Source organism: Gigantopelta aegis, chromosome 7 (assembly GCF_016097555.1).
Source record: "Gigantopelta aegis isolate Gae_Host chromosome 7, Gae_host_genome, whole genome shotgun sequence".
In the NCBI taxonomy this organism is placed as follows: Eukaryota; Metazoa; Mollusca; class Gastropoda; order Neomphalida; family Peltospiridae; genus Gigantopelta; species Gigantopelta aegis.
The window spans coordinates 45879930-46024108 of NC_054705.1; the positions used below are offsets into that span (position 1 = coordinate 45879930).

The 144179-nt window shown below is 39.4% G+C and overlaps 6 protein-coding genes across 12 annotated transcripts in view; 3 read left to right on the forward strand and 3 right to left on the reverse strand.

The window, feature by feature from the left end:
• The first annotated feature begins 1293 nt into the window (after positions 1 to 1293).
• Positions 1294 to 43062, forward strand: LOC121376936 (fucolectin-like). Of its 3 annotated transcripts, XM_041504743.1 has the most exons (6): positions 1294 to 1996; positions 5153 to 5386; positions 13870 to 14106; positions 15691 to 15892; positions 39806 to 40041; positions 42772 to 43062. In XM_041504743.1, the coding sequence occupies exons 1-5, from the start codon at positions 1942 to 1944 to the stop codon at positions 39846 to 39848; spliced, it is 771 nt and encodes a 256-aa protein (XP_041360677.1). In that variant the 5' UTR covers positions 1294 to 1941; the 3' UTR covers positions 39849 to 40041; positions 42772 to 43062. The 3 variants fall into 3 exon arrangements, with proteins under 3 accessions (XP_041360677.1, XP_041360676.1, XP_041360679.1); XM_041504742.1 differs by lacking the exons at positions 39806 to 40041; positions 42772 to 43062 and having other exon boundaries at positions 1296 to 1996; positions 15691 to 16135; XM_041504745.1 differs by lacking the exons at positions 39806 to 40041; positions 42772 to 43062 and having other exon boundaries at positions 1296 to 1996; positions 13897 to 14106; positions 15691 to 16135.
• Positions 23126 to 44591, reverse strand: LOC121376934 (tetraspanin-18-like). 3 transcript variants are annotated; one of them, XM_041504740.1, is made up of 9 exons: positions 43976 to 44588; positions 42704 to 42814; positions 37749 to 37946; positions 34721 to 34795; positions 29884 to 29994; positions 28629 to 28823; positions 25788 to 25871; positions 23450 to 23499; positions 23126 to 23383 (listed from the first exon to the last, which is right to left on the reverse strand). In XM_041504740.1, the coding sequence occupies exons 1-9, from the start codon at positions 44015 to 44017 to the stop codon at positions 23380 to 23382; spliced, it is 870 nt and encodes a 289-aa protein (XP_041360674.1). In that variant the 5' UTR covers positions 44018 to 44588; the 3' UTR covers positions 23126 to 23379. The 3 variants fall into 3 exon arrangements, with proteins under 3 accessions (XP_041360674.1, XP_041360673.1, XP_041360675.1); XM_041504739.1 differs by having other exon boundaries at positions 23126 to 23499; positions 43976 to 44584; XM_041504741.1 differs by lacking the exon at positions 25788 to 25871 and having other exon boundaries at positions 23126 to 23499; positions 43976 to 44591.
• Positions 44592 to 44972: 381 nt separating this feature from the next.
• Positions 44973 to 65965, forward strand: LOC121377514 (tetraspanin-18-like). 2 transcript variants are annotated; one of them, XR_005958627.1, is made up of 8 exons: positions 44973 to 45275; positions 47134 to 47254; positions 49533 to 49709; positions 52914 to 52988; positions 54182 to 54292; positions 57637 to 57831; positions 58335 to 58521; positions 61874 to 61957. XR_005958627.1 is itself a non-coding variant. In XM_041505528.1 (8 exons), the coding sequence occupies exons 2-8, from the start codon at positions 47156 to 47158 to the stop codon at positions 65523 to 65525; spliced, it is 810 nt and encodes a 269-aa protein (XP_041361462.1). In that variant the 5' UTR covers positions 44974 to 45275; positions 47134 to 47155; the 3' UTR covers positions 65526 to 65965. The 2 variants fall into 2 exon arrangements, 1 of the variants encoding a protein (XP_041361462.1); XM_041505528.1 differs by lacking the exon at positions 58335 to 58521 and adding an exon at positions 65457 to 65965 and having other exon boundaries at positions 44974 to 45275.
• Positions 65966 to 79636: 13671 nt separating this feature from the next.
• On the forward strand, positions 79637 to 111668 carry LOC121376938 (tetraspanin-1-like). Of its 2 annotated transcripts, XM_041504747.1 has the most exons (9): positions 79637 to 79767; positions 81606 to 81702; positions 85584 to 85802; positions 90688 to 90762; positions 100712 to 100822; positions 101861 to 102055; positions 108030 to 108113; positions 108972 to 109389; positions 110214 to 111668. In XM_041504747.1, exons 1-9 carry the CDS (start codon positions 79763 to 79765, stop codon positions 110273 to 110275), a joined length of 1266 nt encoding a protein of 421 aa, XP_041360681.1. In that variant the 5' UTR covers positions 79637 to 79762; the 3' UTR covers positions 110276 to 111668. The 2 variants fall into 2 exon arrangements, with proteins under 2 accessions (XP_041360681.1, XP_041360680.1); XM_041504746.1 differs by having other exon boundaries at positions 108972 to 111668.
• A 5982-nt stretch (positions 111669 to 117650) lies between these two features.
• On the reverse strand, positions 117651 to 126002 carry LOC121377738 (1,2-dihydroxy-3-keto-5-methylthiopentene dioxygenase-like). The gene is made up of 3 exons (XM_041505822.1): positions 125768 to 126002; positions 119587 to 119700; positions 117651 to 117949 (listed from the first exon to the last, which is right to left on the reverse strand). The coding sequence occupies exons 1-3, from the start codon at positions 125888 to 125890 to the stop codon at positions 117839 to 117841; spliced, it is 348 nt and encodes a 115-aa protein (XP_041361756.1). The 5' UTR covers positions 125891 to 126002; the 3' UTR covers positions 117651 to 117838.
• A 16842-nt stretch (positions 126003 to 142844) lies between these two features.
• Positions 142845 to 144179, reverse strand: part of LOC121377258 (1,2-dihydroxy-3-keto-5-methylthiopentene dioxygenase-like) — a 6874-nt gene continuing 5539 nt past the window's right edge. The window contains exon 4 of the mRNA XM_041505181.1: positions 142845 to 143261. Coding sequence (XP_041361115.1) covers positions 143148 to 143261 — 114 coding nt within the window. The 3' untranslated portion in view covers positions 142845 to 143147. The remainder of the gene's footprint in view (positions 143262 to 144179) is intronic.

Sequence of the window (144179 nt, forward strand, 5' to 3'; positions counted from 1 at the left end):
GAACATAGAGATGAGGGAACACAGAGCTGAAGGAACGTAGAGCTGAGGGAACACCGATATGAGGGAACATAGAACTGAAGGAATGTAGAGATGAGGGAACATTGAGATGAGGGAACATAGAACTGAAGGAACACAGAGCTGAGGGAACACAGAGCTGAGGGAACACAGAGCTGAAGGGACATAAGGGAACATAGAGATGAGGTAACGTAGAGCTGAAGAAACAGAGATGAGGGAACGTAACGCTGAAGGACCACAGAGATGAGGCAACACAGATATGAAGGAACACAGAGCTGAGGGAACATAGAGATGAGGGAACATAGATGTGAGGGAACACAGAAATGAGGTAACACAGAGCTTAGGGAACACAGCGATGAGGGAACACAGAGCTGAAGGAACATACAGATGAGGGAACATAGAGATGATGGAACACAAAGCTGAGGGAACGTAGAGATGAGGGAACATAGAGATGAGGGAATGTAGAACTGAGGGAACATAGAGCTGAGGGAACGTAGAGCTGAGGGAACATAGAGATGACGAAATGTAGAGATGAAGGAACGTAGAGCTGAGGGAACATAGAACTGAAGGAACGTTGAGATGAAGGAACGTAGAGCTGAGGGAACGTAGAGATGAGGGAACACAGTGATGAGGGAACGTAGATATGAGGGAACATAGAACTGAGGGAACGTAGTGATGAAGGAACATAGAGCTGAGGGAACGTAAAGCTGAGGGAACATAGATAGAGATGAGGGAACACAGAGCGGAGGGAACACAGAGCTGAGGGAAGACAGAGATGACGGAACATAGATAGAGATGAAAGAACACAGAGATGAGGGAACACAGAGCTGAAGGAACAAAGAGCTGAAGGAACACAGAGCTGAGGGAACACAGAGCTGAAGGGACATAAGGGAACACAGAGATGAAGGAACACGGAGCTGAGGGAACATAGAGATGATGGAACATAGATATGAGGGAACACAGAGATGAGGTAACAGAGCAGAGGGAACACAGAGATGAGAGAACATAGAGATGAGGGAACACAGAGCTGAGGGAACATACAGATGAGGGAACATAGAGATGATGGAACACAAAGCTGAGGGAACATAGAGATGAGGGAACATAGATATGAGGGAACACACAAGGGAACAGAGATGAGGGAACATAGAGATCATCCTGGACTTGCCCTGTTTCTATCCAACATGACATTTTAGCAAAGATTTTGTTTCATCAGGATTAGTACAGCCAAGGCTCTAGAAGCTACTTTCTAGTATAACATACAACAGACTACCTTTTTGTCCTTTATCTTGTATATTTACTGCCACATAATTGTAACAGGTAACGTGAAATGCCCAATGAAATTGAGAAAAAAGAAAAAAAATTCCACCCTCAAAATATCCCGTTAAAAAACGGATAATATAACAAAAGATGCACAACTGACTTCCCAGCATTTGCTCCGGAGCTTTTCAAATATTTAACAGCTGGCAATTCGTTATGAAAACAATAGCAAAAATCAATTCTATGAACAAAAACAAATAAGAACTTCCTTTCATCATTTATGTAATTTTACATCTAAACCCTTGGGATAAAGCAATAAGCGAAAACACAAAAATGACTCTACACCAGGCAGTACGCTGTGATAAAATAGTGTTCGAGTGTGCCAAACTACCAGGCGTGGTTAGGCACTGGAAACGATCGTATTATTATAAATATTTCATTTCATCCAGTGCTAAGAGTTTACAACAACTCTGAAGGTAACCTACTCCAAGTTCAGCCAATTAACGTTTCGGTAACGTCTGCGAACTCTTTGATTGGTTCCTGATACTGTCATCTGGTTTAACGTGAAGCGCATAAACGAGTGTATCGAACGTTGTTTTTCTGCTCGGTCGGACTGAATTCAGGCCTGCAGTTATTTGAAACACCACGCAACAGACCCTCGGAAGGAAAATGGATTCACGCGCCTTGGTCGTGTACTGGATGTATTTTCTAAACAACATTTACGGTAATTATGGTTATCGTACTGGTTCTTTATTATCGTTCTTTGCTGTTCCGCAGATAATAGACTTGGCCCAAATGGACCACTTGAGCAAGAAGCTATCAATTATGTGTTCTTTAAGCCAATTAAAGGTAGAAATATCTAGTAATCAAAAATAGTTTACTAGTACACTGTTCAACAACTAGTGCTATCGGCTTTAAAACGGAGTCTCCGGTATGCATATATTTTCCATGTCTACACCCCTGATATATATATATATATATATATATATATATATACACACACACACACACACACACACACACACACACACACACACTCACATGGTAAAATCAAAATAATGTTTTAGACAAAGCCGTGATTGTTTCCATGATCCACTATCAGGTGCTCGTCCTTAAGAGGACCGCCACTCCTCTAGGAGAACCGGAACATGTTTCATCCCTCCTGCACCGCCTGTAGGACTGCCACTCCAAAGACTAGCTTAGAAAAGCCAAACAGGACAGTGCTCGATGGAATATATAAAGTTGTGATGGCATGTATTTCATGAATCACTGGTAAAACAGTGATGGTATCAGGTGATCGGGAAAGATAAGAATATCCCGCCCCACTTGTAGCACCCGTCATGAGCACAACCTGTCCTACAGCCTTCAAGTCCATACTTGATAGTAGGCATGGACAAGTCCATAGTTGAAATGTAGAATATTTTCATCAAAAAGATGAAGATAAAAATAGGGTATTGCATCAGACATCATTTTAACCAGGGAACTGGCATATACACGATCAGTTGTTATTCACCCCTAGGATACATTTCAAAAAGGTACGGTACTACTTTTATAAAAACCTAAAACTACCAAAATTCTGGAGCGCAGTCCACACCACAAGACTGTCTGCAGCTTCTACAGATTTTAGGATAACCAACAACACACCGGATATACAAAACTTAATATTCTAAGCAAGAAAGTTCAAGTTTTAATGAGTTACTGTACAATTTTATTTTGTTTGTTTGTTATTGACCGTTGTTGTTATTCTTTTTGTTTGTTTGTTTGGGGTTTTTTTTTTTTTGTTCGTAACGACGTTAGATTTTTTTTTGTAGTTTGTTGTTTATCTTTGTTGTTGTTTTGTTTCATTTATTATTATTTTTTAATTTGTTTTATTTATTGATTGACTGAATGATTTATTTATTTTATTATTGTTGTTGTTGTTATTATTTTACTAGGAAGGTTTAGATGAGGGGTGGGGTGGGATTGTACTGGGCATTTCCCTCAAAAATAAAGTTTAAAATTTGTTTTGTATAATGACACCACTAGAGCACACTGATTAATTAATCATTGGCTATTGGATGTCAGACATTTGGTAATTCTGACTTGTAGTCATCAGAGGAAACCCGCTACATTTTCTTTTTAACAGCAAGGGATCTTTTAGATGCACTTTCCACCAGACAGGAAAGCACATACCACGGCCTTTGACCGGTTGTGGTGCACTGGTTGGAACAACAACAACAACAAAAAAAGAAAAGAAGAAAAACAAACAAAATAAAACAAACAAAAAAACAATCTATTGAATGGATCCCCATAGGTGGTTCAATTCTGTGACGCCAGTACCCCAAGCAAGAACTCAACCGACTGAGCTAAATCCCGCCCCCTCCCCCCAAAATACGACCACCGTGTATATAGGCAGCAAACGGCGACGCCCATTGCTGTTGTATTTATGGAATTCAGCTTTTTATGCAATTTTAGCACCATGTGTCAGGGTTGAAAATTAACATGAAAACCATGGTCGCCAGCAGGACCAGTTAAAGAAAAATCTTACTGGCCCTTCTCAAATTCAACTAGCCCTGCACAGCCAAAATCACAATTAGAATTTGTTGTATAATAACCATGTATATAGACAGTTTGTGTCGAAAGGAAAACGATGAATTGGCATAATGAATGAAGTTAAAATTCATATTTAAAAACATATTAAGTTTTAAACCCATACCAACACCATGTTTTTTTTTGTTTTTTTTAAAGAAATCCATTATAAATAAAAAAAATGTTTCTTTACAAATTACAATTAAATGATACAGATTAAATATAATTTTTAATATGGGTAAAGAATTAAATGCTAGAACAGTCAATTTATTGAGCTTGACGTGCATTGTCTCTGAAGTAGTCGATAATGGAGTATAAAGATACTAAAACCTTAAAAGGTAGAACTGCCGCGTGTTTTAGTAAAGTAGTCTGGGAGTGGCAGTCCTCTTTATGGCGATGCAAGAGGGATGAACTCTCCAGTAAAGGATTTCCTTGGGAGTGGCTGTCCTATAGACACGGCACTAGATAAAGATTGATGGAATCATCCACTATTCCATTTATTTTGTCGTTCAGATTTACCTTGGATGTTCCATCAAGATTTAACCCATGCAGTTTTATAAATATATATCTTTTTTATTTTCACTGAACTTCCACAACAAAGTTCTTTCATATGGTATGAGTTTACAGCTTAACAAATTACTACATTTTTATATGAATTTTATATTTGCATGCCAATTACTAGCAATTGACTTTTGGAATAATCCCTGTAGTAATGGGAAAATGTCATTGTTAGTGTGAATTAGAACTACAAGGTAAATTTTGATTTTGTCCCAGAATAAAATACTAGTAACGTAATTAAAGGGCCATTCCTGAGTTTGCTGCAATTTTTTTTAGATGTTATCGATTAACATAAAATATTAGTGGCTGTATATTAAACGTGTTTCTGATCGTTCTAATATTTGTACTAGGTTAACTTTCATTTTATTTCCTAAAATATATTTTTTCATACGTACGAAATTATTTGAAAACGAAATCCAGTTTGGGCTTTTTACAAATATTAAGACGACTAGAAACACATTGAATATACAGACACTGATATTCTAAACATGAAACTATATTTAATATGTAAGTTTAATCTTAGAAATATTTTATATTACTGATTATTTGCCATGTTTTATTTATTTTTTAAAATGTTTTTTTAGAACTAGTACCTTTAAAATGTCATTTTCCCCATTAATTGTGGACTGTTCCACCCCGCGTTTTATATTACAGATTTATTTTTCTTCTTTTTATATTACTGATTATTTAGCATGTTTTATTTATTTATTTTTAGAACTAGTACCTTTAAAATGTAATTTACCTCTTTTTGCAGTGGACTGTTCCACGAATCTGGCTCTGCGGAAGCCCACCCGACAGTCGAGCACCTACAGCCCGACGTCCTTCAGCTACAACAGCAGCCTGGCCGTGGATGGCAACACGAACACCCGATTCTCGGCCAGGTCCTGCACGAACACACACCCTGGACCAAACGAGTGGTGGCAAGTCGACTTGCGGGGATACTACACCGTTCTGTCGGTGACGCTCGTCAATCGAGGTGATAGGCATGGTAAGTGAGACTCCCATAGTAAGTGGGACTCCCATAGTAAGTGAGACTTCCATAGTAAATGGGACTCCCATAGTAAGTGAGACTCCCATAGTAAGTGAGACTCCCATAGTAAGTGGGACTCCCATAGTAAGTTTGGATTGATGGATCAGGGCACATATCCTAGTCCTCCGCACATAGTAGAAAGGGTGGTGGGTGGGGTCGAGATATGACAAACAGACAGGAAGTAGGTATCCCTATTCTTCTTCCTCTTCTTTTTTTTCCCGTTCTCCTAGTCATCTTCTTCTTGTTGTTCCTCTTCTTCATATCCTAGTCATGTTCGTCTTATTTTTCTCTTCATGTCCTAGTTATCTTCTTTTTCTTGTTCCTCTTCTTCTTCTCCTAGTCCTCCTCTGCTTCTTCTCCTAGTCCTCTTCTTCTTCTCCTAGTCCTCTTCTTCATATCCTAGTCCTCTACTTCTCCCAGTCCTCTACTTCTTATTCTAGTCCTCATCTTTATACCCTAGTCCTCTTCTTCTTCTCTTAGTCCTCTTCTTCATATCCTAGTCCTCTTCTTCATATCCTAGTCCTCTACTTCTTCTCTTAGTCCTCTTCTTCATATCCTAGTCCTCTACGTCTTCTCCTAGTCCTCTTCTTCTCCTAGTCCTCTTCTTCATATCCTAGTCCTCTACGTCTTCTCCTAGTCCTCTTCTTCTCCTAGTCCTCTACTTCTCCCAGTCCTCTACTTCTTATCCTAGTCCTCGTCTTTATATCCTAGTCCTCTTCTTCTCCTAGTCCTCTTCTTCATATCCTAGTCCTCTACTTCTTCCATTTATCCTCTTCTTCATATCCTAGTCTTCTCCTAGTCCTTTTTTTCATATCCTAGCCCTCTTCTTCTTCCTCTTCTTCATATCCTAGTCCTCTACTTCTCCTAGTCCTCTTCTTCATCTCCTAGTCCTCTACATCTCCAGGTCCTCTTCTTCATATCCTAGTCCTCTTCTTCTCCTCCTAGTCCTCTTCTTCTTATCTTAGTCCTCTTCTTCTTCCTCTTCTTTATCTTCTCGTTCTCCTAGTCCTCTACTTCTTCTCCTAGTCCTCTTCTTCATATCCTAGTACTCTTCTTCATATCCTAGTCCTCTACTTCTTCTCCTAGCCCTCTTCTTCCTGTCCTAGTCGTCTACTTCATATCCTAGTCCTCTACTTCTTTTCCTAGCCCTCTTCTTCTTTTCCTAGTCGTCTTCTTCTGGTCCTAGTTGTCTACTTCATATCCTAGTCCTCTACTTCATATCCTAGTCCTCTACTTCTTCTCCTTGTCCTCTTCTTCATATCCTAGTCCTCTACTTCTTCTCCTAGTCCTCTACTTCATATCCTAGTCCTCTACTTCTTCTCCTTGTCCTCTTCTTCATATCCTAGTCCTCTACTTCTTCTCCTAGTCTTCTTCTTCATATCCTAGTCCTCTACTTCTTCTCCTTGTCCTCTTCTTCATATCCTAGTCTTCTCCTAGTCCTTTTCTTCATATCCTAGCCCTCTTATTCATATCCTAGTCCTCTACTTCTCGTAGTCCTCTCTTCATGTCCTAGTTATCTTCTTTTTCTTGTTCCTCTTCTTCGTATCCTAGTCATCCTCTGCTTCTTCTCCTAGTCCTCTTCTTCTTCTCCTAGTCCTCTACTTCTCCCAGTACTCTACTTCTTATCCTAGTCCTCGTCTTTATATCCTAGTCCTCTTCTTCTTCTCTTAGTCCTCCTCTTCATATCCTAGTCATCTACGTCTTCTCCTAGTCCTCTTCTTCCCTAGTCCTCTTCTTCATATCCTAGTCCTCTACTTCTTCTCCTTGTCCTCTTCTTCATGTCCTAGTCTTCTCCTTCATATCCTAGTCCTCTACTTCTTCTCCTTGTCCTCTTCTTCATATCCTAGTCTTCTCCTAGTCCTCTTCTTCATCTCCTAGTCCTCTACATCTCCTAGTCCTCTTCTTCATATCCTAGTCCTCTTCTTCTCCTCCTAGTCCTCTTCTTCTTATCTTAGTCCTCTTCTTCCTCTTCTCGTTCTCCTAGTCCTCTACTTCTTCTCCTAGTCCTCTTCTTCATATCCTAGTCCTCTACTTCTTCTCCTAGCCCTCTTCTTCATATCCTAGTCCTCTTCTTCTCCTAGTCCTCTTCTTCATATCCTAGTCCTCTACTTCTTCTCCTAGCCCTCTTCTTCATATCCTAGTCCTCTACTTCTTCTCCTTGTCCTCTTCTTCTTATACTAGTCCTCTTCTTCATATCCTTGTTCTTTTCTTCTAGTCATAGTCCTCTTCGTATCCTAGTCCTCTTCTCGTAGTCCTCTTCTTCATATCCTAGTTCTCGTCTTCTCCTAGTCCTCTTCTCCATATCCTAGTCCTATTCTTATCCTAGTCCTCTTCTTCATATCCTAGTCCTTTTCTTCATATCCAAGTCCTCTTCTTCTCCCAGTCCTTTATTTCTTATCCTAGTCCTCGTCTTTATATCCTAGTCCTCTACGTCTTCTCCTAGTCCTCTTCTTCATATCCTAGCCCTCTTCTTCATCCTCTTCTTCATATCCTAGTCCTCTACTTCTCCTAGTACTCTCTTCATGTCCTAGTTATCTTCTTTTTCTTGTTCCTCTTCTTCGTATCCTAGTCATCCTCTGCTTCTTCTCCTGGTACTCTTCTTCTTCTCCTAGTCCTCTACTTCTCCCAGTCCTCTACTTCTTATCCTAGTCCTCGTCTTTATATCCTAGTTCTCTTCTTCTTCTCTTAGTCCTCTTCTTCATATCCTAGTCCTCTACGTCTTCTCCTAGTCCTCTTCTTCATATCCTAGTCCTCTACTTCTTCTCCTAGCCCTCTTCTTCATATCCTAGTCCTCTACTTCTTCTCCTTGTCCTCTTCTTCTTATACTAGTCCTCTTCTTCATATCCTAGTCCTCTTCTTCATATCCTAGTCTTCTCCTAGTCCTTTTCTTCATATCCTAGCCCTATTTCTTCTTCATCCTCTTCTTCATATCCTAGTCCTCTACTTCTCCTAGTCCTCTTCTTCATATCCTAGTTCTCTTCTTCTCCTAGTCCTCTTCTTCATATCCTAGTCCTCTTCTTCATATCCTAGTCTTCTCCTAGTCCTTTTCTTCATATCCTAGCCCTCTTTCTTCTTCATCCTCTTCTTCATATCCTAGTCCTCTACTTCTCCTAGTCCTCTTCTTCATCTCCTAGTCCTCTACATCTCCTAGTCCTCTTCTTCATATCGTAGTCCTCTACTTCTTCCCCTAGTCCTCTTCTTCATATCTTAGTCCTCTTCTTCTCCTCCTAGTCCTCTTCTTCTTATCTTAGTCATCTTCTTCTTCCTCTTCTTTATCTTCTCGTTCTCCTAGTCCTCTACTTTTTCTCCTAGTCCTCTACTTCTTGTCCTAGCCCTCTTCTTCTTCTAGTCCTCTGCTTCTTCTCCTAGTCATCTTCTTCTTATCCTAGTCCTCTTCTTCATATCCTAGTCCTCTACTTCTCCCAGTCCTCTACTTCTTATTCTAGTCCTCGTCTTTATATCCTAGTCCTCTTCTTCTTCTCTTAGTCCTCTTCTTCATATCCTAGTCCTCTACGTCTTCTCCTAGTCCTCTTCTTCATATCCTAGTCCTCTACTTCTTCTCCTTGTCCTCTTCTTTATATCCTAGTCTTCTCCTTGTCCTTTTCTTCATATCCTAGCCCTCTTCTTCATCCTCTTCTTCATCTCCTAGTCCTCTACTTCTCCTAGTCCTCTTCTTCATATCCTAGTCCTCTACATCTCCTAGTCCTCTTCTTCTCCTAGTCCTCTACTTCTCCCAGTCCTCTACTTCTTATCCTAGTCCTCGTCTTTATATCCTAGTCCTCTTCTTCTTCTCCTAGTCCTCTTCTTCATATCCTAGTCCTCTACTTCTTCCATTTATCCTCTTCTTCATATCCTAGTCTTCTCCTAGTCCTTTTTTTCATATCCTAGCCCTCTTCTTCTTCCTCTTCTTCATATCCTAGTCCTCTACTTCTCCTAGTCCTCTTCTTCATCTCCTAGTCCTCTACATCTCCAGGTCCTCTTCTTCATATCCTAGTCCTCTTCTTCTCCTCCTAGTCCTCTTCTTCTTATCTTAGTCCTCTTCTTCTTCCTCTTCTTTATCTTCTCGTTCTCCTAGTCCTCTACTTCTTCTCCTAGTCCTCTTCTTCATATCCTAGTACTCTTCTTCATATCCTAGTCCTCTATTTCTTCTCCTAGCCCTCTTCTTCCTGTCCTAGTCGTCTACTTCATATCCTAGTCCTCTACTTCATATCCTAGTCCTCTACTTCTTTTCCTAGCCCTCTTCTTCTTTTCCTAGTCGTCTTCTTCTGGTCCTAGTTGTCTACTTCATATCCTAGTCCTCTACTTCATATCCTAGTCCTCTACTTCTCCTCCTTGTCCTCTTCTTCATATCCTAGTCCTCTACTTCTTCTCCTAGTCCTCTACTTCATATCCTAGTCCTCTACTTCTTCTCCTTGTCCTCTTCTTCATATCCTAGTCCTCTACTTCTTCTCCTAGTCCTCTTCTTCATATCCTAGTCCTCTACTTCTTCTCCTTGTCCTCTTCTTCATATCCTAGTCTTCTCCTAGTCCTTTTCTTCATATCCTAGCCCTCTTATTCATATCCTAGTCCTCTACTTCTCGTAGTCCTCTCTTCATGTCCTAGTTATCTTCTTTTTCTTGTTCCTCTTCTTCGTATCCTAGTCATCCTCTGCTTCTTCTCCTAGTCCTCTTCTTCTTCTCCTAGTCCTCTACTTCTCCCAGTACTCTACTTCTTATCCTAGTCCTCGTCTTTATATCCTAGTCCTCTTCTTCTTCTCTTAGTCCTCCTCTTCATATCCTAGTCATCTACGTCTTCTCCTAGTCCTCTTCTTCCCTAGTCCTCTTCTTCATATCCTAGTCCTCTACTTCTTCTCCTTGTCCTCTTCTTCATATCCTAGTCTTCTCCTAGTCCTCTTCTTCATATCCTAGTCCTCTACTTCTTCTCCTTGTCCTCTTCTTCATATCCTAGTCTTCTCCTAGTCCTCTTCTTCATATCCTAGTCCTCTACTTCTTCTCCTTGTCCTCTTCTTCATATCCTAGTCTTCTCCTAGTCCTCTTCTTCATCTCCTAGTCCTCTACATCTCCTAGTCCTCTTCTTCATATCCTAGTCCTCTACTTCTTCTCCTAGCCCTCTTCTTCATATCCTAGTCCTCTTCTTCTCCTAGTCCTCTTCTTCATATCCTAATCCTCTACTTCTTCTCCTAGCCCTCTTCTTCATATCCTAGTCCTCTACTTCTTCTCCTTGTCCTCTTCTTCTTATACTAGTCCTCTTCTTCATATCCTTGTTCTTTTCTTTTAGTCATAGTCCTCTTCGTATCCTAGTCCTCTTCTCGTAGTCCTCTTCTTCATATCCTAGTTCTCGTCTTCTCCTAGTCCTCTTCTCCATATCCTAGTCATATTCTTATCCTAGTCCTCTTCTTCATATCCTAGTCCTTTTCTTCATATCCAAGTCCTCTTCTTCTCCCAGTCCTTTATTTCTTATCCTAGTCCTCGTCTTTATATCCTAGTCCTCTACGTCTTCTCCTAGTCCTCTTCTTCATATCCTAGCCCTCTTCTTCATCCTCTTCTTCATATTCTAGTCCTCTACTTCTCCTAGTACTCTCTTCATGTCCTAGTTATCTTCTTTTTCTTGTTCCTCTTCTTCGTATCCTAGTCATCCTCTGCTTCTTCTCCTGGTCCTCTTCTTCTTTTCCTAGTCCTCTACTTCTCCCAGTCCTCTACTTCTTATCCTAGTCCTCGTCTTTATATCCTAGTTCTCTTCTTCTTCTCTTAGTCCTCTTCTTCATATCCTAGTCCTCTACGTCTTCTCCTAGTCCTCTTCTTCATATCCTAGTCCTCTACTTCTTCTCCTAGCCCTCTTCTTCATATCCTAGTCCTCTACTTCTTCTCCTTGTCCTCTTCTTCTTATACTAGTCCTCTTCTTCATATCCTTGTTCTTTTCTTCTAGTCATAGTCCTCTTCGTATCCTAGTCCTCTTCTCGTAGTCCTCTTCTTCATATCCTAGTTCTCGTCTTCTCCTAGTCCTCTTCTCCATATCCTAGTCATATTCTTATCCTAGTCCTCTTCTTCATATCCTAGTCCTCTTCTTCATATCCAAGTCCTCTTCTTCTCCCAGTCCTTTATTTCTTATCCTAGTCCTCGTCTTTATATCCTAGTCCTCTACGTCTTCTCCTAGTCCTCTTCTTCATATCCTAGCCCTCTTCTTCATCCTCTTCTTCATATCCTAGTCCTCTACTTCTCCTAGTACTCTCTTCATGTCCTAGTTATCTTCTTTTTCTTGTTCCTCTTCTTCGTATCCTAGTCATCCTCTGCTTCTTCTCCTGGTCCTTTTCTTCTTCTCCTAGTCCTCTACTTCTCCCAGTCCTCTACTTCTTATCCTAGTCCTCGTCTTTATATCCTAGTTCTCTTCTTCTTCTCTTAGTCCTCTTCTTCATATCCTAGTCCTCTACGTCTTCTCCTAGTCCTCTTCTTCATATCCTAGTCCTCGTCTTCTCCTAGTCCTCTTCTTCATATCCTAGTCCTCTTCTTCATATCCTAGTCTTCTCCTAGTCCTTTTCTTCATATCCTAGCCCTATTTCTTCTTCATCCTCTTCTTCATATCCTAGTCCTCTACTTCTCCTAGTCCTCTTCTTCATATCCTAGTTCTCTTCTTCTCCTAGTCCTCTTCTTCATATCCTAGTCCTCTTCTTCATATCCTATTCTTCTCCTAGTCCTTTTCTTCATATCCTAGCCCTCTTTCTTCTTCATCCTCTTCTTCATATCCTAGTCCTCTTCTTCATCTCCTAGTCCTCTACATCTCCTAGTCCTCTTCTTCATATCGTAGTCCTCTACTTCTTCCCCTAGTCCTCTTCTTCATATCTTAGTCCTCTTCTTCTCCTCCTAGTCCTCTTCTTCTTATCTTAGTCATCTTCTTCTTCCTCTTCTTTATCTTCTCGTTCTCCTAGTCCTCTACTTTTTCTCCTAGTCCTCTACTTCTTGTCCTAGCCCTCTTCTTCTTCTAGTCCTCTGCTTCTTCTCCTAGTCATCTTCTTCTTATCCTGGTCCTCTTCTTCATATCCTAGTCCTCTACTTCTCCCAGTCCTCTACTTCTTATTCTAGTCCTCGTCTTTATATCCTAGTCCTCTTCTTCTTCTCTTAGTCCTCTTCTTCATATCCTAGTCCTCTACGTCTTCTCCTAGTCCTCTTCTTCATATCCTAGTCCTCTACTTCTTCTCCTTGTCCTCTTCTTTATATCCTAGTCTTCTCCTTGTCCTTTTCTTCATATCCTAGCCCTCTTCTTCATCCTCTTCTTCATCTCCTAGTCCTCTACTTCTCCTAGTCCTCTTCTTCATATCCTAGTCCTCTACATCTCCTAGTCCTCTTCTTCATATCATAGTCCTCTACTTCTTCCCCTAGTCCTCTTCTTCATATCATAGTCCTCTTTTTCTCCTCCTAGTCCTCTTCCTCTTCTTCTCCCCCTAGTCCTCTTCTTCTTCCTCTTCTCGTTCTCCTTGTCCTCTACTTCTTCTCATAGCCCTCTTCTTCATATCCTAGTACTCTTCTTCATATCCTAGTCCTCTACTTCTTCTCCTAGCCCTCTTCTTCCTGTCCTAGTCGTCTACTTCATATCCTAGTCCTCTACTTCATATCCTAGTCCTCTACTTCATATCCTAGTCCTCTACTTCTTCTCCTAGCCCTCTTCTTCTTTTCCTAGTCGTCTTCTTCATATCCTAGTCCTCTACTTCATATCCTAGTCCTCTACTTCTTCTCCTTGTCCTCTTCTTCATATCCTAGTCCTCTACTTCATATCCTAGTCCTCTACTTCTTCTCCTTGTCCTCTTCTTCATATCCTTGTTCTTTTCTTCTAGTCATAGTCCTTTTCGTATCCTAGTCCTCTTCTTCATATCCTAGTTCTCGTCTTCTCCTAGTCCTCTTCTCCATATCCTAGTCCTCTTCTTCATATCCTAGTCCTCTTCTTCTCCTAATCCTCTTCTTCATATCATATTTCTCTTCTTCTCCTAGTCCTCTTCTTCATATCCTAGTCCTCTTCTTCTTCTCCTACTTCTCTTCTTCTCCTAGTACTCTTCTTCATATCATAGTCTTCTTCTTGTCATAGTCATCTTCTTATCGTAGTCCTCTTCTTATCCTAGTCCTCTTCTTCTTATGCTAATAATCTTCCTCTTATTCTTCTCCTAGTCCTCTTCTTCATATCCTAGTCCTCTACTTCATATCCTGGTCCTCTACTTCTTCTCCTAGTCCTCTACTTCATATCCTAGTCCTCTACTTCTTCTCCTAGTCCTCTACTTCATATTCTAGTCCTCTACTTCTTCTCCTAGTGCTCTACTTCTTCTCCTAGTCTACTTCATATCCTAGTCCTCTACTTCTCCTAGTCCTCTACTTCTCCTAGACCTCTAGTTCTTCTCCTAGTCCTCTACTTCTTCTCCTCCTCCCCCTCATTAAAAATATTATTTGTGTTTCATTTAGGCAACAATTTGCGTGATTTTCTCATAGAGACCTACCTTGAAGACAGTCTGGAGAAGGAAGACTCTGTTCCGAGCGTTTGTGTGCGGTATCTGGGCACAGTGGAGCAAGGGGCCACCAAATCCTTCGAATGCGCCCCATCAACAGTAGGGCGTTTCGTGAAGATAACACATCAAGGCAATGGCCGCCCTCTGTCGCTGTGTGAAGTAGTGGTGGACGGGTCAGAAGTTTCAAACGTCGGTAAGCAGCTCGATAATACACCTCGCTGCTATTGCCAACAGAATCATGTTTACGTTTTTGTCTGCACATTCATGGGGTCGTAGCCCGGTGGTAAAGCACCGCCTGATGCGCGATCAGTCAAGGATCGACCCCCCGTCGGTGCGCCCTCTGGTCTATTTCTCGTTCCAGCCAGTGCATCACAACAGGTGTATAAAAGGCAGTGGTATGTGTTATCCTGTCTGTGGGATGCTGCATACAAAAGATCCCTTGCTGGTAATCGAAAAAAAGAGTAGCCCATGAAGTGGCGACAGCGGGTTTCCTCTCTCAATATCTGTGTGTTCCTTAACCATATGTCCGACGTTGAGTGTTGAGTGAGTCGTTAACTAAAACATTTCCTTCCTTCATTGGGTCGTAGCCCGGTGGTAAAGCACCGCCTGATACGCGGTCAGTCAAGGATCGACGCCCCGTCGGTGGGCCCTCTGGTCTATTTCTCGTTCCAGCCAATGCACCACAACTGGTGTATAAAAGGCTATGGTGTGTACTGTCCTGTCTGTACCGGCCTCGGTGGCATAGTGGTTAAGCTACAGGCTGGTAGGTACAGAGGGTCCGCAGCCCGGTACTAGCTCCAACCTAGAGCGAGTTCTTAAGGGCTTAATGGGTAAGGTGTAAGGCCACTACACCCTCTTCTCTCTCACAAACCACTAACAGAGAGCCCAGATAGCTGAGGTGTGTGTCCAGGACAGCGTGCTTGAACCTTAATTGCATATAAGCATGAAAATAAGTTGAAATGAAACTGAAAGGCCCGGTAGGGGACATGTATTGCTTTAAGAGTATTCTCAGAATGCTTGTCATCACTCAACGAGAATACGGCAAGAGTAGTCCGAAGGAACGTAGAAAGTGTCGTTCGTTCTACGTCCAAATAGTGTTACATACCCTTGTATATAGCTGGTATTCAAAAGTTGTGGCACAATTAGTGTAACAATTGGAAACACAAACCAAAAATGTATAACCTACCGTAGGCCTACTCAATAAATCCCGATTGAAGTACTTGCATCATTATTAACCAAGTAAATCTTCCAACAACATTAAAGGGACATTAGTGAGTTTGCTGCATTGTAAGAGGTTTCCGACTAATAAAATAGTTCTACGATTAAACTTACATATTAAATATATTTTCGTTTTTAGAATATCAGTGTCTGTATATTCAATGTGTTTCTGGTCGTCTTAATATTTGTAAGAAGCCCAAACTGGATGTTGTCTTCAAATAATTTCGTATGTACAAAAAAAAACAACACACGTTTAGGCCTAATATACAGACACTAATATTTTATGCAGAAAAATGTATTTGATATGTAATTACAGTCGTTAAAAAGTCTCTGTTAGTCGATAGTTACATCTTAAAAATTACACAAACTCGAGAATGTCCCTTTAACCAAGTAAATCTTCCAAAGACATTAAAAATATATGCCCGCCATTTTAAATCTGCTAAATAGAGGGAAGCAACTCGCCCTGCAATTAAGAAAAGTATTGACTTAATGTGCACCCTGCACTATGGCAAGAGGCAAGTTAACATTGAAGTTTTTCTCTGTCTGTCTTGTTTTTCAGCTTCTATGTTTCATGGATCTCTTGGTACGATGTGGACACCGGCGACCACTGTTAATGGAAACTTCAAAACTCCTATGGGATGTGGGACAGTCTGCTTCAACAGCGCGACCTGTCTGGGTTTCAACCACAACAGAGCGTTACAACAGTGTCAACTGGCTTCTCCCATTGGTGCAACAACGTCTGTGGGGGCGGAGTCATGGAGGTATTTTCGTCGAGAAACAATGACTAGTGCTTGTCCTCGTGATTGACAGTTCGACCAGCCAATAGAATATGGAAAAATTATTGGGATACGCACCTTTAAAGGAAATACATGTCTTGACTTGACGCCATTTACCTTTCGACCGACCGTTCAAAATTGCGCCAAATTTCCTCAATCAAAATTGCGCACCCTTTTCTCTTTGGCATTAACTGCTCCATTCAAAATTCCATAGCACCACCACTACCCCCACCCGCCTGCTACCGATTCGATCGGGCTGCTGGTGCTCCCTTGCACCTGCCGGTGTTGGCGGTCCCTCCTCTTACCTCCCCCACCTTTCCTGTCATGGACGGAGTAGCCGGTCAAGGCCGGCTCTTGTGCCCACGACTGGCGTGCGCTACAACAGCTTGTTCTGAATGTGCACGTAAAACCCTATGACCTGACCTGACCTGACCTTGACGTGACAATTTTAACATGCTCACATACCACGAAGGTTTCGAGCATGTCTATCCCGAGTCCCGTCTCTGGATAGCCAGGGGCCTGACTCGGGACAGAAAACTTTATCGGGCAATTTTGAATTTTAATCTAAAAATAAAAAAGGGGTCAATTTTAAATTTAGATGCGCGTTCCAAAAGAAAATAATAATAATACAGGGCTCTAATAATTTTAATTTTTTGTCACTAAAAAAGATCGGGCAGTCTGAAAATAAAAATGAACAATTGTGTTTGCCCTTACAATTAAAGACATACTGTCACAGATTTAAAGACCTTATTTCTCTGAAAATGGATAATAAATAAAAATTACAGTAATTGTTGGAAACCAAATCTAGCTATCGCATCACCTTAACTGAACCATGATGGAATGAAATCCATGTCATCCCTCTCGGCAATTTTAGTTTTTGAATTATGGACCATTGCCATAATTCAATTATTTTTACAAAATATCATTAATAAATGGAGTATGGTGGTTATGAAGATGGTTGAATAAAGTACATTTAAGGACAAATCAAATTATATTTGTTCAGGTAATAATTTGTTACACCATTAAATAGGTCAGTGTTCTGTGACAATATGCCTTTAATGCCCACTTAGACTAAAAAAAACAGAGAGGGATGTTGGGCAGGAAAGGGGGTCAACCCGCGCCCAGGAAGTTTTTTTATTTATTTTTATTTTTATTTTTTTTCATATTAATAACTGTTTATTTTTTCTTGACCATTCCCTTGTTGACAAATATCAACCCATGCAAAGGGAGAAGGCATGGGTTGTTACAGTAATTTTATATATAATTTATACACACATAATGTAGTTACTACTTTATAGGCAGACTTAATTAAAATAATATATTCACAAGGACCTGGATTTTAACAAGTATCTAGAGTAAATGAAAGTATATAATGAAATATGAAAATATGAGAGAGAGAGAGAGAGAGAGAGAGAGAGAGAGAGAGAGAGAGAGAGAGAGAGAGAGAGAGAGGATAAAGGAAAAACAAATATGTGCACACACACGCATTATTTACAACAACATTTCAGTGGTCTGTAAAAAGAAGTAGGATATACAATAGGCATACAGATATGAAGGTGTTTCACGTGACCTGTTGGGGCTGATGAAAACAAATTAATGAACAAAATTAATTTAAAGATTATATATCAAATAGAGAATGGTACATTGCCCACTTCGTAACAAATTTATTAAAGCAGTTTTTACTGTAGTGAATATGTTTCTCAATCAGGTATCTTTGTTTAACTTCGTTTTGGAAATGAGTAATGTTTAACTGTACATTTTGCACTTTGCATTTATATATAAAATACTTAGCTAACAATAATAATAAATCAAAAATATTATCTGTTTTAGTATTACTTTTACATCCAAATATAACAAGTTCAAATGATAAATGTAGGTTAAATATATGATTACAAGATTTTAATAACCAATTAAAAAAATTGTTCCAAAAAAGCTGAACAACTTTACATTCCCAAAATAGATGTTCTATAGATTCTCGCATTTCGTGACAAAAAGTACACATTTCACTGTCAATAAGTTTTAGTTTATAAGCAAACGTGTTGGTAGTCAGTATCCTGTGTAAAATTCTATATTGGAACCATCTTAATTTTATTTCTTGAATGGTTATAAATGGCTTTAAATAGATAACAGACCAGTTTAGGTTGGAAGTGAAATGAAGTTGCCATTTTAGTATGGCAATATTCGGAACTTTCGACAACGTTAATGTATAATAATATAATTTTGAGCCTTTTTTAATAGAGAAAAGTGTCCGTTGAACCGGAGAATCGTCCAAGGAGATATTTGTTTCAACTTTTTTAATATTTGTTTTCCTAAAATATGACTTAACGGAATTAACGACGCCATGGTATTCTAGAAAAGAAACATCTAACTCGTATATATCATTAAATTAAATCATTAAATCATTAAAGTAAAAAAATCTCCTCGCTCATTACCAAGATCGCAAATCTGAGAAATATCTTTCTCAAGCCATTTCTTTTTCAAAAAGGTTTTCCTATCAATTTTTATTTGGGAATTATAAAAAATTGGTTCAGATAAGAAATCTTCAAAGGATGTTACTTTTATTGCTGTCGAGAAGTCATAAAAAGCCCGAATACAGTCCTTCCAAAACAGGTTATTTACATTTTTGAAACATTTTGAGGGGAAGTCGTTACCAAATACAGAAATATTACGAAATTGAGGAAAACAAGCAAATAAAATAGGTTTCCATTTTGAATCTTTCGTTTCCAATTTTCGAATCCAGGTAATCTTTAAAGCCTTGATATAATTAAATATATCTATCATACCGAGGCCGCCTTCTTTAACAGTTTACATACAGTTATTCTTTTTATCCTATCTGGTTTTTGGTTCCATACAAACCTGAATAATATTTTGTTTAATTCACACTGAAACGACTTAGTGGGGTTTGGTAAAGTTAACAGTAAATAGTTGAGTTTAGATATTAATAAGGCTTTTATTATAGCTATTCTGCCAAGTGGTGTTACAAATCTTCTCATCCATCTATTTATAATCTGTTTAATTTCAAACAGTTTAGAGTTGTAATTAAGTTTAGTTATTTCAGAAATATCAGTACTAAAGATAATTCCAAGTGCTGTAAAAGTTAGAGGATTCCATTTTAGATTTAAATGTTGTAAATATCTTACTGAACTATTCTTTTGGGAACCAATCCAAATAACTTCAGATTTATCATAATTTATTTTTAGTCAAAAGATGTTCTGCTACCATTAAGTATAAAATCTGTATCATCAGCGTATTGTGAAATAAGATATTCTTTGCTGTTTATTGAAATGCCTTTAATATTCTTATTTTTACGAATAAGCTCTGCAAGAATTTCTACACAGAGGAGGAATATATACGGAGATAATGGGTCTCCTTGCCTGCATCCTCTGTAAATGTTAAAGGATGATGATACATTTCCGTTGACTATAACACTGGATTTAATATTTTTATAGAACACAAAAATCCATCGTTTAATATTTTCTCCAAATCCAAAGAAATCAAGTTTTATGTAAAAATGACCAAGAAATCGTATCAAATGCCTTTTCAAAATCTACTCTTAGAAACATTCCTGGAATATTTTGGGATTCAGTACAATACAAAATATCATACAGGATCATTATATTGTCACTGATGTGTCTATTTGACATAAACCCAGTTTGATCTTCACTTATGAGAATATGGAGTACCCCTTTTAGTCTTTCTGATATGCAGGCTGATGCTAATTTATAAACAATATTTAAGAGTGAAATGGGACGCCAGTTAGTTAGAAAACGTTTGGGTTTATCGCCTTCGGGTATGCAGGTAATTATTCCAAGTTTCTGTGTTATAGATAATTCACCATTAATAAAAGCATAATTCACAGATCTAAGAACAAAATAATCAATATCTTTCCACCAAAAAAAAAAAAAATCGGCAGAGAAACCGTCAGAACCTGGACTTTTATTGTTCTTTGTACGTTTTAAAGCATTTGATAATTCTTCATATGTCAATAAACCCTCTAAAGAGTGCTTTTTCTCTGTTAAGTTTATTTATATCTTGACCTAAAAATAAGTCATGTAGGTCAGTATCAGCTATCGTATCTTCTTTTGAAGAATAGAGGTTTTCATAAAAGTGTTTGTCTCATGCATAAGTTCATTTTTATTTGTAACGATAGAACCATCATTTTTCTCAATTTGAGTTATAGACTTGCTAATAAAGTTCCTATTTTGTAAGTTACAGAAAATAGTTAGAAATTCGTGGAAGTTTTGTTATTGGTTGGGGTTAGAAAGAGAGGGGCATCAATCGTATCGGGAACGTTGGCGTGGACGGCAGCATGGGGGGTGGGGTGGGGGAGGGGAGGGGGTGGGAGGTCAAGGTTGTTCCCGGACAAACCTAACACACCCTACGGCAGAAACCGCCTAACTACGGACTTCCGGTAACACTCCCCATCCTCTGATGACTACGAGTCAGAATTACCAAAATGTTTGACATGATGATTAATTAATTAATGTGCTCTAGTGGTGTCGTTAAACAAAACAAACTTTTTTTCTTTATTATTCACTATTTGAAAACAAAACAAACAAGAAAAACAACAACGTCGAGCCCAGACTGTACCCTCGTTAGAAAACAAACAAGCAAACCGACAGACATGTAATACACACATAGGCAAATTACAAACACTGAAATGATTTCCCCTTCTAGTGTTTCTGCCAGAAAGAAATTTTTGGGTATGGCGCTACGGAATTGAATGCAACCGCAGTCAACAGGGGGTATGGGTGGGGGGCCTCCCCCAGAAACAAAATGGGTTGAGTTTAGGGTTAGGGTTAAGAAAACCATACAGTAATGATAAAGAGTAATTAATTTTGTCAAAATGTTAACTTAAAAAATACCAGTTTTACCTAGATGAGCCATGGGATATTTGTGTGAGTGTTGGCATATATATATATAAAGCTGTAGCTAGTGGGAATATCCAGCATACCCTTATGAAAAGTAAAAAAAGTAAAGTTTGTTTTATTTAACGACGCCACTAGAGCACATTGATTTTTTATCTTATCATCGGCTATTGGACGTCAAACATATGGTCATTCCGACACTGTTTTTTTTAGAGGAAACCCGCTGTCGCCACATATGCTACTCTTTTACGACAAGCAGCAAGGGATCTTTTATTTGTGCTTCCCACAGGCAGGATAGCACAAACCATGGCCTTTGTTGAACCAGTTATGGATCACTGGTCGGTGCAAGTGGTTTACACTACACACTGAGTCTTGCGGAACACTCACTCAGGGTTTGGAGTCGGTATCCCATGCCTCGACTGGGATCCGAACCCAGTACCTACCAACCAGTCTGTAGACCGATGGCCTAACCACGACGCCACCGAGGCTGGTCCTTATGAAAAAGTAGGACAAAAGTAGGAAAACAGAAGGAACAAGAGTAGCTAGTGAGGTACATGATACGCCCGTCAGGAGTTTGATGGAAAACCATAGGCATTAATGAATATGTTACGGGTATGATTCAATTCTAAGTATGTGACATGTTTGCAATGGGATGGATGAACAGTTTGTTTTGGACCAACTACTGATGATACTGTATCCATTGGAGAAGGTGCTGTCTGATTAATGAAGCTATTGTTCTTTCTTAGAAAGGGAAAGTTTGTTCAGCATGGGTACTTTGATGACACATTTATATTGGCAGAGAAACAGTTTATGTATGTAATGTTAACAATACAGAACCGTCAAGAAATTAGCATATGTATTGTCGGTGCTGATTTGCATACTGGAAGAGTAATTATATTTTATGGACAGGAAAAGTGGGTATAGACAATTTATTTGATTTATTTTTTATTACAGTGACCTAGTAATTGTATGTAACACACCACAGGATTGAAAATTAGTGGTCGCCCGTAGCAATTTTACAAAGCTAGTCAGTTGGGCGCCCACGGATTTTAGGGTCTGGCAAGTATGGTACTAGTTAAAAAAGAAACACGGTGACAAAACACACCGCATCTGTGTTGACGCAAACTACAGATCTGGCTGCAGAAGACATCGATTATGTTCTATATTTGACAGCGCCAAAATAATGAATAAAGATAAAATTCATATAAATAAATAATAATTTATTAAGTTTTAAACCCATATCATTTCAAATAACATTTTATTGGGGGTAAAAGTTCAGTGTAAATATAACCAAAAATTATTTACAAATTACCATCAAACTGCATAGGTTAACTTTTTTCTTTCTTTCTGAAACAGGTTTTAAAGGGACACGCCCTAGTTACGGTTAGTTGTTAACCATTACGGTGTTATTTTTCGCTATTAAACTAATTTTTTCACAAATAAAATTGCACTTTACTTACATTTTATTATTTAGAATACACATTTCCATTCACCTGAAGTGCTTTTTGGTAATCCTGGTAATCCTGATGTTTGTAAAACCATGAAATGCATTTTTTGTATTTCTTAAAAAGCCGCACACACTCGAGAAAAAAACGTTAAGCAAGCGAGGTGAGTTTATCATCGAGCGAGAGTTCAACACAGCGATGTATTAGTAAAATTGTATTAAATAAAGTAGGGCTAGTGAATTTTTAATCGTGGCTAGTACATTTTTAAAATCACTGATCCCATGGCTAATGGGTTTTGTAAAAATTCTAGAAGCCCTGGGCCCCGTTCCACGAAGTGATCTTATCATTAAGATCAACTTAAGTGCATAACTGCTTAATGCACTTAAGATGATCTTAGCACTAAGACCGCTTCGTAAAATGGGGCCCTGCTGTATGTAAGGAAACAATTTCTATTGGGCAGTAAAATGAAATCCGAGCTCCTACGAACAGAAGGACAACCAGGACCACATTCGTTATTCACAAACCGATACTCTACACAGTAAACGGCATTCAAGATCTAAGGGACGGGACACAGTCTGGTGGTAAAGTGTTCACTTAATGCACGGTCGGTCTGGGATCGATTACCGTTGGTGGGCCCATTGGGTTATTTCTCGCTCCAGCCAGTGCACCACGACTGTTATATGAAAGGCCGTGGTATGTGTAATCCTGTCTGTGGGATGGTGCATATCAAAAGATCCCTTGCTGCTAATCGAAAAGAGTAGCCCAAGAATTGGCGACAGCGGGTTTCCTCTCTCTCAATATCTGTGTGGTCCTTAACCGTATGTCCGACGCCATATAACTGTAAATAAAATGTCTTGAGTGTGTCGTTAAATAAAACATTTCCTTCCTTCAAGATCTAACTTCAGTTGTTAAGAGAGGATTTATTATTTAGAAATATCATACAATGGTACGTTGATAACACAGAATATAGTCCCTTTAATCAAATACAGTTAAGAGAACCTGCTGATTGGCTCACTGCACTAACTTCTCATTTGCTGACAATCGTACAAATACAGGTAAGAGAACCTGCTGATTGGCTCACTGCACTAACTTCTCATTTGCTGACAATCGTACAAATACAGTTAAGAGAACCTGCTGATTGGCTCACTGCACTAACTTCTCATTTGCTGACAATCGTACAAATACAGTTAAGAGAACCTGCTGATTGGCTCACTGCACTAACTTCTCATTTGCTGACAATCGTACAAATAAGAAAGGATGCAAAGATGATTCCAACGATCTGAAAAACAAAACAAAAACAAAACAAGTATTTTATGCTAGGCCTCCTCAAATAATAACACTGGCATAGGAAGTCGGGGGCACTTTGTAGCACCAGCGATAATGTTTATATATTTATACATGCATTTATATATATATATATATGATAATATATGTGTGTGTGTGCCCCATCCTATGTCCGTGAATAATAATGTAATGCATAACGACAGAGCGCATCCAAAATAATGTCATCTGGTGGCAAAAAGTTAAAAGTTTGCTTTGTTTAACAACACCACTAGAGCACCTTAATAAATTATTCGTCAGCTACTGGATGTCAAACATTAGTCAATTCAGAAAGGAAGACACTGCTGTTTCAGCATTCATCTTATTATTATAATCTGTATAATTATTAGGTGTGTGATGTCCTAACAAAAAATGTCTTTGTCTCTCTGTTATATATATGTGGCATCTTTTTAACTGAGAAGAGGCAGGACGCAGCCCAGTGGTAAAGCGGTCGCTCAATGCGTGGTTGATATGGGATTGATCCCCGTCGATGGGCCCATTGGGTTATTTCTCGTTCCAGCCAGTGCTCCACAACTGGTATAACAAAGGCCATGGTATGTACTATCCTGTCTGTGGGATGGTGCATATAAAAGATCCCTTTCTGCTAATATAAAAAAAAAGAGTAGCCCATGAAGTGGCGACAGTGGGTTTCCTCTCTCAATATCTGTGTGGTCCTTAACCATATATATGTCCTACACCATATAACCGTAAATAAAATGTGTTGACTGCATCGTTAAATAAAACATTTCCTTCCTGTTACATGCATGTGACATCTTTTTAATCCAAACAATTCGGGTAGTCTTCAAAAGAAAGTCGCTACATTTTCCCACTTGCAGCAAGGTATTTTTATATGCACTTTCCAACAAACAGGACAGCACATATCGCTGCCTTTGATATGAAATACAGAGACAATTTTAAGACCAAGTCCATTTAATGTGTTTTGCATATCAACAAAGTGTTTTTAACATGCTTGTGCAATTGGTACCACTGAAACAGTGTTCGAAACTCGGCAAAAACTATGGTGACCCCAAAAATGATAATGTATGTTGGCAAATTATGGTAAGTGAACCAAGAGTACAATTTTAATGTGGAATACAAATATTAATAGTGGCTGATATGTTATAGCTCTAAAGAAGATAATATTATTTTGGTGACTAATGCCATTATTTTTTAATATTAAAGTCTCCCAAAGAGGACCTTGGTCATATTTGGCGACCTGGCCACAGGCCGTTTCGAGCCATGCTGAAATAAAGAGATCATTATAGAAAATTGTCAAAATTCAGGTTGCACAGTACAACAAAAAGCAATTTATTTAGGCGCAAATTGTGTTAAGATTATGGTCGCATTTGTGACTACATGTACATGTAAATAGTCTCTAAATTCGAGCCCCGAATATCAATGCACAAATATGGTAAATCTTAAATATAGGTCCCCATAATTTATTAAGGCAGTGAGGTGTGGTTTGACATCCATCTGTTGTATGTTTGTCATCCATTCATCCCTCCACCCATCCATCCATCAACATGCTTTTTTAAACAGAATATAGTAGTGATGGGAATCTATTGGAATTCCATCATCGATCATCGGTTATAATCGGTTGGCACCAACCAATCAACTTTCGATTACACAATAGGTTAGAATTCCATGACCATAAGAAGGCTTTGAATAATAAGGACCTATTGTTGTGTGCACCCTGCAATTGGCTAACCCAAACCACTGTGTATTTCCATCAATTTTATCATCTAAACTGGAGCAACAGTTACATTAACATTTTCCCACACAATCGATTATGGACTTTTGTTTTTCACATTGTAGGAGCCAATCCAATCCATTTTCGATTATAATCGATCAATGTACACCACTAGAATATAGAGCTTCTTGAAATTTTCCTTTGGAATTATCGTCGCACAAAATGTAAATTTCGCTCTCTGATAAATCATATTTCTTTGATCTAAATCACCCTCCTCCTTCAACACCTCTCACCATACCCCTGAAGAAAAACCTATACATGTATCCTGGCACATCTGTATGAATTTTAGTGTAGGAGGGGAGGTGTTGTATTGTAGACTGTGGGGAGATCGAGGAGTTGATGGGGAGGGGGGAAGTCGAGTAATGCTCCACTGGAAAATATATTAAAAAGAAAAAAAAAACATTTGCAAGAGCAGAGGGATTTTGACCCCCGAAACCTAACCCCCTCCCCCACCCACCCGCTCTCCACATGCTCCTGGTATCCGTAGCCCCATTTACCTGAACGATTAAAAAACTGCCAATAACTGTCATGATAACCTTCAGATGGTCAAGCAACCACTGTTTAATCTCGGCAAAGCATGGCTGAAAATACAGAAAAATACTTCCAATTTATTGTAATTCACAGTTCATCCATTTCGTAAGTACACAGTTATTGGAGGCGGAACGAGGCCAGTGGTAAAGCTCTCGCTTGATGCGTGGTCGGACTAGGATCGATTCCCGTTGGTGGGCCCACTGAGCTATTTTTCGTTCCAACCATTGATTAATAAATCAATGTGCTCTAGCGGTGTTTTTTTAAACAGACCAAACTTTTAACGTATACAGGTATTGAAATAGCATACTGCCTGGAAACCCATGAGAAGTTATCACGATTTAAAGTACGGACCTGGGGCCCAATTTACTAAACTCGCGCAAATTTGCGATCTCGTAGAGCAATGCTAAAATACTTGCAAAGAGGATGCTTTGTTGTCTAGCAGAGCCTAAGAGAGCTTTGTGAATTAGGCCCCTGGTGCCCCTAATTCACTAAACTCTCGCAACTTTACAATTTCGCACTGCAATGCAAAACGACTTGCAATGATGTGTAAGAAAGCATATATAGTCTGTTTGTGTCAAAAGGTAACCGATGAATTGGCATATAACTTTATAATGAATAAAGTTAAAATTCATATAAAAACCCATACCAAATTAAATAACATTTACAAAAAATATTTTCTTTACAAATTTACAAGGTTAAATATTTTTTATACAGGCATGAAGGCAACTGATGGAACAGTATTATAATTAAAACACGTGCAATTCTATCGTAAAGGGACAGACCCTAGTTCTTAAACACTACAACATATTTTTCACTAATAAAGCCATTTTTAATAATTTAAATTAGGAGTACTTACATTTTATTATTTAGAATATTCATTTTCGTAAACCTGAAGTGGTTCTGGTCACCCGGGTTTTTGTAATAACCCAAAATGCATTTGTCATAATTCTAAAAACGCATGTTCATCTGAGAAGTAATGGTTATCGAGACTCGTTCTAGTCTATTTTTAGACAGTACAGTAAAACCCCTCAAAACCGGACCCTCAGTAAACCGGAATTCCCTCAAAACCGGACGTTTTACACGGTCCTGTGATTTGCGTATCTTTTAACACTAAAATTTACCCCTCTAAACCGGAAAACCCTCTAAACTGCACCGGACGAATTTATCCAGTCTGACATTGTTCTTTTAAAGCAAATTTTACCTCAGAAAACTGGACGGTCACACCAACGTCAATCATTACTGCATTACTGATACTTTGAATACCCACTCAGCCCATAACGTGATTGCGTACGCGGAGCTAATTACATGTGTGCGTGCTCCAGTGTCACTGTTATGCAGGTGACAAATACCAATTAAGGGATTAATTAACAGCTCTGATGTTTAAATAACTGGAGGAAACACAATGTCATGTCCTCGCTTTATTTCGAGCTCGATATGATTCGTGTTCTCGCGGATTACCTTTCTTTTTATATATTGGTTTGATAATACCTGTTAACCAATCATCTGGCAATATACCACAGTTAAAAATAAGGTTAAACAGTTTTTCTCAACTCGGAACTAGTTTGTTTTCACCCTTTTTTTCTTCTTTTTTTTTCTTTTCAAAGTATATTTAACAAAATAAAAAGTAACCAAGATTAAAATTGTTTGGCTTGGATTGGTGGAAAATTTGTCAACATTGTTCGATTTTAGTAAAACTGGACATTTTTCCAAAACGCCGCCATGGCTGTCCTTGACGATAAACTTTTTCAGGGGTTCAAAGTGTACCTGTTTTTCTGGGTTTAAACATCACAAACTTCAGCTTTTCCGTTAAACCCGTTACTGTATACAAATGACTTTTTCCTTTTGCATGGCTGTCCGGTTTGTTTCACTGATTTTCAGCTAAACTTAGCTTTTTGTCCGTTACTTTTCACATGTTTTGCAGGTTTGTTAACCTATTGTCCTGCACCTTTAAGTATTGTCAGTTAATATTTCTTAACCAATTACCATACACTACATTTCTTCAGTAACAATCTGGTTGCCATGGACTGGTGTGGGATTTAACACTCTCATTTAAGCAAAAAGCACATTCCCTTTGACATTTTCAGGTATGTCAGGTGCTTGTTCAGAGGGGGTTTTTGGTGGGTCAAAATCCCAACCCCCCTCTCCAAGAACATTTTCTTTTCTTTTTTTAATGTATTTTCCTGGGGAACATGGCCCACTCCCACCCTAAAAACCTTTGCTCATCAGTCAAGGCAACCCTGTCATCACAATTTTGTGCACACATATGTAGATATAATTTTTCACATTCAAGAGGTTTTCAAACAAGAAAGTCTCTTTATTGTGACTGTATCTGAAACTCATTGCATAGTTTCTCCCCACCCCCTCCCCCCCCTCGAGTTCAAGGAAAACTAAATTCTGTGACAGCCTATACACCTAATGAAAACGATTATAGCACCAGGGTAAAATTATGTACACTAAAATCTTGGAAATTAATTATTGGATATATTTTTTTATAATTTTCACAAAGATTATATCAAGAGAACATCTTTTTAAAATTTGTCAATATAAATGAAACGTAGTGTCCAATTTCAAAAGATTTCCAACCCATAACCACCTAATAGGGGCACTTAATTTAATAATAATAAAATTATGATCCATTTTGTTTTTATTATGTACCATCAAATTATTTTCTGGCAGAAAGCTCAAACACTGCCATATACATTTGAAACTCACTGTACTGATATATGATCCATTTTGTTTTTATTATGTACCCTCAAATTATTTTCTGGCAGAAAGCTCAAGCACTGCCGTATACATTTACAACTCACTGTACTGATATATGAATTGGAAGCTGTTGGTTTTGATGTACAAGCAGGGTCTTTGGTGTGCGCCACGTAGTCCGAGGAGAACTCGTCCCGGTTTGTGATGACGCAGCAAGTCTCGGGAACCACCTTGGTGTTCTTGTCTTTCCAGTTGCTAGCCGTCTTAAATTCCGTGTAGTTGTTGATGCCGCAGCAATAGAACTGAAAAACCAAAACTCGGGGTCATTCAAATATTACGTAATGCTCGAGGGGGTTGGTAGCTGTATATGTCCAAATGTTTTGCTGTGTTACATGGGGTGGGTGGGTGTACTGAACAGCGTTGCGTAACGCACATTTCATTAATTACAAAAATCTTTTGTGGGATTTTTTTTTAATGTTTCTTTTTTCATTAACGCTCTGTCACAGCGACAATGTTTATGTCAGTAATTATAGCTAGACGTACATACACACACTATCGACTATAAATAAGAGCTGAAATACATACAAGCGCTTTTCAAAGTCGAAAAACTATGTCAAAATTATATTATACCCACCACATGACTTGTTTGAAAATGGGAGGGGGTGTCTCCAAACATTACCTAATATCTGTAGGGGGTTATGGTCTGTCATTACACCGTGGTATAAGGGGAGCTGCAGCAAATGTATATCGAAGGAAGGAAATGTTTTAGTTAATCACACACTCAACACAATTTATTTATGGTTATATAGCGTCAGACATCTGGTTAAGGACCACACAGATATTGAGAGAGGAAACCCGCCGTTGCCATCTCATGGGCTACTCTTTTCGATTAGCAGCAAGGGATCTTTTATATGCACCATCCCACAGACAGGATAGTACATAACATGACCTTTATTACACCAGTTGTGAAGTACTGGTTGAACGATAAATAGCCCAATGGGACCACCGACCACGCATCAAGCGAATGCTTTACCACTGGGCCCCTGAAAATGGGTGGGGTGAGTCTCCAAACGTTACGTAATATTTGGAGGGGGGTATATACATGTATGGTCTGGCATTACATCGTGGTATAAGGGGAGCTACAGTAAATGTATATCGATCACTCACCCCCCCACCGCTCCAGACTAATTCAAGGAGAATACGTTTTAGCTCCTTGTCACATGTGAATGTTTATTCTATAACTATGGTACCTTATAAATGGCTCCCCATAAGCTACATGTAAGCAATTAATCACTCCCATCAATTTATAAACCTGTGTGTTTTCGCTATAAAAGTGAGAATTCCTGGCAATGCCATACGTACAGTAACCTGCACCCAGTCGAGAGCCGCACTGAAGACATTGTCAATGTCTGTCTTTCTGTCATACTCTTTCTTCAAGGTTTTCACCAGATTAATATTTAATGCGGTTGCAATCTGGAAAACAACCAAATAAATGCTTTGAACACAGCAGCTATTGCATCCCCAATGCTCAAGCCAAGTGTACTGTAAATTGTTTTGTTGGTCACTTAAGTGTAATTGTGTTGACTACATATGCCCAATGGCAAATCATATAAACCTGCAGGCATTGCTGATTTTAATTTATTTTCTCTTTCATTTCTCTATCTTTTATGAGGAAAAATCCATTCATCGGCAATTAGTGAAAAACTTTATAAAACCCTGGAGACCAGGAGTAGCAGTCAACAGCGCATGCGCCTGGATGTTGTAGTTCCTTCACTGGCCGCCAGATGGACCTGGTGATGGTTTAACCCGTTACGGTGCTTACGAAAGTTGAATTGCTGCTATCTCGACGCATTTTAAAGTTTTTAACAAACTAAAAAATACAATAATTTCAGGGGCGGGCACATTTTTCAGGTACGGGTGGGGACGATCACCAACTCTTTTTTTTATTTGGCCTTATGGCAAACCACCAAACAGGACTAACAATTGCTGCGCTTGCGCAGTTGGTTATTATAACTTTCGGATTAATTATTTAGGCGGAACGAACTATAGAAAGAAAGAAAGAAATGTTTTATTTAACGACGCAGACATAGATGAATCAGGGAATCGCAACACTAGCCATGCAATCCTTTTGTCACCACACTTGTCATGTTGTTTGTTAACGACTATCGGTAATGATCTTTCAAGTACAGCTAGTGTTACCGCAACTGTTAAATGAACCGTGATACCAATCAAACAATTAGTGCACAAACGGGCCTCAGCATAAAGCGTTACTTTGAAAACGACTACATTTCTGGAACGTGGACAGTGCTGCGTTTTTTATTGTTGAAATATTCAAATTGTTTAGTAATAAATTCATGTAAATACAGATTAAGAATTTGCCATTTATGTATTTAATTTCAGTGCATTTACGTGTATTACACAATTTGTATCTAATTCAACTTTCTAACTGATGTTATGGAAGTGTCCGATGTTGACCGAATGGTTCGGTCGAACTACCCGATGGGTCGAACACTTTCTCGAGCACCGACGGGGTTCGAGCCAACGGGATTTAACTGTATATGTAAAAACTAGACTACTATGCATTCATGTCCATTAGATACCATTTATATTACACACTGACCACCTAAAATGTATCCAACTCACTTTCGCTTGTTAGATATGTTTTAAAACAGCTTGTTATATAAACTGGTATCTAAGACCCACCCATGTTGTATTCTCTATATATAATTGTGATGATAAAAAGAGTAACAAATAGACACATATTTGGGCGTGAGTCTATAATTAAGAGCCCTACAGTCCCATTCGAACCCTTTTCTGAACAACTGATTTTGCCTTTGTACAAGAAGACTTTTAAGTCACCATGCACCATCAAAATACCTTACATTGAAGTTGCAGATCCACGTTTCTGAAAGTGGACACTAAATTAGCTTAATCTACAAACCTGTAACACTCGAGACAGTGGACTGCGAAAAGTGCAGTCCATTTTTCAGAACTAAAATCACCAAAAGAAACTGCAGGTAAATTTGCAAGATAATCTCATCAGCTATTAAATTAGCTCATCATTCTGTCATATTTTAATTCCATAATGCTTCAAAATAAATCTCAGAATTCCTAATTTGTTTACACACTACCGCAAACCCTCCCCATACCTCCCCCCCCCCATGCTATCTTATTTTCAGCAGACCTTTCTTTTTTTACTTCCTATTTTGAGTTCTGCACTTGGATAAAGTTACCGTACAGTCAAACAAGAGCCTGTAAAACTGAAACAGGGAAATACCGTTCAGAGAGTAGACTAGAGATCTCATAACCATTACTTCTCAGAGATATATGTGTGTTTTTAAAAAATATGTACACATGTATGTTATATTTATTAACCAAGTTGAACTGGATTAAACCACAAACCACAAATACGAGATTTAACTCAGAAACTGTGTTCCTGAAGAGCATCATTTCAATACATCATGTGATCAGAACATAACAGGCCAGAACTCAGAACAGACTGCCAGTAGTAACACAGTATAGGACTGCAATACACTACAATGTAAAACTGCATTTCTTGGTATTAGAAAGACCAGGAAAACCAGAAACACTTTGGATGTATACGAAAATGGATTTTATCCATAAACAACAAAATCTAAGTTCTGCTATAACGTCTGATTTTAATTATCAACAAGAGTACCGGTGAGGTACGTGATACGCCCATCAGGAGTTTGATGGAAAACCATGTCTATATTAATGAATATGTTACGGGTATGATTCAATTCTAATTATGTGAAATGTTTGCAACAGGATGGATGAACAGTTTGTTTTGGACCAACCACCATCCCATGTTGTTCCTACATGTGGTTTGATGGTCTCGTATGCATCTGTATGCAAGATATGAGCTGGACAACGATTTACTGTTATGTGCAGCAGACTGAAAAGTAGGCCACAGTGACCTAGTAATAGTACGTGACACACAGCCATCCCAAGTTGTTCCTACATGTGGTTTGATGGTCCTGTATGCAAGATATGAGCTGGACATGGATTTACTTATGTGCAGTAGACCGTGAAAAGTAGGTCACAGTGACCTAGTAATAGAACAGGACACCCAGCCATTCCAAGTTGTTCCTACATATGAGGTTTGATGGTCCTATATGCATCTGTATGCAAGATATGGTCCAGACAAGGATTTACTGTTATGTGCAGTAGACTGTGAAAAGTAGGTCACAGTGACCTACTAATAGTATGCGACACACCACCATCCCAAGTTGTTCCTACATGTGAGGTTTGATGGTCCTGTATGCAAGATATGGTCCGGACAAGGATTTACTGTTATGTGCAGTAGACCATGAAAATTGGGTCACAGTGACCTAGTAATAGTGCATGACAGACCACCAACCCAAGTTGTTCCTACATGTGAGGTTTGATGGTCCTGTATGCATCTGTATGCAAGATATGGTCCGGACCAAAAAAAGTTAAAAGACAGACATACGGACAGACAGACAGACAACGCCATATACCATAATACGACCCATAGATATAAAAAAGGCTCTAATAGTGAACAATATGCTGTAGTGTTATAAAACTAGGGTCTGTCACTATAAGGTAACAAGCCACCCTGTTAAAAAGACCACATCCACACTTTACAAAAAAACCTTTTGTCATATAGCACATTGATTAATTAATCATTGGCTACTGGATGTCATACATTTGGTAATCTGACACACAGTCATCAGAGGAAACCTGCTACATTTTTCCTAATGCAGCAAAAGATCTTTTATATGCACTTTCCCACAGACAGGAAAGCATAAACCACGGCCTTTAACCAGTTGTGGTGCACTGTTGGAATGGGAAAAACCCAGTCAGTTGAATGGATCCACCGAGGTGGTCTTATCCTGCAACACAGGCACCACAAGCCAGCACTCAACCGACTGAGGTAAATCCCGCCCCATACACCTGTTAAAGCCGCACACCCTAGTTCCATCCAGCGAAAATAAATTATAATTTGGTTAATCTACAAACCTGTAACACACTTAGATCACGTTTTTATCAAATGGAGTGAAAAAGCAGGTTTTATATCGATAAATACCATGGGAATCCCCATGTCCCAATTGCTTGAAATAATTTTGAAAGTTAGTATTCTGATGTCACCGGTAGATGTCGCTAGAAGCACAACAATGCCTACGTCACGACAAATTTCACAGACTTGGGGTGCGTTCCTTTCACCTCTCCTGGACATGTTCCAACTGTTCTGTCCTGGTTGTATCCCCTCTCCAGATATCATAAGACTTAGCAAAATTATTGGTTTTAAGGGTTTGTAATGTTTTGTATTGAGACACTTACTTGTCTGAACTTTATTGTTACTGAAAATGTTCATGAACTGTGAAGAAATATCTCACAAATGAACAACAAGCAAACGACAACAAATCGGATGTTGATCGCGCGAACCATGCACGAGAAAACAAACCGAACGTTTATACAGGAAGATTTCCTCCAAAAATAGATTGGACCTTGCATTTCATGGTTTTACAAACATCAGGATTACCAGGATTACCAAAAAGCACTTCAGGTGAATGGAAATGTGTATTCTAAATAATAAAATGTAAGTAAAGTGCAATTTTATTTGTGAAAAAATGGGTTTAATAGCGAAAAACAACGCCGTAATGGTTAACAACTAGCCGTAATTGCAAATATGAAATGTTTAATAAACAATGGGCTCCATGGGCTAATTTATTTAATGATAACGATTAAATGAAATATATGATAAATATATGATGTTAGCTTAAGTTTGTTCTTGTCTGTGGCTTGTTTGGAGATAGCGGAAAACAAGAAAAATAAACATACACCTCACGTATAACCTTATCTCGTCTTCTACCTCTCTCTTCTCTTTATAATATCCCAGATTAAACCAATTACATGTATGTATATTTACTACTCTTGTACCCACTTACATTGATGCCTTTTTGCATATATGTATGTGTATTTATGTGTGAATCTATGTATGTACATATGTGTATGTATCGGAGGACATCCGGGTACGTGTGTACGTATTTGTTTGTGTATGGATATATGTGTTGTATATTTATAATACAGGTATGTACAGCAGTGATTTGGGGCTCCCATCCCTGACACTGCTATGTTTGTGATCTGGGACAAGAAAAAAAAAAGAAAAAAAAAAAGAAAAAAAAAAAGAAGAAGTTAAAATACAGGTACCTACCTCCTCCTTCATTCTCATCAGAAGTATCACCGCCAATATCTGCCCCATCAGAATGAACAGCACAATGTTAATATACTGTAAACAAACATCAGTTGTAGTCATAGTAGTAGTAGTAGTAGTAGTAGTAGTAGTAGTGGAAGTAGTAGTAGTAGGAGTAGGAGTAGGAGTAGGAGTAGGAGTTGGAGTAGTGGTAGTGGTAGTAGTAGTCATCATGATGATGGTTGTGGTGGTGATGGTTGTAGTGGTGATGGTTGTGGTGATGATGGTGATGGTTGTAGTGGTGATGGTTGTAGTGGTGATGGTGATGGTTGTTATGGTGATGATGGTGATGGTTGTAGTGGTTATGGTTGTAGTGGTGATGGTTGTGGTGGTGATGATTGTAGTGGTGATGGTTGTGATGGTGATGGTTGTAGTGGTGATGGTTGTAATGGTGATGGTTGTAGTGGTGATGGCTGTGGTGGTGATGGCTGTGGTGGTGATGGCTGTGGTGGTGATGGCTGTACTGGTGATGGTTGTGGTGGTGATGGTTGTGGTGGTGATTGTAGTGGTGATGGTTGTGATGGTGATGGTTGTAGTGGTGATGGTTGTGATGGTGATGGTTGTAGTGGTGATGATTGTAGTGGTGATGGTTGTGATGGTGATGGTTGTAGTGGTGATGATTGTGATGGTGATGGTTGTAGTGGTGATGGTTGTAGTGGTGATGGTTGTGATGGTGATGGTTGTAGTGGTGATGGCTGTAGTGGTGATGGCTGTAGTGGTGATGGTCGTGGTGGTGATAGTTGTGGTGGTGATGATTGTAGTGGTGATGGTTGTGGTGGTGATGATTGTAGTGGTGATGGTTGTAGTGGTGATGGTTGTGGTGGTGATGATTGTAGTGGTGATGGCTGTGGTGGTGATGATTGTAGTGGTGATGGTTGTAGTGGTGATGGTTGTGGTGGTGATGATTGTAGTGGTGATGGCTGTGGTGGTGATGATTGTAGTGGTGATGGTTGTAGTGGTGATGGTTGTGGTGGTGATGATTGTAGTGGTGATGGCTGTGGTGGTAGCAGACGTCATCACGACAATAAATGGGTTAATCTGTGCCCTGACTCAGATTGTTGGGTAGCCCTTTAACACATTACCTTAATTAGCATTAAGGTATTTAATCCTATTGTAGTAGTATTTTGTAAAAATCCACATGCTAAAGGGAGCGACAAATTACTGATGCTGTTGCTGATACTTTGCTGTATTTACATGCATGTACATGTGTCAGCTGGGTAGTTATTTAAATTAATCCGTGTAACCTACTTAATATTTGCATAATTAGCTCATGAATATGAAAACTGTAATGTGCTGTCATTCGAGGATCCTGTGTGAAAACTATAATTAAAGTACCTAGCTGATAGAAAATATCCATGACATTTTCCATTAAAATAACAGCCAATTCTTTGTCAGTGTGAAGTAGAGCACATTGAGTAATCAATCATCGGCTAATGGACGTCAGACATTTGGTAATTATGACTAGCAGTCGTCAGGGGAAACCTGCTACATTTTTCCTAATGCAGCAAGGGGTCTTTTATATGCACTTTACCACAGACAGGAAAGCACATACCACGACCTTTGACCAGTTGTGGTGCACTGGTTGGGACGAGAACAAATGTCAGTGTGGAGGTGCAATTCAAATTCTAACTCTGAATATAACGATGTCTGATCACATATAACCAAGCTGCGAATTTAGCAAGATTTTTAGCTTTTGTAAATTCCAAATTTTGGATCAGAATTTGTAAGATTATTAGACTGAATACCAAACTTTCTACAGATATTAAATCATAATTATGATTCTGGAGCAAGCCTAAAAAATTCACTAACACACCCCACCTCCCCCCCCAACTTCAATTTAATGCATTTTTCTAATTCCAACTAGTGCACCAAGACCGGTCAAGAGCCATGGTATGTGCTTTCCCGTCTGTGGGAAAGTGCACATAAAAGATTTCTCGTTGCATTAGGAAAGCCTCGCAAAATTTTCCATTCTTACCTTCACAGGATAAAAAGTTTGTTTTGTTTAATGACACCACTAGAGCACATTGATTTACTAATCATCGGCTATTAGATGTCAAACATTTGGTAATTTTAACATATAGTCTTAGAAAGGAAACCCGCTACGTTTTTCCATTAGTAGAAAGGGATCTTTTATATGCACCATCCCAGACATGATGTCACATATACCATGGCCTTTGATATAACAGTCGTGGTGCACTGGCTGGAACGAGACATAGCCCAATGGGGCTACTAACGGGATCGATCCCAGACCGCCCGCCCATCAAACAGATGCTTTACCAGTGGGCTCGTCCTGTCCCTTTAGAGAATAAAGCTGATATATCCTACATCAATAACTACTTGTTGTCTGTTTATCCTGCAACCATCATTTCTACTGACACACTCAACACATTTTGTTTACGGTTATATGGCGTCAGACATATGTTAAGGACCACACAGATATTGAGAAAGGAAACCCACCGTCGCCACATCTCTTTTCGATTAGCAGCAAGGGATCTTTTATATGCACCATCCCACAGACAGAGTAGTACATACCACGGCCTTTGATATACCAGTAGTGGTGCACTGGTTGGAACGAGAAATAGCCCAATGGGCCCACTGACGGGGATCGATCCCAGACCGACTGTGCATCAAGTGAGTGCTTTGCCAATGGGCTACGTCCTGCCCCCGACAGAATAAGATGACGGATAAAGCAAAGTCACACGCTTAGCTACATTACAAAATCACTCATTTGACCTCTAAGTCATTGTACAATGTGGCTGAAATAACAGAAAAAATAGCTTTTCCCCTTAATTTTTATTGTCTGCAGGATAAAGATAATAATTAGGTAATGACATTGGAAATCTGCTTTATCCTGTTCAGGCCGAAAGTGAAATTCTGCTCAGCAGTCTCGCAAAACTTCCAATTCTCACCTTCACAGGATAATTAAGCAGATATCCGGCGTCATTAACTAGTTATTGTCTATATATGTGCCCTGGAACTCCTGACTTACGAAACACAGCATCGTAGTCTTCTCCATGACGGCGCCACAACAGCCGAGAAAGCCTACGATGAACAGAATGCCCCCACCTGCCGTCACCACCAATATGATGGATGCCGAAGCATCCAGTCCTGCCTCTGACAAGATGGCCATGTACTCTTTATCCAATAGAGGCCACAGTCCTAGACCAACCAGCACTGCACCAACCAGCTGTAAATAAGAAAAAAAACCTGTTTACGGGTTGAAAGTAGGGTCTATGACATCAAGACCTACAGCTAGCACAATTTTCTATTTGATAGCAAAAGCTAAGGAAATGAAAGCCAAAGGGTGCTGGCATCGCCTACAACATACATGTATCTATTTAGCAGTTTTTATCAACATCATGTCATCGTGTAAAATTTAATATGACACCAGAGGTTTGTAAAATTGTCAGGTGCTTAAGGCATGCATGTATTAATATGTTGTAATAATTTTATGCGTTTTCATAGAGAATAACTAGTTAATGACGCTTGATATCGGCTTTATCCTGTGAAGGTAAGAATGGGAAATTTCCCATTCGTCCTGAACAGGATAAGAAAGAAAGAAAGAAATGTTTTATTTAACGACGCACTCAACACATTTTATTTACGGTTATATGGCATCAGACATATGGTTAAGGAATACACAGATTTTGAGAGGAAACCCGCTGTCACCACTACATGGGCTACTCTTTCCGATTTGCAGCAAGGGATCTTTTATTTGCGCTTCCCACAGGCAGGATAGCACAAAACATGGCCTTTCTTTAACCAGTTATGGATCACTGGTCGGTGCAAGTGGTTTACACCTACCCATTGAGCCTTGCGGAGCACTCACTCAGGGTTTGGAGACGGTATCTGGATTAAAAATCTTATGCCTCGACTGGGATCCGAACCCAGTACCTACCAGCCTGTAGACCGATGGCCTAACCACGATGCCACCGAGGCCGGTACTGAACAGGATAAAGCCGATATCAACCGTCATTAACTGGTTATTATCTTTATCCTGCAACCCATCAAATTTTGGAGTGGACAAGTATTTTATCACTGTTTTAACAAACTTGTACAAGCAATTTCCATAAACGTTTCCGTGACGTTTCAGTTGCTGCGCAGTAATACACGAGATTACGCACTGAAAGACCTGTTCACTTACATGCAGCTATAAATAAATGAATATATTATTAAAAACCACGTTACATTTGTTATGGTATGGCATATGGGGTCAGAGGTCAACATTCCTCAGAAAAGTAGTTCCCTTTGTACGTGACATCAAGTCATAACATGCTAGTATACTGTTATGACTTTGCTTTAACAGGTCATCATAACAGGCCAGTAGGAACACTGGTTGCAGGATAAAATATAAATAACTTGGTTTTATTGGTTATTTCTAGCACATGTAATATTGTACTATGTACAAGTAGGTTGCTGTCAATATGTATACGGTAAATACGCTATGAGCTAAATTTAATATAATAAAATTACATCATAGTGAATATACAAAAAGTTAAAGTTGTATATTGCAGGGAAGTGAGAGGGGTTGAAATAAAAAAAGCTTACTGCAGCCGGGGTCCAAGGGCCGTTCAAGGGCCCCTGAAAGAAAATTGTTGTTTGCAACCCCTGGAACTGCCAAAAATTGCATTCAATGCTAACAAATTTAAACTGGTTATAACTTAAAAGGCACACATCAAAAGCTTCAAACCGTGAAAATATGCAAATGAACCTTGTGTGGTCAACAGTATTGAACATAATGTTTTTGGTTTTTTAGACAAAATGGATAAGTGCGTTTCCACGTAGCTCTCACAAAGTTGTATATTGTGCACTGGCTGGCACGAGAAATAGGCTAGCCCAAGGGGTCCTCCAATGGGGATCGATCCTCGACAGACTCATACTCACCTGGTGAGTTCGTTACCACTGGGCTACGACCCGCCCCCGGTGTATACAGGGGATGATCAAAAGGTTATCAGCCTAATCTAGGATAGACTTGCCTTATGAGCATGCCTACCTGAAACGCCTAGCCTGGAAGATTCATACACATCTTCCAATATGGTTCTGCAGGGCTAAGAAGCATCTGACGAAAATGGATTCTTCCTGCTGGTGAAAAACATCCTCAGCAGCTGCTAATGCTAATACCGAGAACTTTGTGCAGCCATGGCGATCAACCACGTGTGTAAGCAGGTGCCCTAGCTGACCTGATGGAAGAGCACAACTTTTGTGAAACTTCATGATGGACAGGACATTTGTCAAGATGTTCGGAAGTCTTTCTTGCAAGATGCCTACATGCATTTCACTGGGTATGTACCGGGTGATTATAGCTGTCAATTTTGCATAATCATGTCATTCACAAAGTCCCTGCCTAGCTAGTTAGGCCGAAAACATTTTGGACACCCCTTGTAAGCACTGTATATAAAATAAAATAAAAATTAATAAAGAAAAATTATGTATCCAAATTAAAGGGCAAATGCTTTTATTTTTAAGGTGACAGTGTTTCTACCAGAAAAAAAGGAAGGAAGGAAATGTTTTATTTAACGACACACTCAACACATTTTATTTATGGTTATATGGCGTCAGAAAGAAATTTTTGTTTACATGGTGTTAATAGGGGGTATGGTTGGCCTCCTCCAGAAATAAAATGGGTTAAGTTTAGGGTTAAGAAAATCATTACAGTACTCCGGTAATGATAAGAGTAATTAATTTTGTCAAAAAGTTAACTTCAAAAATAAAATCTGCTAAAACTTTTGGGTATGGTGCCATGCCCGTTTTACCCTCTGGCAGAAACCCTGGGTGATTTTAAGAGCTTTTAATTTGCTATTGAATTTGCTATAGTGCTGAACATATGTGATAAACTTGTGAATTCACTATAGTGCTCAACGTATGTGATAAACTTGTGAATTTAAAGAGACTGTCCAGAGTCTGCTGCCCTTGTAAGATGTTTCCGACTAATAAAATCATCTAACGACTAAAATAATATACTAAATATATAGTTTCTTGTTTAGAATACCATTATCCTAGTATATTCAATGTGTTTCTGGTCATCTTAATATATGTAACTAGCCCAAACTGGCTTTAAGTGTCCAAGTTATTTCTTATGTATGAATATATATATATATACACCTCGTCATAAATATCGCACCACCCAATTTTGTTCACTAAGTAAAACTGGATCTTCAGCCTCATAAAAATGGTGCTTAGAAAAGCACATTAAACTGTTTATATGGCCTCATGTGAGCAGTTCAGTCAGAAAATGTACAACACAAGACCGAATTTGAGCACTAAATGAGGGTTTAATTGTAGCAAAGTAAAGTTCACTAAAATCACCGTAAAATACGGTGAAATAAGTATGGCTGCCGGGGTCGTTACAACAGACACACAACACAGTTCACATTTCATTAATGTCAAACACACTAGTAAGGTCCACAATGACTGGCTAACTCAGTATCTGGTGTAACCGCCTCGCACTTGGATAACATGTTCTACACGCCTTCTCATGCTTGTCACCAGACGTCTGATGCTCTGTTGAGGGATCTGCTGCCACTCATCATGCAATGCATGGGTCAATTCCTGAAGGTTCTGAACTGGAGGATCCCTTGCTCTCACCCTACGTCCCAAAATGTCCCACAAATGCTCAATAGGATTTAGGTCTGGACTTCTGGCAGGCCATGGTAGTGTCTCAATGGCGTTGTGTTGGAGATGCTGAACAACAGCTCGAGCACGATGTGGTCTGGCATTATCGTCCATGAAGACTGGACGTGTGGCGAGAGCATGGTTATCGAAATGAGGCACAACAGCACCGTCCAGGATCAAGTTCTGGTACATCTGTCCATTCAGTGTTCCGGGAACTGTGATGAGGTCAAGTTTACAATCATAGGAACAACACCCCCACACCATGACGGATCCACCCCCAAATGGAACCTCAGCTTGAATGTTCCTCTGATCATATGCTGTGCCTCTCTGCCTCCAAACTCGTGCCCTCCCGTCTGTATGATGCAGCAAAAATCTGCTTTCATCGGACCAGTGGATCCTTCGCCATGTCCTCAGGTTCCAGCGATTACGTGCTTGGCACCAGGCTAAACGGGCATGGCGGTGCTGATTTGTGAGGAGTGGACGTCTGATTGGTCGTCTTGCTCTCAATCCTGCAGAATTTAGGCGTCGTCTGATGGTGCTGATGGACACTCTGTTGTATGGATGCCATCCATGTCGCAGCTGTGTACAAGCAGACTTTGGGCTTCATCTGGCTTGGCGTACGAGAGCACGGTCTTCCCTGTCATTGGTTTTTCTGGGACGTCCAGACCTCGGTGCATCCTTCACTTCACCGGAAGCAGTATGTTTACGTATTAGCCTGCTAATGACAGTGTGATTAATGTTCAATTGTGTTCCAATAGCACGACATGACATACCAGTCTGGTGCATACCAATAATTCGCCATCTTTGGTTCAGAGGCACTGGACGCTTGGGCATTTCACTGGTTGGTCAAAATAAAGCTTAATTTATGCCTAAAATCAAATTTTAGCTGTGTCTGCCAACATAACATACACCAAAAGAGGCTATGTGCATACTGCATTGTTAGCAAACCGACCCCCGGATCAATCATGCTCGACTGAGCATGCACGTGCAGCTCGGAACAGGGTGTGTTTGCGATATTATGTTCACAGATGTTGTAGTATATTAAATATATACTTGTAGTTTAAAAAACCGAAACTTATATTTTCTAATTTTACTTTAAAATGTGTGGTGCGAAATTTATGACGAGGTGTATATATTAGGAAAGTATGACCTACATGTATATAGTACCAACTATAAGATTATCAAAAGCACATAATTTAATGTACAGCCAAATTGCCAATACGCAGAAAACTTTATTTAATATGCAATTATGTAGTCATTAAAACGTCCATTAGTCAGCAACATAACAAACTTGGGACAGTCCCTAAAAATTATTAGTGTACATGTACGAACGACAAGCAAAAGACTGCAGATGGAGAATATATATTTGAAGATTTTCTTTAAAGTTTGTCTCTTTTCAGATTTAGTCTTCTCTGGTTTCTCCTTCCTCTGCTGATCTGTCTCCTGAAAGAAGGAAGGAAATGTTTTATTTAACGACAAACTCGACACATTTCAATTATGGTTATATGACATCCGACTATACACAGATGAGAGAAAACCTGCTGCCGGTACTCTTTCTGTACAGCAGTATAAGACATCAGTTATATATGCAGCATCCCACAGACATATCATGGCCTTTGTTACATTAGTTGTAGAGCACTGTCTGGAAGTAGCCCAATGCGCCCATTGATGGGGATTGATTCTACGTACTATCCAAACCAAACTGTTAACAACTACAAAAAATTACTCTCCTACCTTTAATTACCATTACATCTCCCCCAAATTTTGTCCACACACAAGTTGTGAAAAAAACATTACAGTGACACAGATTCCACATATGAGACTGTAACGATGTCACCAGTATCGACTTTGCTGAGATAGCATAGGGCAAAATACATGCAGTTTTCTGCCGTCTGCCATTTTGCTTTTTTATGGATACTCTTCAAGAGGGTGAAAGCCTACAAAGTATGTGACATAATTAATATAAAATCAATTATCTTTAGTGGTATATTTAAACAAACAAAAAATTATTTTAAAAATTAATATGACGTTGCTAGATTAAGTCATATCCTTTCACCCCTCTTGGAGAATGTTCCATAAAAAGTCAAAATGGCAGCCGGCACAAAATTACATGTTTTTTTGCCCTATGCGATCTCAGCGAAGTCGATATTGGTGACATGGTTACAGTCTAGTATGTGGAATCGGTGTCATTGTAATGGTTTTTCCTAGATTTCCGTCAGGACAAAATGTGAGTAAAATCTAACGAATTATAAAGGTAGGAGAGCAATTTTTTGTAGTTGTTAACATTTTGGTTCGGACAGTAGGCCAACCGAGCACCCACCCCTTGCCCTGAAAGATGGATGGAAATTTTTATTTAACGACGCACTCAACACATTTTATTTACGATTATATGGTGTCAGTCTTATGGTTAAGGACCACACAGATATTGAGAGAGGAACCCGCTGTCACCACTTCATGGGCTACTTTTTTACTCCAGGATATAGGTTCTCTTGAATCGAAAATCGCAATATCCGGTATACCATATGATACAAGTTACAACTACTAGTTTTCGTTTTGACTGGACACGAACTAAAATTGCAAATTGTGGCTGTAACAAAAGTCTACCTCTATAAGAGCGTTACGATCTTTATGTTTCCCCCAAGCCATGGTAGTCAAATTACATAGTTTGTATTTATTATTATTTTTATTGTTCGTAAACAATCACAAAAAAAACTTTTAACATCTGCTTCCTTTCTTCTTTATGTACTGTTCCACCGTCATAACAAGTGCCCTAACACTCCGTCTTTTACAGATTTACACGAGTTCAAGATATGTAGAGGCTAAATGCAGAAAGTGAAAGTTTCATATATTCTAAATCAGTGTGATTGGCATGGAGACTTATATATGCATATTTGTAAAATGATTATGTTTTCCTTCTTCCCTTTTCTCTTTTTTCTTTACATATAACTAGTCAACTACATCGGATATCTGCTTTATCCCGTGAAGGTAAGTGGGAAATTCAGCGAGGCTCGATATCTGCTTTATCCTGTGAAGGTAAGAATGGGAAATTCAACGAGGCCTGAACACGATAAAGCAGATATCCGACTCATTAACTATATTATCTTTATCCTGCAAACCATAAAAAAATAAGGGGAAAAGCTATTATTTCTGTTACTTCAGCCACATTGTACGATGACCTAGGCTAGAGGTCAAATGAGGATTTTGTAATGTGGCTATGCGTCTGCCGAGGTCCGTCCATGGATGAGTAGAAAAAACAAAAATAGTCCGACGATGTGACAAATTTACTTCCCAGCATTCTAGATTAAAAAAAAAAATTGGGGGGGGGGGGGGGGCATGACCCCGGACCCCCTAGCAACTCCGGCTCTTTGGGCCGTCGATTACCCCCCCCCCCCCCCCCCCCCGATATAAATTTCTGCGTACGGGCCTGTATTCTGTTAATAGAAACGGTGGTTGCAGGATAAAATACGCCAGTCTGGTTAAAATTAGCTCCACTGGTTAATAACTGGTAAACCAGTAGAGCTAATTTTAATCAGATTGCATAATACGCATACAAATATTTGTTGTTGTTGCTTTTTATTATGTATTTTGGTTCAGCGGTCTTAATACCGAATAAACCTTGCACTCTACCGTGTAATCAGAATATGACAAACAATATACAATGCATCGGAAAACAACTTTGCAAGGCAGCGTTGTACTGTATTAGTGCGCCAGTTATTACAGAGGAGCAGTGCACAAAGAAAAAACGAAGACGGTGAAAGTTTTATTTGTGATTGTTTATGAACATAATTTTTTTTTAAACAAATGATTTGATTGAACTAGTAGCTCAGTCTATTTGCTTGATTGAACTAGTGGCTCAATCTCCTAGCTGAACATCCAATATTGGAGAAACGTTGCCCTTTCAAAGGTAAACTCGAATTTTGGTTTTCTGACAAACTATCCTCACCTCGCGGTGTGGGTTTTGGCTAGGGTGTCCACGAGTACTCGAGTACTCGGGCATGGGCCGAGTCCATCAAGACTCGAGTCCGTTCACAGGACTCGAGTACCCGTGCAAATAAGGGCACCCTCATTTAATTATATTTTTACGTCAGTTTGCCATATGCTTGCCGCCGGTTACATTATAGGGCTATGAGATAAGGAGGGAAAACAAAAGTCGAATGTGTGGAATGCAATACAGTGGTATACATTGGCATCCATGTTCAGCGCTGGAATTAAGATACTTAATGCCATTTGACTTTAGACCGGCCTTCGGTCTACAGGCTGGTAGGTACTGGGTTCGGATTCCAGTCGATTTTTAATCCAGATACCGACTCCAAACCCTGAGTGAGTGCTCCACAAGGCTCAAACCACTTGCACCGACCAGTGATCCATAACTGGTTCAACAAAGGCCATGGTTTGTGCTATCCTGCCTGTGGGAAGCGCAAATAAGATCCCTTGCTGCCTGTCGTAAAAGAGTAGCCTATGTGACGACAGCGGGTTTCCTCTAAAAACAGTGTCCAATAGCCGATGATAAGATAAAAAAAAAATCAATGTGCTCTAGTGGCGTCGTTAATTAAAACAAACTTTACTTTATTTGATTTTATTCCTCAGTCTCATTATCACCTAGTGTAAGTGTCGGGTACTCTGGTCCGGGTCGAGTTTAACCCTCGAGTACCCGAGTCCAATATGTTGGACTCAGGGATGCCCTAGTTTTGGCGGGGATAGGTAACGATCTTGCATAGTGTAAAAATAACTGTTTTTCTTGTTATTATTGATAGAGACATAACCTAATGTGTATACATCATTAATATATAAACAATAAATTCAAATCAGTATATAGAGGATTCGTCACGAGTAATTTTTAATATGGAAAATATTAACCGAGTCTATGTTAATCGGTATTTATCGAGGCATTATGTTCATTTCTATAATCTTTCTAAAAATTATAAAAATGTATCCACTAATTTCTAAGGTTTTAGGGTTACTATATATTAATTTACCCTCCGTACTCTCTGGCAGAACGTAGTACCAAATAACTTCCGGCTGGTTCAAAGTTGGAGGTGCACCCAACTTTTGATAAAGAAGTGAGCACCACAAGTCCTGTGATTGGTGATAATTGTGTGTTGGTTGTAAAAAAAAATTAGTTTCATCTGGGCTAAAAATATATGCAATTTTATTTCATCTAGTACCACTGTGTCAAGTAGCCTTGTTTGTAACATGTATGGGGTACCTGTAAAAAAAGTACTAACATTTTGTGGGGTACTCATAGATGCTACCTGTTATCTCAGAAATGAGAAGCTTAACCCCCAATTTTTTCTGATTCACTTTAAGGGTGACGGGTGGTAGTATTTATATCTGTGGTGTTTATGTCGATGGATACGCTGCAGTAGGAGTTTTAGCCACGTATGTTACTATTGTCTATGGGATTTGATTTGGTAGTATACACCCAAAAACTCTGATCAATATGTGCTCTAGTGGTGTTGTTAAACAAAAGAAACTAATTTTAACATTTTGCTGCAATGTTTTGTTTCAGGAGAGTTCCAGCCAGTGCACCACGACTGGTATATCAAAGGTCATGGTATGTACTACCCTGTGGGATGGTGCATATAAAAGATCCCTTGCTGCTAATCAAAAAGAGCAGCCCATGAAGTGGCGACAGCGGGTTTCCTCTCTCAATATCTGTGTGGTCCTTAACCATATGTCTGAAGCTATATACATGTAACCGTAAATAAAATGTGTAGTGCGTCGTTAAATAAAACATTTTTTTCTTTCTTTCTTTGTTTCAGGAGAAGAATCCAGAGGGGGATAATGGAACTGGACACAAAACCACTGCACCCATCCGAAGAGTCGCCCACCTTGGGGATAATCATCAAATATGTTTTCGTCGTGTGGAGCGTCGTACTCATTGTTTGTACATTGATTGTTTAAAATAAATATACCGTTCAGGGTTAATTAGGCTGATCAAAGCCCATAAAATATAGAGCTGGCAGTATTGAAATGTCAGGTTCGGTATTGGTATTTTTGGGGTGATTTACCTTGGTATCGTTATGGTATTTGATATTCGATACCGATATTGAGCAGCATTTTCGGTATACTCGGCTTTAAATGCAATTAATATAGGAATCGATACGTGGTCAAAATAGGAATCGATACACAAATATCATATCGTCTGCAGTAGTATCAAGATGCATCGATGTATCAGTGTATCGTGACACCCTACTAGCTGGCCTCTATATTCAGTGGGCGAGACATAGCTCAGTGGTAAAGCACTCGCTTGATGTGCAGTCAGTTTGGGATCGATCCCCGTTGGTGGACCCATTGGTCTTATTTCTCGTTCCAGCCAGTGCACCGTGACTGGTATATCAAAGGCCATGGTCTGTGCTATCCTGTCTGTGGGAAAGTTCATATAAAAGATCCCTTGCTGTATTAGAAAAAATGTAGCGGGTTTCCTCCAATGACTATATGTCGAAATTACCAAATGTTTGATATCCAGTAGCTGATGATTAATAAATCAGTGTGCTCTGGTGGTGTCGCTAAACTAACCAAACCAATCTATATTGAGGGCAGCAATCTTTGCCCAGAGCAAAATAAAGGTGAGCTGAATTAACATCACTCTCCTCATATGGTGCTGGGCGGGACATAGCCCAGTGGTAAAGCGCTCGCTTGATGCGTGGTCGGTCTGGGATCGATCCCCGTCGGTGGCCCTGTTGGGATATTTCTTGCTCCAGCCAGTTCTCCACAGCTGGTACATCAAAGACTGTGGTATGTGCCGTCCTGTCTATAGGATGGTGCATATAATAAAAATGTAGCGGGTTTCCTCTCTAAGACTATGTCAGAAATGACCAAATGTTCGACATCCAATAGCCGATGATTAATAAAGCAATGCGCTCTACTGGTTATTTATGGTTATATGGTGTCGAACATATGGTTAAAGTAAAGTTTGTTTTATTTAACGACGCCGCTAGAGCACATTGATTTTTTATCTTATCATCGGCTATTGGACGTCAAACATATGGTCATTCTGACACTGTTTTTAGAGGAAACCCGCTGTCGCCACATAGGCTACTCTTTTTACGACAGGCAGCAAGGGATCTTTTATTTGTGCTTCCCACAGGCAGGATAGCACAAACCATGGCCTTTGTTGAACCAGTTAGGGATCACTGGTCGGTGCAAGTGGTTTACACCTACCCATTGAGCCTTGCGGAGCACTCACTCAGGGTTTGGAGTCGGTATCTGGATTAAAAATGCCATGCCTCGACTGGGATCCGAACCCAGTACCTACCAGCCTGTAGACCGATGGCCTGCCACGACGCCACCGAGACCGGTCATATGGTTAAGGACCACACAGATACTGAGGGAGGAAACCCGCTGTTGCCACTTCATGGGCTACTCTTTTCGATTAGCAGCAAGGGATCTTTTATATGCATCATCCCATAGACAGGATAGCACATACCACGACCTTTGATGTACCAGTCGTGGAGCACTGGCTGGAGTGCAAAATAGCCCAATGGGCTACGTCTCGCTCCCTGCAGTGAGGTGGGGTTCTAGACTGGTGAGTGAAGTTTATAGAGGGCTCTTTATAGTCATGCTCACCTGAAAAATATTTTTAAAAAAAAGAAAATTTGCTTGAGTGAAAGAGGTGGGTGCATTTGATTTCCCATAAAACCCTTTGCCTGCACACATACCTGAATGAGTGGTATATAGCATGGTCGATTTGTGGGGTTTTCCCATTCCAGCCAATACTAAATCCATCTTAAGCAGGGGGTATTAAAAAGTGACCTTTTGAGACAGGTGGCTGCTTAAAACAGGTCTTTTTTTTTTTTTTACAATATTGGATTCTTTTAATATGTACAGTGAAACCTGTTAAACTGGATCACGCCGGGGACCTAATAGTTATCTGATTGGGACCTAATAGTTATCTGATTGGGACCTAATAGTTATCCGGTTGGGACCATAAAACATGGCCGGTTTTGACAAGATTCTGGTTTATTCAGGATCTGGTTTAGACCGCTTTCACTGTATATATGCATTGTGTGTGTGTGTGTAGATAGATAGATAGATAAAGAGGCCATATTTAAATATAATCCAATAGCCGATAATTAATCGATCAATGTGCCCTATTGTGGTGTCGTAAAACAAAACAATTTTAACTTTTATTTAGACAAAAAATGTTTTACCCTTGCAGCTGATGGGTGCAAGCGCTTTTGGTGCAGGGGTATGGATCTTGATGGATGAAAAGTACTCGTTGAATCTCATCCAGGCTGTAACCTCCGTTCTGGTCTTCTCTGGAGGCATGCTCTTCATCTTGGGATTCTTAGCCACCTGTGCGGCCTTGCTGGAACATAAGGGGATGCTCATTGTAGTAAGTTGTCAGTTCATTGCACTCATTCCTTCATTTGGGGGCAGGATAGTCGTAGCCCAGTGGTAAAGCGTTCGCTCAATGCGCAATCTATTTGGGATTGATCCCCGTCGGTGGGCCCATTGGGCTGTTTCTCGTTACAGCCAGTGCACAATGACTGGTGTAACAAAGGCTGTTGTATGTACTATCCTGTCTGGGATGGTGGATATAAGAGATCCCTTGCTACTAATGGAAAAATTGTAGCAGGTTTCCTCTCTATAACTGTCAAAATGACCATATAATTGACATCCAGTAGCCGATGATTAGTAAATCAATGTGCTCTAGTGGTGTCGTTAAACAAAACAAAGTTTCATTAATTCATTTCAACTTATTTACATTTACGGTTAAAGAACACACCTCAGCTATCTGGGCTGTCTGTCCAGGACAGAGGGTTACTTGTTAGTTGTTAGTGGTTTGTGAGAAAGAAGAGGGTGTAGTGGTCTTACACCTATCTATTGAGTCGTTAAAACTCACTCTGCATGGGTGGGAGCCAGTACCGGGCTGCGAACCCTGTACCTACCAGCCCTATGTCAATGGCCTAACCACGAAACCTCCAAGTCAGTAGTTCACAATCTAATTAAAATTAGCTCCACTATTACATGTGGATCTAACAGCAGCCAGTTGGAGCTCATGTCCACCAATCAAAACCTTACTTGCAGAATCATGCCAGTGATTTAAAAATAATTTGAAAACATTCCGAATTATTCTGAGGGTATACAACATGTTTCGTGTGAATTACGAATGCCTTATCCCTCTTTTGAGATATTGAGAGAGGAAACCCGCTGTCGCCACTTCATGAGCTACTCTTTTTGATAAGCAGCAAGGGATCTTTTATATGCACCATCCCACAGTCAGGGTAGTACATATCACGGCCTTTGATGTGCCAGTCGTGGTGCACTGGCTAGAACGAGAAATGGCCCAAAATTAATGGGCCCACCGACGAGGATCGATCCCAGACCGACTGCACATGGAGTGAGTGCTTTACCACTGAGCTACGTCCTGCCCTTGAATTTAGGAATGCCTCAAGATATTAATTGACTAAAATGTTTTGTACAACTAAGCTTTATCGATCAAGTTCCAAATTTGAATTTCATAGGGATTTACATAGAGTTATACGACCCTTGAACTTCGAAGATATGAAAAATGTTTTGACCCGGTAAGGGACACCTATTGGTTTAGTGTTACTCTTATAATGCTTGTTTATCAATGTTTTTTGTAACACAGAAAGATTATATTTTGACTTAAAATATACCTACAAAAAAATAGAATCTAAATCATTTCAATAGTTACTACCATACTATTTTTATCAATTTATATTACCGTATTGCAAAGTCCAATAACAGTGCATGACCGAACTATGTTATTCTTGATGTTACAGCAGGTCTTATAGACATTTTTATAAAATCCACTGGAGATGGGATCAGTGATTAAATTTTTTTACTAGCCACAATTACAAATTCACTATCCCTACTATACTATAAGTTGGATATGTCATCTGAAGAGGGAGCTTAAAATCTCTAAGATTGAAGTGTGTGGGTGGGGCATGCATGATTAGTCATGTTTATAAAATAGACTTAAATGCAGCATTTGACAACTCTTTTTTTTTTTTTTTTCACTAGCCGTCTGGCATGGCAATAGTAGTTATTTACTAGCCATAATCTAGAAACCCTACAACATGTAGACTTTACAGTCTGAATTTGAATTGCATCATCACATACTGACAAAGAATTGGCTTCTATTTTAATATTTTAATTTCTTCAGTTACTTCTGCAAAGATCATATTAATGTGGGACTGGTTAATTTGTAGCTACTCAGTTTACAGTGACGGCTGCAGGATCGTAAGATCTTCAGGAGCTAAAAAAAACCCCTGAATTTCTTCATTGCTCAGCTCAGAAATTAACATAACTTAAGTGTTAAAATGTAAATGTCACCCAACTGATAATAATATTCAACAATAAAATTAATATCTATTCATGTTTCACTGTCATCTATAATTATACTCACCACCCTTACTTATTCATTTTAGTCCTATTAACAAGTTTACGCGACAAATTCGGCAAACTCTAATTTCCACCCCCTGACAACACGCAAACATTTTGAAAGTAAAACCGATAATTAAATATAACAGGGAGTTACTAGTAAGTAAACAAGTAAATAAACATAGCAATATTGTGTTATTTTGACATTGGTTACAATTAATTTGCCAGATTTGCTACATATAAGCAACACACCCTAGCTGCCCATTCTGCAAATTCATTATAATTTGGAACATCTCGGCTGATTACGAATAGAAATAGGCCAGAATATTCCTATAAGACAGTATATGGCTTTCGCTTAAATACATCCAATGAAAACAGTTGATACATGTTATATTAAGGAAGACACCAGTGTTTTCTTTTTCTGAACGAAATCTTTTGGTTTTAGTTTCTCTAAAATTATATAAGTTAAGAATATAAACTTTTCTCCTTGCAAATTTGTTAAGGGGAGCATTTCTTTTGTGCTGCGACATATGTTTTACGGGTGTGGGTGCGATCGCGCCCGTCAAACCGCAGTTACCAAGTTTATTACATGCATGTAAAAATATCAAAATATTGCACTATATTGGTCAGGGGACAATATTTCAAAATCTGAGGTAACCGGAAGTCGCTTCATGTGGATTTTACCCAGGTAACTAATTGAATTATATTTGTGTACCTCAAATTTATGTTGAATTTTTTTAGATCAAACATAAAGTTAAAACAAAATACAAAAGAATACATGTTATAAAACAGTTTCTTTAATGCTTGCAAAAGTTTAAAATATTGTAAACGGACTAAATATCGGCCCCAGTACTGAAACAAAATAGATACCTATTGCTCTTTGTTTGCAGGGTTGAGACGTAACCCAGTGGACGATCAGTTTGGGATTGATCCCTGTCGGTGGACCCATCGGGCCAGTGCACCACGACTGGTACATCAAAGGCCATGGTATGTGCTATCCTGTCTATGGGATGGTGCATATAAAAGATCCCTTGCTGCCAATCGAAAAGAGTAGCCCATGAAGTGGCTACAGCAGGTTTCCTCCTTCAATATCTGTGTGGTCCTTAACCATATGTCTGAAGCCATATAACCGTAAATAAAATGTGTTGAGTGCTTCGTTAAATAAAACATTTCCTTCCTTTGTTTGCAGTACATCGTCATATTGATGGTTTTGCTGTGTAGCCAAGGAACAGCGTCTGTAATAATGGTAGTGAAGTGGAAAGCGGTAGGTACATGTATACCTAACTTAATTATATTGTTACACTTTGTCAAGCACAGATCTATGATGTTGTAATAAATATATGTGACGATGTCTGCGAAAAAGAGTAGGCCTATATACAGAGGAGGATGCATTCGTAATAAACATTGTGTTTAAAAGTGACGTAATGTGGCACATGTCACTCCCTGTTTGTTGCAAATGATATCAACATGTAAGCATTTTATATATATAGAGAGGTTATTACCAGAGTGTTTTTCGTTATCTTCAATATCATATATTAGGAATAAAAATTGTATTATGCGAGCCTCTGGCTAGCATAATATTTTATTTTTATTCCTAATATATGATATTGACGATACCGAAATACACGAGGATAGTAATCTCTTTATCATATAAGCTCAAGCTTAATACAACATGTTTTTGTAAACGGTACACGCAACTTTAATTCCAGTGGCGACAGCGGGTTTCCTCCCTCAATATCTGTGTGGTCCTTAACTATATGTCTGTCGCCATATAACCATAAATAAAATGTGTTGAGTGCATCGTTAAATAAAACATTCTCTTCCTTTTAAAGAGACATCTCTCATCATAATATTACATCTTCAGTTACCAGATGTATGTTTGAGCTGAAAAATATGTTGTCATCACACTATATGATCACTGAATGGCTGTCAGGCTTTCTGGCAGAAAATAATTTGAGGGTACGCGATGGACTTGAAAGCTGCTTTTGAAACTGGACATTGCATTGCATGTACTTCGACAAATTGTGAACAGCAGTTCTCTTAATTACTGTAATCTCTTTGAAAAATAAAATTACACTTATGATTAGCACACGCAGACATACAATTTAGACAATTGGAATGATGCACTGCTGGCTGCCCTAATTAATATACTGCCTTGTTGTGGCAAAAGGAAGCGAGTTACGTTTTTAAGTTTTCAAGAAAACTAGCAGAAACGTAAACTTTCTTGGCTCTCATAGCTAAAAAATTCATGCATAATATTATTTTTATTTGTTCTTTTAGCCGTTTTTAACACAACTAAATGGTTACAGCTGGCTATATGAGAGCCAACAAAAATTAGGTTTTTGCTTCTTTTCTCGAAAACTTAAAAAAAGTAACTTGTTTCCTTTTGCCATGACGTGCAGGGCAGCTAATGTAGTATAGCAGCTCTGTTTACAGTATGTTTTGATTGTTTTCTAGATTGAGAATGAATTAAATGAGAATCTGGTGAAAAATGTGGAGGAAAACTACGACGGAAAGGTGAAGAGCGCCAGTGTATTCAGTGCGGCACTTGACTGGACACAAGTCACTGTAAGTATAGAAAGAGAGAAAGAAATGTTTTATTTAACGACGCACTCAACAAAGTTTATTTACGGTTATATGGCATTAGACATATGGTTAAGGACCACACATGGTCTACTCTTCCCGATTAGCAGCAAGGGATCTTTTATTTGCGCTTCCCACAGGCAGGATAGCACAAACCATGGCCTTTGTTGAACCAGTTATGGATCACTGGTCGGTGCAAGTGGTTTACACCTACCCACTGAGTCTTGTGGAGCACTCACTCAGGGTTTGGAGTCGGTATCTGGATTAAAAATCCCATGCCTCGACTGGGATCTGAACCCAGTACCTACCAGCCTGTAGACCGATGGCCTACCAAGACACCACCGAGGCCGGTCTATAAGTATAGAGCACTGCTAGTAATTCTGGGCAGGAGTTAGCTCAGTCGGTTTAGTTGAGTGCTCGCCTGACGTGCTTGCAGCGCAGGATCGAACCACCTCAGTGGATCCATTCAGATGATTGGGTTTGTCGTGGTATGTGCTTTCCTGTCTGTGAGAAAGTGTATGTAACAGATCCCTTGCTGCATTAGGAAAAATGTAGCAGGTTTAATTCCTCTAATGACTAGAGTGCGTCGTTAGATAAACCATTTTCTTCCTTCTTCTGATGACTTAGAATTACCCAATTTTTGACATCCAGTAGCCGATAAATATGATTAATTAATCAATGTGCTCCAGTGGTGCCCTTTTGTAGATGGAGGTTTTTATGTGACACTCCAAGGATTGATTTTCTTGAATGCAAGCTTTTAATATATAACTTGTACTTATCTTTGCTATACAAAAACTGTTAACCTATACAAAGCTTACGTGAGGTCCTGAAAATGGTAAGTGTATAACTTTCTACTTTCTTTAAAAGACAGTTCAAAAGTAGACAGAATAATTAAAAAAAAGAGGGAAATAATTGATAATAGGTATGTAGGAATAGACCAATAGGTCTCGTTTACAATAAAAAAGTCTTTAAAAAAAAATCAAATCAAACTTCATTTAAATATTTGTATTTCAACCAGAGGTTAATGAATGTACATCTGTTATTTATATATGTTTCTTGCCCACTGGTTTAATTAGCCAGATTTTGCATGGTGCTAGAAAAATCTGTCTAGTTTACCCCAGTGCTGGACGATTAAATTTCTACAAACGCATGACATCATAACTCATGTTTTACGATGATTGACGTCATAATTCATGTTTTTCAGAATTTTTTTTGCTATTTAATGTATTATTGTTTTAAAAATATTTAAACAAATTAATATTTTCAACTTTATATTTATTGGTAATTTGTTACATTTTTATGTCGTACATTGCATAATGAGGACTATATTTTTCCGTGTATGATTACATGAGTTTGTAGGAGCAATGTTTTTGAATTGTTCTACAATAAACAAACCGTAGCTTACAAAATTAATGTTTTGTTACTGTAATTAAATGGGCAAAAAAAAGAATCAATCACCGTTGTGAGGTATAGATACAGCAATTCCAACCCTTGAGACAAAATGTTTTTGTCCCTCGGGTTGGAATTGCCTTACAACAGTGGGACCTCACAACGGTGATAGATTCTATTAATATATGTACAAAATATAGTAACAGTAATCAATGATCATAGTCAACACTTTAGCTTTTGTTTGTTTCAATATGTTTGTTAGAAAGTCACAGACCATGTGACTAGAATGACTTGATGTACAGTACTATGTGGCATATTATCCAGTCAGAGCTATCGGGGTCAGATTGTTTTTACTCTTGGAACTCTGGCTGCACAACAGGCTGGTCTCCTTGACAACTTGTTACACATTTATGATGGTGTCTAAAATTATGGGGTTTTTTATTATCTTTATTATGGCATCCCACGTTTGGAATAAAATCCTTTGTAATGACAGATTTTGTCAGAGTTTGTATATTTGTTTATCAACAACATTGGGGACGTAACGCTGACTTGACATATATGTCAGAGCCGTTCATAACTGGTAGTGGCAGGTCAAATGATGTGTTACAAAATGTTAATGGAGGGAGAGTGATGGTTGCTTAGTTGTTGAATTAAAAATACCACTGTGAATGTCAATGCCCCAACCAACCCTATTGAAGTAATTGTAGGCCTATGTTTAATGAGTTATTTAAAAGATAAAATAATAATGTGAGGGAGCTAATTCAGTTGGTAGTGCACACCTGAGATGCTTGGGTCGTAGTTCTAATTGAACCACCTCATTAGAACCAGTTGGGTTTTTTTCCCATCACAACTATCCTAATTATGTTTGTTGTACATATATAATAATTAAATTCAAGACACGTTGATTCCTATCCGTTTAACACTGAAAAGGCATCTATAATTGTGTTCATCAAATTATCTGAATAGTACATATTATAATTAAAAAATCAAACAGTCTGCATCAGTGTATGTCATAATTATATTTCTATAGCACCGCTCCTAAAATTTGTGAATAACTCGATTCCTGAAAAGGAAAAGAAGTCGGACTACACTAATGAACCAAACAACATAAAATTAGAAGACATTTTTTTTGCAATATATGTCTCTACATTTACATGTACCAATTACCGTACTTCATAAATTAATTTTTAAAAAGTTTGTTTTGTTTAACGACACCACTAGAGCACATTGATATATTAATCATCGGCTATTGGATGTCAAAACATTTGGTAATTCTGACTCGTAGTCAGTAGAGGAAACCCGCTTCATTTTATTAATGCAGCAAGGGATCTTTTACATGCACTTTCCCACAGACCTGAAAGCACATACCACGGCCTTTGAACGGTTGTGGTGCACTGATTGGAACGAGAAAAAACCCAATCAGTTGAACATATCCACTGAGGTGGTTCGATCCTGCAACGCAATTAGCACCTCAAGCGAGCACTCAACCGACTGAGCTAAATCCCACCCCTCATAAATTAATAATGCTTGCATGGTTTTCACTCACCTTAATCAGCATTTCGTTGAGTGTGATTTTTCACTCACCTTAATTAGCATTTTGTTGAGTGTGATTTTTCACTCACCTTCATTAGCATTTTGTTGAGTGTGATTTTTCACTCACCTTAATCAGCATTTTGTTGAGTGTGATTTTTCACTCACCTTAATTAGCATTTTGTTGAGTGTGATTTTTCACTCGCCTAAACATTTTGAGGTGTGCGATTTTTCACTCGCCAAGTGTTTTGAGGTGTGCGATTTTTCACTCGCCTAAGTGTTTTGAGGTGTGCGATTTTTTCACTCGCCTAAGTGTTTTGAGGTGTGCAATTTTTTTCACTCAATCAACCATGGTTTTTCAAAAGCCAAGGACTGATTATATAATCTTATTGAGGGCGTTTTTTTTTCAGTTATATTGCTGCGGCATCAACAAGTTCTCGGAATTTCAGAAGGCCAAGAACTGGAAAGCCAGGGAAACCAAGATGGTTCCCGAGACTTGCTGTATTCTCACAAACCGGGACAAGTTCTTCTTGAAGGAGAAGCCAAAAGTAAAAGTCCGTACTTGTCCACAAGATCCAACAGCCACTGATTCCTATATCAGTACAGTGAGTTTCAAATACTGCAGCTGCAGAACTATGTTATACCCTTTTCCAGTTGGGGTGTGCATGTATAGCTAGGGTGTCACATAATTTAGTTTTTAAAAAAATTAATTGGTTTCAAATACTGCAGTACTGTATTTATACAGAACTTCACATGTTATTTTCGCTTTCCTATTTATTGCACAAGTTTATTTTACACATGAGTATTATATATACCACTCGACTGCTACATATACCACTCGACTGCTACACATACCACTCGACTGCTACACATACCACTCGACTGCTACACATACCACTCGACTGCTACACATACCACGCGACTGCTACACATACCACTCGACTGCTACACATACCACTCGACTGCTACACATACCACTCGACTGCTACACAGTCTCATGCAGTGCTGTCACTGTATACTTTAAAAAAAGGTACCTTAAGAAATCCAATTTCAAATTTGACCATTGTAAAATGTTTGCTTTAATTGCTACTGTAGTCTTATTTTTCAGGAGTGGTTTGTTCTTTGTTGAGTGGAGTGTTTGTAGAGCTCTCTGATCTTGCAGCTGCTCTCAGTGACCAAGTGACAAAGCACTGAAATATGCAGAACAGTGTTTTCAACAATCACAAATCCTCCCAACATGGTACACACCATTCCTTGAGATTGGTCATCAAGCAGCAAACATTAGTAGGACAAAGGTAATGATGTTGATGAAATAAGTTGATGAAAAATTATACTTTTTAATACTTTTTTTTTAGACCATTTTGATACTTATTTTGGCAAGATTCCATACCTCTTTCTTTTGGAAATGCAGTGGCAGCATTGCTCTTATGTTCTTGTGTAAAATGAACGAGTGCAATAAATAGGAAGCCAAAACCGCCTTTGTGAAGTTCTGTATTTATTACGTGTCATACCTTCTTTTAATCTTTTACCAAAACAGTTTTAACATCGTAACTACACTTTCTTAAATCTATTAATCAGTCCTTTTTCATGGATTTACTTAACGTTAAGAATCATACTCTTCGGCAATGATGTGACATAATTTGTAAATCGGACATGATATGTCAGTAATAAAAAGGCATTAATTCAAGTAAAAATGAAAAGGGAATTCCCCATTTATAAGTTCTGGTCCAGATCGCATATGTGTGTAATACAAGATAAATTTATCACACGCTTTAAAAATGTCTTTCTCACTATATAGTATGATTGAATATGTATGTAATAAAACCATTTCCAGTAGCAGGGTTTCTGCTAGAGGGTACGAAGGGTAAAATTACTTGCCCTAAAATGTTGAAAATTAATGGATATATTTTAGAAAGATTTTCGTAAGAGAACTGCTGTTAAAAACTTGACAGAGTACATGGAATGCAGTGTCCAACTTGAAACGATTTCAAACGGATAACCTACACCTTGTATATTATAGGGGCACTTAGGATCTGTTTTGTTTTTATTACATACATGTAACCTCAAATTGTTTTCTGGCAGACAGCCCGAGTAGGGGTGTATATATATTTATAAAGCGTGGCGCAGAATTTAGCTTTCAAGAACTCAGTGGTACAGTCCAGTGAGTTTCAACTACATCAGTACTATAACCCGTGCATATATATACTGATGGAAAGAAAGAAAGGATCACACAGATAGCAACAAGAAATATTGACTGCATCAAAAATCAATTGATATTGTCCGATGTTGACTGGGAACATATAGGCAGCACATTCAACACTACAGACATTCAATCCCACATTCCAACTTGATATGAAATACAGACATTATTACGCTAGTTGTGAATTACATTTGGTCTACAATTTGATGTGTTCCCTTATTTCTTTCCATCAGTATACAGTCGAACTTCGTTAACTCGAAGTTGAAGGGGACGACGAAATAGTTCGAGTTTCAGGGAGTTCGAGTTTTCGAAATTCATACAGCCATTTCCGGGTCCTTCCCCAGATTGCTCGATCTCTGATGTATCAGTTTCTAACATAACTAAATGACTAGTAGCCTAATGAATCATTTTGAATTCACACTTAAATAGCAAATAACAAATTTGACATGATTTACTCGTTTAAGAAAAAAAAAAAACAGCGTTAATTGTTATTACAACAGTTCTTTGAAGATTACAAGACTATCCGTACTTTGTGTAATGAGGCCCGCTGCCGTGTACAAACACCGACAACCAAATGCAGGCATGTAGGATCATTTCGTTCTGCATAGTCGGCGATCTATTATTCTGTAATTACCGTGTGTATCATCGATAGCCGAGACCACTCACGCTTGGCTTGGGTGACAATTAATTTTTCTTTAAAGTATTACCGGTACAGTTAAAAGGCTCAGTCACTCCACAAACTTCGAGTTTTGGAAGTGCAATATCCCTTAATTTTTTATGGTGGGACCAAAAAATTACTTTGAGAGATAGAGTTTTTCGAATGTTCGAAGTTTGAGTGTTCGAAGTCTGTTATTACTAGTTTGTATAGCAGTTCGACCGGGACCGCCGTTTCACTTGGTGAGATCGACGTTTTTGAAAGATCGAAGTTTGAGTTATCGAAGGTCGACTGTATATATATATATAATGTATATATATATTTATCATATAATATCTTACATTTTCAGTGCAATCAAAGTATGTGATATTTTTCAGATCACATACTTAAAGAATTTGATAACTTTGCAAATTAGATGTAAATTGGTCGAGGTCTCGGCACTAGGTTTATTGACATTTAAGCAAACGTACTTGGGTGACACTCCATGATTGACATATGCATTCACAGTCATCAAATAAACACATTTCAATGACAATTTGACACTGAAAGCTGTCCAGCGTTCAGAAAACAAAAACCGTTAGGCATAACTTTATTTTGATGTAGGGACATCCAAAATGGCGTCATTCGAGTTTGACGTCATTTTCATTCAAAAATACACTGCGCCACATATTCTTACATCATTTGAATATCTAGTAATGGCAGACTGGAATTAAAGTTGCATGTACAGTGTACAGTTTACAAAAACACGTTGTATTAAGCTTGAGCTTATATGATAAAGAGATTATTACCCTCGTGTATTTCGGTATCATCAATATCATATATTAGGAATAAAAATAATGATTGTGACCCGATGTCAATGAAAAAAATGACATTTTCTAGGGTACCCTCAAACACTGGTGACAGATGAGTAGTCGATTCCAAGTTTTTCACTGTTATGAGTTAATTTCATGTTGATCTAGGACATATATGGGCTTCAAAAACATATAATGTACATGATCATCTATATGCAGTGGAGGTGTGTGTGTGTGTCTGGTGGTGGTGCTGGGGGGTGGGTGGTGCACGAGAACCCTATATAGCCCATGGCCTATAAGGGTCCATGCAGGTCCATATTTTAAATTGCTGTAGCCTGGGTTATCTGGCTGACATTTCATTCATTTCAACTTATTTCCGTGCTTATATCCAATTAAGGTTCAAGCATGCTGTCCTGGGTTAGTTGTTAACTGTTAGTGGTTTGTGAGAAGAGGGTGTAGTGGCCTTACACCTACCCATTGAGTTGTTAAAACTCGCTTTGGGTCAGAGACAATACCGGGCTGCGAACCCTGTACCCACCAGCCTTATGTCCGATAGCTTAACCACAACGCCACCGAGGCTGGCTGACAGTATGCTATTTAAATACTTGTATACTTACCAAATATGAGGACTGCATGCATGTAAATTAAAAAAAAAAAAAAAATGTTTTATTTAACGACGCACTCTACACATTTTATTTACGATTAATTGGCATCAGACACACAGATATGGAGAGAGGAAACCCGCTGTCGCCACTCTTCATGGGCTACTCTTTTCGATTAGCAGTAAGGGATCTTTTATATGCACCATCCCACAGACAGAGTAGTACATACCAGGGCCTTTGATATACCAGTCATTGTGCACTGGCTGGAACGAGAAATAGCCCAATGGGCCTACTGACGGGAATCGATCCCACACCGACCACTGGGCGACCACTGGGCGACATCCCGCCCCAGCATGAGAATTGAAATAAATGAGAGTACATGTATTACTTTATTTTCAGCCATGCTTTAACGGGATCAAAGAGCTATTGATGGAGAAGTGGAAGCTGTTCCTTGGAGTTCTTTGTGTCGTTTTAATCTTCGAGGTACACATAATTATAAACAGGGCTAGAAATGGAATGTTTTATTTAAAGTGCTTTTCCAGACCATACACTAAAATTTCAAATTCCACAATTAAATGCCTTCTTAATTCATTGCAATAATATTTTACACTGATATGTAAATCAATACTTACGAAAATGCCCCATAAAAGTATTAAAACGTCATCTCCCGTAGAACACTGCCGGAAACGACCGAGTAAAATTCTCGGTAAAAACATTTGTCTGTAAATAGCTGTGACATCATGAAGGGAACTCGCTTCACAGAAACCTACCACGAGATGACTTCCAGTGGGACCAACAGCGACTGCCAAGCTCAATTATCATGCAATTCTTCTTTCAATGATGAATAGTGTAGTAATGATAACTGGACTAATATTTGTGCAACACAACAAATAATGCCGTATCAGTTTGAACCTGGAACATCTTCCGAAGAACCACTGGCCTGACAGATGACGATGAAAATGGTCGTGGAGACAGCTTACCACTAATTTACAACTTTAATTCTTGTTTTGTTCTTTAGCTTTTCGTGCGAATTATTTTGCTACACTGTATGTTCTAGTACTTGTGATGTAGCAGAAAATACTATAAATAACACTTGAATTCTACTAGTCAAGTGGACCCGATATCGGTAATTTTAAGAAATAAACACAAACGACTTTTAGTCCATCCCATCCCTCTATAAAGATGTTTTTTTGTGTGAATAATTTCAGTTTGATTTGACACAAAAAAAACGAAAAAAAAACGTAAGTGTTTTGGAAATAAAAACCAAATACTATTTTTGTGTGCAGTTGTGAAAACAGTCTGCTCAGAAATAAATAACTTATAGTACATTTCATAGTATGAAAAAAAATGTTCTCTGTGGGAAGGTATTGTAAAATTAATTCAATGTATTTATAGTCTGTCTAATTAGGTTGCATACAAAAATAGCATTTTTTATTTTTTTTGATTTACAAAAAAACCAAACAACATTTTTGTAGGATTGGACGGACTAGACTTTAGATACTTACTTGTCTGAACTTTATTGTTGATGAAAATGTTCTCGAACTGTAAAGAAAAACCTCACAAATGAACGAGATGCAAACAACAACAAATCTGATCTGGTTGATTGCATTGTCAGTTTTTTGCACGTGCATGAGAAAACAAACTGGCCGGAGTTGGAAGCATAACGCAGTTTGGGATGTTGACAATATGCACCCCAAGGTCGTTTCGATGTGAATGGCGTCGTCTTGTTGTCGTTTTGTGTTGCAGAAAAATTGTTGGTATGACATCTTTTTTAAAAGCCGTAACACATGGTATTCCCATATCTCGCTTAAGCCGACAAGCCAGTTCGGACGAATCGAAACTAAAGTCTCCAGCATTTTCTTCCTGTCCAGTCTTTCCACGTTTTAATCAAATTCACACAGCTTTCTCACAGCAACATTACTATGAAATGCGTGAAGACTAAATTTATCGGTTCTTGTATTGCTACAACCGCCAACAACACGCCATTTAACCATAATAAACACACAAGAAGCAATGAACAATGGCGCTGACTATTGAAAGGAGTTCCCTTCGTGACGTCACAGATCAAATCTTACGGAAATTAGCGAAACAAATTCAGCTGGTTCTGTTTTTCAGGGGAATATTTTTAAATGGAAAATATACCGGTATATAATTTTTTTATAACTTTCTTTTTCATTTTCTAATCATATTAAATAATTTGTTGATTGATATAGCCCAATACACCATACATCTGGAACAGCACTTTAATGACGCACTCAACACATTTTATTTATGGTTATATGGCGTCGGACATATGGTTAAGGACCACACAAATAATGAGAGAGGAAACCCGCTGTCGCCACTTCAAGGGCTACTGTTTTCGATTAGCAGCAAGGGATCTTTTATATGCACCATTCCACAGACAGGGTAGTACATACCACGGCCTTTGATATTACAGTTGTGGTGCACTGGCTGGAACGAGAAATACATGTAGTCCAATGGGCAATCATGATTCAGAATTGTAATGCAACATGATATGCATATAATACATAAGAAATCGATAAGTATTGTGTTCATGGTGTTTCTTTTCTTACCCATTCCTTCATCTTTGAGAATAACCATCATATTAGTTAAATTAGGATATTTATTTTGAAAACACAAAACATTAACCCTTAAGATATTTAATTTAGAAATCATTACTCCTCAAACTTAATCATGTTCATGGGTGCAATTCCTCTCGGTCGCCACTTCATGAGCTACTCTTTTCGATTAGCAGCAAGGGATCTTTTATATGCACCATCCCACAGACAAGATAGTACATACCACGGCCTTTGTTACACCAGTTGTGGAGCACTGGCTGGAATGAGAAATAGCCCAATGGGCCCACCGACGGGGATCAATCCCAGAACGACCGTGCATCAAGCAAGCGCTGCACATGATTAATTAATCACGGCTATTGGATGTTAAACATATGGTAATTATGACTCGTAGTCATCAGAGGAAACCCACTACATTTTTCTTAAAGGGACATTCCTGAGTTTGCTGCAATTTTTAAGATGTTATCGACTAACAAAGACTTTTTAACGATTGTAATTACATATCAAATATATTTTTCTGCATAAAATATTAGTGGCTGTATATTGAATGTGTTTCTGATCGTTCTAATTGTTGTACTAAGTTAAATTTCATTTTATTTCCTAAAATTAAAAAAATTCGTACGTACAAAATTATTTTAATAAAAAATCCAGTTTGGGCTCCTTGCAAATATTAAGACGACCAGAAACACATTGAATATACAGACACTGATATTCTAAACAAGAAAATATATTTAATATGTAAGTTTAATCGTAGAAATATTTTATTAGTCGGAAACGTCTAACAATGCAGCGAACTCAGGAATGTCCCTTTGATGCAACAAGGGATCCTTTATATGCACTTTCCATAGACAGAAAAGCACATACCACGGCCTTTGACCAGTTATGGTGCACTGGTTGGAATGAGAAGAAACCCAAATCAGTTGAATGGATCCACTGAGGTGATTCGTGCCTGCGATGCAAGCACCTCAGGCGAGCATTCAACCGACGGCTAAATCCCACTCCCTATACTAACAATGAGGAAATTATTTATTTAACGACGCACTCAACACATTTTATTTACGGTTATATGGCGTCGGACATAATATGGTTAAGGACCACACAGATAATGAGAGGAAACTCGCTGTCGCCACTTCATGGGCTACTCTTGTCAATTAGCAGCAAAGGATCTTTTATATGCACCATCCCACAGACAGGGTAGTGCATACCATGGCATTTGATATACCAGTCATGGCTGGCACGAGAAACCTATACTAACAACGAAGTCACTGAATATTACTTTTATTGTTTCTGTAGACCTATAAACACTATTTCATGGCTATGTACATGTATTGTATATATAGAAACATTAGCGAGTATATTATAAATCAATAACCACCATCATCTTCTTTTGTTAAATTATTTCACAGGTCTCAGGAGTTGTCTTCTCCTCCTTTATTTTATGGAAAATCCACAAGAAAGAACTGGAGATAGTCTGAGACGGATGCTATGGGCAACCAACTCCAGCTGCTACTCCATCTTACATGTGCCTTGTTACTAACTATAAACATAACTGAAGAGTTCATTGACAAAATGCTGCATACGTGATATATACGATTTTCCCTAATTTTAGAGCTATGGTGAAGGTGTACTGATATTAGACAGGGTTTAGGTGGAAGCCCGTAAAATATGAACAATTTGGCAAATTATTTAGAAAATCTGTCGCCAAATTCAACATTCATTTAACCAAACAGCAAAAATAGTGGTACATGCATCTATGAGCGGGAGACGATTTCAAATTAGTAATAAAATTTATCATATAATATCTTATATTTTCAGTGCAAAGTATGTGATGATCACATACTTTAAGAATTTTTTTAACTTTGCAAATTAGATGTAAATTAATCGAGGTCACAGCACTATGTTTATTGACATTTGAGCGAACGTACTAGGGTGACACTCCATAATTGACGTATGCATTCATAGTCATCAAATAAAAACATTTCAATAGCAATTTTACTCTGAAAGCTGTCCAGAGTTTAGAAAACAAAAAATGTTTTGCACTAGATTATTTTGATGTAAGGACATCAAAAATGACATCATTGAAGTTTGACGTCATTTCCATTCAGAAAGGCAATGCGCTACATATTCTTACGTCATTTGAATATCAAGTAATGGCAGACTAGAATTAAAGTTGCATGTACAGCTTACAAAAACAGGTATTAAGCTTGAGATTAAATGATAAAGAGATTATTACCCTCATGTGTTCAGTATTGTCAATATCATATATTAGGAATAAAAATAATGTAAATACAATTTTTATTCCTAATATATGATATTGACGATACTGAAAAAATCTCTGGTAATAACGCCTATATATTTGCCAAATTCCAACTTTAATTTGCATTTGACGAGCAACGTCTTAAACCCTGTTATTTACAGCTCAGAAATACAACAATAGAGTTTCAATCACCACGTGATCTGCACCGACGAGGGTCTTAAAACTGTGCTTCGTGTGGAATACATGTTATATGTCATAATGTAGAAAAATCTAGTTTTTCTCAAAAATTACTTAAATGTATTTATTGCGTTTTGGAAATTGTTACTCTTCAGTTGTTGTTGACCTTGATGAGTCTTTAAAGGGACATGTTACATACTTTATAACCACTTGTAATCCAAAATTTAAAAAAAAAAAAATGTATTTAAAGGTACTGACTTGCTTCACGCTTATAGGCAGTGTAATAATATTATTATTATTATTTTAATGGTTAGATTACACCTTACTTACATGTATATAACTTGTTACTTGCACGTTTTGACAATCCAATGTGTTCCAGGTCACCAATGTGTTCCTGGTCACCATTAATAGTATGTTTATACCAGTGTGTCTCTCCAATACTGACTCGATCGTCACGAACATAAATGTAGTTTGACATCAAGCATTTTAACTAAATCTTAAAGTTATTAAAATGTTACACTCTTGTCGGCTTTGTATCTGGGATAATAATGATAAATATCAAATGGGTTTATAACATAGTTATTGTGGGTAACATTACATAGTTATTGTGGGTAACATATAGGATAAGAAATAAATAATGTGTATATAAAATTATGTATTTGCTGACGTGCCATAAACATCGTTAAAAGACCTTGTACCACTTAAAAACGTACACTGTACAGTGTATGCCAGGAAACATAAATCAAATGTCATGGTCATACAGATTTTTAAGTGTATATAAAATTATGTATTTGCTGACGTGCCATAAACATTGTTAAAAGACCTAATGTACCACTTAAAAACGCACAATGTACGCCAGGAAATATAAATCAAATGTCACGGTCATACAGATTTTTAAAAGTCTGACCTTGAGAGGTCATAATGAAAAGCCCTTGAATTTGTTAAAAGGGATGAAAAGTGCTCATAGGTGTACAGGGTCATATTTTTGTAGGGAGAAAGATCGGCTTTTGAAAGGAATAAATAAAACTGCCTGAATCTGCATATCAACATTTATTCACATTAGCATTACCACTAAATAGCTACACATGTATATTCTCGGAACCGGCGTGACGTCACACGGCCTAGTTACCGATCATCCGGGTCTTTGGGGGTGAAGCAAAGCCTTAGTGATTACTGGTTTACATAGAATAAAGTTATCATATTAACTTTTTACATGCCTTACATATTGTCATTTATTTTCTGTAGCTAACACATAGTTGCAATACGTCTTATGTGTATTATAACTGCTTGGGTTGCCATAATATTATAAGAGAAACGAACAACGGGAATCTGAATTAGTATAATCTATATTTAGTACCGATGTGTTTCCGTGTACTTTGAATGTCGAGGGGACAGGGCAGGTTGGGCAGAATATAATTTTTGTTGATGCAATTTTCAGGTTAATTATATATAATAATTATGATGTGGGCTACAAAATATATAATTTGTATTTATAATAAAATTTGTATGCATGATTAAGTTAATTATTTTTATGATTTAATAATTATTTTATTTCCAAATAATATGTAATAATTAAACAATGGCAAAGTTGTTACTTTACAACTTCAAAATTACAATAGTATTATTGTCATATCTTATTATATAGATGTATTAGCAATAGTATGTTCCACTGAATACATTCTTTTATTCTTAAAACAAAATACAGTTTCTTGAAATAATGAAATGCTTTTGTTTTTACAGATTGCAAAATTACCACATGATGTTGCCCTTCCTTGCCGGTTGAATGCAGGCAACAAAAAATAGCAATAATAAAATATAGCCATCCTCAGACCTTGACATCTAGGGGGAGCAATATCTCTCTCTACTTACCCATCACACCTGAGATTAGTTCAAGGAGAATAATATATAGTTTCCTTTCGCATGTGAATTTATATACATGTAGTATCAATATGGTAATATTTTAAATTGCCCCCTATAAACTACATTAGGGAGCAAATAATCAGTTCCCTCAGTTATTTTCATGTCGAGGTCTACAACCTAATAAAACATAAGTGTTACCTCGTCAAACAAACATGCTAATGTTGTACTAATAGGGTTTAACCTGGTATATTTAGTAATAAAACACAAAAACTTACCTGAGTAAATAATGGTTAATATATATATGTATAATATTGGTGTTGTTTTATATCTAGTCACAATGGATATTGCAGATATTTTCTTGTTCAGTCTTGTGCTGTATTGGAATTGTTATTGCAGTTCAATTTAAGTAATATCTACAAAACTAATTTGTAATAGTATACAATGTACAGCTGGAGAAAGGAGGCAAATATGGTTGTTAATAAACTGATCTATATCGGTATGCCTTCTACTAGACTACACATATTTAACCTAAGTTGCTTTTAATTACCTCATGTAGATGCACTTATGTAGCATATTCAAGGAAAATATATGAATGAGATGGTTAAATGCTATATTCTTCATGTCAAACAGTGTTTTCAAAATGGAAAACAAATATCAGATATGGCAGTTGACCATTCATTTTATTGCAGGTAATTGCTAAAGCAGATTACACACACAAACACACACACACACACACACACTGAACTGTAGAATAAAATAAAACTACATATATATGTAAAAAGGTAAGTCCTCTAACTTGAACAAGCAAAATGTACCACAACCACCAAATTATATTGATCCACAATAGAATAGATTTTTATGTATTTTTAGATTTATGTATATGCATGTGTGTGTGTATATATATCAGTGTTCTAGCTAGCAATAAATAGAGGGGCGCTGCGCCCTGCCCGCGTTTTGCGCCTCCCTGTCGTATTTGTTTCAGTACCGCCCCTGATTATCGCCGCCCAGCCCTAATTCATTGTTAAATAAAAATACAAAATCTTGTTTCCTGTCAAAGCGTGTACAGTGTTGTTACGAGTCTGAATTCCCAATTAAAAAACGTTTGACAATACATTGTTTGGCCAGTTGTGAAAGCCGATAGCAGTAACGTGGTGTGTTTTTTCTTCTTCTATTGTTAGTCGATATAACTGCAGACGAGGGGACAGGCAGTCTTACAAAGCTTGAATGTGAAGTAATCCTCACACCGTCACGCACATAACCACACACCACCTAGCAAACACCAAGCTGAAAGTAGGCCATCATGATAAACTTCGACAGAACGTCAAATGTGACATTTTAAAAATAATTTTTGCCGTTGCAAATACCCAGACCAAGATACATATAGTTTTAACTGGTGTCAGTAGTCCTTATCAATGACACATTGATTGCATCTTTATAATATGGCACAGAGTAAACTAGCAACACTGGTTATTTGGTCTATGTAGGTATAACTGTGTTTTGTCAAAAGCATGCCTGCTATTTAATGAAATCTATCTAGACCTTGACATGCAATAATAGCCATTTTTAAATGCAGTGAGCAACTTGTTACAAATATATCTTTATGTCATTGTTTTAAATTTGTTCTTTTATTTCTTTTTATTTATTTCTAATCATTCTCCTTTCTTCTTGTTTTTTTTCATTTCTTGATTTCTTTTAATTATTTCATTTATTTATTTTAAATTACATTAGGGCATGATAATAAATGGTATAAATACTATATATAATAGAAAAAAGAATAGGATTTTTTTAGGTGATCCAACCTTTTGTAAAACATTTTAATAGTTAAAGTTTGATTTTATTTAACGACACCACTAGAGCATTTTAATTTATTAATAATCGGCTATTGGATGTCAAACATTTGGTAATTTTGAAATTTAGTCTTAGAGAAAAACCCGCTATTTTTTTCCTTTAGTAGCAAGGGATCGTTTATATACACCATCCCACAGACAGGATAGCACATACCACGGCACATATCAGTCGTGTTGCACTGGCTGGAAGGAGATTTTTTTTAATAGTGTCTATATTTAATATATTAGTACAATAATATTGCATTCGGCGATGAATGTACTGTTTCATCAAACATCCAAATTTAAGAACAATAAATTTGGGTTTAGAAATTGATTGCCCCCCTCCCTCCAAAAACGTTTTGTAAATTAAAACCAGCATAGATATCTCTACATATACATGTATGATATTTATGAATGTAAAATATTCGATCATATGCCTCAAAAATAAGATTTTTGCGTTAAAAATGTCCTACAATTAAATTCGCGCCCTGCCCCATCAAAATCCTAGCTAGAACACTGTATATTGTATGTATGTATATGTATACATATAATAGATAGACATATATACACACACACTTTATATATATACTGAAACAAAGGCACACACATTATTTACCCTCTGCACCAAAGTAAATACTAAACACACGGGGGGGGGGGGGGGGGGGGGGACGACCTATATTTTCTTACTGCAGGCCTGCTACAGACACATTTGCAAAAAAAAAAGTTTTAAACAAGAATTTAGGCATATATTATAATTATTATATGTGTGTAATTTAGCAGTATAAACTTTTATTTTAAAATTAAAAAGTAAATAAATAAGATGTAGTAGCTGTAGTATGGCAAAATAAATACAAGTATAGATAATATCCAAGCAACTATGATTAAATGAAAAATAAAGACCACACAAATTTATTAATAAAGGAATATACTCTATTCAAGCACTGGATGCATCGTTTTGTTGGGGTTTTTTTCATGGAAGACGATGGAATTGTGTATTTTATTTACAGTATAATGTGGGATTTTTATCACTGCACATGCTTTAACCATTTTGTTTGCTAAATTAATCTCTATTGGTGTCAACAAGCAACAACATTAAAGTCAACGTAGTCACATTCTGTGAGGGAAGCCATGAAATTTCATCAGGTTTGTCGTTTTAATGACCCTACCCACAAGCGGCGCCTAGTCTCTTCTTTTGGAAATTTGTAAAACGATATTTTTTTTAACATCATGTTATGGTTTATGCAGCCAACTGCACAACATGTTTTAGGCATCGTGACCGTCAACTGTTGTAAATGATCGACCAAAGTTGCCTCATTTCACTATCAAACCATACGTAACCGCTTCATGTGATAAACAATGGCGGCCAGGGGTCGAAGTACCCGTATGTTCGGTTCCGAGAATAGGGTTGCAAACGAACCACTACACATTTTTACGTGGATTACAAATAATTTTAAGGATAGAATGATGGAAATACATGGTAAAAAAGTTCTCAGGTTAGTACATTTTGCCAAGATATCTGTATAATTTTTTCCCAAATTTGAAGGAAGGAAATTGTTTATTTAACGACATACTCAACACATTTTATTTACGGTTATATGATGTTGGACATATGGTTAAGGACCACACAGATATTGAGGGAGGAAACCTGCTGTCGCCACTTCATGGGCTACTCTTTTCCATTAGCAGCAAGGGATCTTTTATATGCACCATCCCATAGACAGGATAGCACATACCACGGCCTTTCATGTACCAGTCGTGGTGCACTGGCTGAAGCGAGAAATAGCCCAATGGGCCCACTGATGGGGATCGATCCCAAACTGACCGCGCATCAAGCAAGTGCTTTACCACTGGGCTACATCTCGCCCACCCGAATTTGATGTTTTGCTCCAGCACTAGGGAAGCAGTTACCCCCACCCCCCACCCCCTGCCTGTACGCTTATGAAAGTGCTTTAATTTGAGAAAATCATCTTGACTACTGCCTGAATTACATATTTCTGCTGATATAAATATTAAAATTCACCTTCCTCAACTTTATTTTCTCGTAATTTCAAAATTTGTCAACTGGTATTACTGACAATTTTTACTAGTCAACGTCATTTTATCACAAATATCGAACATTAAATTGTTGGATATGCTAGCTGTTACAAATACTGACTCAAATGTATGAGACCAACTGTTGCCAGCTGAATATGATGAATGTAGAATCCCTTAAAAACTAATTTTAATTTACAGTGAAAAGGTGCTTGAATTTTGCCTTCCAAATTCCATCCTTGTTTGTCCTGTTCTAATTGTTATGTATTATTGCTTATTATTGATTGTTGATTGCTATTGTTATTGTAATGATAGTTGATATTTATTCTACAACACAGTTCCAGGGAACATTTTGTGTGTGTGTGTGTGTGTGGGGGGGGGGGGGGGGGTCGAAATTTTGATTAAGCTTAGCAATATTTCTAGTCAATTGAAAATTGATTAGCAATTACTGTTTAATGTTTTAAACTTGAGTAGTAATCTCTGAAACTTGTGTAGCGAATCGCGACACGATTATGAACAAAATGTTCAGTATAGACTAATGGAAAGAAATGGAAAATTAAATCATTATGGACACTTTTGTCTATGTTCTATATCAACAAAACACCTCGAGACATCGACAACTTTAACGTATCATTGTTCCCGACACGGACAATAGCTGTAGGTACTTGTCTATAGTGAAAGAGAATTATAGAAAGTGCATGATTCATTGAAATGTGAAGTGTTCGCCTTACATACCTAATGGTAATAAACAATATCTAAACGCCAGATGATTTTGCCCCATTTATCCTGGGGTCAGTTTACCTCCATTAATGCAGGGGCGGATCCAGGAATTTTAGCAGGGGGGGGGTCCAATCTTGAGCCTTTGAAGGGCCCCCCTCGATAGGAAATTTTCATATTTGAAGATAGCTTTAGATGGATTTGAAGTATATTCCCGTTATCAAAACCTCATAATCGAAAAATCGTTGGTCACGAGCGGGGGGGGGGGGGGGGGGGGGGGGGGGTTCCCAGACCCCCTCGACCCCCCCCTGCATCCGCGTCTGTAATGGTGTACAGAATATTTGTATATTCCTTTTAAGGAACAAAAATGATGTTTGTAAATGATCGAAGTTAATCAAAATTTAACATGTTAAAACAAATCTGAAATAAAAAAGCATTAAATTTCTTTTGTTGTTATACTTTGATGTACTGATCTATATAGGTGCTGTAATCCTGGCAGTCTTCAGAGAGCAAACCTGCTACATTTCCCCCATTAGTAGCGATATTTTATATGCATCATCCCACAGACAGGATAGCGCATACGATGGCCTTTGATATACCAGTCGTGATGGACTGGCTAGAGCAAGAAATAGCCCAGTGGGCCCACCGGCAGGATTATTAATACATGTGCTCTGTGGGAAGAAATCCTGAATGGGTTATGGTGGAATTTCAGAATGCCTCAGGTTGGGTCAGCAATATGGCCAGCTACTGGATTAACATATTGTCCTGGAAGAGGTATTATCTTCAACCAGTGTGGCAAGAAAATGTACGCCTAATTCTCACCATTAAAAAAAAGAGCTCGAAATTCAGAAACCATGTACGCCAGCCAATGTTGATGCCCTTGAAATTGTATATATAGTACGTACCACTGGAAACGCCATTTTTTTTTCATACTATAAAATTTACCAATCTGATTAAAATTAACTCTACTGGTTTCACCAGTAGAACGAACAGCATTGCGTGGACTCCCATGTCTAGGTGACATTTCATCTATAAATAACAACTTAAATATCCACCAATAGACCTTTTTCTCATTCCCATTGCGAATGTGCACGAAGAGTACCGTCCCTTGCATGGACGTCGATCGATGGGGGACGGGGGACGCGTCCCCCTCACTTTTCAACGCCGGGAGACAATCTATATGTGTCCCCCCACTTTTTCGTTTAGCAAAAGCAACAAGAACACCACCAACAAACACAACAAAAAACAAACAAAAATTAAAAGTTTAACCACTAATGTGTAGCTTTATGATTTTCATTGACATTCCTTTATTACACACACGCACACACGTCCCCCCCACTTTTAAAGCCGGATTGACGCCCATGGTCCCTTGCCGAATTGGACGGTATCGAGGCTATATATAAATTGGGGAGCATGATCGACAGTTGTCATGAGCGTCGTGAGTAGCTTCGTAGGAGCTGTGAATCTCAAGCGACTAACACATATTTCGTATAAGATGTTAAAATGGCTGCGAAAAGCGGTCTACTAAAGTTTACATCGGAATGCTTTAAGACCAAAAGCAGTGAAACATTGCATGGGCGTCGATCGGTGAGGGACAGGGGGGATGCGTCCCCCTCACTTTTCAACGCCGGGGGACAATCTATATATAAATGTCCACCCACTTTTTTGTTTTAGCACACACACACACCGCCTTCATACAATAAAATTAACTTTAGTGGAATGTGTTTGCTACTTTTAACAATTAGAATTATAGTTAAATACTCACGCGGATTTTCAGTGATGTTTAATAATTCTCCACATGTATAAGTATTTAAAATTTAATAAAATATGCCTCCCCTTCCCTCTAAAACCCCCCAACAAAATCCCTAACTCACATAGACCTTTATCACAGCTCTATTTTCCCCTTATCGTTTCATTAAAAAAGAAGAAGAAAAGAACTACTAATCAATGTTATCGGGTACATGTCTATCCACAAATTATTTATGTATTTATTTATCTTATTTTATTTATTATTTTATTTTATTTTATTTTCACTATCATTTATATCAGATACATACAACTTCACTTAAAATAATATCTGATATTTACGAAGTTTTAAAAGATACATGAGCTGTCACACGCGAAAACCTACAACTTAGCATGACGTCAGAAACCGAGTAAACGCGGCTCAAAGTTTGACGTCACATGTAAACGCGGAAGTAAAAGTTGACATACTGTTTGCGTTGTTTGTTTCGAAGAATTTAGAAGATGACATGAAGATCAGTTTGAAGTAAACATATATCTGTATGTGCAATAGTGTTTGGTTACTATTTTGTATTTTGTACCTGAGAACGTTGGTCGAGATCGTTAGCGATACCATCAGTACTTTGATACACATTTACAAGCATAGGGCGAAGTCCTATAATTCGATGTGGTATGCAAGTAATACGTTTTTATAACGTACATGATTATACATAACATAATGTTCAGCAACGTTTCCAGAGTGGTAGACCCATGCAACCCGATACGATCCTAATTTGATGTTTGGTCTAACTTATGAATATTGTATATAACTTCAGGCCTGTAGCAAGCTAGCCCGAGTACTCTGACTGTAAGAGAGCTAGACGGACATTTGGACATAAACACGCTGTAATGAGAGCGTGTTTATGTCCAAATGTCCGTCTAGCTCTCTTACAGTCAGAGTACTCGGGCTAGTACCCAGCATGATTGTGTGTGTGTGTGTGTGGGGGGGGGGGGTCGAAATTCCATGTAAACGGAACTCATCAAACGCGAGCGCCGAAGGCGCGGAGCCGTAGACGGGGGGGGGGGGGGGGATTCCACAGAGAGAGAGAGAGAGAGAGAGAGAGAGAGAGAGAGAGAGAGAGAGAGAGAGAGAGAGAGCCAGCCAGCCAGCCAGCCCCTTGCCAAACAATGAGATGACTCCGGTTACACTCGAGAATAATACACGAACTGACATGTGCCTGACATGGTACTTGATATGTTTGCTTCAAACATTCAAACGAAGTATCTTATGACTGGGACTTATAACTGCGCATAATAAACCCTCATGAGTTTATAATAAAGAGACAATCCTGAGTTTGTAGCTATATTATCAAGCTGTCGTCTAGTCTAATCTGTTATACATAAAACTTACATCTTTCTTAGGTTAAATAATCTTGCTTCGAATTTAAATAGCTGTATAAGCAATACAGTTACATTTCTGACCATTCTCAGGTCAGTAGCAACCGAGAAGTCGGAGGGGGACTATGGCCACACTTTTATAAACCCGGTTTAAAATATGGCTCCCCCCGCCACCACCACCACCAACTAGACTGTGTCCCTCCACTATAGAGTGTGCCCCTCCCCTCCCCCAACTCCAGATATCGTTCCTACAGGCCTGATTCTAATGTTTTATATACCATAGCTCAAATTTCATTTGTAGGCCCTATCATTTAATTTTATTCCAAATACCGAACAAAGTTTTAAATAACTTGGTGAAAAGAAATCCCAACAAGAATCCTGAATGTATTTATCTGTATAATGCTTTATAAATATTTAAATCATGTTAAATACAATAAATATCTGCATACATACACGCGCGCACACATTAATATTATTTCAGCCTATATACGATATTCACATTCCTATTGCGTGGCCTCCCATTGTCTATGTCCCCCCCCCCCCCCCTAATTTGTCCACAGGTCTATTTTTGCGAGATCTCGCATGAGTTCGCGGTTTGCGTCCTCAAGTTACCCCACAACGTCCAAACCCCCCCCCCCCCCCGCGCGCTGAAGCAAATGGTCCGCTTTCAGTACTAAAACATACAGGTTTATAAACATGGAGTTTCGGGTGGTGCAAATACAAAATAGAAAAAGGTCCATTTGTTTCATATTCGCGCCCCCCCCCCCCCCCGGTCCAGATCACGCTACGCCCCTGACATGCGCAGTGGAATGTGAAATACGTCTATTACACTTCGCCTTTTATAACGTTATTCGGGAGCATACAAATTCTAAAAATATCGGTCGAGACTATTTATGCAATAGGCGAACTTGTCTATTTCAAGATTGAAAAAAAACAGGGGGAAAAGTGCAGTAATAAACTTTGGATTGTATACTAGTATAAACAGATTTTATGGCTATACCATCACGGTTTTTTTTTTCGTCTTGAAACGAATTTTATATAACATGTTATATTGAAATTAGTTTCCGGCATACTTCGTAATTCACCCGAATCATTTCGTATACCCTCGGCATAAACCCGAATGTTTTCAAATTCTTTTCAAATCACTGGCATGATTTTGCAAGTAAGGATTTGATTGGTCGAATGAAAGGTCAACTGGACATGAACTCCAACGTGCTGCTGTTAGATCCACATGTAATAGTGGAGCTAATTTTAATTAGATTGAACATTTGTTAGTTGAGCCATACTTTACTTATTCCTGCCCTGTGTGTTAACAGGGTTTCTGCCAGAGGGTAAAATGGGTATAGCGCCATACCCAAATTTTTGTGCAGATTGTGTGTTTTTTAAGTTAACTTTTTAACAAAATTAATAATTCTGATCATTAGTGTATGATTTTCTTAAACCTAACCCTAGACTTAACCCATTTTCTTTCTGGGGGAGGCCTCCCCATACACCCTGTTTACTGTGGTTGCATTCAATTCCATAGCGCCATACCAAAACATTTCTTTCCGGCAAAAACACTGGTTAAGTATGACATACTGGGGGTGGGGGTCAGTAGGGTAATGTACACAACATCTTGTCATTGATACTCCCTAGTGAAGTTGGCGTAATAGATCCAGTACCTGCTGTCTGATGATCTATCGATCATAAATATATTTGAAAATGGCTCAACTTCCCCAGCTGTTTGGGTAAAGTGTGCCACATGGGTAAGTCGATCCATTTTTATACGCCCATTCATGATGGGTCGTATTATGGTATGACGTTGTCCGTCCGTCCGTACGTACGTACATCCGTCTAATACTTGTTTTCTTGTCAGGACCATATCTTGCATACAGGACCATCAAACCTCGCATGTAGGAACAACTTGGGATGGCGGTTTGTCGCGTATTATTACTAGGTAACTGTGACCTACTTTTCACGGACTACTGCACATAACAGTAAATCCTTGTCCGGACCATATCTTGCATACAGATTTTGTTCACTTAAAGTTACACACCATCATTAATTACTCCATGCAGTTCAATACAATTTCTATGTCAGAATATTTTCTGTGAAAAATACAACATTGTTGACAGGGTCATGTGACTACTAATTTTAGGAAGTGCTTTCAAGTGACGAGTACCGTCTAAAAAGTCAATATAGGTCGACCAAGAAATGTTTCAATTAATGGTCCCTATGCTTAGCACTGCCTCGTGTTATACAAGTGGCACCAGACCACTTGCACAGTTGTTATCAGTTACCGGTAGTACTACGTATAACAAGTTACTACAATATAAATACTACAGAGGTCAGCCAACGTGTAATCATCAAAGAAATATTTCAAAAAGCATATCAGATTTTTAAAGTAGTTTTTATATGAGGAACTATTTCCTAAGTAACGACACGAAATATGGTGGCGTGTTGCCTTTAGTAACGCAAACATGGCAACTTCAGACAGGGGTGTCCAACCAAAAGCTAAGGTCGCAGTTGAACATTAACTGATTTGCTCTGTGAACAGTAGCCCCTGCTTGGTTTGGCTCTGACAGTTTGTACACAATGTCCTCACGTGGGAAAGAAGCGACAACATCAGTGTTTACGACAAAGATACTAGGTCCAGACTGAACCTTGCCTGATACTCTCCAAAGACAAATGCCTTCAAATTCACCAACATTATATAATAGAATCAACACGAGCAATGGAATGTACAATGCGTGTCTTTCCTGCCACTTTAACAACCACAACGTCACCTTCAATAATTATGTCTCAACTAGCCCCAACTGGCACAACTTACCGCAGTCGCAGTGGCACAACTTACCCCATAACCACCATTTTGATATTTGATATTTTGCTTAATACAGGAATAGTTTTGTTACACATTGGATTCAAACTTGCCTTGTAAAGACCCCAAGTATTACACTGTTTATCACCATTTGTAGAACATGCAAACTCGAGATCTTTACAGTTATTGTAATAGTAATCAACATACCTCATATGTTAAAATCAAGTTTTTCATGTGAAAATTTTTCTTTTACTTCGCAAATTACCGAGATGATTCAACCATATGTCATGGACAAAGTAAGTCACAAGCTGTCGGTAGGTGTCGCAACATATCAGAATATCTCTTTAAAAGAGAAATGGGAAGGGGTGGCTCAACTAACCCTCCTCTCCCCTATAGTTGATGGCCATTCACACACACGCACACAAACACACACGGCAAACTGTGCAGGAAGTTTAGCAACACACACACACACACACGGCAAAGTGTGCAAGTTTAGCAGAGGGAAGTTTAGAATAAATGAGAGTGAGTGTTATAGGGGAGGGGGTCGAGTCATAATCCCCGAAAAATGTATTGAAAAATAAATAAAAATTGTCCCCTGCTTCCGACGCCAAATCTGTTTGCGTGTAAAAAAAATGCACTACGAAGCTTAGACAAGCAGACGACAACAAATCGGATGTTACTTGTGTGAACCGTGCACGAGAAAACAAACTGAACAGAGTTGGAAGCAGACGTTGACGGTAACAGAAGAGAAAACTAAAACTACCCAATGCGCATTTTACGACGGTGGAACATCATAAAGAAGAAATATAACGGCTACAGTTTTGCTGTCGCAATTTACGAACATAAATAATGACATTATTCAATTGTTTATCTATTTAAAACAACAACAAAAAAACAACTTTTAGATGTTGAATGTCCTTTTAAGCCATGGGGTAAGCTTACGTTGAAGAAAGACATTCCCTTACCCTCGTGAACTAGAACAAGTTCAACTCCCAAACGAACTGTTCAGACTTCAAGAGTTTGTTGTTCAACTTCTTGTTGTTGGGTTTTTTGTTTGTTTTTTATCAGACGTTAATCAAGATAAACATTTCGGCACGCTATTTATTATTTTGATGTCAAAATGTAAAAAAAAAAACCCGGACCGTATATGTTTACCTTGAACTAATTCGACATCAGCTTCTTTAGTGTGTGTGTGTGTGTGTGTGTGTGTGTGTGTGTGTGTGTGTGTGTGTGTGTGTGTGGCACCACAGGTACCCCTAGTTCATCAAGATTAACTTTGGCTACAAGTGCAAGCAAGCAAGCACTTGTAGCCAAAGTTAATCTTGATGAACTAAGGTACCCCCAACAAAAAAAAGGTACTATAGTCTGTCCCATCCTACAAAAATGATTTTTGTAAATAATTTCAGTTTGATTTAATTGAAAAAGAAAAAAAAAGTGTTTTGAAAATAACAAAAATATACTATTTTTGTGTGCAATTTAGAAAACAATCTGCACAGAAATAAATAACTTGTAGTAAATTCCATAGTATGAAAAAAGTGTTCCCCGTGGGACAGACTATAATACTATAGTTATATATATAACGTAACTACAGCATTCTCGGCATTATTGGTTGGAGGGTACCAGTGCATGGCACAAGTACCCCTAAACAGAAATCCCTAGTATTAATACTATAGTTACATATTATATAACGTAACTATAACACATTCAGCATTATTAGTTGGAGATACCTGTGGTGTATGGTACGAGGTCCAATATTTGTTCATGTTCAATTTTTAAAAAAATAATATCTCGCACAATAACGTGTTCTGGGTAATATTCAGCTTTAAAAATAAAGTCTGAAAACATTGTGCACATCTTTTTTGCCAAAAATGCAGTAAGAAAATACTGTTCAAACTGGTATTTTTTGTATGTTTTGAAAGTTGAATAAGTAGCGCATAGTGTAGTGAGACCAGTTTCGGTGAGCATAAGTATTCGATTCTAAAGTATAACAATATTTATAAACGGACATTATCAAAATTGCTATCCTTTTAGGAGTATTAATTAATTCTTCGCTTCAAATGAGCACCAAAATGGCTGCTATGTAGCAAAGTAGTTCGCACGTGCATCAAGAACTGAAGAGCATATATGCATCGGCCGTAAATACTGTTAACTATGTGACCTGTTTCGGTGAGTGGATCATTTAGTGGTATAGCTTACAGCCAGAATTTTCTGAAACAAAACTTTTAAGTGTTTTATGTATCATGGTCAACTAACCATGTACTTGTACATAATAATTTTAAATATTTTAAGGTAAATTACAAAATGGAATCCTTGAGAACCAGTGTTAACAGATAGTATTTTTGTACAACGAATACATTAATTCTGTTGTCTGGGAATTGTGTTATAAGTTGAGCACATGAATCAGAATGGTGAAAAAATTGGTTAACAAATATTTAATATATTCAGAGTTTTAATAAATATATATAAACAGACATCCAGGAAGATAATTATATGTTAAACCTTATACGGCAAGTATGTGTAAAGCGAGTTTTGCCAGCAGATGCTGTGACAATCATGTGACTTTAATACCTATAATATCGTACAACTGAGGACTGACAAAAACATGTTTCAATCAATGTTTTCTTTTAAATTCAGGCACAGCGGAGCAGGGGGAGGGAGCTGGGGCTCCGTTTGTATTATATGTATAATACTATTTTAGGGGCAGAAGGCCTTACTGGCCAATATGTACATAATTATTATATATACTTCTTTCTTGCTTTTTCTTTTTTAGCCTACCTAAGATTCAAATTCCTAAGATTGAAATATTTCAACAGTTAAAAGACAGAATTTATATCTGTATTTTCTGTGGAATCTGTATATCATATTTTGTAAGTATATAGATTGTTTGATTAATAGAATATGTATTGGACGGAGTTCTCTACAGATTACAAATTTGCATAACCTTAAAAAGTTAAAGTTTCCATTGTTTAACGACATCACTAGAACACATTGATTTTTAGTATTCAGCTATTGGGTGTCAGACATTTGGTATTTTTGAACATACAGTCCTAGAGAAGAAACCCACTACGATTGTTCTGTTAGTAGCAAGAGATCTTTGATATGCACCATCCCACAGACAATATAGCACATATACCATCATCTGTGATACACCAGTCGTGGTGCACTGACTGGAACACGAATTAGCCCATTGGGAACACCGACGGGGATCGATCCCAGAATGACCACGCATCAGGCAAGCGCTTAATTTACCACTGGACTATATATGTCCCACCCAATTTTGTTTAGTATTGCATCACAAATCGCTATACTAGGATACATGTCTGCAAATCTGGGAGACTGCCACACAATTCTCATAGACAGCAACTGCATTGCTTTGCCACTCACCACATTTGCCAATGGCAAATTTTGAAAACAATTGCCAAATTTTATTTCAATTTGGCAAAAGAATTTAATGTAATTATTAATATTTTGTTAGAAAGGAAAGTGTGTTTTTGCCACTTTTGAATTTTAATGGTTAATTTGGTGACATTTTCTGTTTACTCTGAGCTATATATATATATATATATATATATATATATATATATATATATATATATATATATTTATCATATATCTTACATTTTCATTGCAATCAAAGTATGTGATATTTTTAAGATCACATATTTTAAGAATTTGATAACTTTGCAAATTAGATGTAAATTAATCGAGGTCATGGCACTAGGTTTATATATATATATATATATATACGTACATACGTACATACATACATACATACATACATACATACATACATACATACATACATACATATATATATACCTGTATATATAAATATATATATATATATATATATATATATACGTATATATATACCTGTATATATATCTCAAGGCATGTATATAGTACATGTATATATATATAGCCTTGAAAATGCTCCTTGCTTAAAATATGCTAGCAGACCTTCGTTTTTGACGGGCACGAGCGCTAACACGCCTGTCAACCCCCGTCAACTCAATCTGACGGGCGCGAAATAATGTGCCCCTAAATTGAACAAATCACGCTTGTATTTTTATATTTTTTTAAACTCTGCTTAATTGTTTATTGAATCCAATCCACAACGCCACAAACCTTTCCATTCTGTTCACAATGAACTTCCTAAAATACATTTTATCAACTGAAACACTATTGGTTGGTTATGTTTACACTGAGCCAGTCAGCTAGGAGTTCACTTATTATTAAGATCTCGTTGGTTTTGTTTTGTTTTGTTTAATTTCGTACAATGCAGGTAATGATGGCAAAATTTATTTTACACTGTCGTTGTTTTGATCACGTGCAGAAAAAATAATAGGTGCATTGTCCAATAATTCTATATGTATGTTTATACATGTTGATATCACAGTAAACGCGTACACCAACAACAAACAAATTTAGTAAAGCAGGTTTTGTTTTTGTTAATAGCATAGCGACGTACTCCAGACATTTCTACTTTCTGTTTCACGATACTGCCACGTGATTTAAAGCCAAGAAGATTGACCTTGGTAGAGTCAGATTTCAAGTACATGTGATCGGTTGAGGGGCACCTGAAACAAACACACCGATTTTATTTCAACTCAGTAATTCCAATTTACCGAGTGTAAAGCATGTATATTTTAAAATTAAATTTACATTAGGTTTGTTTGTTTGTTTGTTTGTTTGTTTTTGTTTTGTTTAATGAGTTGCTACGATTCGAGTGTAAAATAAATGACGTGATAACTACAGTACACCGAAAATGAAAGCTAATCCTGTTTGTAAAAAAATATATTTATAAAAATTGTAGTCAGATATATTAGGGTAGAAAACAATAGATGTTGACATTTTCTCTGTTTGAGGTGGGTTTTTTTTTACATTTAATTTTTTTTTTTTTTTTTTTTTTTTTTTTTAAATAAAGAATTTGCAGGTACATAACATGTATATTATGATATCATGATAAATGTGATAACCATGTGTCATGTGGTTATTACACTTTTACATTCAGTTCACAGGTTTGTGTCCATGGAGAAATCATATCATTCTGTGATGAAAACCAAAATTATTGTACTTGTTTTAAATAAAACAGAATAAGCACAAACAAATCAGTTTCAATTCCTTATTCATAAATAATCAACAGATTATCATGATTCAGAAAAAAAGAAAGAAAGAAAGGTTTTATTTAACGATGCACTCAGCACATTTTATTTATGGTTATATGGCGTCGGACATATGGTTAAGGACCACACAGATATTGAGAGAGGAAACCTGCTGTTGCCACTTCAAGGGCTACTCTTTTCGATTAGCAGCAAGGGATCTTTTATATGCACCATCCCACAGACAGAGTAGTACATACCACGGCCTTTGATATTACAGTTGTGCATGGTGCACTGGCTGGAACGAGAAATACATGTAGTCCAATGGGCAATCATGATTCAGAATTGTAATGCAACATGATATGCATATAATACATAAGAAATCGATAAATATTGTGTTCATGGTGTTTCTTTTTCTTGCCCATTCCTTCATCTTTGAGAATAACCATCATATTAGTTAAATTAGGATATTTATTTTGAAAACACAAAACATTAACCCTTAAGATATTTAATTTAGAAATCATTACTCCTCAAACTTAATCATGTTCATGGGTGCAATTCCTCTCGGTCTCTTGCCTGCATTTTGAGGTGTGTGATCCCCCCCCCCACCCCCGTAAGCATTTTGAGGAGTGCGATTTTTAGCACTCCTGGGGTTTTCAAAAATGAAGGTCTGTGCTAGGGGTGTTGTTAAATATTATCAGTGTGCAATTTTCAGGAGGGTCCAAGACCGATCGGCTTGCAAAAATCATATAGAACTCTCTAGCTTGGCTAGCATACGAGACCGAGGCTCGCAAAAATCATATAGAACTCTCTAGCTTGGCTAGCATACGAGACCGAGGCTCGCAAAAATCATATAGAACCCTCTAGCTTGGCTAGCATACGAGCCCGAGGCTCAAATCATATAGAACTCTCTAGCTTGGCTAGCATACGAGACCAAGGCTCGCAAAAATCATATAGAACTCTCTAGCTTGGCTAGCATACGAGACCGAGGCTCGCAAAAATCATATAGAACCCTCTAGCTTGGCTAGCATACGAGACCGATGCTCGCAAAAATCATATAGAACTCGCTAGCTTGGCTAGCATACGAGACCGATTGGTTCGCAAAAATCATATAGGACTCGCTAGCTTGGCTAGCATACGAGCCCAAGGCTCATAAAAATCATATAGAACTCTCTAACTTGGCTAGCATATGAGACCGAGGCTCGCAAAAATCATATAGGACTCTAGCTTGGCTAGCATACGAGACCGAGGCTTGCAAAAATCATATAGGACTCTCTAGCTTGGCTAGCATACAAGTCTGCATGGCTCGCAAAAATCATATAGGACTCTCTAGCTTGGCTAGCATATGAGCCTGCATGCCTCGTAAAAATTATTTGTACAAATTACATTTGATTCTTCGAAATGACATAGTCAACATATATCTCGAAATCTTGGGAACCCACAGTCTTGAATAGCAATCTTTTCCATGGTTTCATGCTTAACATTTAGTGTATCTTCTGTTGTACTGGAGACACGTGGCAGGGCTCGCTGGGTTGGTGGCGGGCTCTAAATATTTGCAAACAGGGAGTCCTTATGACACTTAAATGTTTTTAAACCAAAATCGTACACTGATTAATGATTATTATTTATTTTCAATTATATAACAGATCCTTGGCATGGTGGCCTGTGGCGTAGGAGTGAAGGCTCTGGAGGTAAGCAGTGGGATGGCAGGTCTGGCCACGGTGCGCTGGAAACATTACGAAAGTGACCCGGGACTGCTGAGAGGTGCGGCCTCCGTTCTGGTCACCGGCGCAGTTTTCCTCTTTGTGGCCGGGTTCCTTGGACTATTTGGTATATATAAGAAGAATAGAAAGGTCCTCAAGGCAGTAAGCTATCTATTAGAAGTAGAAGTGAAGTTAGCAAAGAAAAACACCATCAGTAGCTCTGAATTAGAAATAGAAGTGATGTTAGCAAAGAAAAACACCATCAGTAGCTCTGAATTAGAAATAGAAGTGATGGAAGCAAAGAAAAACACCATCAGTAGCTCTGAATTAGAAATAGAAGTGATGTTAGCAAAGAAAAACACCATCAGTAGCTCTGAATTAGAAATAGAAGTGATGTTAGCAAAGAAAAACACCATCAGTAGCTCTGAATTAGAAATAGAAGTGATGTTAGCAAAAAAAAACACCATCAGTAGCTCTGAATTAGAAATAGAAGTGATGGAAGCAAAGAAAAACACCATCAGTAGCTCTGAATTAGAAATAGAAGTGATGGAAGCAAAGAAAAACACCATCAGTAGCTCTGAATTAGAAATAGAAGTGATGTTAACAAAGAAAAACACCATCGGTAGCTCTGAATTAGAAATAGAAGTGATGTTAGCAAAGAAAAACACCATCGGTAGCTCTGAATTAGAAATAGAAGTGATGTTAACAAAGAAAAACACCATCGGTAGCTCTGAATTAGAGATAGAAGTGATGGAAGCAAAGAAAAACACCATCGGTAGCTCTGAATTAGAAATAGAAGTGATGTTAGCAAAGAAAAACACCATCAGTAGCTCTGAATTAGAAATAGAGTGATGGAAGCAAAGAAAAACACCATCAGTAGCTCTGAATTAGAAATAGAAGTGATGGAAGCAAAGAAAAACACCATCAGTAGCTCTGAATTAGAAATAGAGTGATGGAAGCAAAGAAAAACACCATCAGTAGCTCTGAATTAGAAATAGAAGTGATGTTAGCAAAGAAAAACACAATCAGTAGCTCTGAATTAGAAATAGAAGTGATGGAAGCAAAGAAAAACACCATCAGTAGCTCTGAATTAGAAATAGAAGTGATGTTAACAAAGAAAAACACCATCGGTAGCTCTGAATTAGAAATAGAAGTGATGTTAGCAAAGAAAAACACCATCAGTAGCTCTGAATTAGAAATAGAAGTGATGTTAACAAAGAAAAACACCATCGGTAGCTCTGAATTAGAAATAGAAGTGATGTTAGCAAAGAAAAACACCATCAGTAGCTCTGAATTAGAAATAGAAGTGATGTTAACAAAGAAAAACACCATCGGTAGCTCTGAATTAGAAATAGAAGTGATGTTAACAAAGAAAAACACCATCAGTAGCTCTGAATTAGAAATAGAAGTGATGGAAGCAAAGAAAAACACCATCGGTAGCTCTGAATTAGAAATAGAAGTGATGTTAACAAAGAAAAACACCATCGGTAGCTCTGAATTAGAAATAGAAGTGATGTTAACAAAGAAAAACACCATCGGTAGCTCTGAATTAGAAATAGAAGTGATGTTAACAAAGAAAAACACCATCGGTAGCTCTGAATTAGAAATAGAAGTGATGTTAACAAAGAAAAACACCATCAGTAGCTCTGAATTAGAAATAGAAGTGATGTTAGCAAAGAAAAACACCATCGGTAGCTCTGAATTAGAAATAGAAGTGATGTTAGCAAAGAAAAACACCATCGGTAGCTCTGAATTAGAAATAGAAGTGATGGAAGCAAAGAAAAACACCATCGGTAGCTCTGAATTAGAAATAGAAGTGATGGAAGCAAAGAAAAACACCATCAGTAGCTCTGAATTAGAAATAGAAGTGATGGAAGCAAAGAAAAACACCATCAGTAGCTCTGAATTAGAAATAGAAGTGATGGAAGCAAAGAAAAACACCATCAGTAGCTCTGAATTAGAAATAGAAGTGATGTTAACAAAGAAAAACACCATCAGTAGCTCTGAATTAGAAATAGAAGTGATGGAAGCAAAGAAAAACACCATCAGTAGCTCTGAATTAGAAATAGAGTGATGGAAGCAAAGAAAAACACCATCAGTAGCTCTGAATTAGAAATAGAAGTGATGTTGGCAAAGAAAAACACAATCAGTAGCTCTGAATTAGAAATAGAAGTGATGGAAGCTAAGAAAAACACTATCATGATATGTTGTATTTGATAAAAGGTACTTCATTTAAAACTTAAACATAATATACTCTTTAAAAAAAGTAGGGGAACTTTAATAAGAATTTTACAATTGCCAAAATTGTAAGGTATATTAGCTGTGGGGAATGGTTATATGATAATAGTGAATTAATTGGGCAAACATTACAAACGGTAGTTCAGTATTACAGTAGGTTTTATGACCATCAAACATCTTGAAGAACGATTGGGATCAGAAGTGAAATTTGAAAGTTGAATTTTTTTTTTTATCAGTAAATCGCAAATTCAAACAACAAAAATTACTCAAAACAAAACAATAACAACTGTATGATCAACAGAAATAATGTTCCACAGTGATTAATCGGCCTTCCTAGAAATGGTCAAAATGGAGAATGATACCCCACGCACGTGTACAGGGAAACTGTAATGCATGATATGCAAACCATGGAATGTGTTTCGGTGTGCTGATAAACAGACCTGAACGTTGTTTACTAGCATGTCTGCATGTGGTAAAAACGTATGTTCTGTCTAACTTTAATGTTTCAGGTTCCCCTACGTTTTATGAAGAGTATATTTTGTACAGAATTATGAAAAATAAAAACATACTGACATGTAAACATGCAGCGTTATCTGCTTGTTATAGAATTTTGACAGACGTCAAGGTTAGTAGTCAACCGGAGAGGACTACACATGTACGTTTGATCTCCGGATGTTTTTTAACAATGCCTTGAAATATTGAGCTGAAATTTTGTGTATAGATTTATCATGTACTGTTACAGATCAAGTTTGAGTTTAATCATCATTTATCCCCTTCTGGGGTGGGACGTAGTCCAGTGGTAAAGTGCCTTCCTGGTGTGCGGTCGGTCTAGGTTCGATCTCCGTCGGTGGACCTATTGGACTATTTCTCATTCCAGCCAGTGCACCACAACTGGTATATCAAAGGCCGTAGTATGTGCTATCCTGTCTGTGGGATGGTGCATATATAAAATATCCCTTGCTACTAATGAAAGAATGTACATTCCCCCTATAAAGGTCAAGGAATTACGACTGATTTACAAAGTGTACCCTCATTTGGCTTCTGACGGGGAAAAGTCGAACCACAGAATGGAAATGTTTTATTTAACGATGCACTCAACACATTTTATTTACGGTTATATGGTTAAGGACCACACGGATATTGAGGGAGGAAACCCGCTGTCGCCACTTCATGGGCTACTCTTTTTGATTAGCAGCAAGGGATCTTTTATATGCACCATCCCATAGACAGGATAGCACATACCACGACCTTCGATATACCCGTCGTGGTGCACTGGTTGGAGCAAGAAATAGCTCAATGGGCCCACTGACGGGGATCAATCCTAGACCGACCATGCATTGAGCGAGCGCTCTACCACTGGGCTACTTCCCGCCCTAACCACAGAATGATGATTTCCCTTATTCCATGTATTAATGTACTGAAAAAAAGAGTTTGATTGTTATTTCATAGTATTTTAAATTAATTAAATTATTATTGACTTGGAATTATAATAGGTGAATGTGTTAAAGGGACATTCCTGAGTTTGCTGCAATTTTTAAGATATTATATCGACTAACAATGACTTTTTGTCGACTAATTACATATCATATATATTTTTCTGCACAAAATATTAGTGGCTGTATAAAAAACGTGTTTCTGATTGTTCTAATATTTGTACTAGGGTAAATTTCATTTTATTTCCTCAAAAAGATTTTTTCGTATGTACGAAATTATTTGAAGACAAAATCCAGTTTTGGCTTCTTACAAATATTAAGACGACCAGAAACATTGAATATACAGACACTGATATTCTAAACAAGAAAATATATTTAATATTTAAGTTTAATCGTAGACATATTTTATTAGTCGCAAACATCTTACAATGTAGCAAACTCGGGAATGTCCCTTTAATTCTTTTTAACGTTTATGCAAGTGTGAAGCACATAACTGTTTTACACACTTACGTGTTACACTGTTCATACAGCTTCATACTTCATATTGTCTACAGGCTGGTAGGTACTGGGTTTGGATCCCAGTTGAGGCATGGGATTTGTAATCCAGATACAGACTCCAAACCCAGAGTGAGTGCTCCGCAAGGCTCAATGGGTAGGTGTAAACCACTTGCACCGACCAGTGATCCATAACTGGTTCAACAAAGGCCATGGTTTGTGCTATCCTGCCTGTGGGAAGCGCAAATAAAAGATCCCTTGCTGCTAATCGGAAGAGTAGCCCATATAGTGGCGACAGCGGGTTTCCTCTCAAAATTTGTGTGGTCCTTAACCATATGACTGACGCCATATAACCGTAAATAAAATGTGTTGAATGCATCGTTAAATAAAACATTTCTTTCTTTCATACTTCATATTTGCATGAACATCGGCGGGACGTAGTCCAGTGGTAAAGAACTTGGACTGATATAGGATCGATCCCCGTCGGTGGGCCCATTGGGCTATTTCTTGTTCTAGCTAGTGCACCACGACTGGTATATCAAAGGCCGTGGTATGTGCCATCCTGTCTGTGCGATGATGTATATGAAAGATCCCTTGCTACTAATGGAAAAATGTAGCAGGTTTTCTCACTTAGACTACATGTAAAAAATTACCAAACATTTGACATCCAAAAGCTGATGATTGATATATCAATGTGCTCTAGTGATGTCGTTAAAGAAAACATTTTTTTTTTTTTTGCATGAACATCAGAAATGATCATGTTCAATTTACAATTAAAATGCATGTGCTGTTTCTTCTTTTTATTTTTCTTCTTTTTCTTCTAACATTTTCATACATACTACTACTACTACTACTAATGGTGATTATTATTACTATAACAGTTCAATATCATATTGGTGCTGCTGGTGTTGGAGCAGGTGGTGGCGGGTCTGCTTGCAGTACAAATGAAAGGGGACGTAAGTATAAATAGTCTAATTTAGGTGTAATTCACATGTGTAAGAAGTAATAAATAAGGCACGGGTTAAATTAATCATTGAGGATCTCCAGCTATGACATTTATATAGAGAAACTAGTTAATGACGTACTAGGATATCGGCTTAATCCTGTGAAGGTAAGTGGGAAATTCTGCGAGACTCAATATCTGCTTTATCCTGTTACGATAAGAATGGGAAATTTCGCGAGACTTTGCCGAGCGAAATTTCTCATTCAACCTGAGCAGGATAAAGCAGATATCTCCGACATCATTAACTAGTTATTATCTTTATCCTGCAGACCATAAAAATTAAGGGGAAAAACTATTATTTCTGTTATTTCAGCCACATTGTACGATGACCTAGAGGTCAAATGAGTCATTTTGTAATGTAGCTATGCATGTGATGCCACATGCATGACATCAAAATTCATATCCTGCTACTATACAGATATGACTGCTTTATTCATCATTGTATTCTGTCAATAGAAATGGTGGTTGCAGGCTAATAAACTATTGGCCCCACCATGAAAGTTACTTATAGCTGGCCCCATATTTGAAAAAAAAAGCAAACAATTTGTTTGTGATAAAGGTGTGTTGCATGGATTACTACAAGGTTGTCTTTTAGAATGAATTGCAGGTTAATGTCGGACAATCGGGCCACCATTACTGTAGGACCACTGGGCCACCGTTAATGTAGGAACATTGAGCCACCATTAATGTAGGACCATCGGGCCATCGTTAATGTTGGACCATCGGGCCATCGTTAATGTCGGACCATCGGGCCACTTAATATCAGACCATCGGGCCACCGTTAATGTCGGACCATCAGGCCACCATTAATGTCGGACCATCTGGCCACCATTAATGTCGGACTATCTGGCCATTGTTAATGTCGGACCATCGTGGCCACCATTAATGTCGAATCACTTTTATTGTAGGACCATCGGGCCACTGTTAATATCGGACCATTAGATCACGGTTAATATCAGGCCACCGTTAATATCGGGCCACTGTTAATGTCAGACCATCAAGCCACCATTAATGTTGGACCATCGGGCCACCATTAATGTCATACCATCGGGCCACCAAGAATGTCAGACCATCTGACCACCGTTAATGTCGGGCCACCATTAATGTTGAGCCACCTTTAATGTAGGACCATGAGGCCACCGTTAATATCAGACCATCGGGTCACCGTTAATGTCAGACCATCAAGTCACCATTAATGTTGAGCCACCTTTAATGTAGGACCATGAGGCCACCGTTAATATCAGACCATCGGGTCACCGTTAATGTCGGGCCACCATTAATGTTGAGCCACCTTTAATGTAGGACCATGAGGCCACCTTTAATGTAGGACCATGAGGCCCCCGTTAATATCAGACCATCGGGTCACCGTTAATGTCAGACCATCAAGCCACCATTAATGTCAGACCATCAAGCCATCATTAATATCGGATCATTAGGTCACCGTTAATGTCGGGCCATTGTTAATATTGGATCATTGGGTCACCGTTAATGTTGAACCATCAGGCCATCATTAATGTCGGACCATCTGGCCACCGTTAATGTCGGACCATTGGGTCACCGTTAATGTCAGACCATTGGGCCACCATTAATGTCATACCATCGGGCCACCAAGAATGTCAGACCATCTGACCACCGTTAATGTCGGGCCACCATTAATGTTGAGCCACCTTTAATGTGGGACCATGAGGCTACCGTTAATATCAGACCATCGGGTCACCGTTAATGTCAGACCATCAAGCCACTGTTAATGTCGGACCATCGGGCCATCATTAATATCGGATCATTAGGTCACTGTTAATGTCGGGCCATTGTTAATATCGGATCATTAGGTCACCGTTAATGTCAGACCATCAAGCCACTGTTAATGTCGGACCATCGGGCCATCATTTATATCGGATCATTAGGTCACCGTTAATGTCGGGCCATTGTTAATATCGGATCATTAGGTCACCGTTAATGTCAGACCATCAAGCCACCATTAATGTCTGACCATCGGGCCATCATTAATATCGGATCATTGGGTCACCGTTAATGTCAGACCATCAAGCCACCGTTAATGTCTGACCATCGGGCCATCATTAATATTGGATCATTAGGTCACCGTTAATGTCGGGCCATTGTTAATATCGGATCATTGGGTCACCGTTAATATCAGACCATCAAGCCACCGTTAATGTCTGACCATCGGGCCATCATTAATATCGGATCATTAGGTCACCGTTAATGTCGGGCCATTGTTAATATCGGATCATTGGGTCACCGTTAATGTTGAACCATCAGGCCATCATTAATGTCAGACCATTGGGTCACCGTTAATGTCAGACCATCAAGCCACCATTAATGTTGAGCCACCTTTAATGTGGGACCATCAGGCCACCGTTAATATCAGACCATCGGGTCACCGTTAATGTCAGACCATCAAGCCACAGTTAATGTCGGACCATCGGGCCATCATTTATATCGGATCATTAGGTCACCGTTAATGTCGGACCATTGTTAATATCGGATCATTAGGTCACCGTTTATGTCAGACCATCAAGCCACCATTAATGTCGGACCATCGGGCCATCATTATTATCAGATCATTAGCTCACCGTTAATGTCGGGCCATCATTAATGTCAGACCATTGGGTCACCGTTAATGTCAGACCATCAAGCCACCATTAATGTTGAGCCACCTTTAATGTGGGACCATGAGGCTACCGTTAATATCAGACCATCGGGTCACCGTTAATGTCGGACCATCAAGCCACCATTAATGTCGGACCATCAAGCCACCGTTAATGTCAGACCATCAAGCCACCATTAATGTTGAGCCACCTTTAATGTGGGACCATGAGGCTACCGTTAATATCAGACCATCGGGTCACCGTTAATGTCAGACCATCAAGCCACCGTTAATGTCGGACCATCAAGCCACTGTTAATGTCGGACCATCGGGCCATCATTAATATCGGACCATTAGGTCACCGTTAATGTCAAACCATCAAGCCACCATTAATGTCGGACCATCAGGCCACCGTTAATGTCGGACCATCAAGCCACTGTTAATGCCTGACCATCAAGCCACCATTAATGTCAGACCATCAAGCCATCATTAATATCGGATCATTAGGTCACCGTTAATGTCGGGCCATTGTTAATATTGGATCATTGGGTCACCGTTAATGTTGAACCATCAGGCCATCATTAATGTCGGACCATCTGGCCACCGTTAATATCGGACCATTGGGTCACCGTTAATGTCAGACCATTGGGCCACCATTAATGTCATACCATCGGGCCACCAAGAATGTCAGACCATCTGACCACCGTTAATGTCGGGCCACCATTAATGTTGAGCCACCTTTAATGTGGGACCATGAGGCTACCGTTAATATCAGACCATCGGGTCACCGTTAATGTCAGACCATCAAGCCACTGTTAATGTCGGACCATCGGGCCATCATTAATATCGGATCATTAGGTCACTGTTAATGTCGGGCCATTGTTAATATCGGATCATTAGGTCACCGTTAATGTCAGACCATCAAGCCACTGTTAATGTCGGACCATCGGGCCATCATTTATATCGGATCATTAGGTCACCGTTAATGTCGGGCCATTGTTAATATCGGATCATTAGGTCACCGTTAATGTCAGACCATCAAGCCACCATTAATGTCTGACCATCGGGCCATCATTAATATCGGATCATTGGGTCACCGTTAATGTCAGACCATCAAGCCACCGTTAATGTCTGACCATCGGGCCATCATTAATATTGGATCATTAGGTCACCGTTAATGTCGGGCCATTGTTAATATCGGATCATTGGGTCACCGTTAATATCAGACCATCAAGCCACCGTTAATGTCTGACCATCGGGCCATCATTAATATCGGATCATTAGGTCACCGTTAATGTCGGGCCATTGTTAATATCGGATCATTGGGTCACCGTTAATGTTGAACCATCAGGCCATCATTAATGTCAGACCATTGGGTCACCGTTAATGTCAGACCATCAAGCCACCATTAATGTTGAGCCACCTTTAATGTGGGACCATCAGGCCACCGTTAATATCAGACCATCGGGTCACCGTTAATGTCAGACCATCAAGCCACAGTTAATGTCGGACCATCGGGCCATCATTATATCGGATCATTAGGTCACCGTTAATGTCGGACCATTGTTAATATCGGATCATTAGGTCACCGTTTATGTCAGACCATCAAGCCACCATTAATGTCGGACCATCGGGCCATCATTATTATCAGATCATTAGCTCACCGTTAATGTCGGGCCATCATTAATGTCAGACCATTGGGTCACCGTTAATGTCAGACCATCAAGCCACCATTAATGTTGAGCCACCTTTAATGTGGGACCATGAGGCTACCGTTAATATCAGACCATCGGGTCACCGTTAATGTCAGACCATCAAGCCACCATTAATGTCGGACCATCAAGCCACCGTTAATGTCAGACCATCAAGCCACCATTAATGTTGAGCCACCTTTAATGTGGGACCATGAGGCTACCGTTAATATCAGACCATCGGGTCACCGTTAATGTCAGACCATCAAGCCACCGTTAATGTCGGAACATCAAGCCACTGTTAATGTCGGACCATCGGGCCATCATTAATATCGGACCATTAGGTCACCGTTAATGTCAAACCATCAGGCCATCATTAATGTCGGACCATCTGGCCACCGTTAATGTCGGACCATTGGGTCACCGTTAATGTCAGACCATTGGGCCACCATTAATGTCATACCATCGGGCCACCAAGAATGTCAGACCATCTGACCACCGTTAATGTCGGGCCACCATTAATGTTGAGCCACCTTTAATGTGGGACCATGAGGCTACCGTTAATATCAGACCATCGGGTCACCGTTAATGTCAGACCATCAAGCCACTGTTAATGTCGGACCATCGGGCCATCATTAATATCGGATCATTAGGTCACTGTTAATGTCGGGCCATTGTTAATATCGGATCATTAGGTCACCGTTAATGTCAGACCATCAAGCCACTGTTAATGTCGGACCATCGGGCCATCATTTATATCGGATCATTAGGTCACCGTTAATGTCGGGCCATTGTTAATATCGGATCATTAGGTCACCGTTAATGTCAGACCATCAAGCCACCATTAATGTCTGACCATCGGGCCATCATTAATATCGGATCATTGGGTCACCGTTAATGTCAGACCATCAAGCCACCGTTAATGTCTGACCATCGGGCCATCATTAATATTGGATCATTAGGTCACCGTTAATGTCGGGCCATTGTTAATATCGGATCATTGGGTCACTGTTAATATCAGACCATCAAGCCACCGTTAATGTCTGACCATCGGGCCATCATTAATATCGGATCATTAGGTCACCGTTAATGTCGGGCCATTGTTAATATCGGATCATTGGGTCACCGTTAATGTTGAACCATCAGGCCATCATTAATGTCAGACCATTGGGTCACCGTTAATGTCAGACCATCAAGCCACCATTAATGTTGAGCCACCTTTAATGTGGGACCATCAGGCCACCGTTAATATCAGACCATCGGGTCACCGTTAATGTCAGACCATCAAGCCACAGTTAATGTCGGACCATCGGGCCATCATTTATATCGGATCATTAGGTCACCGTTAATGTCGGACCATTGTTAATATCGGATCATTAGGTCACCGTTTATGTCAGACCATCAAGCCACCATTAATGTCGGACCATCGGGCCATCATTATTATCAGATCATTAGCTCACCGTTAATGTCGGGCCATCATTAATGTCAGACCATTGGGTCACCGTTAATGTCAGACCATCAAGCCACCATTAATGTTGAGCCACCTTTAATGTGGGACCATGAGGCTACCGTTAATATCAGACCATCGGGTCACCGTTAATGTCGGACCATCAAGCCACCATTAATGTCGGACCATCAAGCCACCGTTAATGTCAGACCATCAAGCCACCATTAATGTTGAGCCACCTTTAATGTGGGACCATGAGGCTACCGTTAATATCAGACCATCGGGTCACCGTTAATGTCAGACCATCAAGCCACCGTTAATGTCGGACCATCAAGCCACTGTTAATGTCGGACCATCGGGCCATCATTAATATCGGACCATTAGGTCACCGTTAATGTCAAACCATCAAGCCACCATTAATGTCGGACCATCAGGCCACCGTTAATGTCGGACCATCAAGCCACTGTTAATGCCTGACCATCAAGCCACCATTAATGTCAGACCATCAAGCCATCATTAATATCGGATCATTAGGTCACCGTTAATGTCGGGCCATTGTTAATATTGGATCATTGGGTCACCGTTAATGTTGAACCATCAGGCCATCATTAATGTCGGACCATCTGGCCACCGTTAATGTCGGACCATTGGGTCACCGTTAATGTCAGACCATTGGGCCACCATTAATGTCATACCATCGGGCCACCAAGAATGTCAGACCATCTGACCACCGTTAATGTCGGGCCACCATTAATGTTGAGCCACCTTTAATGTGGGACCATGAGGCTACCGTTAATATCAGACCATCGGGTCACCGTTAATGTCAGACCATCAAGCCACTGTTAATGTCGGACCATCGGGCCATCATTAATATCGGATCATTAGGTCACTGTTAATGTCGGGCCATTGTTAATATCGGATCATTAGGTCACCGTTAATGTCAGACCATCAAGCCACTGTTAATGTCGGACCATCGGGCCATCATTTATATCGGATCATTAGGTCACCGTTAATGTCGGGCCATTGTTAATATCGGATCATTAGGTCACCGTTAATGTCAGACCATCAAGCCACCATTAATGTCTGACCATCGGGCCATCATTAATATCGGATCATTGGGTCACCGTTAATGTCAGACCATCAAGCCACCGTTAATGTCTGACCATCGGGCCATCATTAATATTGGATCATTAGGTCACCGTTAATGTCGGGCCATTGTTAATATCGGATCATTGGGTCACCGTTAACATCAGACCATCAAGCCACCGTTAATGTCTGACCATCGGGCCATCATTAATATCGGATCATTAGGTCACCGTTAATGTCGGGCCATTGTTAATATCGGATCATTGGGTCACCGTTAATGTTGAACCATCAGGCCATCATTAATGTCAGACCATTGGGTCACCGTTAATGTCAGACCATCAAGCCACCATTAATGTTGAGCCACCTTTAATGTGGGACCATGAGGCTACCGTTAATATCAGACCATCGGGTCACCGTTAATGTCAGACCATCAAGCCACCATTAATGTCGGACCATCAAGCCACCGTTAATGTCAGACCATCAAGCCACCATTAATGTTGAGCCACCTTTAATGTGGGACCATGAGGCTACCGTTAATATCAGACCATCGGGTCACCGTTAATGTCAGACCATCAAGCCACCGTTAATGTCGGAACATCAAGCCACTGTTAATGTCGGACCATCGGGCCATCATTAATATCGGACCATTAGGTCACCGTTAATGTCAAACCATCAAGCCACCATTAATGTCGGACCATCAGGCCACCGTTAATGTCGGACCATCAAGCCACTGTTAATGCCTGACCATCGGGCCATCATTAATATCGGATCATTAGGTCACCGTTAATGTCGGACCATTGTTAATATCGGATCATTAGGTCACCGTTAATGTCGGGCCATTGTTAATATCGGATCATTAGGTCACCGTTAATGTCAGACCATCAAGCCACCATTAATGTCTGACCATCGGGCCATCATTAATATCGGATCATTAGGTCACCGTTAATGTCGGGCCATTGTTAATATCGGATCATTGGGTCACCGTTAATGTCAGACCATCAAGCCACCGTTAATGTCTGACCATCGGGCCATCATTAATATCGGATCATTAGGTCACCGTTAATGTCGGGCCATTGTTAATATCGGATCATTGGGTCACCGTTAATGTCAGACCATCAAGGCACCGGTAATGCCTGACCATCGGGCCATCATTAATATCGGATCATTAGGTCACCGTTAATGTCGGGCCATTGTTAATATCGGATCATTTGGTCACCGTTAATGTTTAATGTTGAACCATCAGGCCATCATTAATGTCAGACCATTGGGTCACCGTTAATGTCAGACCATCAAGCCACCATTAATGTCGGACCATCGGGCCATCATTAATATCGGATCATTAGGTCACCGTTAATTTCGGGCCATCATTAATGTCAGACCATTGGGTCACCGTTAATGTCAGACCATCAAGCCACCATTAATGTTGAGCCACCTTTAATGTGGGACCATGAGGCTACCGTTAATATCAGACCATCGGGTCACCGTTAATGTCAGACCATCAAGCCACTGTTAATGTCGGACCATCAAGCCACCGTTAATGTCGGACCATCGGGCCATCATTAATGTCAGACCATCAAGCCACCATTAATGTTGAGCCATCTTTAATGTGGGACCATGAGGCTACCGTTAATATCAGACCATCGGGTCACCGTTAATGTCAGACCATCAAGCCACCGTTAATGTCGGACCATCGGGCCATCATTAATATCGGACCATTAGGTCACAGTTAATGTCAGACCATCAAGCCACCATTAATGTCGGACCATCAGGCCATCATTAATGTCAGACCATTGGGTCACCGTTAATGTCAGACCATCAAGCCACCATTAATGTTGAGCCACCTTTAATGTGGGACCATGAGGCTACCGTTAATATCAGACCATCGGGTCACCGTTAATGTCAGACCATCAAGCCACCGTTAATGTCGGACCATCAAGCCACCGTTAATGTCGGACCATCGGGCCATCATTAATATCGGACCATTAGGTCACCGTTAATGTCAGACCATCAAGCCACCGTTAATGTCGGACCATCAGGCCATCATTAATATCAGACCATCGGGTCACTGTTAATGTCAGACCATCAAGCCACCATTAATGTCGGACCATCAGGCCATCATTAATATCAGACCATCGGGTCACCGTTAATGTCAGAGCATCAAGCCACCGTTAATGTCGGACCATTAGGTCACCGTTAATGTCGGACCATTAGGTCACCGTTAATGTCGGGCCATTGTTAATATCGGATCATTGGGTCACCGTTAATGTTGGACCATCAGGCCATCATTAATATCAGACCATCGGGTCACCGTTAATGTCAGACCATCGGGTCACCGTTAATATCAGACCCCCAAGCTACATGTAGCTCGATCTGCCACTCGCAAATTTAATTCACCAATTGGGAATTTTAAACACAAGTGTTGAAGTTTATTTTAAGTTGGTTAAATAATTTCATGTTTATGATTGACATTTTGTTGGAAAATAATGATGGGTTTCTGCAAGTTTTGAAATGATATAAATAATTTGGTAGAATTTCCTACACATCCAGAGAGCTCTTCATGTAACTCTGGGCCCTGATATGTAATATTTAGTACGGGTACATGTACATATACATGTATACATGTTCATATAAATAGAAATCATATCTATATACATACTTACATGTACTTCCCCACTCCCAATAAAATGATGCTTACACAGCCCCCACACCACCCCAAACATATTGTACATGCACAAAACACTCAATATGTTGCAGGTGGTTAAGCAATCAGTCTATAGGCTGGTAGGTACAGGGTTCACAGCCCGGTACCAGCTCCCACCCAGAGCGAGTTAACGGCTCAATGGGTAGGTGTAAGGCCACTATACACCCTCTTCTCTCCTACTAACCACTAACCAACTAACAACTAACCCACTGTCCTGGACTGACAGCCCAGATAGCTGAAGTGTGTGCCCAGGACAGCGTGCTTGAACCTTAATAGGATATAAGCATGAAAATAAGTTGAAGTGAAATGAATTGGAATATTATTATTTTTTAATTAATGAAAACTATAGTCCACAGATATTTCTTTCAGTTAATGTTCACACTGCAAACGGCGCTATTAAATAGCATAGAAAATGACTACGACGGAAAACGGGATAGTGAAAGTTTCTTCTCCAGAGCATTAGATTATGCACAGATTTATGTAGGTATATTGGTAATAATTTCTTCCTCTTGTTAAAGTCACAGACCAGTTTGAACCGGTGAAAATGTACACGTAGGAGTTGATTATTTTTTAAATTAAGCTCGACAACATTCACTTTTCGCACCTTTGTTTTGGCTCCGTACATAGTAAATATAATTATCTTGCCATAATTTCACTTGAAATCCTTATTTTGTAAATAGTACAATTTTTTAATCACAAGATTTTGTTCAAACACTGTGCAGTCAGATACATTGGTCATTTTGAAGCAAACATTTTCCAATGGCTTGTTTGCATTGCATTTCCAGCGTTCTTAAAACGGAAACGTCATGTATCTACTTTATTGTTATTGTAAGGAGGTGGATGCAAAGAGATATCATTGGAATGCTGACGTCATTCAAATCTAACATTAGCTGTATTATTACATTACTTTGCCGCATTAAAATAAAAACTGGTCTTCTAACCTAGCTTGATTGATCCCCTGTCAAAAATCTATGTAACCAGCAGATGTTTACAGATTGGTATGTTTACACAGAGTCGTAATCTATGTAACGAGCAGATGTTTACAGATTGGTATGTTTACACAGAGTCGTAATCTATGTAACGAGCAGATGTTTACAGATTGGTATGTTTACACAGAGTCGTAATCTATGTAACGAGCAGATGTTTACAGATTGGTATGTTTACACAGAGTCGTAATCTATGTAACGAGCAGATGTTTACAGATTGGTATGTTTACACAGAGTCGTAATTGCTATAACATATTTTATTCACATTCACATAAAATTTTCACAAACCAAAGTTCGATCAGTTTATTCTGTTAAAAAAATCTGTACGGAATTATTATATTGAAATAACATTTTATTGCAAAGTTTAACAAAGAAACAGAGGCCAAATCTTTATGTGATGTCATTTAAAAAACATTTACAAGTAGCAGTATCCTGAACTATTTTTGTTTTTCAGTATAAGCATTTTTATCTTTTTCTCAGTTTTAAAATTTAATTTTTCCCTGTTATTTTATTTTAATTCTTTTTTTTTTAGTTCGAATGCTGCGGGATTAATTCGTACACAAACTTTGAAGAAGCTAAGAAGTGGCCTGAACGCAACAAAAAGGTCGCACCACTGTCCTGCTGCATTCTGAAGGACAAGAACGATTTCTATGATAACGATGTCATAGTACCTAAATACACCTCGTGTAAAACACAGCCCGATTTTACCAATTCTAACATCGGTATGGTAAGTGTCCCATGCATGAATCACTATTAAAACTGTCCCATCAATCGCACGCTATTGAATTCCAGTAAATTGGTTTTGTGTTTGACAATTAAGCAATAGCGTCACTTGGTGGTGCAAATGTACCCCCCTCACTTTTTAAAATGGCAAAACAACCACCGGTTTATTTTATTAGAGCTAAAATGTCATTGCGTTTTGTTAAAAGCTAGTATTATTGTTAACATTTCCATAAGACAACCACGAGTATAGGTTGTATAGTAGTACTATACAGTCAATACTCGTACCAAGTTACCAACCAATGATACCAACAACGTGGTCTATAGTAGTACTATACAGTCAATAGTCGTACCAAATTACCAACCAGTGATACCAACAACATGGTCTATAGTAGTACTATACAGGCAATACTCGTACCAAGTTACCAACCAGTGATACCAACAACGTGGTCTATAGTAGTACTATACAGGCAATACTCGTACCAAGTTACCAACCAATGATACCTACAACGTGGTCTATAGTAGTACTATACAGTCAATACTCGTACCACGTTACCAACCAATGATACCAACAACGTGGTCTATAGTAGTACTATACAGTCAATACTCGTACCTACATGTAGTTACCAACCAGTGATACCAACAACGTGGTCTATAGTAGTACTATACAGTCAATAGTCGTACCAAGTTACCAACCACTGATACCAACAACGTGGTCTATAGTAGTACTATACAGTCAATAGTCGTACCAAGTTACCAACCACTGATACCAACAACGTGGTCTATAGTAGTACTATACAGTCAATACTCGTACCAAGTTACCAACCACTGATACCAACAACGTGGTCTATAGTAGTACTATACAGTCAATAGTCGTACCAAGTTACCAACCAGTGATACCAACAACGTGTTCTATAGTAGTACTATACAGTCAATACTCGTACCAAGTCACCAACCAATGATACCAACAATGTGGTCTATAGTAGCCAACCAATGATACCAACAACGTGGTCTATAGTAGTACTATACAGTCAATACTCGTACCAAGTCACCAACCAATGATATCAACAACGTGGTCTATAGTAGTACTATACAGTCAATACTCGTACCAAGTCACCAACCAATGATACCAACAACGTGGTCTATAGTAGTACTATACAGTCAATAGTCGTACCAAGTTACCAACCAATGATACCAACAACATGGTCTATAGTAGTACTATACAGGCAATACTCGTACAAAGTTACCAACCAATGATACCAACAACATGGTCTATAGTAGTACTATACAGCCTATACTCGTACCAAGTTACCAACCAATGATACCAACAACGTGGTCTATAGTAGTACTATACAGTCAATAGTCGTACCAAGTTACCAACCAATGATACCAACAACATGGTCTATAGTAGTACTATACAGTCAATACTCGTACCTAATTACCAACCAATGTTACCAACAACACGGTCTATAGTAGTACTATACAGTCAGTAGTCGTACCAAGTTACCAACCAGTGATACCAACAACGTAGTCTATAGTAGTACTATACAGTCAATAGTCGTACCAAGTTACCAACCAGTGATACGAACAATGTGTCTATAGTAGTACTATACAGTCAATAATCGTACCAAGTTACCAACCAGTGATACCAACAACGTGGTCTATAGTAGTACTATACAGTCAATAGTCGTACCAAGTTACCAACCAATGATACCAACAATGTGGTCTATAGTAGTACTATACAGTCAATACTCGTACCAAGTTACCAACCAATGATACCAACAACGTGGTCAATAATAGTACTATACAGTCAATACTCATACCAAGTTACCAACCAATGAGATCAACAACATGGTCTATAGTAGTACTATACAGTCAATAGTTGTACCAAGTTACCAACCAATCAGGGCACAATATTTCACGCGAACCGCCGTTCTGTTCGCTTGTCGGTTACGCAAAATTAAATTTACGTGAACTGCAAATCGGTTACGTCGTGACCTGTAGAAGTTCTGAAATTAAAACTCGCAAACTTCATGATTACAGGAAATTTATTCATGCAGACATACTACTAGTATTCCGGCAAATGTTTTAGACTGATTTTTAGTACTTGATCAAGTTGATGCGAGGCAAATCAGTAGACAACGGTATATTGCAACTGTTGTAACTTGCGACTGAAGGCTCAGTATAGAGTCGAGCCAAAAGTTTTAAAGAAATGTGCACGGACCGCTAAATTATCTGCTGCTATTCTATCTCTAAAGGAATATATGTAGAGATAATATTGGATTGCCTATAATTTTACAAAGGTTGAAAACGGTTTTAACGTATACAAAAATGCAATAATGTCACAAAAGCTGAAAAATACTAACATCGAATAATGAGCTTTAAATAACAAACATTTGGAGCGTCACTGTAGTATAGAAGTACAAGCAATAAAGTGAATATAGCATTGCCACCGCTAAATATTAGTGTTAAATTGCAGTCTTTCTTTTTATGTTATTATAAGATTTATTTTTATTAATCTAATTATGCACCAATGAGTAGCCTGTTTTATAGTTCAGAGGAATTGGACATTTGTTGTTTGGGTTTTTGGTGGGGTTTTTTTAATCTGCTGTATACTAAATTTTACATATTATCAGTGACAAATGGTAGCCTTTATTTGTTATTTATATCAAAAAATTATTAGTCTAATCATGCACCAGTGAGTGACTGAGTGTTTTGCATTATACTTCAGAGGAACCAGGGAATGGACATTTTTCTCTCCAAATGTATCTATTTTGTTTCAGTACTGGGCTAATAGTGTTAACTTCAGCAAGCTGCACAGAGGTTCTAGAATACGGTGGCCCGATGCCCGAGGACAGTGGTATTTAGATTCGGGCAACTAAAAATTACTTTTTGCGATCTCGATGGCAATTGGTGAAATAATAATAATAATAATAACAATAATAAATCTACAACGTTACGATCGTACGAAAACAAAAGAAACATCTACAAGTCACTTCTTTCGATTTACAAGCATTAAAGAAACTGTTTTATAAAACGTTTTCTTTTGTATTTTGTTTTAACTTTATGTTTGAGCTAAAAATTATGTATTTAAAATATAATTTCAACGTAACTTTGAGGTAACCAATCAGGTAACCCACAGGTTACGCAAATATAATTCACGTAACCGAACAATTGGTTACCTACGTAAAAACCACGTGAACCGACTTCCGGTTACCTCAGATTTCGAAATATTGTCCCCTGCCAATGATACCAACAACGTGGTCTATAGTAGTACTATACAGCCTATACTCGTACCAAGTTACTAACTAGTGATACCAACAACATGGTCTATAGTAGTACTATACAGTCAATAGTTGTACCAAGTTACCAACACATGATACCAACAACATGGTCTATAGTAGTACTATACAGTCAATAGTCGTACCAAGTTACCAACCAATGATACCAACAATGTGGTCTATAGTAGTACTATACAGTCAATAGTCGTACCAAGTTACCAACCAATGATACCAACAACTTGGTCTATAGTAGTACTATACAATCAATACTTGTACCAAGTTACCAACCAATGATACCAACAACGTGGTCTATAGTAGTACTATACAGTCAATACTCGTACCTAGTTACCAACCAATGATACCAACAACGTGGTATATAGTAGTACTATACAGTCAATACTCGTACCAAGTTACCAACCAATGATACCAACAACGTAGTCTATAGACTATTCCGTCTAGACGATTTGATTTATGTTTTCTGTGTTGACAAAAAAACCCACCCAATAAACAAAACATTGAGTTCACGTTATTATTGTGACTAGAAACCATCCGCACGTTAGACGTGTAGTTTGGGATTCGGTTTACGAATCTATCCCCACACTGAATGCATGCAGTTATAATGTCAAAAGATTTATTTAATTTTAATTGTCAGACTTGTCACGGATATGCGCAAATTATTTGCTCCCGTCTCTGCAAGTGTCTGAAATGGTCATTGACAGCGCCAGCGATTCTTTATCTTTTTTTAAAAGTTTAATTATTTTATAATTTAATTTTTTTAATTTTTATATGCAGTGAAATACACGTAAACATCTATAGATGCAGACTGTGAACAACATTTAATAAGTTCATGATAATCAAGATTTAATTACGCAGCATTCTTGCTGTATTTGATAATTAACAGGTCTATCGTAAAGATGTGTTGTTAAGCCATCGGACATAAAGCTCGTAGGTACATAGTTCGCTTCCCAATGCCGGCTCCCACCCAAAGCGAGTTTTAATGACTCAATGGGTAGGTGTGAGACCACTGCACCCTCCTCTTTGTCACTAACAACTAACCCACTGTCCTAGACAGACAGCCCAGATATTGGAGGTGTGTGACCAGGATAGCGTGCTTGAAACTTTAATTGGATACAAGCATGAAAATAAGTTGAAATAAAATGAAATGATGAACTCAGAAACATAAATGTACTTTCATATGGGTTGGGCACTGTCAGATGAATTGGTACATTGTTTTTTATTATTTGTTTTGTTTAATGACACCACTAGATCACATTGATTTATTAATCATCGTCTGTTGGTTGTCAAACATTTGATAATTTTGACATATAGTCTTAGAAAGAAAACAGGCTACATTTTTCTGGGATCTTTAATATGCACCATCTCACAGACAGGATAGCACATACCACAGCCTTTGATATATTATTCATGGTACACTGGCTGGAATGAGAAATAGCCCAGTGGGCCCACAGACGGTGAACGATCTCAGACTGACCACACATCAAGTGAGCGCTTTACCACTGGGCAAGTGAGCGCTTTTCCACTGGGCAAGTGAGCGCCTTGCCCCCTTGTATAGATAAATGCATTTAAACTAATTTCTTCAACTTCTTTTTAAAAAGGCTATTTCTCAGTGCATCTAGTGCTCCACAACTGGTGTAACAAAAGCAATGGGATTGTGCATATAAAAAATCCCTTACTGCTAATTGAAAAAAGAGTAGCCAATGAAGTGGTGACAGCGGGTTTCCTCTCTCAATATCTCTGGTTTTTGACCATATGTCCGATGACATATAATGGTAAATAAAATGTGTTGAGTGCATTGTTAAATAATACATTTCCTTCCTTCCTTCTTCAAAACTACTTGACCAATTCCAACCAAATTAAATTTTGGTTTGAAGCTTCCTTGGCATGTTGAGAAACACATTTGTGAATTTGGACATTCTGACCCCCATGGGCCTGAGGGGTGGGGCCCAAAAAGGAAAACCCCCAACAAAACCCTTCTTCTTTACTTCCAAAACCGAATACATGTAGTTTTCGTAAAAATGGACACTTACAATGTAAGTTTAGTTAATCTACAAACATGTAACACCTTTGAATGAAGTTACAACACAGTGAAAGAAGAGTGAGTGACATTAGAACCGAGAAATATCCTTAAAAATAAACTAGAACTCGAATAAATAACCGTTACTTCTCAGACGCACACGCGTTTATAAAAATATGATTTTGTGGTATTAGAAACACCAGGATGACCAAAAACACATCGGTTCTACGGAAATGGATAATCTAAACAATAAAATATAAGCAATGTTTGATTGCAGTGATCATAAACGGCTCTAATAGTAAAACAATATGCCTTAGTGTTTGAAAACTAGGGTCAGTCCCTTTAAAGAATGTTTTGTAGTTATATAGAGCATTCACGGGGGGGGGGGGGGGGGGGGGGGGGGGGGGGGCATTTGTGATGAAAAGGGACTAGCTGGTATGTGTACTTGTAAGTGTTGGGTGAATCCTAGATTCACATAATTCTAATAATGTTGGTCTTCTACCCAAGTGTTATCAAGAGGTATAATACATCCGTTATCACACTAGGGCATTTGCCCACCCCCCCCCCCCCCCCCCACCCCCCCACCCCCCTTGACCCCCTGTCTGGTACGCTTGTTGCACCAAGTACATGTACATTTACTGACCACAATATGAATTTATTTTCAGTCGTGCTTAGACGATATCACAGAATTTCTGGTCCAAAAAACTAACACTGTGATTGGGATTGCCTTCTCCATTGTCATGTTAGAGGTTAGTATTAACTTTTAACATGTTCAAAGCTCGTAATAGGAAGTAAACTATGGTCTGCTGTTAATTGTTTTTTTTTAAGAAGCAGGCCAAAAGAAATATGGCCTGCTGAAAAAAAGTATAGCTTGCTGGAAATAAGGCAGCTTGGGATGATTGGAGGGTTTGAGACAGTGTTTGGAGAATTAGGACCTCTTATAATATAACAGACCAATCGCACATATAGCGGGCATTTCAACCTCAAAACCGGACTCTCTGTAAACTAGAATGCCCTCAAAACCGGACCCTCTGCGAACTAGAATTCCCTCAAAACCGGACCCTCTGTGAACTAGAATTCCCTCAAAACCAGACCCTCTTTGAACTAGAATTCCTTCAAAACCGGATCCTCTGTAAACCAGAATTCCCTCAAAACTGGACCCTCTGTAAACCGGAATTCCCTCAAAACCGGATGTTTTTCACTGTTCCTTTTAAAATATCATTACTAAATATAATATGACAATTTGTGGGTTTTTTGCTTATGAGATAAAGTTTTTGTTGTTTTGATGTTTACAACATCATAATTCAAGATAAAAACATACAGCCACCATGATATTTGGCAAATTTCACCTTTTAAATGTGTTTATAATTTTTTTTTTTTATCCCTACCCTCAAACCCCTCCCCGATAGTGTTGACATTATGTTGGATCGACTGACAATTTTATCCACCCCCCACCCCTGATACATCTGTACCGGATACCCCTTAAAACCTAGACTCATGGGTGTCCAGTTTAGAGGGGTTCACTTTATATCAAAAGTGCCAAGGTTCGAGTTATGACTCTGTTCGTGGGAATGGGTCACAAAGATTACTTTCCATTTTGATTTTAGGTTGTCGGGGTCATGATGGCCATAACCTTTGGTGATAACATTCAGTTGGCTGAGAAGAGGAAATCTAAAGAGGCGAAAGAAAGACTGATACCCAAGGAGGTTAAACCCAACCTGAGCACCAACCTCACAGAGGTTAAAGCAGAGATTAACGCTTCACTACAACCCGACCCTGAAACAGAGGGACATCCCTCCTCCATCCTTGCTCAATTCCAGTTCTCTGAGATAAAGCCTGCACTACAACCCAATCCTGAGACGGAGGGACCTCCGTCCTCCATCCCTGCTCCACCCCAGATCCCTGAAACAAAACCTGCACTACAACCCAACCTTGACACAGAGGGACCTCCGTCCCCCGTCCCTGCTCCTCCCCAGATTCCCGAGACAAAGCCTGCACTACAACCCAACCCTGAGACAGAGGGACATCCGTCTTCCATCCCTGCTACACCCCAGATCCCCGAGACAAAGCCTGCACTACAACCCTAAGACAGAGGGACATCTGTCCTCCACCCCTGCTACACCCCAGATCCCCGAGACAAAGCCTGCACTACAACCCTGAGACAGAGGGACATCCGTCCCCCATCCCTGCTACACCCCAGATCCCCAAGACAAAGCCTGCACTATAACCTGACCCTGAGACAGAGGGTTATCCATCCTCCATCCCTGCTCCATCCCAGATCCCCGAGACAAAACCTGCACTACAACCCAACCCTAATACAGAGGGATATCCATCCTCCATCCCTGCTCCATCCCAGATCCCCGAGACGAAACCTGCACTACAACCTGACCCTGAGACAGAGGGACATCCATCCTCTATCCCTGCTCCACCCCAGATCCCCGAGACCAGGCCTGCTCTACAACCCAACCCTGTGACAAAGGGACATCCGTCTTCCATCCCTACTACACCCCAGATCCCCGAGACAAAGCCTGCACTACAACCCAACCCTGAGACAGGGACATCTGTCTTCCATCCCTGCTCCACCACAGATCCCCAAGACAAAGCCTACACTACAACCCTGAGACGGACATCCATCCTCTATCCCTGCTCCATCCCAGATCCCCGAGACAAAGCCTGCACTACAACCCAACCCTGAGACAGAGGGACATCTGTCTTCCATCCCAGCTCCACCCCAGATCCCCGAGACAAAGCCTACACTACAACCCTGAGACAGAGGGACATCCATCCTCTATCCCTGCTCCACCCCAGATCCCCGAGACAAAGCCTGCACTACAACCCAACCCTGAGACATCTGTCTTCCATCCCAGCTCCACCCCAGATCCCCGAGACAAAGCCTACACTACAACCCTGAGACAGAGGGACATCCATCCTCTATCCCTGCTCCACCCCAGATCCCCGAGACAAAGCCTGCACTACAACCCAACCCTGAGACAGAGGGACATCTGTCTTCCATCCCAGCTCCACCCCATATCCCCGAGACAAAGCCTACACTACAACCCTGAGACAGAGGGACATCCATCCTCTATCCCTGCTCCACCCCAGATCCCCGAGACAAAGCCTGCACTACAACCCAACCCTGAGACAGAGGGACATCTGTCTTCCATCCCAGCTCCACCCCAGATCCCCGAGACAAAGCCTACACTACAACCCTGAGACAGAGGGACATCCATCCTCTATCCCTGCTCCACCCCAGATATCCGAGACAAAGCCTGCACTACAACCCAACCCTGAGACAGAGGGACATCTGTCTTCCATCCCAGCTCCACCCCAGATCAAGCCTACACTACAACCCTGAGACAGAGGGACATCCATCCTCTATCCCTGCTCCACCCCAGATATCCGAGACAAAGCCTGCACTACAACCCAACCCTGAGACATCTGTCTTCCATCCCAGCTCCACCCCAGATCCCCGAGACAAAGCCTACACTACAACCCTGAGACAGAGGGACATCCATCCTCTATCCCTGCTCCACCCCAGATCCCCGAGACAAAGCCTGCACTACAACCCAACCCCGAGACAGAGAGACATCTGTCTTCCATCCCAGCTCCACCCCAGATCCCCGAGACAAAGCCTACACTACAACCCTGAGACAGAGGGACATCTGTCCTCCATCCTCGCTTCACCCTACTTAATTATTGCAACTTCACGCCATTGTTTCACTCCTCACCACTGCACCCCACACTATTACTCCTCGTGACTGCACCTTGCTGGCCCCATGCCGCACCACTCGCATGACCCATTCCACCCAAATGACACCCTCCAGACCACTACCCTCCTCCACTAATCTACTTTCTACCCTCATCTGCTCCCACTCCACCTGTTACCCCTCCCCCTAATTCTCACCACTACCTGCCCAATCCACTGCCACGCCACCCCATCCTGCCATAAGTCAGTCCCCCATTGACCCACCCCTATCCATCTTCATCTACCTCACTTCACACACTCCTACTTCCCATTACCACCTGTTGTACTCCTCGTGACGGCCCCACTCTAAACCACCCCTACTTCATCCCTCCTACCTTATTACCACCCTACCCTTTTCATAACCCCAGTCCCAGAGATGCCAACATGTCGAAACGGTTTTCAGGAATCTTAAAAGCCATTTTCAGGAATATGATAGTATTTTCAGGAATCTTTACATTCTTTATCACTACATGTGAACTAAATCCTGAGATGACAACTGAACATTTTTTTAAAGTATAGTACCTTTATTTACAGTGAAATAAACATGTTTCTGGCATGACTGCTGGTTATGGCGGCTTTACTTCTTCAATGACTGATATGTTGCTGACTTGGCCTTCTTCAGCAAATCATCAGTAAAACTTAATTCGTGGCAAAGAACATCTGCAGCAAGCATGCTGAACTTCTGTACTAGCAAAGCTGACAACTGCTCATCAGACAAGTTTGGTCGGAACTCAGTTCTGTTTTTTCTAACTGTACTAAAAATTCTCTCACTGTCAGCATTACTATGTGGGAATAACCAAAATTTGTTTCATAACATTTGTCAGTAAACCGTATTTAGGATTACCATCAGCACTTGTCAGATGTCCTATGTTATTCCAAATGGTATCAATTCTCTCTAAACTGTCAGTGACATTATTGTGAGTAACCTCAGTGGAGAATGTGTCCACTTGGTAGTGTAAAAAACTCCATTTCTAAATCATCCATTTTTCTGCCACCAAGTAAACTGGGGAACTTGTTGACAAAATACTCAACTGAGGAAAACTGCTCAGTTTTCCTGAGACTAACATCAGCAACTTCAGCACACAGCAGAAGCTCACTTTCAAGTGGACATTTGCTGACTATGTAAGTACATGCTGCCGAATAAAATCTTCTGACAGACTCGAAGAATATATCAATCTCTCCTTTGCTAACTGCATCTGCTTCTTCCAACGTGCGCAAATATTGTCTAGCCTCTCGTCCAATAAACACTTCTGAATTGTCTCTTTGGTTTCTCTTGTCATTATGCTCTAAATGAGGTACATCCTTGCAGGAAGCAACAGCATTTGGTGTCACAAACCTAACATAAATGTCAGTCAGTAATGACAACAGTTCTCTTCTTAACCTTTAGACTACTGGATTAATTTTTAACAAAAACCACGTTGAGTGGGTACAAGTTTATAATTTTTACTCACATATATTCACTTAAATGTTTCATAAATACATGAAATAAAGTTCATATATGAATCGGTAAGTATTATTTTCGTGTCTTTTTTTGTAATTTTTATTATTTTAGATCGGCTAATGGTGATTAAAATTAGGCAAAAAATCGAAAATGTTGCGTTTACTTACGGGCATTTGTGGCCAGCTGTCCAGTATTTATGCCCATTATTCCCGATAACAGTGGTTTTCTGACCAGAATTTAAAAAAAAAACCGAACTACGATTCATATTGCAATATTTGGTAATTTTCCTTGTTGGTAAAACGATCAAATTTATTATCAAATTAGCTGTTACAATCAGCTATCGATCCCTGAAAATTACCGCGACGTGCCGCCATTGTTGTCAAGCGAAAATACTTGCCGAAAACCACTTTTTGAACTCAAAATTTCAATGTATTTTCAATTGAAAAAATCAAAACAAAAACCACCATTTTGAAAAAAAATCTTTTTTATTTAATTATATTTCCGTTTCCGGTGAGTGTCGTGTGCAAAACGGCGGGAAATATGAATTGGGGAATGCACTGTGTACAGTGTACAGTATATCGACTGACGTGACGTCGGGCGAGATATCTCGCCTGCAGTAGTCAGAAGGTTAAAATGTGGATACATGGTTCATTCCTTTGAAGCAAGATATTAATCTTGTCAAAAATGGGGATGGCATCATTCATAAAAAAACAGTAGAGTTTTGTCAGAGGGTCACTGAAAAAGATGTGTAACCTTTCCAGCCTTGATATATTACTCAATCTAAATTGTGATTCACTTTTGGATTTGCCAGACAGACTGCTGAGCTTGCTACTACTAGAACTATCTTTAGACTGGACCGACCCACTGCTTTGCTTGCCACTACTAGAACTATCTTCAAACTGTACTGACACACTGCTTTGCTTGGCACTGCTAGAACTACCTTTAGACTGTACTGAGACACTGCTTTGCTTGCCACTACTAGAACTATCTTCAGACTGTACTGACACACTGCTTTGCTTGGCACTGCTAGAACTACCTTTAGACTGTACTGAGACACTGCTTTGCTTGCCACTACTAGAACTATCTTTAGACTGGACTGACACACTATTGTTTTTGCCAGATGACACACTGCTTTGCTTGCATTTTGAACTGTCATTAGACTAATTCCACACTTCTGCTTTGCAACAGAACTCCTAGAACATGGAACATTACTGCGTGTGGCACTGCCACTCATTTAAGAACTCCTTTTCAGGTGTTTCTCAAATTGCCTTTTCACAAATTTTTCAAGTGCACTCCACTGCTCAAGTAAACGTCCAACACACTTTCCCAAGGAAAGCCACCTAGTAGTAGCATGCTTCAAGATTTTGTGGGCTGGAGTGTCACACAAGGACTGACATTCTTTCAGATCTTGCAAACGTTTGGCACTCTTGTCCAAATAGTAGAATATATCAATAAGAAAGTCGTCAACAGACACAGGCAATTCTTTAGATGCCTTTTCAGCAGCCAAATGTACCAGGTGACAGGGACATCCTTGTAAAAATACATGTGGTTGCTTTTCACGAATGAAAGCAATAACACCTTTGTGTCTGCCGGTCATGACACTTGCATTATCTGACCCAAAAGCTACACAGTTTGCCCACGGAATACTTCTTTTAGAAAGTTCATTGTCAACCAAATGAAAAATGTTTTCACCTGTACACCCATCAGTGCAAGATGGTACTGATAACAAAACCGTCACAACATGGCCAAGACTATCGTCAAAGTATCTAACAACAATAGGATACAACTGAGAATCTGCATCATTGCTTCCATCAGTAGCTAGGGAGTATGGTCCACTTATCATTTGTGTAACAATTCTTGATGTCGAATCACTAGCCAGGGTTTGAATAATGTTTGCAGTTTTCGTTCTGGCACAACCGTATTTACTAGCAATGGCTGAATCTGGAAACATTTTTCTGAATAACGGTCCAACGTGATCGGTACAGGCCAGTGGAACATTGTGTTCAATAAGAAAACTAGCAAAATAACATTCTGCTCGAATCACCGGAAAGTCAGATGACTGCTTAAAAAATGGTATCACCGTTTTGTTTGACGATTTGATTTTTGCAAATTCGACATGTTTTTTTGAATTTACGTGACGTCGGCAATCATCTCGACCACCATGGGACACATTAAAGTCTGTGTTACAAATCTCGCAGAAAATATGATATTCATTCACTTTGGACTGTTTCAAAACAGGAAACAGTTCAGTGTACTCGTGTTTATACTTCTGTAAAACACGAGGCTTTTTTGAACAAGACGCCATTTTTCCACCGGTGTAACTGTTTACTAAACCCCCCGTGTAAAGATCCATTTTCTGCCGGTGTATGTGTAAAATGTTCCCACAAAAGTTTCAATACCAATTTCGGGGTTTTTTTCCGGAATTTTTTTGTCTCGATTCGTAATGCGTAATTTCAACCTAAAATTCGGGATAATTCCGCAAAATCCGGAATGGTTGGCATCTCTGCAGTCCACCCTCCATACTCGAATAGCATGATCAGAATGCCTCACACCAATCACTCCTCTTTCTTCCCCCCCCCCCCCCCCCCCCCACGTTACATATTTTCCTGTCACACCATAGCATGACTCGTAGACAATGTGCTTGCTCCCCACCCCCTCCCCCTTCCAATATAAAATCCTGGCTATTCCATTGACGTACCCCCCCCCCCCTCTCCACCGTCAGCCCCGACTGACCCTGTTTTTACAAACATATCAAAATAACAGAATTCTTCCCCTTCCACGTCACCCCGGACAGACCTCGTGTTTACACACACATTCAGTGTGATGAGATGCAACACATGAATCCTACCAGCTGACCGTTTCACTGTCACTATATCCTGGTAGTTATATTTTTGTTGTTTTTATACTGTTACACAGTTTTATTTTTCTGCTTGTTATAAAGAGACTTAAACGAGTTTATTTGATATTAGCATGTGGCTTGCTGGTCTCGTTCCGTGTACTGTATGAAATAATAAACATTTTCAACTTTTTAAAAACGTCCTTTAGTTTTTAAATGGCGACCACAACCCTGTAGCGTGTTATTGTTGTACACACGCGTGTACTGCACCACAGTGTGTCACCGTTGGTGAGAGACGAGTGTACGTTGTCCCACACACTAATGGCACTGACAGGCCACTGAAGTCATGATGTCCCTTCACCCCCAATGTCGTCCGACAGGTGACAGGCCGCAGATGCCATGATATCCGCTTCCACCCACCTCCCATGACAGGCCACTGAAGTCATGATGTCCCTTCACCCCCAATGTCGTCCGACAGGTGACAGGCCGCAGATGCCATGATATCCGCTTCCACCCACCTCCCATGACAGGCCACTAAGTCATGATGCCCCTTCACCCCCAATGTCGTCCCAACGGTGACGGGCCGCAGATGCCATGATATCCGCCTCCACCCACCACCCATGACAGGTCATGATTAAGGAAATGTTTTATTTAACGACGCACTCAATACATTTTATTTACGGTTATATGGTTAAAGACCACACATGTATTGAGAGAGGAAACCCGCTGTCGCCACTTCATGGGCTACACTTTTTGATTAGAAAAAAGGGATATTTTATATGCACCATCCCACAGACAGGATAACAAATACCACGGCCTTTGATATACCAGTTGTGGAGCACGGGCTGGAATGAGAAATAGCCCAATGAGTCCACCGACTGGGATCGATCCCAGACCGACCGCGCATCAAGCGAACGCTTTACCATTGGGCTACGTCCTGTCCCCAAAGGAATAAAGTAAAATGCCATTATCGCTGAACATGGATGCCAAATCATGTCATTGTGTTATTCCACACATTCTCATATCGCTGTATAATGTAACCGGTTGCAAGCATATGGCAAAATCGGGTACATGTACATGTATATATATAAAAAAATTATTGTTAAATGAGTGCTCTTCCTTCACGGGTACTCTAGTCCTGTGAACGGACTCGAGTCTTGCTAAACTCGGCCCGTGCTCGAGGCACCGTGGAGACCTTGCTCAGTGGGGCAGAACGTGGCCCAGTGGTATAGCACTCGCCTGATGTGTGGTTGGATCGATCCCCGTCGGTGAACCCATTGGGCCATTTCTCACTGCAGCCAGTACACCACGACTTGTATGGTATATACTAACCTGCCTGTGGGATGGTGCATATTAAAAAATACCAGGACCCATATTTTCGAAGCCATCTTAGCACTACGAAATCGTAAAACCGTCGTAGGTTGTGACGTCACTACAGCACACGCCATAGTGACGTCATAGCTTACGATGATTTTACGATTTCGTAGGCTAAGATAGCTTCAAAAATATGGGCCCAGAGTCCTGGCTTCTAAGTGAAAAAGATTTTCTCTTTAAGACCATGTGTAAAAAGGACCAATGTTTGACATTAGTAGCCGGTGATTAAGAAATCAATAGGCTCTAGTGATGTCGTTAAACAAGACAACTTTAACTGACTCAAGGCCGATATTTGGAATAATAATAATAATAAAACCCACAAAACAAACGAACGACCTCAAAACAGCAACATTGTTATTAAAATTATTATTTATTTATTTTTCTCCCGAAGTACATTGGGTTCAAGCGATATACCATCTTCATAAATCAAGGCTAATATTCGTTCCTCGTATTCAGCCTTGATACATGTCAAGAAATCGTGCCACAAAATGCTTAAATTTCATTGGATGCGACGAGATCTGATTGCAACGAATCGCAACGCTCTTTATAGATTCCCTTGTTATTGTAAACAAAGATGGCAGCGTCAGCATCCGTGGAAACGTGTCGTGTTTGTCACGATATGTTAAAAAAAAGGTTTCGGCGGTTAATTTTTGATATTGCTTTCAAGATTGTCACATGTTACCGATGCTGTGATTGGTCAGCGATGTCATCGTGTAAGGGACATAATCGGTGTTACAAATTTTCTTCCAATAGAGGGCGCTAGTAGTGGATATCAGTAATCTTGACTACATGTATGAAGGCTGAATACGAGGAACGAATATTAGCCTTGATTTATGAAGATGGCGATATACATGTATTAAGGAAATCCAAAGCATAAGTGATTACTTAAGTTGAGCAGGAAATGTTTTATTTAACGACGCACTCTACACATTTTATTTACGGTTATATGGCGTCGGATGTAAGTTGAGAGTTCAGATACATGTTATAGCTGTTGCTGTTGCCCTCACATTATGAAGCTGCTCTCTACGTCTGCTGCTCTCATATTATGAAGCTGCCCTCTACGTCTGCTGCCCTCATATTATGAAGCTGCCTTCTGGACGTAGTTGATGCGTGCGGGGTGATTCTCACACGATCTATTAATTGCAGTCCAGACAGGTGTTCCCAACAGTCGAATGGCTTTGATATAATTCTGAAAGTAAAAAATCCCAAACAATGACTAATCGCATTTGAAATTCAAATTCATGGCCGTAGCTAGCGTTGGGAGGGGGTTCATGCATCGCAGGATCGAACCACCTCGGTGGATTCATTCAACTAAATGTTTTTTTTTTTCATTCCAACCAGTGCACCACAACTGGTCAAAGGCTGTGGTATGTCTGTAGGAAAGTGCATATAAAACATAACTAGCTGCATTAAGAAAAAAATAGCAGGTTTCCTCTGATGACTACATGCCACAATTAGCAAATGTTTGACATCCAATAGCCAATGATCAATTAATGAATATGCTCTAGTGGTGTCGTTAAACACAAACTTTAACAATCCAATTAGTATTCTTATTGTTACACCTACTCGTTTAGATGTGCACTCGCTCTGGGGGGCCCGGTTCCATGAAGCGATCTCAGCACTAAGATCACCGCAAACGCATAAGGTAATTATGCACTTGAGGTGATCTTAGCGCTAAGATCGCTTTGTGCAACGAGACCCTTGGCTCATATTTTCGAAGCTATCTTAGCGTTACGAAATCATAAAACAATGGTAGTCTCTGACGTCACTATGGCGTGTGCTGTAGTAACGTCATACCCTATGGTTGGTTTTACGATTTCGTAGCGCTAAGATTTTTCGAAAATATGGGCCCTGGCATGGTGTTTATAAAACTTTTAGAGTCTAGACTCGAGACTCTTAATACAGTCCGAGACAGTAATGTCATGACAACGTCATACAAATTACATGCGTTTGGTGTCATTGGAGATTGAGTTTGGACTCTAAACGTTTTATAAGCACGGGCACTGGGCGAATATGGGTCCTGACTACTAGAGTCTCGAGTCTAGACTAAACGTTTTATAAGCACGGGCACTGGGCGAATATGGGTCCTGACTACTAGAGTCTCGAGTCTAGACTCTAAACGTTTTATAAGCACGGGCACTGGGCGAATATGGGTCCTGACTACTAGAGTCTCGAGTCTAGACTCTAAACGTTTTATAAGCACGGGCACTGGGCGAATATGGGTCCTGACTACTAGAGTCTCGAGTCTAGACTCTAAACGTTTTATAAGCACGGGCACTGGGCGAATATGGGTCCTGACTACTAGAGTCTCGAGTCTAGACTCTAAACGTTTTATAAGCACGGGCACTGGGCGAATATGGGTCCTGACTATTAGAGTCTCAAGTCTAGACTCTAAACGTTTTATATGTCTTTATACACGATGGGTATAATAGCCTAATATATTGACGCCATTATTTTTACCATCTAAGAAAAAAAAAACCCATCCGAGTTTTAAAATCTGCGTTAGGTAACGTTCATTATCCCCACCCCAACAATAACATGACATTTGAAATTACACACCCCACTCCTCGATACCGCAGCAACTGAATATCCCCTTTACCTAATGGCCTCACACAAGCGCAGGTACAGGGGATTAGGCTATGCATGTGTGTGTGTGTGGGGGGGGGGGGGGGGGGGGTAGATTGGCGAGATACATTTCTAGATGAGTGAGGGGCGAGGAGGTTCGAGTCGTGCTCCGCAGAAGATATATTAAAACAAAATATCGCTTTAACCAGGAGTGGGTGGGAGTAGATACCCGATCCCTCCCCCCGCACGCACGCCTGTCACCTTATTGTCGTAGTCTGGTAGTTTGTCGGGCGCGACGTCAATAGTATCTTCGTAGTTGTAACCACGCTCTGCGCGAATCTTGGCGAGCTGGCTGTCGTCGGGCTCTCCACTCAACTGAAAATAAATAAAACTGAAAAATATCACTTGTATCTTGTGGGCGTTTTTTGTTATCATAGAGAATACTTAGTGGCACCAGTACAAAAGACGTTAGATACCATTTACAGGCGCGGATTTAGGAGGGGGTCCAAGGGACCCAGCCCCCCCTCCCCCCCCCTATTTTTGATCAATATATATATATATATATCTATTACAGAATACACACACACAAAAGTTAATTTATCCCGTCCACATGCCAAGGACCTTTAAATTCTATTTTTCAAAACAACGGGTTTTGGGCCCCTGAATTACAAAATCCTGGATCTGCGCCTGCCATTTATCTTACAAGATGTTTCAAAATGTATCTAATGAGTAAAAACCGTCATTGATTCTTTTTAAACGAGTTATACTATATAATTAAATGGTATACGTGTATCAGAGGCTTAAGGAGAGCCATTCCCCCAGGGTTCCACCTAGCATCTGGAAACGGGAGTCGTCATGACTTACAGGGTTTATTTTGGGAGTCATCCATTCAAAAATGGGAGTCATCTATGATATATATTTCTTAAATCACATAATTAACTGAATAACTGTCTCGTTTATATTACATGCATATATTATATCCACTATTCTATCTGTATAATACATATACATGTATATCCACTGTTTTTCTTATTGTAAATAATTTAGTGCTTTGTTTTCCTGTCTTTTTATGAAGTCCGAAGGGACATAGAAAATGTGGTCCTTTCTACGTCCGAATATTGTTACATATCCTCTATAAAGCTGGTATTCAAAACTTGTGGCACCCTGTTTGAACCGTTTCTCAACCGAGATAGTGTAACAAATGGACATACAAGCTAAAAATGTATACATTACCGTATTCACTAAATCCGGACTGAAGTACTCGCGTCATTATTAACAAAATAAAGCTCCTAACGACAACATAAAACATTTGCCCGCCATTTTAAATTTGCTAAATAGAGGGGAGCAACTCGCCCTGCACATTAACAAAAGTGTTGACTTACTATGCGCCCTGCGCTATCTTTTTATGCACCCTTTGGCAAATAGTCACCCAATGCTGTATGCTAACCTGCTTTGTAATATAGCTGCATCTGGGGCAATAATTATGACTAACACCTATTTGATTTGCTCAACTATCTACATGACATTGTACATGTCCGTATACAGACCGCGCATTCGACATTGTCGCGATGATCTAAATTTAGACAGGAACTGGTATTTAACACTTATCCAACGTAACGTGTTGATACTGTTGGGAACCGGTTAAACCACTAGGCTATATTTGTTCTGAAACTTCGTAGTCGGTTTTTAGGTGTTTAAAACATTTTTTTGTTTAATGTTAAAGCGATTGGCATTGTGGCGATGATCTAAATTTAGAGAAAGGGTCTGGCATACTACATGAGCCACACAGGTTTTAACACTTAAGTTACTTTAAAAGGTATTGGGGGGGGGGGGGGGGGGGGGGGGGGGTCGACCTATAAAACCCGCCCCTGCACACTCGGCTGCTGCTAAGAATTTTAATTAAAACTCGATTTTTTCCTTACCTACCTACAATTTAATGTCACCAACCCAAATGTTATAGTTTTGCTTTATAAATGTCAATGATACACTATCTATAGCTGACTAAACAAAACGTCAGCAGCATTTACCATACCAGTAGTCCTGATAGCTATCTTGTGTGTAGGGGGACCTCACTCTCTAGTGGGGGGTGCAATCTGGTGGTACCCAGGTGCAGAATGAAAAAGAGAGAGTACATGTTCGCCCTCAAGTGTGTGTGTGTGACCATAATATTCTATCGAATTAAGCACACATTAAAATAATAATAATAATAAATAAATAAAAATGCTCTGTATAAAAACCAGTCAAACGAGAGACTGCGAGCGCTCGCCCTCCTGAACGTGCTTCGTGTCTAAATGAATGACACCCCAGCACAAAAAAACCCAAACAAAACACACAAAAAACTAATTTAACGACACCCCAGCACCCCCACCCCCCACCCCCCCTCACAGTGGCGTAGAAAACTGCCAAAAAGTGTGTGTGGGGGGGGGGGGGGGGGCGGCGTAGGAGGGGGTGCACACTTTTATATTTACACACTTTTACATAAAGCAAATATTAAACAAAATATCTGGAAAGTGTGTGTGTCTGGGGGGGTGGGGCACATGGGCTGCCCCCCTCTTCCTACGCCAGTGAAACAAACAAACCCTTCCCCCACAAACAAAATCAAACAGCAACAAAACAAAAACAAACATCGGCAATTGGGTGCCAGAGAGGTAAGTACAGGGGCGTAGGCTTCGGTACCCCCCCCCCCCCCCCACCCCCCGCTGAAAAAATAAAACAATAGAAAAAGGGTCCACTTGGTTCGTATTCGACCCCCCTCCCCCCAAATCCAAATCACGATACGCCCCTGGGAATACTATGTTGTTGTTTTTTTAACGACACAACTACAGGGCATAAAATTTGATAAAAAAATTTCCCAGACAACCGATATGTCGTTCGTGTGGCTTTAGTGTTTACACGAACAATTTTCTTCAGTTGCTCAGATACGAATAAAAATGTCAATGGGTCACGATAATCAAACGAGAATCTAATATGAAAGATTTTCGTAGCTTTTCTCTATCAAATGTTCTATGATAAAGAAGAAATGTATGGTATGCTAGGACCAACTTGAAACCTGCCATTTACCCTTTGACAACACACTACCCCATCGGTTCTTTTACAGGGCAGTAGTTGTTGGCGCTATATAACCGTAAATAAAATGTGTTGAGTGCGTCGTTAAATAAAACATTTCCTTCCCTTCCTTGTTGGCGCTAAACAATAGTCGGAATGAAACGATAGTAGACTGGGATTTCCCCAAAACATTGAACTTAATGCTTGCACCCACTTTGTATCACCGCACCGGCCTCGGTGGCGTCGTGGTTAGGCCATCGGTCTACAGGCTGGTAGGTACTGGGTTCGGATCCCGCAAGGCTCAATGGGTAGGTGTAAACCACTTGCACCGACCAGTGATCAATAACTGGTTCAACAAAGGCCATGGTTTGTGCTATCCTGCCTGTGAAAAGCGGAAATAAAAGATCCCTTACTGCTAATCGGAAAGAGTAGCCCATGTAGTGACGACAGCGGGTTTCCTCTCCAAATCTATGTGGTCTTTAACTATATGTCTGACGCCATATAACCGTAAATAAACTGTGTTGAGTGCGTCGTTAAATAAAACATTTCTTTCTTTCTTTGTATCACCGCGTTGCTATTTCTACGGTGGCTGATTTCCGCCAAACAAACTTACAACGTTTTAGTACGGCGTTATAACGCCATATACAGCATTATAATGCCCTATACAGCGTTATAACGCCTTATTTTACGGCATTACAACACTCTAATTTAGGGCTTTGTAATGCCGTAAAATAAGGCGTTATAACGCTGTATAGGGCATTATAATGCTGTATATGGCGTTATAACGCAGTACTAAAAAGTTGCAATCTTATATTATGTTTACCCACACCTTCCTACCACAAGCAAATACTTTTAGTACGACGTTTTAATGCCGTAATAGGGCATTATAACGCCGTATTACAGCGTTATAATGCCCTCTTACGGCGTTATAATGCACTATTACTGCATTATAACGCCCTAGTTTACGGCATATTAACGCCATAATTTACGGCGTTAATTCGCTATAATAGTGTAAGGGCATATGTAGTTAAAATAGGTCCCGTGGGAATTTCATGTTAATTTTTGGAACCAATGATATTAATAATCATTGTTGTATACAGATTCAGAAAACAATATGGTGCCATTTTTTCTAACGAATATCAAGGTCATTCTGAGGTCACTAAAGGTCATCACTATAAATCTGTTCAAGGCGCTAATTGAAATAATGTGTCACCGTATACTGTCTTTAAAATACTGGCATGTAGTATGTTAAAAGAAAGGAAACCACTACATTAAAACATCAGTAAATATTTGTTTTATTGTTGTTAGGGGCGGATATAGAAATTTGAAAAGGGTGGGTGGGTGTGGAATATTCTAACTACTAGATGTTATATCATATTTGGTCAAATTAACCACAAATTTGCAGTTTCTGTTTTAAAAAATGGTACATGTATTTAGTGTCTGTCAAAAAGTTCAGTGTAACTCAGACGTAGTGGTGCACACACATTTCTGATAGTGTGTACAATGTGGGCATCGACTAAGCATAGATAGATATAGATGTGTGCAATCTTTCCACTGTAAAATAGGTAGTAGGGCATTCAGACTACTAACTGGAGACCATCCATAAAGTAATTATTTTTCAAAATCAAGTATTGTTTTATCACCCCTCCTCAGGTACATGTTTTGTACATTTGATCATTACACACACACACACACACACACACACACACACACACCGCATGTTGAGGACAACGTTGATCTTTCACGCTGAAAAGTACATCGGATACAACTAGGAGCATTGATTGCATCCATCTTACACCAATAAAATAATGTATTTTGGCGTATGTACCCCTTCCCCTTGTAATGCCAAAATCCCTCCCCAAATGGGCAAATGTACGTTAATGATGGCCCTTTGCTGCATTTAAAAAAATAGTCACTAACAAGTAGTGTTTGACCTAACAGTCTGTCACAATACAGGAAATACTAGTATGTCATAAAAAAAAGTATTACCCCTTGTACCCCCAGAATTTGCCTGTTTAACATACCCCACTAAATAGCTGTAGTACCCCAGTGCTCCTTTTTTCAAATTTCTATATCCGCCCCTAACAACAATAAAACACACATTTACTGATGTTTTGATGTAGTTTACATGGTTTTCTTTCTTTAACATACTACATGCCAGTATTTTAAAGACAGTATACGTTGACACATTATTTCAATTAGCGCCTTGAACAGATTTATAGTGGTGACCTTTAGTGACCTCAAAATGACCTTGATATTCGTTAGAAAAAATGGCACCATATTTTTTTCTGAATCTGTATACAATAATGATTATTAATATCATTGGTTCAAAAATGTAACATGAAATTCCCACTGGACCTATTTTAGCTGCATATGCCCCTACACTATTATAGTAAATTAACGCCGTAAATTATGGCGTTAATATGCCGTAGAATAGGGCGTTATAATGCGGTAATAGTGCGTTATAACGCCGTAAGAGGGCATTATAACGCTGTAATACGGCGTTATAATGCCCTATTACTGCATTAAAACGCCATACTAAAAGTAGTGATTTATTTGTTTTGGCGGAAATCAGCCACCGTATATTTCAAACGGATACATTGTATGTTTCTCACACCGGCAGTGCTGGCCCGTTCTCTTATTATTTTCTTCCGAACGATTACAGCTTTTGTACCAACAATCCGTAGTTTATGTTGATATTACAGGCTGGTAGGTACTGGGTTCGGATCCCAGTCGAGGCATGGGATTTTTAATCCATATACCGACTCCAAACCCGGAGTGAGTGCTCCGCAAGGCTCAATGGGTAGGTGTAAACCACTTGCACCGACCAGTGATCCATAACTGGTTCAACAAAGGCCATGATTTGTGCTATCCTGCATGTGGGAAGCGTAAATAAAAGATCCCGTGCTGCTAATCGGAAAGAGTAGCCCATGAAGTGGCGACAGCGGGTTTCCTCTCAAAATCTGTGTGGTCCTTAACCATATGTCTGATGCCATATAACCGTAAATAAAATGTGTTGAGTGCATCGTTAAATAAAACATTTTTTTTTTTTTTTTATGTTGATATTGGTTTTGCATAACCAACAAACGACAAAATCGTTCGTGCCAAATTGTATGCACTGCAACTAGAGCACATTTAGACTGGTTTATGCGCTTTACGTTAAATCAAACGACCACATCAGTGACCAGTAAAATTGTTCGCGAATGTTAACATTGCTTGCTAACTGAACGCAGAGCAATCTGATTAAAAGTATGCAACCTTGAAGTATTATAGGTCCGGACTTTAGCCTTCGCCGCATGCACAGACAACCAATGATTGCTACGCTCTATCGAATGTCGCTAATAAAGTGGGACACGTCGAAAAGTGCAAGAAGCGTTTGAAAGCAGCATTCTCTCACCTTCCAGTACAAAACTCCGACTTTTGCTTTGAGATCCTCTAAGGTGACAAACTGAGGCGGGTCCGTCATGTGAGGTAACCGCTGATCTTCCGCCGTCTCGTTCAATATCCATGCTCGCACCATGTTTACAGAGAGAGAGTTCGTTCATAAAGATACCTGCAACATTCAGCTGTCAAATCATCAGAGCGGACCGTGCAGGCCTAACAGAAGGCGCGACGTCCACCGGCAAGACACCGTTCACCTTCAGTAACCAACAAGCCAGTACCGACGTAACAGACAACATGAGGTCCGCCACTAAGCAATCTGGCGCAACAGGTAGCAAGCCGAACCATCAAAACGACTCCCAACTCAGGTAAAAAAGCCAGTCCCTTGTTCAGAGTAGTTGCTAACAAGAAAATTTGCAATAGAAAAGTTAGGAGCCCAGTAAAACACACCAAACCACTGACAGCTGCGTCCTTCGTCAAAACTAAAATAAATAAACCATCTCAACCAGAAAAAAGAGTCAAGATAACCAGTCAAACCACCAAAGTGCCCAATAAGGTAGTGAACTCACCCACTAACAACACCTCAGTGTCCCCTGGGCCATTTTATAAAGAGGTGACCATCAAGGCCACTGGTAGCTTGAAGCACCAGCCACAACAGCACAGCCAACCACCATGCCTACCCACCCCTACCCCACCAACTAACACCCGTTCCAACCTAAATGCTCCACTGAACCTTACCAACAAGTGGCTAGCCAAACTTCACCCACTTCCACCTCAGTCCACAGCTCTAGCCACTCTCAAAACTGATAACCCCCACCTTGAGATTGACGATGCCACTACATGGTCAAACGGATATGTCCTTATATCAACCACCACCACCGGCGACATGCACATCATCATCAATGGTCGCCAACATCAGCGTCTTCCATTTGAAAGGAAGCCTAGCAAATGCCAACACTGCCAACAGTGGGGGCACGGGGCTGCAAAATGCCCACATAGGGAACCTCCTACTTGTAGCCGATGTGGTCAAAAACATCCCTGGAGTTCTAGAAACTCCCCTTGTACCCAACCGATACAATGCGCAAACTGTCTTAGTAGGCACATGGCACAAGACCCCAGGTGCCATCACTACCAGAGGGTTCTTCGACAACTTAACAACAAACTAAACCAAGTTAGTCAAACCAAGCAAAGCAGACCTACTTTTTCTAAACCAGAAACAGTAACTCAATCAATTACATATGCCGACAAACTTAAAACTACTGACCAAACTCAGGTTAGAGAACTCAAAACTATCATCGAACAACTAGTTCAGGAAATGTCTAATATTAAATCCAGCCTGGTAACCTCTAAAAACTAAAGCTAAAACTAAACAATATATATCATCAACCATAATGTCGGGCCTGCGTAATGGGAGATACGTCTCCACACGCCCCCACTAATAATATCAACACATTAAAATAGGGCTTTAGCATTCTCCAATGGAACGCTAAAGGCCTCCATTCAATGGGACATGGTGCTGAACTCATTCAACTAATTAGCACCAGCAACATCAAGCCAGATATAATTTGCCTACAAGAAACATGGCTAGGAATCGGCACTAAAAATAAAAATAAAACAACTAAAGTATTTAAAATTCCAGGATATACTAGTTACTATAAAAATAGAGATAACAGCACCAGAGGTGGAATAGCCACATTAATTAAAAATACCATACCTCATACTGAAATTAAATACGATTCTATTAATACAAACTTAGAAGTCCTAGGACTTACTATACAAAACGATAAAATGCCCATTGACGTCATCAATGTTTATAGCCCACCGGGAACAGCCCATAATCAACTAACGTTAAGAGACTACAATAAACTCATAAACTGAAACAATGACTTGATTCTTGTAGGAAATTTTAATTGTCATAGCACACTGTGGGGAGGTCTGCACTCCGGCGCACAGGGAGACATACTAGAGGAATTCATCAATACACACAATCTAGTATGTCTCAACGATGGCAGTACTACTTTTATCCACGATTATCTGGGCACATCCGCTATCGACCTAACCATCACCTCTAACAATATAGGTGCAAACGCCCAATGGGAGGTGTTAGCTCTCAACAGCGACCACCTCCCCATTCTAACCAGCTATAAATGTAATACTACTTATACAGAAGAAGAAAAATTTATACCTAAATTTAAATTTAGTAAAGCTAACTGGGCTGGCTTTACAAGTGACTGTAGCAAAATTAAGTTAGAAAATAGCCTAAACATTGACGACGCCACTAATAAACTTACTAATAAAATAATAGAAATAGCTGAAAAGAATATTCCTAAAACTAAACCCTTCAATAAAAATAGACCAGTTAACTGGTGGACGGACGAAATTAAATCTAAATGTGGCTTTAGGAACAGGATGCGTAAACTTTATAAAAAAAACAGGGAAACAAGACTACCACACTAAATATAAAATAGCCAAAAACGAAGTAGGTAAGCTTATCATCAATGCTAAACAAGCCAGCTGGCATAAATTTTGCGGTGAAATTAACAATAGAACATCTATTAGAGAAATGTGGAAAAAAATTAAGGCTATTCAAGGACAACGCGCTAATTTCACAGTCCTTCAAAAACATAAAACAGCAACTACTAATAAATAAAAGGCCGACCTTCTCAGTAAAACTTTCAGTAAAAACAGTAGCAACGAAAATTTTCCTAAACAATTTTTTGAGAAACTTAAGAAAGATAACTCTCTACCAACTAATGATACTAAAACAGCAAATCACCCAACTACTGATAATTTAGAATTTAATAAACCGATAACAATGTAAGAATTAAAAACAGCTCTTAAAGCTAAAAAAAAAGTACTGCCACCGGGCCCGATCATATAAGTTACACATTACTCAAGCATATGCCGGATGTAGCCCTAAAGGTAGTGTTATCGCTCTTTAACCGAATCTGGAGGGAGGGTCAAATGCCCACTGCGTGGAAACATGCAGAATGCTTTAGTCTCCCTAAAGCGGGAAAAGACCATTCCCTCCCAGGGAGTTATAGACCGATAACACTCACGTCCCACATGTGCAAAGCCTTAGAAACTATGATCACTAAACGACTCAACAATTACTTACTCGAAAATAACCTAATAACTAATGTACAGAGCGGATTTAGAACTAAACATTCAACAATAGATCAAATAGTTAGATTACAAAATAGTATTAATGATGCATTTCGAAAATCTCATAAGGTCTTAACAATATTCATAGATATTGAAAAAGCTTTTGATATGGTATGGCGTCAAGGTCTACTAAATAAACTACGGAGTAACGGTATTAACGGTAATATGTTTAATTTTATCAACAATTTCATCCATAATTGATCAATCTCAGTTAGAGTGAACGTCACTATTCAGATAGAACCGAAATAATTAATGTCATACCACAAGGTTCGGTCCTCTCACCAACCTTATTCAACATTTTTATTAACGACATAACTAAAGCACTTAATGCTAAAGGAAAAACAAAAACGACCACGCCATTAAACACAGCACTATTTGCCGATGATTGCGCCATCTGGCGCACAGGCAACACAACCACTAATTTATTTCACCTAATGCAAGCTGATATGAATAGACTTAACAAATGGGCCGTGGACTGGGGCATTAAACTATCAGAAACTAAAACTGTCTACTGTAAAACATGAAAGTAATGCGCGAGAGAAACTAATGCGAAAAATGCGTATAGGTATTTGACGCATTAATTGACCACGCATTTATAAAAAACAAATAAAAACATGAATCAGTGAACAGCAGTTTCATTTCACTTAATAATTATCTCAAACAATTCATTAAAACAATAATGTTTAAACACATTCACATACCAATTACAAAGTGTTTCGGTTCGGTTTCACATCTCAGATAGTTCGTTCAATTTTACAAAACATCAAGCAAGCCTGCTTTAATCCAACCCCGTTTGATACAGTCTGTGTCTTTCTTAATTGAGTCAAAACAACTGACAATCCAGCGAGAATGAATGGGCTTTAGCACACTAATCCTCAAGTCCACCCGGAAGTCTTTGTTGTTTTTTAAATTGATCGCCACTTGATCACCATACCACCTAGTGAACTGTTGTTTCAGTGCAACTTTGTAGTCACCGTTCACGGAAAGATCCATCGGCTGAAGTTCGCCAGTGCATCCGGCTGGAACAAACTGCACCTCAAAACCACGTTTGTATAACAATTGTAAAAAAAAACTTATTGAATAACGTCACTGAGTAATACATGTCGTACTTGTAGCAAGTTGTTTTCACACCAATAAAATGGCATTAAGCAAAACCTACCTAGCATTCACAGTTATTACAAACACAGCCATTGTATGACACAATTAGCTTGTCGCCTTTTCACCGCAAGCATCGCGCTAAGTAAACAAGTTGTCTTACGGTCAGCGCATTAATTAATACACGCATTTTTGACAGAGCTGTGGTGGCGCATTATTTTATACACGCATTAATTTCATGTTTTACAGTATATGCTTTTTAATAAAGTCAATAAATCAGATAATCACCAACTTAAATCAGGTGATAAAATAATTCCTAGAGTCAAAAAATTTAAATTTCTAGGTGTAACTTTTGACTCAAAACTAACCTTTAGTGACCATATCAATGACATAGTGAGGAACTCAAAAAATACTCTAAACTTGTTAAGAGCCATCTCAGGTACCAGTTGGGGAGCGCAAACAGAGGCAATGCTTATGGTTTACAAAGCATGCATACTCTCCAGAATAGATTATGGAGCCCAAGCCTACAGCTGCGCCGCCCCCAAACTGTTACATAAATTAGATGTTATTCAAAACCAAGCTCTTAGAATCATAGCTAAAGTTCCATCAAATACCAGCGGTAAGAGCTTAGAAGTTGAGTTTAACATTATGCCACTGAAATATCGTCGCAATCTTCAACATCTTAATTATCATCTAAAAATCCACTCTCTTAAACTAGATCACCCAGTTAAGGAACTCACTCCTATCATAGCTAAACCAGGACTAGTATTCAAAACCAATCAAAATCTTAACGATTCTTTCGCCACTAAAGCTAGTAAACTAGAAACAGAAGTAGGTGTAAATAACACGCCAGTGGCACTATACCATATCAATCAGCCAGTCGAGTGCCACACACCATATCTAATTAAACAAGCTACGGATTCAACTCCATTTCCACCATTTAAGAAAATCCTGTTCGAAGCCGCAGCCAACGAAAATTACCCTGAGCACATCCATATCTACACGGATGGCTAAAAAAATCCAGATAACGGTAGGGTTGGCTTCGCAATAGTTGAAGAAAAAATATCTAAACACTCTAAATTAGTAAAACACTCCAGGCTGTCAGATAATCTATCAGTCTATACAGCAGAACTGACAGCCATCCATGAAGCTCTAATCTGGATCAAAACCCAAAAATACTCAAAAAGCGTTATTTTCTCAGACAGTCTTAGCTCTATCCAATCACTTCAAACTAATAAATCTACCAGACCAGACATTCTCGCAGCTATTCACAATAAACTTCATGAACTAAACCATCTCAATTTAACAGTAGTATTCGAATGGGTCCCAGCTCACGTAGGGATAATTGGCAATGAAATAGCTGACTATGGAGCCAAAACTGCACTTTCAATCACTAGTAAAATTACAACACTACCTTTAGGAATTTCAGAACTCATGTCAAAAGCAAGAAAACATTACATTAATCAATGGCAGGCCAACTGGGACCTAACAACCAATACATGGCACTATAACATCAAACCACTAGTCAACTCTATCCCACCTAAACACCTAAACATTTATGTGGATAAAATAATTACTAAATTGCGCATAGGTAAATCATCGCAGCTCAACAGCTGCTCTTTCACCAATAAAAACCCTGACTGTGAGTGAGGCACCCGGGAAGACATGAAACATTATCTCCTGGATTGCACGTACACGACAGTCAGAGAAAACTAATGATAGAATCAATAACCGAAGCCAACCATAACAAACCAATTACTCCTAATTTTTTTACTGAACCCTGATAAATTCCTCAAACTCAAAACCTTCAAAGCAGTATACCAATTCGTCCAGTCCACCAAACCAAAATTATAAAAGCCACGTGCCACCCGCCGTGCCAGCGTTCGATCGGCGCGAACCACCAACTCGACCGATCGCAGGCAGGATGGGAAGCCTTAGCGTACCCACTGGGCTCCTGGCAAGTCATTTAGTAAAAAGCTAAAAACTTGAAAAAGATTGCAACCACCCGCCTGTACGTCTCCTGAAGGGAAGAGCGACCTTCTGCACTCAACCGACACGCACTCCAACCAAAGAGATCAACGGCGGGACGGTAGCGAGTGATTAATAACTACTAGATATGACAATACTTAAATCGTGACACCTGTGACCCCTTGGCGGAACATCCACCCTTCGCACCAGACCAGACTATGTATTCCAATCCGAGGGGAGAACGGTGAAACGACACAAGTAAAAATATATACTTAAACTAGATAGCTGGCATAAAATAAAAATATTAATCAACAATTATTCAAAACCACCCGCCTGTACAACTCCGGGAGGGAAGAGCGACCTTAAGCACACGACCGACAAGCACTCCAACCCCGGGGTTCAACGGCGGGACGGTAGCGAATAATTAATAACCATTGTTAACCTTACTGTAAATATTTATTCAGGTTCTGGAACTCGTGTGTTGCAATTGGTGTATACCACTCCCAAATGTTTTGGTGGCCCTTAAAACAAACAAGATAGGATACCACTAATTACCACTTTTTCTTGCAGCATTCTCATTGGTCCAATCCAGCCAATCACGAACAAGGAACCTCACATGTAAATAAACTACACAATTGTGTCTTTTGCACTCGCACCATGTTCTTTATTACTGATGCATGAAATCCTGGCTGACTAAGGTAAGTCAACTAGGGCAACAGAGGAAATAGCAAGCAGGAAAACAAGATAGACCTAAAGACAAACCAAGTAAGCCTAATAAATTATTCTATACTACAAACGATTACCAACATATAGATATTGTTCATTTCGCCTCAGTTATTTCATTTATTCATAAAATAATCTATTCAGGGGGTGGGAATCAAAAATCTTAAACTATACTTAGCTGTCAACTATACTCCTGTACAATTGCTACTAGATACTATTAAGCTCATTTTTATTCATTGGTAATAAAGTTAAGTATGTCAAGCATTAGGCTTTTTAAACCAATACCTACACTATAAGGGTTTCACCCTTCAAATTAGATAGCTAGATTAGTCTAACTCCCCCTCCGTCATTGTATTCAATGCTATACAAAGACGGAGGGGGATGGGTGCTCATGAATGACCGTTGAACACACTAGAATAGAGACTTAAGACAATAAGTACAACCTTAACACAAAATTAGAAACCACACACAGACTACACGCTCACCGCATCAGTACACAGGGTGCATTGACTAATGATAACAATCCACCCGCACCCCATTTAATGGCCCAGCACGTGCTCTAATAAGGAACCGGACAAAAGAATACTGGTTCCAAGTACACAATTGCAAATGCACCCGGGGGAAGCTGAACAAAAGAATATCGGCCTCCCCTACCCAAACCCCAAATACTTGCTGCTGGTGTAACTTGTACTTGGTGACACTAAAAGGAGGACACGAAGGACCCCGTCAACAAACATCAAGCCGACCAACCCGGAACAGCTGCCTTGCCTACCAGTGCCAAATACACAATTGCACGAGTCTCCCCTGGGTTGTCATGCCACAACCAGAAGCGGTCAGGTCCTTATAAGGGCCCTATGGGCAACCTAGGGAGACAACCAGCGACATAAAGGTCTATAATTAACGAGCTACTCTCGATTCACTAATATCAAAACCTATGCTAGCTCAGCCATTTACCTTTCGACTGACCGTTCAAAATTGCGCCAAACTTCCTCAATCAAAATTGCGCACCACTTTCTCTTTGGCATTAACAGCTCCATTCAAAATTCCATAGCACCACCACCACCCCCACCCGCCTGCTACCGATTCGGTCGGGCTGCTGGTGCTCTCTTGCACCTGCCAGTGCAGGTGGTCCCTCCTCTACCCTCCCCCAACCTTTCCTGTCATGGACGGAGGAGCCGGCCTTGGCCGGTTCTTGTGCCCACGACAGGCGTGCGCTACAACAGCTTGTTCTGAATGTGCACGTAAAACCCTATGACATGACATGACATGACATGAGAGTTCATGAGGTTAGTGGAAACACGCCACAGTACCTGTACTAGATGTTGTATTATACCAAATAAAATCCCGCAAGCGACAATGTTAACGCATGTAGCTAAAAACACTTGGTGACGATATGCAAACTTGGACCACTAAATATGAACACTATAACCCCTCAACCGAAGTATTAACCGAGGAAATGGAATCTTTCATCGGCTTGTGTGTATATAAAATAAATTTACTTACAGTAAATAGGCGTATGTATAGTGATTTTAACGGGGGTGGGGTGAGGTGGGGGGGGGGGGGGGGGGGGGACAAGTCTGTGTTCTCCAGTTTTTGGACAAGTAATTTAATTTTACCTTTATGTGAGGTATAAAAGTCACAGAAATATATTACGCTAATTCAGTTTTACATTAAAAATTATTTATTTATTTATAAAAAACCCCAACTCAATCAGTCTTCAGTTTTACATTACAAATTATTTATTTTATAAAATAAAACATGTTTTAAGGCATTCGTAATTCACACGAAACATGTCATATACCCTCAGGATAATTCGGAATGTTTTCAAATTATTTTTAAATCACTGGCAGGATTCTGCAAGTAAGGTTTTGATTGGTGGACATGAGCTCCAACTGGCTGGTGTTAGATCCACATGTAATTGTGGAGCTAATTTTAATTAGATTGAATAATTTTTAATGTAAAATTGAAGACTGATAACCCACCCCGTACGTATTGGTATGGTTCGCTGTACTGCGGCCACTAAAATAGACTCGCCCGATATTTTTAGAATTTGTATGCTCCCAAATAACGTTATAAAAGACGAAGTGTAATTGGTCAATATTTAAATTATTATTTACAGACGAAATGTTACCTGGACATTGAGGACTACGCAGTGTTATTAGTTTTAAATCACTGGCAGGATTCTGCAAGTAAGGTTTTGATTGGTGGACATGAGCTCCAACTGGCTGGTGTTATGTCCACATGTAATAGTGGAGCTAATTTTAATTAGATTGGACCTGAACCTGCATGTAGACATACTAACAGTACATATCACTCCGCCCAAGGAAAGAGTTCATTTTTAACTTTTGATCATGCTGTATAAATCTCAGTTTAGTAGTGACTTTGCTTGTGAGTGTAGTTTTCAATCGTGAACTCTGGCATTTGAATATAAGGATGTGCGAAAACGCCATTTCAGGATATCATGAATCCGTAGACAGGCTCGTGGTGTGGAGGAAATGATGCAAGGGGCGGTCCAGACTGGCGAGTGAAGTTTCTAGGAGGGTTCAAGGTAGACTAAACTCCAACAAGAGCCTTATGTGTTGGAAAGATGCATACCCGGACCACCAACAAATGAAAAACGCGTAATTTTAGAATTAATAAAAAAACGTGATTATTCCTGCTAACTGGGGGCAGCCATTTTATTTCGTTTTTCTGACGACCGGTGGTATAGCTTGGGGAGAAGTGACGTCAGCTCAGGTCCAACTTCTCTATTATGCAGTGTAAACAAATGCTCTAAATTAAGACAAGGCGCTTCGCTTTCATCAACCTGACTTATAAAACAAACATAAATGACTTGATAGTATAATAAACTGTTTAACTAAGTATATTTCAGTTTGCATCAATATAACGAAATGGAGTTACAGTATTTTTTTCTTTTAAAAAATCCAAAGAAAAAAAGCATATTATTAGACCTATTGGTAGGATATGTTCAAGCAAAAACGACCACTCACGATACCCAAGTGATAATTTTCTTTTCTCTGGGACTACATAATAGGTCAGTTTTGTGATTTTAGATGTGAAAGTCTACTTAATCAAGGGTTTTGCAGAATTACTTACAGTAATAAAGCTGGTGAAGTCCATTACGATTTGAGGTTATCACACAGTACCCTGTGATCTTAATAAAAGAGGCACGTCTTTTTAGTGTGTCTAGACACGGTGTCTAGGGACCGTCTAAATATACACCTGCCAATCAAGAACCACGGGTACAGGCCACGGAAAGAAAAGACCAATTAAGCAAGGAAACACTTTGACTATTATTTCAGTACGTGGGTTAATTTATATACAAAATATAATACAGTTATTTCAACACTTTGACAATGGTGGTTTATTTTGTATTGAAAAATAAACCACATATACACGTTGCTGTGCTACTGGGATAGATATTATTACAGAACACTGCAATGCATTCACAAAAATCAGGTATGTTTTGTTTCTTCAGTTCGAAGACTAATTCCTTACGTGACACGTTAGGTATTACGTAAGCACCAGCTCGCCAGAGGGCGTATTCACTGGGATTTTACAAAATGGCTGCGCTCGTTATATATAATAGCCGTCACATTTAACCGTTTTATTAATTAACTATACGATTATACTTGTTGATATTAAGCAATAATGTGCATTATGTATCGTTGAATATGCACACCAGTCCAAAAGCCTTGCTTTAGCATTCCTTTCAGGTCGTGCTTGTAAGGTTAGAAAGCATCTAACATATACTCTTCAAAAGAAGAAACGCAAAACCACATTGTCGTAACATTTGGAGAATTGATTTAATTATTGAATGGTGAGTCCGATAATTACCAAATGTTGCAGGATTGTTCACAATTCACTCTAGTCCATTGTCAGTAAGTGATAGGACACACCACCAAGGTCAAGGTCATCTGGAGTCAATACCGGGTGTGGCCTCCGCTTGTGTTGACAACTGCCTGGCACCGCCTGCCCATTGAAGAAACCAGAGTACGGATGACGTCCCGGGGGATGGTGGCCCACTCGGCCTGCAAGGCTGCTGCCAGCTCGGGCAGGGTCTGGGGCTGTGGTTGTCGCTGTCGGAGGCGTCGGTCCAACTCGTCCCATAGACTCAATTGGGTTCAAATCCGGTGATATCGATGGCCAAGGAAGGACATTAATGTTGTTGTTCTGTAGGAAAGCCGTTGTGAGACGTGCTGTGTGAGGCCTGGCGTTGTCATGTTGGAACACTGCGTTGGCGTTGGCCATAACTGGAACGATGTGTGGCCGGAGGATCTGGTCAATGTAGCCCTGTGCATTCAGGTTGCCCTGCACGTGGACCAGGTCAGTTCTGCCAGTGTGTGAGATGGCTGCCCACACCATGACACTACCCCCGCCGAATCTGTCCACTTCCTGCACGCAGTTTGCCGCATAACGTTCACCACGACGCCTATACACGCGACATCTTCCATCATGACGTCGGAGCAGAAATCGGGACTCGTCACTGAACCACACCTGTCTCCATCGCAGTTGAGGCCATTGTCGATGAATCTGGCACCAATGCAGTCGGAGTCGACGGTGTTGTGGTGTTAAGATGACACCTCGAACTGGACGTCTGGCACGAATTCCTACCTCACGTAGGAGGTTCCGTACGGTCTGGTCGGATATCCTGCGCAAACCTGGTATTGCTGCGGCTGTGGAGGTGGCAGTAGTCAATCGTTCCCGAAGGTGGCGTACCCGGATGTAGCGGTCCTGCCCGGGGGTAGTGACCCGTGGTCGACCGGATCTAGGGAGGTCACGTGTTGATCCATGTTGCTGGCAACGGTCCCACAGTCTGGAGATGGTGCTTGGGGACACATGGAATGCCGTTCTGGATTCGCCTGCGTCTAGTCGGCCGATGGCATTGTTTCTCTGCGGTTCACTGAGACGTGGCATGTCCTGGATTGTCAACTGTCGGACAGGTACAGAGGCCAGGCAAGCGAACACCCTGCACTTTTATACTGTCGGTGTTCATGTTGCACGTGCAGACAACGCACGTGCACTGGTGACATGGTTTGCACGTGGCTGCGTTTTTGCGAATATTCACATTTTGGAACTTTATTGTACAGTAGCTGCGTTCTATCGAATGTAACCGTGGGAATGTGTTTGGGACATGCAATGACCTTATATTCACAAAGCATGAACCGGTAGGAAACATAAAATCGGAGTTATAACCCATTTGTACCCTTTTGCGTTTCTTTTTTTGAAGAGTATAGTTTAGAGATTTAATACAGAAGTACATACGGGAAGTTACCCCAGGCATGGAATGGTAGTCTTAGATATTAAACCTTGCAGCATACTAAAAGTGTTGTTTATCGTCACAAGGACTTAGAACCTGTACGCCCAGGTCAACCTAACACGATATGGTGTCAGAAGTGGGACATTTTTGTAACAAACGAAGGTGAACTTTGGAGTATTTTCAGAAATAGGAAATCGCAGCCTCGTCTTGTCAGTTCAGTTAGCAAAATTAGTTTGACGTCAGAACGTTCCGCGTAAAAGATTCGCCGAATCAAGGGAAACAACCGCATTTGTAACTATCATAACAGAACATACAGAGTTATACCCCTTGAACTATTTGTCGGTTTTTCGTCTGCTGTTAAATTGGTGAACATTAAAAACAAAAATGGCAGAAAATGAGAACGGAAAAGTTGCTGAACAAGTGTTGAGACACCAATTTCGACCTAATATTCCTGTTCCAAGTAAATTAAAGGTACATGCACGAAATATTGAGGTAGCATGGAGAAAGTTCAAAAGGCAATGGAGCAATTACGAAATTGCAACAAGATTAGAGACTGAGTCACCTAAATACCGTACTTCTGTCTTCTTGGCATGCGCAGGTGAAGAAGCCTTCGACATATTTGATTGGTTTTCTTTTCGACAAGATGAAGATGCAAATGACATTGACGCTGTGCTAAGAAAATTTGAGCAGTTTTGCATACGAAATATACGAAACATTTCTCTTCAACAAAAGGATCCAATTGATGCATATGTAACTTCACTGCGGAAACTCGTCAAAACATGCAATTTTAATACATATGAGGACCGTATGCTCAGAGACAGGATAGTACTTGGAGTGAGAGATGACACAGTTCGTCAGAAACTCTTGGAGGATAGAAAGTTGACATTGTCCTCGTGCACAGAAGTGTGCCGAGCACACGAGTCATCACACATACAAGCAAAAGCAATTACGAGCAGTGCACCAGGGGTCATAGACAGAGTGAACAGGAGAAATAGCCCAGGCACCAAACATACTATGCAACAAAAGAAATGCAAGAAATGTGCAAGGCCACATAAACCACATGATGTTTGTCCAGCCCAAGACGCCAAATGCCGTAAGTGTTCTAAAATGGGACATTATGCTGCAATGTGTTACAGCAAGGTTGGCAAGTCGGGTGGACAGAAAACTAGGTCTCACCGAGATGTTAGTGGTGTGACTGAAGATTCAAGAGAAAATGCATTTCAAGGTGCATTTTCCAAGATGGGGGTCGCATCTTGGTATGTTAATGTTTTCATGGAGAACCAAAGTGTGCGTTTCAAGATGGACACAGGTGCAGATGTAACTGTCATCACAGAGGGCTGTGTACCAGAGATAAAAAACCCACTTCAGAAGTCGATGAAAGATCTGTTTGGCCCTGGCCAAAACTCACTGAATGTGTTGGGCAAGTTCAGCACTAGGATGAAGTTTAAAAATGCTGTTACAACTCAAGAGGTCTACGTTGTGAAGAATCTGCAAGAGCCGCTGTTAGGCAGGCCAGCGATTGAAGCATTACAACTGATAAAACGTATCGAGTCAGTTCAGAGTATATCCAACAGTTACAGAGAGGTATATCCTAAGCTCTTCTCGGGTCTGGGTAAAACAAAGGAAACCTACAAGATTAGACTGCGAGATAATGCTGTACCATATGCCGTCTCTGCCTCAAGACGGGTACCACTGCCGCTGCAGATGAAGGTAAAAAAAAGAACTGAACCACCTGGAGGAGCTACATGTGATTCGTCCAGTGACCACACCAACAGACTGGTGCGCACCAATAGTAGTGGTGCGCACCAATAGTAGTGGTGCCTAAAGAGAAGAAAGACACAATCCGCTTGTGTGTAAATCTAACAAAGTTGAACCAGAGTATCCAGTGAGAAAACTATCCTCTTCCACGGACCAGCTGTTGGCACAGCTTGCAGGAGCGACAGTGTTTACTAAGTTGGACTGTAATAGTGGTTTCCACCAAGTGCCATTAGATGAAGGTTCACAAGAACTGACAACGTTTATTACTCCATTTGGGCGCTTTTGTTATAAAAGGCTGCCCTTTGGAATTTCTTCAGGTCCTGAGGTGTTTCATCGGATCATGTCACAGTTGTCTAACATCCCAGGAGTGATTTGTGACATTGATGATGTCCTGGTGTCAGGGCGCAGCCAGCAGGAACACGACCAGAGGCTGAAGGAGGTTTTGCAGAGACTGGAAAATACAGGGGTGACCTTAAATGAAAAATGTGTCTTTAATCAGAGCCATATTAAGTTCTTGGGAAATATCATCTCTAAGGAAGGTGTGCAGATGGATCCAGCAAAATTAGAAGCGATCCGGAAGTTACCTCGTCCCCAAAATGTGCCAGAATTGCGACGTGTTCTGGGCATGATTAACTTTGTGCAGAGGTTTGCTCCAAACCTCGCTAAACAGACCAGACCTGACCTCTCTGGGAGTTGTTAAAGAAAAACATTCAATGGACTTGAGAAGAAGCACAGGAGCAGGTTTTTGTTCGTCTGAAAGAACAGTTAAGTTCGCCGCCTGTGCTAGTTCATTATAGTCCAGACCGACCTACCAAGATGTCTGCAGATGCATCAATCTAATTAAAATTAGCTCCATTATTACATGTGGATCTAACACCAGCCAGTTGGAGTTCATGTCCACCAATCAAAACCTTACTTGCAGAATCCTGCCAGTGATTTAAAACTAACAACACTGTGTAGTCCCCAATGTCCAGGTAACATTTCGTCTGTAAATAATAATTTAAATATTGACCAATCACACTTCGCCTTTTATAACGTTATTTGGGAACATACAAATTCTAAAAATATCGGGCGAGTCTATTTTAGTGGCCGCAGTACAGCGAACCATACCAATACGTATGGGGTGGGTTATCAGTCTTCAATTTTACATTAAAAATTATTTATTTATTTATAAAAAAAACTAACTAAATCAGTCTTCAGTTTTACATTACAAATTATTTATTTTATAAAATAAAACGTTTTAAGGCATTCGTAATTCACACGAAACATGTCGTATACCCTCAGGATAATTCGGAATGTTTTCAAATTATTTTTAAATCACTGGCAGGATTCTGCAAGTAAGGTTTTGATTGGTGGACATGAACTCCAACTGGCTGGTGTTAGATCCACATGTAATAGTGGCGCTAATTTTAATTAGATTGCAGATGCATCGTCCTATGGGATTGGGAGCAGTCCTGCTTCAAGAGAAAGGTGGAAGGTGGTGTCCTGTCTTTTATGCTTCCAGATCTATGACCTCGAGAGAGCAACGTTATGCATAAGTGGAGAAGGAAGCACTGGCATCCACTTGGGCTTGTGAGAAATTTTCAGATTTCCTCCTGGGCCTCCCATCATTCATCATAGAGACTGACCATCGACCATTATTGACACTTTTCAAGACTAAGTGCTTAGATAAGCTATCACCGCGAATACAAAGATTTCGCATAGGCTGTATGTGGTACAGCTATGAGGTGATATATACAGCAGGTAAGAACCTGACGACTGCAGATGCGTTGTCTCGCGCTTTGGTTGGATCTCCCCAGGAAACTGACCTGCTGTTGGAAAGTGATGCCACAGCCTTAGTACAGTCTGTGATTGATGGTATACCAGCGACCAAGGGTCGGCTAGTAGAGATCAGGACGAAGCAGCAGCAATATCGGGTATGTAGTCAAGTCGCTCGTTACTGCAGAGATGGATGGCCTGCTGTGAAGTCTAAACTGCATCCAGATGTTTGTCCATTCTTCATGGCGAGAGACGACTTAACAGTCCAAGAAGGACTATTACTTTATCGCACTAGACTTGTCATCCCAGTGGAAGCAAAGAAAAACATCACCAGTAGCTCCGAATTAGAAATAGAAGTAAAGAAAAACACCATCAATAGCTCCGAATTAGAAATAGAAGTGATGGAAGCAAAGAAAAACACCATCAGTAGCTCTGAATTAGAAATAGAAGTGATGTTAGCAAAGAAAAACACCATCAGTAGCTCTGAATTAGAAATAGAAGTGATGGAAGCAAAGAAAAACACCATCAGTAGCTCTGAATTAGAAATAGAAGTGATGTTAACAAAGAAAAACACCATCAGTAGCTCTGAATTAGAAATTGAAGTGATGTTAGCAAAGACAAACACCATCAGTAGCTCTGAATTAGAAATTGAAGTGATGTTAGCAAAGAAAAAACACATCAGTAGCTCTGAATTAGAAATTGAAGTGATGTTAGCAAAGAAAAAACACCATCAGTAGCTCTGAATTAGAAATAGAAGTGATGTTAGCAAAGAAAAACACCATCAGTAGCTCTGAATTAGAAATAGAAGTGATGTTAGCAAAGAAAAACACCATCAGTAGCTCTGAATTAGAAATAGAAGTGATGGAAGCAAAGAAAAACACCATCAGTAGTTCCGACTTAGAAACAGAAGTGATGTTAGCAAAGAAAAAACACCATCAGTAGCTCTGAACTAGAAATAGAAGTGATGTTAGCAAAGAAAAAACACCATCAGTAGCTCTGAATTAGAAATAGAAGTGATGTTAGCAAAGAAAAACACCATCAGTACCCACACACGTACATACAAGCTAGTTAAATTCAAACATACCCACACACGTACATACAAGCTAGTTTAATTCAAACATACCCACACACGTACATACAAGCTAGTTTACACAAACATACCCACACACGTACATACAAGCTAGTTAAATTCAAACATACCCACACACGTACATACAAGCTAGTTAAATTCAAACATACCCACACACGTACATACAAGCTAGTTAAATTCAAACATACCCACACACGTACATACAAGCTAGTTTACAGAAACGGTCGTAATTACTATAACATACTTTATTCACAATCGTATATAATTTTCAAAAACCAAAGTGCGATCTGTTTATTCTGTTAAAAAGATCTGTAATGAATTATTATATTGAAATAACATTTTATTGCAAAATTTAACAAAGAAACAGAGGCCAAATCTTTATGTGATGTCATTTTTAAAACATTTACAAGTAGCAGTATCCTGAACTATTTGTGTTTTTCAGTATAAGCATTTTTATCTTTTTCTCAGTTTTAACATTTAATTTTTCACTGTTATTTTTGGTATTATGAAGTTGCCATCTAGGCCTACGTCTGCTGCCCTCACATTATGAAGCTGCCCTCTACGTCTGCTGCCCTCATATTATGAAGCTGCCTTCTGAACGTAGTTGACGCGTGAGGGGTGATTCTCACACGGTCGATTAATTGGAGTCCAGACAGGGTTTCCCACGAACAGTCGATTGACTTTGATATAATTCTGAAAATACAAAAAAAACTAAACAATGACCAATCGCATTTGAAATTCAAAGTCATGGCCGTAGCTAGCGTGGGGAGGGGGTTCATGCATCGCAGGATCGAACCACCTCTGTGGATTCATTCAACTACAGGTCATTATTGGTTTTGTTCTCGTTACAACCAGTGCACCACAACTGGCCAAAGGCCGTGGTATGTCTGTAGGAAAGTGCATATAAAACGCTGCATTAAGAAAAAAATTAGCAGGTTTCCTCTGATGACTACATGTCACAATTAGCAAATGTTTGACATCCAATAGCCAATGATCAATTAATGAATGTGCTCTAGTGTTGTCGTTAAACACAAACTTTAACAATTCAATTAGTATTCTCATGTTTACACCCACTCATTTAGATATGCACTCGTTCTGGGGCCCCGGTTCCATGAAGCGATCTTAGCACGGTGTCGTACCATTTGGTTGAATTCCCAATTGGTCGACAAATAAGTACTCGTCTGTTATATAATCACTACCTGATTGCCTGTGTATGTAATGAACATGGCCTCTTCACGTTTATACACTGACAGAACCAAGACACCCCTGTAGTACCTGGACGCCATTGGTCAACTCATGAAGCTGCAGTGATTGTGACATTGTGAGTTTTGCTTTTTGTGAAATAAACATTTTTCGATGGAGACCTTCGTTTTTTAATTATTTACAGACATTCACTACATTCAATACATGAATTATTTCGATAGTTGTCATATTTGCATACTTTATGCGTTAAGCGATATCTATATCATATATACAATAATAATTGGTTTCCAAATAATCTGGAACAGTTCATTATAATGACTGAGGTAACAACATGCATGTCAGTAAGACCATTGAACCATATCTATTGTTGTTTTAGCAGTTCGACCAGTTGGGAATTCGACCAAATGG

Excerpts from the sequence above, each read along its gene's own strand:
- LOC121376936 (XM_041504742.1), top strand. The coding sequence starts at position 1,942 with ATGGATTCACGCGCCTTGGTCGTGTACTGGATGTATTTTCTAAACAAC. Across the intron at positions 5,387-13,869 it reads CAATCGAGGTGATAGGCATG|GCAACAATTTGCGTGATTTT; the intron begins GTAAGTGAGACT and ends TGTTTCATTTAG. Across the intron at positions 14,107-15,690 it reads GTCAGAAGTTTCAAACGTCG|CTTCTATGTTTCATGGATCT; the intron begins GTAAGCAGCTCG and ends CTTGTTTTTCAG.
- LOC121376934 (XM_041504740.1), bottom strand. The coding sequence starts at position 44,017 with ATGGCTTGGGGGAAACATAAAGATCGTAACGCTCTTATAGAG. Across the intron at positions 29,995-34,720 it reads TGATGAGAATGAAGGAGGAG|ATTGCAACCGCATTAAATAT; the intron begins GTAGGTACCTGT and ends GTTGTTTTCCAG. Across the intron at positions 25,872-28,628 it reads CCAATTCATATATCAGTACA|CCATGCTTTGCCGAGATTAA; the intron begins GTGAGTTGTAAA and ends CTGTATTTTCAG.
- LOC121377514 (XM_041505528.1), top strand. The coding sequence starts at position 47,156 with ATGGAACTGGACACAAAACCACTGCACCCATCCGAAGAGTCGCCCACC. Across the intron at positions 52,989-54,181 it reads TGGTAGTGAAGTGGAAAGCG|ATTGAGAATGAATTAAATGA; the intron begins GTAGGTACATGT and ends ATTGTTTTCTAG. Across the intron at positions 61,958-65,456 it reads GTGTCGTTTTAATCTTCGAG|GTCTCAGGAGTTGTCTTCTC; the intron begins GTACACATAATT and ends ATTATTTCACAG.
- LOC121376938 (XM_041504746.1), top strand. Across the intron at positions 90,763-100,711 it reads CAGTACAAATGAAAGGGGAC|TTAATGTTCACACTGCAAAC; the intron begins GTAAGTATAAAT and ends TATTTCTTTCAG. Across the intron at positions 100,823-101,860 it reads TAGATTATGCACAGATTTAT|TTCGAATGCTGCGGGATTAA; the intron begins GTAGGTATATTG and ends TTTTTTTTTTAG.
- LOC121377738 (XM_041505822.1), bottom strand. The coding sequence starts at position 125,890 with ATGGTGCGAGCATGGATATTGAACGAGACGGCGGAAGATCAGCGGTTA. Across the intron at positions 119,701-125,767 it reads TCGGAGTTTTGTACTGGAAG|TTGAGTGGAGAGCCCGACGA; the intron begins GTGAGAGAATGC and ends ATTTATTTTCAG. Across the intron at positions 117,950-119,586 it reads TACCAGACTACGACAATAAG|AATTATATCAAAGCCATTCG; the intron begins GTGACAGGCGTG and ends TTTTACTTTCAG.